Source organism: Astatotilapia calliptera, chromosome 14, assembly GCF_900246225.1.
Source record: "Astatotilapia calliptera chromosome 14, fAstCal1.2, whole genome shotgun sequence".
Taxonomy (NCBI): Eukaryota; Metazoa; Chordata; class Actinopteri; order Cichliformes; family Cichlidae; genus Astatotilapia; species Astatotilapia calliptera.
The window spans coordinates 1,882,377-2,025,149 of record NC_039315.1 but is presented as its reverse complement, the minus strand read 5'-3'; the positions used below and the strand labels follow the sequence as shown (position 1 = coordinate 2,025,149).

The 142,773-nt window shown below is 43.4% G+C and overlaps 6 protein-coding genes across 12 annotated transcripts; 2 read left to right on the top strand and 4 right to left on the bottom strand.

Annotated features, from left to right (window-relative positions):
- The first annotated feature begins 11,435 nt into the window (after positions 1–11,435).
- On the top strand, positions 11,436–12,929 carry LOC113036711 (uncharacterized). Its single transcript, XM_026193156.1, has one exon. The coding sequence runs from the start codon at positions 11,896–11,898 to the stop codon at positions 12,661–12,663; it is 768 nt and encodes a 255-aa protein (XP_026048941.1). The 5' UTR covers positions 11,436–11,895; the 3' UTR covers positions 12,664–12,929.
- Positions 12,930–16,057: 3,128 nt separating this feature from the next.
- Positions 16,058–34,963, bottom strand: clip3 (CAP-GLY domain containing linker protein 3). Of its 2 annotated transcripts, none has more exons than XM_026192492.1 (14): positions 34,815–34,963; positions 30,412–30,825; positions 28,849–28,988; positions 27,095–27,188; positions 25,782–25,943; positions 25,582–25,700; positions 24,960–25,196; positions 22,992–23,127; positions 22,211–22,366; positions 21,996–22,127; positions 21,713–21,836; positions 21,363–21,430; positions 21,193–21,265; positions 16,058–20,967 (listed from the first exon to the last, which is right to left on the bottom strand). In XM_026192492.1, exons 2-14 carry the CDS (start codon positions 30,800–30,802, stop codon positions 20,913–20,915), a joined length of 1,887 nt encoding a protein of 628 aa, XP_026048277.1. In that variant the 5' UTR covers positions 30,803–30,825; positions 34,815–34,963; the 3' UTR covers positions 16,058–20,912. The 2 variants fall into 2 exon arrangements, with proteins under 2 accessions (XP_026048277.1, XP_026048278.1); XM_026192493.1 differs by lacking the exon at positions 34,815–34,963 and adding an exon at positions 23,387–23,437 and having other exon boundaries at positions 30,412–30,520.
- A 5,535-nt stretch (positions 34,964–40,498) lies between these two features.
- LOC113036662 (NACHT, LRR and PYD domains-containing protein 12-like) lies at positions 40,499–57,089 on the bottom strand. Of its 3 annotated transcripts, none has more exons than XM_026193074.1 (15): positions 56,906–57,089; positions 56,758–56,779; positions 56,574–56,660; positions 55,951–56,070; positions 55,748–55,861; positions 55,315–55,393; positions 54,939–55,167; positions 50,220–52,026; positions 49,284–49,457; positions 48,896–49,069; positions 45,914–46,087; positions 45,533–45,700; positions 43,697–43,870; positions 42,902–42,948; positions 40,499–41,386 (listed from the first exon to the last, which is right to left on the bottom strand). In XM_026193074.1, exons 1-15 carry the CDS (start codon positions 56,928–56,930, stop codon positions 40,803–40,805), a joined length of 3,978 nt encoding a protein of 1,325 aa, XP_026048859.1. In that variant the 5' UTR covers positions 56,931–57,089; the 3' UTR covers positions 40,499–40,802. The 3 variants fall into 3 exon arrangements, with proteins under 3 accessions (XP_026048859.1, XP_026048860.1, XP_026048862.1); XM_026193075.1 differs by having other exon boundaries at positions 55,748–55,858; XM_026193077.1 differs by lacking the exons at positions 56,574–56,660; positions 56,758–56,779.
- Positions 57,090–66,239: 9,150 nt separating this feature from the next.
- LOC113036000 (NACHT, LRR and PYD domains-containing protein 3-like) lies at positions 66,240–97,064 on the bottom strand. Its single transcript, XM_026191965.1, has 18 exons — positions 97,001–97,064; positions 96,589–96,641; positions 91,629–91,866; positions 87,588–87,792; positions 87,279–87,474; positions 86,673–86,734; positions 86,514–86,535; positions 85,069–85,147; positions 84,691–84,916; positions 79,779–81,540; positions 79,500–79,673; positions 79,243–79,413; positions 77,010–77,183; positions 74,397–74,570; positions 74,119–74,292; positions 71,239–71,412; positions 69,512–69,546; positions 66,240–67,199 (listed from the first exon to the last, which is right to left on the bottom strand). The coding sequence occupies exons 6-18, from the start codon at positions 86,695–86,697 to the stop codon at positions 66,628–66,630; spliced, it is 3,762 nt and encodes a 1,253-aa protein (XP_026047750.1). The 5' UTR covers positions 86,698–86,734; positions 87,279–87,474; positions 87,588–87,792; positions 91,629–91,866; positions 96,589–96,641; positions 97,001–97,064; the 3' UTR covers positions 66,240–66,627.
- Positions 97,065–97,102: 38 nt separating this feature from the next.
- Positions 97,103–125,403, top strand: timm50 (translocase of inner mitochondrial membrane 50 homolog (S. cerevisiae)). The gene is made up of 11 exons (XM_026191967.1): positions 97,103–97,388; positions 99,148–99,304; positions 102,473–102,504; positions 107,997–108,018; positions 114,392–114,450; positions 114,639–114,758; positions 116,305–116,409; positions 116,620–116,718; positions 124,267–124,423; positions 124,625–124,731; positions 124,808–125,403. Exons 1-11 carry the CDS (start codon positions 97,173–97,175, stop codon positions 124,904–124,906), a joined length of 1,173 nt encoding a protein of 390 aa, XP_026047752.1. The 5' UTR covers positions 97,103–97,172; the 3' UTR covers positions 124,907–125,403.
- A 4,511-nt stretch (positions 125,404–129,914) lies between these two features.
- LOC113036677 (sterile alpha motif domain-containing protein 3-like) lies at positions 129,915–141,536 on the bottom strand. Of its 4 annotated transcripts, none has more exons than XM_026193107.1 (6): positions 141,205–141,512; positions 139,503–139,705; positions 135,586–136,625; positions 135,233–135,388; positions 134,128–134,220; positions 129,915–130,789 (listed from the first exon to the last, which is right to left on the bottom strand). In XM_026193107.1, exons 3-6 carry the CDS (start codon positions 136,615–136,617, stop codon positions 130,511–130,513), a joined length of 1,560 nt encoding a protein of 519 aa, XP_026048892.1. In that variant the 5' UTR covers positions 136,618–136,625; positions 139,503–139,705; positions 141,205–141,512; the 3' UTR covers positions 129,915–130,510. The 4 variants fall into 4 exon arrangements, with proteins under 4 accessions (XP_026048892.1, XP_026048893.1, XP_026048891.1 ...); XM_026193108.1 differs by having other exon boundaries at positions 139,517–139,705; XM_026193106.1 differs by lacking the exons at positions 129,915–130,789; positions 134,128–134,220; positions 135,233–135,388; positions 135,586–136,625 and having other exon boundaries at positions 136,632–139,705; positions 140,622–141,536.
- Between the last annotated feature and the right edge of the window lie 1,237 nt (positions 141,537–142,773).

The following is a 142,773-nucleotide window of genomic DNA, read 5'->3' as shown; positions in this document are numbered from 1 at the left end:
AGTCTGCACTTGGAGGCAGGAGGGCTCAGCAGTGGTGTAAATAACGTCATCGCTCCCTGTGGTTAGAGTATTTTTACATATTCCTAATAAAACTCCTTGTTTGGAGGCGGCTGTAGATCGTGATTTTAAAATAAAACTTGTGACGCGTCTCTGCAAAGTCACTACAACAAGAAACATGTTTACTACTGAAATAAATCGATTTCACAATCAAGTGATTTAACATTTGTTTCCTGACATGCAGCTAGTGTTTTACACTCGGATGATGAGGCGAGTGGATTTGTGTGAACAGGTTGAAGAATGAGCTGCTAGTGACTGCGATCTGTTTGCAGTTCATTCTAATCTTCGGGTCTGTCTTGCCTTTGATGCGTCACACTCCCATAACCCCCCCTATCTGACAGCTGCATGGACAGACAGAGGTTCCCTTTAATGGTACTTACTGTTAAAAATAAATAAATTCAAGTTTTCACCACACGGTGGCAGCATTTTCAGTATAGTTGTAGTCTATTGATACTAGATAGTGGAAAAGGGGTGGGATTAAATAAGCTTATGCTTCTTCCTGCTCCTTTTTGAACATGGACGTTATTTGGAGTTGTGGTTGCTCGTTTTCCTTTTGTTTGCTTTGTTCATTTGTCTCTTTTAATTCTATTTTTTTTTATACTTTTTCAACATGTTCAAAATAAAGATTCAATCAATCAATCAATCAATAGTTGTCCACCCCGACTGGTATATCATTTTTTACACATGTTGGAAGTTATTTTGTATTGCTGCTTAAAAGACGTCTTCTAATCTAATGTTTCTATTCTACTGAAATAAGTCGGCTGAGTATGACAGTTACATGAATTCATGTTGTGCATGTTGCGCTAACATTAGCTAGTTATCTGTATGTCATGTTGGGTTCAGGCCAGGCTGGACGTCAGCTCCTGGATCAAAGGGATATTCCATGAGAGTTCAGCTATTTCAGCTTCAACAGAATACAGTTACATTACCCAAAACAGCCCAGTGGGAATCAAACCTGCCTGAACCTAAGACGACGAACACAACACAAACTAAAACCACCAGGTATGATGATAACGCCGAGGTTTCGTTTTCTCTTAGAAACAGTTTTTGCGTGCTTCTCTCAAGTCTTTTATATTTAACACGTGTCATATTAACAGGACAGCACAGTGGTGCAGTGGTTAGCACGTTCTGTGTTCGTCTGGAGCCGTGGCGTGGAGTTTGCACGTTCTCAGTGCGGGCTCTCTCCAGGTACTCCGGCTTCCTCGCACAGTCCAAAAACGTGCATGGCGTTTCTAAATTGGCTGGTTGTCTGGCTCTCTGGGTGGCCCCGCCTCTCGCCCTGTGACAGCTGGGATAAGCTCCAGGCCCCCGTGACCATGAATCAGATAAGTGGAAGACAATGAGTGGTAATGTTAACGTATGGATTTTCATGGTGCTTAGCTTGAAATCCAAGAACATACCAGTGTTACTGATGGATGTGTGAGTAAAATTGCAGCTTGTATATTTGGTATAAAAGCCTTCAGGCTCACATTTCCTGGAGATGATTTGTGTGCGATTCATTCGAGAGCAGAGGGAACATGTGGGCTTCAGCACACTCTCCGACCTCCTCACCTTTCCGCCTCGATGCCCAAACAGCCTTTTGTTCTCTAAACTGACCAATGGCACGGCCGCCTGTCAGGCCGTCAGCCAGTAACAGCTCCTGTTATGATGCAAATGAGCCAATCAGGACTCCATATGTGCCCCCAAAACCGACCAATGAGAAGGCAGACTACCCAGTCTGGACCCAACTCCACCCGTGAACACACGCTGAACTCCACTCGGCCGTTCTTTGTGTTGTTCACTGTACACTTGTGCTCTGTGTGTGCGCGTCTCCTGACCTTTACAGCTACATCGGCTGCGACCTTTTTAGCTGCATTTTATCTGACACGCTAAGAGGAGAAAAATGACAAAAAAGGGTCAAATGTCTTGTTTTTGTTGTCCTTGTTGTTAATCGCTGACATTTTCTCACATTTTCACCAGGCGACCACGACGCATCGTGCACTGGAGCTGAATTTGCATTTTAATCGCACCTGAAGAGCCGAGACGGCTCCACAGACCTGAGAATAAAGAAACTGATGCAACAGCTTGGAGTCACTTCATGATTGTCTGTTTGTCTCATTTGTGCAAACTAAATGATTCAAACATCAAAACTGCTTCATGGTGGGACAGTTTTCAGGTCTGCATTTTTACACACCGTCTGATCTTTGAGAAATGAACATTTGTTTCTGTCATTTTCAAATACTGACTAACACTCGTCCCTGGAAGGCTGACACAGTCAGTCTGTGCCCCTCGGAGCAGTGACAAACATATTTGAACAACCACACACAGTAAAAATGGCCATACAGCCTTTTTAACGCCCACCAGGGGGCGATACCTGTGGCTGCAAAAAGACAGGAAAACGCCCCTCTGTGACCAAAAATGGGAATGTTGCTATACTTGTGGGGACCAAAAGTCACTTGCCCGTCTTCACGAGTTTTGGTTTTAGTGTCAGGGTTAGAGTTAGGTTATGGTTAGGTTTAGGCCTATCCTTCAGCATCAATGAGATGTCCTCTCTAAGATATCAAAACGAGCATGTGTGTGTGTGTGTGTAATCCTGTCTTTATCCTTTTCTTTATTTCACCAGCTGATCGGTGTCCTCGCCTGCTGTTCGACATGCTGTTGTTCTTTTGGAGGACTGTGTGGAAGCACATCACTGTTAAGTTAGAGCAGTGATTCTTGAGATAAGGGACAAAACCCAATTTTGTGGTTAAAAATATGCATACAAGTGTTACCCAACTGCGTAAAAGACAAACCAAGGCAATGTTTATACAACAAAAGTATGATTTTGCATTTTTTATACATATTTATTTATTTTAAATGGTACAATACATTACCAGTACCTTAAAAATCCACTGTCCAGAAGCAGTTGTGATAATATTAAAATACAGAAAAAGAAAATCAAAAGTAATATAAAATTAAACATCATGGCTCTCTTCACTAAGTATTTAAGTCAATACCTTATATAATATCAAAATATGCAATTGAAAATTTATTTTTACATATTTTTTAAGTGATTAAAATCGTGTCCAGAGTTTTTGTCAACACCATCAGATTTTTTTAAAAGTACAAAAAAATCAGGAATTATTGTGGGCAGCTTACACTCTGAGGACCCCTTCACCACTTCCTGTTTGAGACACATGCCATGAGGTCACTGCTGTGATAATTTGTTTGTTTTTATTTCATTTATTGCACACCTTTCTGATAAAACTCTGTGTCACAGCCATAGTGCGTCGTAATCCAAGATTTAATTATTTTTTCTTGTAAAAACAGCCTCATTTAGGTAGATTGTTGAGGCCATAAGCAGCTGATGAAAAACAAGATGGCTTCTGTCAGAAAAACACGTGTTATGAGAGAAAGTTGGGTATTGTGTCAACACCATCAGGATTTTTGTCTGACGGTGTTGACAAATGTCACAAATGTGTGCTATTCACCACTTATATTAAGTTATTTTTACTAATATTTCAGTCATATTACTTCTTGTGTATTTTACTGATATTTCTGCTTCACAGGTGTGTCAAATATTATCACATTTGCCTTATCTTGAATCTCATTGTTTATGTTTACATTATTAATCCTGTAGGAACATGCTTAGTCCTCTGCATTTGACCCATTCACTCAGTGATGCAGTGGGCAACTACCAATCCAGGATAGCCTCTGTTCGTTGGATTTAAACACCCAACCTTCCGATCATGTGGCATCTGCTGAGCTAGCTGTGCCCCGACTGCTGTGATGATGTATGAATCCTGCTTCCGGGCCAAACTACTCTGTATTTATTAAGCCTGTTGTGCTGTTAAAATGTTTTAATGCTTTTTATCTTGTTCTATTTAATCTGAACAAGCCCCTAAAAACTGCCAGTGATCACTGTCAGCCTAACCATCGGGAACCCTCATGTTAACCTTTATCAAGTGGAAAAAAGTTAGCATTCATCCTCCAGCTTCACTGTGTTTATGTTATGCTAATATGGAAGAAATAAAAATTCAGTGTCATAAATTCAATGTCTAAAAATACTTGAATTCTGATGATACTATATTTCTTCCATATGCTAACATAGCTGTGTCGCTAGCGATCACGTAGCACATCATTTTATAGCAGCTAGCCCAACTTCAGTAACCTGACAAACGTCACTGCTGTTTAGTTTTCTGTCTCCATTTATGTTGGAAGTGATAGCAGAGCTGGTGTATCATGTTCAGGTGGAACATGATAATCTGTGAAAAAGCATAAGGTTCAGAGAAATTATAGTAATTACAAAATGGTACATTTCAGGCTAGAATAGCAAAGGGGAAGCTGTCAGAGGAACGAAAGAGAAGGAACTGGGATGATCAAAAAAGAAGGAGAGAAAACATTAACAGCCAGCCTGAGTTGAAGAAAGAGTTTCTCATAAAGGGAAAGATGGAGAAATAGAGTGAAAGAGGGAAAAATAAAGAACATCAGTGATCTGAAAGGAAGAGAAAAAAGTCAGAAGAGAAGGTTTTGGAAACAAGCAGAGACAAAAGGAGAGAAAGTCCAGCAGCGTCTAAACACAACCACAGAGAACTTTAGGAATCAGGAGGAGGCAGCTACTGGCTGGCGAACTATTAAGATATAGAACTTGCCATGTGCAAAAACAGAATTGTTATGATGCGTCTTGTGATATTACAAAGGTTGCTAAGGTTTAATGGTCATTTTGAAAGAAATAATATCTTGTTTTATATCTTGTCGCCTCTGTCAGTGCAGCCCAGGGTGGCTGTGGCTACAATGTAGCTTTTACCAGTGTGTGGATGTGTGTGTGGATGTGTGTGTGACTGGATGTGTAAAGCGCTTTGGGGTCCTATAAAGGCTATATAAATAGAGGCCATTTACCATTTTCTACTCGTGTGTCACCACCGTCAGCACCTTGTCAACTCCATAATATGGAGTTTTGGTTTATTTTTCTCTTTTGGAGAACCGAGACATATATTTTCCTCCCTCATGATCTTCCAATAAAAATAAGCAATTTCCTCAATAAATGTGTAATTTGCATTCTGCTTAATATGATTGTTTCTTATAGAGATTAAATACAAGCTTCTGAAAATATGTATGACTGTAACTCTAATAATAAAAAGCCAAAACAATCTTACTTTTAAATGTGGTAATTACTTTGAAAACACATGTGCATAAACAGAATAGAGAAGCTGCTAATAGTCAAAATAGCTGAAACAACCTAATTTAAAATATATATTTTTGCATTTCTTTGAAAAAACCTTGCACTTCTCCAGCAAAAACACAAATGATTAAAAAATGTTACACCTGGGAGACCAAAACATGGTGAGACAGCCACAACTTTGTGTAACAATTATATATAAATATGTTTTTGAAAAATCACAAAATATATTTTAGAAAATTAAAACCTGTTTTGTCCCTGATCTCAGGAATCACTGAGAGACGAGTAACACAAACAACCCTGGGACCACAGATCCAGAGTAAAACTGTTTCTGCACGTTAGCTGAAATCTAGGCTACATTCACGCTCTCAATTTCTGATGGGTGTAAAACAGGAATTATTCTTCCCATGTCCGTGAGTCCACTGGTCTCTGCTTGGGTCCCAGTGATGTTAATCTGTGTTATCAGACCTTTAGCCTGAGGATCTGTGCAGACACCAGCGTGCCTTTATTTGTTTTACCATGAGGAATCATCTCCATAGAGAGCAGCAGCCACACGTGGTTGATTGATGACCTGATGCTGCAGAGGTGAGAAGTAGCATGTCCAGGTCTAAGACCTTTGTTCTCAGTAGGAAAACGATGGAGTCCTAACTCCAGATTAAGAATGTGGAAGAGTTTAAGTATCTCAGCGTCTTATTCAAGAGGGAGGGAAGGAGGGAGACTGACAGACTGCATTAGTGAGAGGGCAGTCAACCCGCATTTCACTGCTCACCTTTGATCATCACTTTGAGTGACTAAAAGAATGTGGCAGAAATCAGCTTCCACTAAAGGACTTCCTGTTACAGATAGCTCCCTCATTCAGGAGGACTTGAGAGTAAACCCACTCCTCCACCTTCCAATGGTTCATGGTTCACCTCAGGGACGTTCAACTCAGAGGGCACACGCCAAACATTGACCAGAACCAGGATGTGCAGCCCTTTTAGATGGCTTGGAACAGCTGAAGCAGCTGGTTGGGAGAGGGCGGTCTGGAGGTCTTTACTTAGACTGCTGGCCCTGGAACCTGAACCTGGATGGATGGATGGATGGATGGATGGATGGATGGATGGATGGATGGATGGATGGATGGATGGATGGACCAACATCAGAGTCTAGGCCCTCTTCCAGTTTGGCCCTGAGGGCAGTCAGACCTGATCCAGGCTCCACGGTGCCGTTAGAGGTCAACGTCTTTGAAAGTTCAGGAAGTGTCAGAGCTTTGAAATCTGACGATTACTTTACAGTCATGTCAGACTGAAAAGACTTATTCACAACCAGCACTGTCCCATCCAGCCCCTGTGTCTCTTTCTTCTTCATCCTTGCTAGAAGCAGAGTTCAGCGCTCAGCTCCGTGGAAAGCTGGGGGCACATTTCATTCATTAGACGGAGTAAAGACGGGCGGATCTCTCTGAGGTCTCTGCAGAAGAAAGAGCTGAGTTAAATCAAGCGCGCCTGAAGAGAGATCACATTATTCAGAGAAAGACTTCTGTACCGCCTCAGGTGTGTGAGTGTGTGTGTGTGTGTGTGTGTGTGTGTGTGTGTGTGTGTGTGTGTGTGTGTGTGTGTGTGTGTGTGTGTGTGTGTGTGTGTGTCCTGTGGGGTATGCAGCACTGTGCTGTGAAGGTCGGACAGTTGTCTAATGACTGTCTAGCGAGTGTGTGTCTGTGAGACAAAGAGAAGAGAGCCAGAAGTCTCTCGAGGGTTATTTTAAATCATATACGTTACATTTAAGGCGGAAACAGGTGTAAGGTGGCAGCAGAGAGAAAGGGGAAAGACTGGTGTGCTGAGAGGGAGAGAGAGATGGATGCTGAATGACAGATAAGTCGGTGAAAACATAAAAGAGGAAAACACAGACGTTACATAATGGTTTTTACCAGCCGTCTGTCTGCGCCGCCGCCTGCTGGTCACAACGGTGAACTGCAGCGTCTGTGAACAATCACTCAGAGTCGTCATGATGTAAGTACGCTGAAAAATAACAGAGAGAGACCCTCTGTTGGTGCAACATCCATGAAATCAAATGCAAACAGGAGGAAGAATAAAACTTTTGAGCTGCACAGTTTCGTTTTGTTCCAAAGAGTCAAATCACAGTTTAAAACAACTAAACTCAGGCTTGATTTTAAAGTGCCAAGCAGAAAGTAACACAGTAAGCTAACACCACATGAACACGTCGAGCCAGCTAGTTTAACAGTTTAACAGGTACTTTAAACTTCAGCTCCACCCTCTTGGATGGGACAGTTTGTTGTTCTCTTATTTAAGGACAATTTAATCCAAATTCCATTTTAACTCATTTTTCAGAAATTTGCTGCAGTTTCGTTGGAGGTAAACGTCATACATTTACGATAAAAGGTTTTATTTGAAAATGTAAAAAATGTTTCCTTGTTTTTGATTTGCTCTAAGTTCTCATGACAGACCGGTTGTGCTACTTGCAGTACCTCCATGAGCCACCAGGGGGGCACATTTATAATTCATTAATTAGAAATGTTTTCTACGTTGATAAAAATGTCATCACTGCAGTTACAAATAATAGGACGTTAAAGACGGGGTCCAGGTAACTATGTGAACACGCTAAAGCAGCACAGAAGTCTTTTACTGTGATTTCCTTCCAGAGTTTCTTCTAAAAATGAAAAAAGGCGCTTACATGTAAACGTCAGACACACAGACTCAGTATTTCCAAACTCTCTATGATGAGTCATCCACGGAGCAGAGACTCAGACAGCAGCAGAACAACAGACTGAGCTCTGAACAGTTTCTGATAACGATCCCAAACACCCTCGCTACGATCAGCTGATCCGAGCAGACAGACAGAGGGGAGCGATCCTCTGCTGTCCTCATCGATAAATAACCAGCGTCACTCTTACCCCTCCCTCGTTCTGTCTCCTGTCCTCAGATGATTCGGGTCGTCGCCGGGTTCCAGGCCGAGGCTCTCATCCTTTTATGCCTCATCACAGCATCTTTAAAGAAGGTGAACAGCTCGTGGACACATTTTCTGAAACTTTCCTGGGCATTTCCTCTCCGCCTTCACCTGTTTCCTCTGTCCAGCTGTTCATACTCCACTGCTGATTATTTTTATTTAACCTTTATTAACACAGCTCCTCCCCCTGAAACTCCAGGTCTTATTTGTTTAATAAAATGTAACATGTACATGTCAGGACGTTGTATTCTTCTTTCCCCGGGCTGATCGCAGATGGCTGCCCCTCGCTTCTCCTGGATAGTTCTTCCTGTTAAACGGGAGTTTTTCCTTCCCGCTGTCACCCAGCGCTGCGGAGAGGGCATCGTCTGATTGCTGGACTCTTTAACACTAGCGTCTAACAACATAAAGCACACGGACGTTGTTGGGATTTGGTGCTACATGAATAAAACTGAAGCTGCACACACAGCCCACTGTGATCTTATGCGGAGTCAGAATGGTGGAACTATTCAAAGATGTCCCTTTGGGCTTAAACTATAAGAAATGAAGTTCTAGAAATCTTTCACGTCATTCTTTGGTGCGGTATGAATCGCCACTGCGTCTTATTCTTTATCTGGGAATTATTTTTATTTCATTAAAGTGCAGCAGCAGGTCACCGTGGGTTCAAAGATGGTACTATGCCCCCCTGCCAGTACCCGGGCCTGCAGCCCGACCGAGCTCCGCTCTCTGTCTGTGACTCGTGGAGAAGATGCCAAGAGGAACTTTGCAATGAGCTTTGCTGTCTCGTTGCTGTTTGCCTTTTACTGCTGACCAGCGTTGAAAACCCTCCAAAAACAGACCGAGTGAGGCGTCGTAAAACTGTGCTGCTGAGGCAACAACGCAGTTAAAAAGCAGCCCAAACACAGACTGAAGGAACCCTGAAAGCAGCTGATAAAAAGACGCAGCCAGTGAACCTGTGCAGAGCTGCAGAGTGCTGACACACATCCCCAAAACATGAACAGATCCAGCCCAGAGGAGCACTGGGCAGCAGCACTGCAGGCGCAGGGAGGAGACGACAGATGAGGAATGAAACGTGCCCAGAAAGCCCTGCGAGTGAACCCCCGCCGCGCTCACTGACCAGCAGCCAGAACCAGACAGCGAAGCGGGGAGGGAGGGGCTGGGTGTCTGGAGCCCAGCTCGGAGAGCAGTCTGGGCATCACCACGATTTGCTGATTCACGCTGAGAGCGACGAGGCAGACGTAAAGCAGTCAGCAGGCACAGAGGGGAAAGGAAGCTGCAAGGCAAATTAAAACCCGCACGACAAAATAAGATCAGGTCCACGACCGCGGGGCCTGCGCACCCACTATCATTCATCTGCACGCGCTGAATCACGAGAAACGCCAGTTGTTGGGGCGGATGCTGCCTAAACCCTGTGTGACCTCTGCCGTTCTCCTGATGCTTCAGACCAAGCTCGTTCCTTTCTCCAGCTTTTACCATCAGAGATGAACAAACACGATGCAAATGTCACAGTAAAGGTAGCACGTCGTCCAGCACAACTGGAGCCCTGACTTCGTTAGGGTCGTGTTATCACTCTGCCTGCCTCCAGTGGATATTAGAGGAACTGCACGTTGCTGCTCAGGCTTGTGTCTTCACAGCTTGAGTTTCACGTCCAAAGCCACGCGAGGGTCATCTGCAGAACTTTATCTGCTCACTTAATGAAGAAAACACAGAGGAGCCAACAAATCCAGCTTTCTGTGAACGGACCAATTAAATCTGCTCCCCTGATATAAACACAAGCTGCATATTAAAGCTATATTTCTAACCTTCCTCCAGTTGAAATACCAGAGCCCTTATTATTTTATAGCATTTTGTCGTCCTCTATAATATTCAGACTTTACACAGACGGTGAGCACTTTTTGTATTTTTCCTTTAATGAGCTACTTTATTTGATCATATTTTATTTGATCAAACTCCTCTTTTTTGTGTTTTGGGCTGTGATTACTGTTCTGGATGTTACAGTAACCCTTTAAATGTGATTTAAAACACAGTTTTAAAAAGCTCAGCTTCTAGACTCTAATCCAGGCTTTTCTGAGTTGGTTTTTGTCTCTATCTTATCAAATCTCTGTAGAAACTCTGCACAGGTTTAAATGTTCCCTTTGATCTTTGAGAAGTTGCTCTTTAACTGTCAGTTTCTCCTTTTCATTTCTTAACGATCCCCCAGATTTGAGGAGGAGACTTCAAAGAGAGGAAAGTCATTGATCTGCTGTTGATTACTGATTGATCTTCCTTCACTGTCCTGTTCATGCAGGGGTCTTATTAGCCTGTATGTAAGATGAGATTGACGTGATGAGGCCAATAAAACGCTGCTTTCTACCTGTGATTAAAACTGTAAAATGTTCTGAACTGTATATACAAACATGACAGCTCCTCTAAACCTCTGATGGAAACTTTTATCAGATTAATGTCTGAGAGCAGTTTGAGGCGCTGAACCTTATTTTTATGGTTGTGTTCAGTGTTGGATCCCTGCTGGGTTTCATGCTGGACTTAAGATGATCAAACCAGAAAAAAAGTGAGAAAAGCTCATCGAGCTTTTGATGCTTTGATGTCTCCAGTTTGTGAAATCTCCACATGATGAAAGCAGCGATGCACAAACACGCTGGTTTCACTCCAGAGCTTTCATGCTCTCGGAACCACGTGACCGTTTTTATTTCTTATTAAACTTTTCTTTAAAAAAAAAACCTAAAAGCTTTAACAGTGCAGGAGGCCCATCTGCCTGTTAGCAGATTTGTATATGTAACTAAAACTGGACTGCGGCGACATCTGGTGGTCACCAGCACACACTGCAAGAAATAAATACATAAAAAATAAAGAATGAAATAAATATACAACATATGAAATTCATGAAATAAATAATTTAAAATAAATCGTTCCATTGTCGCTTATTAAATACAACAAAAATATCTATCTAAATATCATCTACATTGTCAAGAATGTTCATTTAAGTAGATAAAAAAATAAATAATTATCTGGTTGCTTGTGTGACGGAAGATAAATACAATAAAAATAAACATAAATAAACGAATTTTATTAGAGTGTTTAATAAAAATAAAATGGATAAAAAACCATTTAAAGTTTTTTTTCAGTATTATTCGCTCTGCCTGCTTTCATAAACGATGATCCTCTCTCCTGTATTTTAAAATGTTTGTCAAAATACGGATAATTTACGGTAAAAGACCCGTTTTAAATTTACTTACTAAACATAGCTCGAATATTATTTTAAGTCATATTCGAAGCTAAAGAATAAAGAGGAGTTTTGGTCTTTCAAACGGAACTAAAGGGATTTAAATGTAAAACGTCGTGAGATGAAAAGTAAATCTCGTATGTATCAAACTATTCTGTTCTTACACAGAGTTTCCAAATGTAAAGAAGTGTGTCTTTCGTACACTATGGGTTTTTACATAATGTGGTTTCATTAACATTTAATCTATGAGGGTTTGATTCGCTCCAGTCTTGGCTGTTGTCTCTGAGGCGTTTACAAACTGGGGTTAATTAAGATCCAAAGTCTTTCATCTTTTCAGAGTGAAACAAAAGTTGAACTTTTAATCAAAAACTTCATTAACAACTAAAACTGCGCCATCACTGATGAAGGAGCTCTTTGAAGTTACAGGTAACACACCCATTACAGAAGCTGCTGTCAGTCATCGTCCACTTCAAACCATCAAAGGGTCAGGGGTCAAATCAAAGTCCAGATTTCTTCTCATGTCTGAATTCAGGAGCTGATTAACATGTTAAAGAGCAGAAGGTGTTTAAAGGTGGACGCTGGAGCTCTCGGGTCACAGAGAGAAACCATGGACCGAGGCCGAGTGTCGGACTTCAGCATCGAGCGCATCCTTTCCCCGCAGCTCGGCCCGAGGCCGCCGCTGCAGGACTTTCCACCGAACGGGTATCACCGGGGGGTCATCGGCAATGTCAGAGCTCCCTCGCCGGTCCAGGTCCCGTTACAGGCGATGGGCTGCCAGCAGTGCAGAGAGATGAGCTTCGGAGAGGAACGATTCCCGCTTTACAGACCCGCTGTCCATCAGCAGCACTTCTACTCAAACCCCGGAGTTTACGCGCACTTCAGCCAAAACCGTGCCGGTAAGCAGAGACTCTCACAGTTCAAGTTTTATTTCTTCACCAAAACTTTGAGACTCTTTTTTTTTAAAAATGGGAAACTTTTATTATTTTTCGGATTTAGTCACAGTCAGGATGTGTTTGCTGTGATATTCATGCTTCTGTTTTGTCTGATTCTTTCTTCGCTAAAAGCATTTCTGGTCCTTTCCTCCCCAGATATGCAGCCTCTGGCGGCTTACAGCGGATACCCGCAGCCCTCGGCGGTGCCCCCGCAGTCGCTTCACAAGTTCCGGGTGAGGACGGTGTTCACTGACAGTCAGATCAAGCAGCTCGAGGCGCTGTTCGAGATCACGGAGTACCCCTCAGTGGAGACTCGTGCCGAGCTGGCGAGGCGCACCGGGCTGAGCGAGGAGACCGTCAGGGTGAGTCCGACATGTTGATTTGGGGTGTGAGGCTGTCAGGAGGCCGAGAGGAACGAACAAGTGACCGTCCGTGCGTAAAATCCCTCCAAGTTACACAAAAGGCTCCCAAGTTCCATTTTACTTTGACTCAAGTAATTAAAAATAATAAGGGTATTTTATTACATGCATACATTAAACACAAAGGCCTTTTTTTAATCTTTGCGCACAGAGCAGCCAGGGAATGAACAACATACGAATTCACTTTTTAGAAAAACATCATTAAACCAGAGTTTATGTTATTATTTAACAATTTTAAGATTCTGCATTTTGAAACGGAAAAAACAATAAAAATGTCTCATGCGCAGGCGCTGTAAATGGTGCATGTAATGACAGCAGACTCACTGATGGGGAAACTGAAATGTTCCTGAAATTTGACTTAATTGTTTTGACTAAATTTGACTCGTGCTGTAGCCGAAGTTTCATGTTTTGTAGAACTGACTCATTAAATAAGAGGAGAAAAAATAGTTGCCTGGAAAAGTTCGAAGACTTTTAAATGCTTATTATCAGTGAAGATGGACGGTGCTACGGTGATCCAGTACCTTTGAATCCCTTTAACGTTCCCAGTACTGATACTACACTGGTTACTAGTTTTCAGTATTGGGCCTTTTGAAACGTTAGGTACCTTCATGCCTTCCAACATACTGTAGTGTTTGAGTACTTTAGACCTTTAACCGGTATTTCTAATAGATGAAGACCTGTGAAGGATTAGTACTTCACTAAGATTGCAGTTTGTAGTTCAAGATTACAGTTTTGGTACTGAACTGTTATATTTTCGTAAGCTGCACTGTCCTCTCAGACCGAAATGCGCACGCATATTAGAATTACGAGACTAACTCTGTGTCTCCTTCGTTTCCAGGTGTGGTTTAAGAACCGCAGAGCTCGGAGGAAGCGTCAGTGAAGCTCGCTCTTCTTCTCCGAGAACATCTTCACCTCCCAGACTGCCCGCCTGCTGTTCACCTGAAGCCTGCTGTTCACCCTCAAACCTGCATTCTTCTTAATGGCCAGTAGGAACACGACCCTTATTTATGACACTGCCCCCTGGTGGCAGTACACGAAAAGACTTTACGCTGCACATTTCTGAGCCTTGTCTCAATACCACGATGAACCTCAGGAAGAATGAATGATGAAATGTTTCGTTCAGACTGTTTGACCTAAAATTTAATTTATAAAATTCTTCTTTTTCTTTGAGCATTCAAAAAAAAAAACAAAAAAAAAACGCACCTTTGAAGCAGCGTTTGTAACTTGGAGAGGTTTATGAAAATAAATGGAATTATGATTAAAATCCATAATATCCAGTTCTGTGTGTTTGTGCCTTTATTCACAGAATCAGTAACATGATTTGTAATGTTCTTTGTATTGATGCACATTCAGGAACACATGACAGGTAGTGTTACTGCAGGGCTGGACTGGGACAAAAAAATCAGCCCGGGCATTTTGACTAGTGACCGGCCCACCGTGGTATTATAGGAAAAGCCATAAAGCCTTTGTAATAAACTTAAACCTACACCGTCCTCACTATTCTGCTATTCTAGACAGTACTTAAAAATATAAAACAACCTAATTTATAATTACATATTCCTCACTAATAGGGTTGCCAACTCCCAGCAAAAAAAGAAAAGAAAAATAGGGAACCCTCTGCCTCAAGATGCTTAACTGACAAAAACGTTTTTAATTTAATGCACGTATAAAACAAATGCACAGAAATCTGTTATTTTTCTCCAGTAATTAAATAGATTCAACATCTTTCTTCAACAGAATTGCAGACTGCACAGGTGGTACCTTCCCAAAGGAAAGGATACTATAACTTACTAGGATATATACTAGGCTTAATATTTACTGAATACAATAATGGATTTCTATAAATTTTAATCAGATGAAAACTTTGGTTGTAAGATTCAGATAATTATTTAATAAAAGCAAAACATTTTAAATGAGAATAAGAAAGAAAAGTATGTCTTTGTGCCCCCCTCTCCCTGTTAATGCCCTACCTGCCCCCCTGGCAACACTTTGCTAGACCCGCCCCTGCACAGTTACCAGCTGTCAGCTACTTAGAAAAGGATCCTGGTGTTATTTGTCTCTCAGAAACAGTTCATAACTTCAACTCATCCATGTCACCTGAAAGGTAAACCTGTTTCTCCATCACAGCTCTGATGATTCAGTAAGGACATCTCCTGGTTTCATCTTCATGTTTCCCTCTCACCACATATCCAAACCATCATGATCAGCAGCTTTACAGCTGTGGCTCCAGCAAACATCAGCTGATATTAGAAAGTAATATTAAATCAATTCTAACATCAGCTGATCAAACGTGCTGCTGTTGTTTAGCGCGACATCCGCTAGTTTCCTCTTTCGGCGCAGAGAGAAAAGCTGATCAGCTGATCACTGATCAGTTTCATGATTGAATTAGCAACTTTCTAGCTGAAGAGGAACGGGGACAAATCGCTTTCCTCTTCACCTCAACTTTAAAGTTCGACCTCCTCGGCTGTAATTGGTCCAGCCCAGAGTCGATCATGACCAACTGGCCAATCCACCACCTTTCATTTATCCCGTTACAAAAAGAAAAGAAATAAAACCCCATCGGCCCATAAAAACGAAAAATCCCGGTATGACTGGGGTAGTAGCGACGAAGACTGTGACGAGAGGAAAGTGTGTTCTGAAAACTGGCCACTGGGTGTCACTGTTAATCATTTTTAATTGTGGTCTTCATATTTCTGGAGTAAAACAAGCTGTTACGTGACGTCGTTTTGTTGGAGACTAAGTAACACAAGGCTGGCCAAGCAACCATAGCACAAGAGGCAGGGTACACACAGGACAGTCTGTGACAGAGAAATGTTGCTGCAGTAAATGTAGTAAACTCTTTTTATTAAACCTTTGCTTAAATTGTAAGAAATGTGTAAAATTACAGAAATCTATCATTTCTTTGGTGTATTATAAATGGCTGTGGGTGAGGTCTTTGTCAGAGAACAAACAAACCACATTTAAAATCCAAAATCATTTTCCTCCTTCACATTTTCCAAAGGGCCTCATGTTTGATACCCCAGGTCTACAGACACCTGTGTGAGCCACGGAGGAGCTCACGGGGAGAAAGAAGCACAAAGAATCCCCATCAAACTAAAATCAACATGTAATTATGCTGCAAGTATGAATTTATTTATACTTATTGTCTGTCTAAAATTTAAAAATATGCATATAAATCATTTTCACTCTGCAGATTTTGTGGGTGTGCTCTGATAACTGGCTACAAAGTGTCAGTGTGAATCCTTTTATAGTCTGATGAGTCAAATAAAAAAAGATAATAAATGTATCAGTTTTATTAGTTACTGTTTCACCTGATTTTATCTGAACGCAGATAAAAAGTCCAGCAGACAGAAGGTTTAGAAAAACATCAAATCTTTATTATATTCATAGTTGTTATTATTAGAAGCATTTTCATGCTGATGAGAAGATACACTGAAAACCCCGAATGAGAAAATACTGAGAGAGCATGCAGTGAGGATCTGTTAGGAAGAAGACGTCGATGCTCCTTCTCTCCTGTTTCTGCTTCCGCGCCCGTCGGCTTTAAACACACTTTGAAAACAGGAGTGACGCACACACATGGACTAAAGTAACACACACGCACACTTTACAAAACCAGAGAACAAAAAGTACACTTAGTGAAGTTATCAAAATATAGGCTATATACTGTATAATCTTCAGACTCCGAATGTTGAAACGAGCAGTGCCGAGTTCGTTTCTGTGATTTCGACGTTACATCGTCAGACAGCCGTCACTTCTTTAAAGGACACCGACTCTCTCAGTTAACTACAAATCACAGTTTCCATTCCTGCTGATCCAAACGTGACTGATTTCCTTCCTTTAAGCAGCCGCTGGCGTCAGTGCAGCTCTGAAAATCTGCTTGCAGAGAAGTTGTGTTGCAAACAAGAGCTGAGCCGCTAAAACTGTCCAACGGCTCCCGGCTTCACATCAGGAGGAAAGAAATCACAGAGGCGACTGACAATAAACTCCTGACTCAGCTTCGTCTTGAGTTGTGGAAGATGAGAGACGATCGCCGTGTTTGTGCTCATACGACATAATAACAACGCTTCTCCAGAACCAACCGTGATCACGGATGCACTGATCGGATATTTGGGTTGTCTGTCAGTCTGACGCCGAACACTTCAACAAGTCGTTCAGCTGTATGTAGCTTACACCACCCATCAGCAAGGGCCTGTCAGCTGTGATGTAGCATGGAGGGAGCCAACAGGAAAGCAACTCTGAGGCTTTTCACACCTCCGATGCAAACAGCTTTTATTTGTGGATGATACAAACGTGCATGTGAGGAGCACTCAGACCGAGAGGACCAAAGGAAACTAAAGTAACAGACGCGACGCACAAATCAGTTCAACCAATGATATTTTTGTCTTCCAGACACTTGAAATACAAACAGATTTCCTGAATATCTGTTGTATTTGTGAGTCTTTAATAAGATAATATTGTCATAATCTTGTTTTTGTTTGGTTTCATCAGGGAAGCTGCCCTCTGGTGGACCAACGTCAACACTCATAACGAGGCTAACGGGAGTTTCTCTTCTTTGCTTTTAAATTTTCACTTTCAGGCTCCAGCTTCCAGTAAAGGTCAGTAAAGATCAGTAAAGATCACTGCTTCCTCATTCCAGACTGTTCCTGGGTCAGTCCTCGATATCAGCAGACACCCAAAGCCAGGCTACCACACTGGAGCTGAAAAAGTTTGATCGGTGCATCCCTGATCACGATTCTCAGGATACATGTATTTAACGTCATCTCATCTTGTTGAAGTGTGGAGAAACGAAGCCAACGTGGGCGATGAAGGCATCAAACAGGATTTTCATTTGAAACCAAAAAGTGGAAACATTTCTAGAACATTTTTAATTTACAGTCACATTTTGGTTTCGATTAGGAGAAGATGATGGCTACGACGTGACGGAGTTTCAGTGGCTGAATCTCGACAAGGATGCAAAATTTCAAACATTCCTGCTGCCTCAAAGTAAGGAAACCAATCTTAAAGTAAAAGCATGTTTGAAATCCAATCAACAAAAACGACAAAGTGAGAGTTTGTAGTTAAAGAGCTAAATCAGGCAAAAGGAGCGGCAACGGCCTTGGATACAGAAACCAAAGTGAAAATATGTGGCGATAAAAACGTCTGTAACGCTTCCTTTAGCGTGAGATTAATAACTGGTGACGCTCCACATCTACACAGCACGCTACGTTCAAACCGACATATCGACTGTACTGTTACTGTACGTTTACTGTACAAAGACAAACCTCCACCATCACTGCGGTCCACTAACGCTCGCCCGACTGGGTGGAGCTTCAGCATTGAACGCCGTGCTACGACAGCTGACTTGTGGCGATGAATTTCCAGAGTGAAACTATAAACAGATGCAAATACGACACGTGGACTGACTCCGGTTCGTCTGGCTTGTTTGGGCTGTGGCTGTGATATTTATTTGTGAAGGTAAAGCAGTAAGTCATCTGCACATCGCTCGAACGTCTAGTCCCATTTTTCAAAAAGCTGCTTCTCAGGACACTTTTGGACGGTTCCAACAACTCGATGGATGCAGGACTGACTTTTTGTGTTCATCTCATCCATGATGATTTCAGGACATCCTTAAAGCAGCTTAAATTTACTACAGTCCTACCAGGACACCAGTTTGTGTCCGTGGGGAACGCGACATGACTCAACCTACCGCTCGTCTGGTTAAGTCATTCAGAGGCGAGGCTCAGGTCAAGTTCAAGCAGGAATGAAAGGTTTGTGACCACATGGACTAAATCCTGCAGCTGACTGAGTTAAACTGAGCGCCCGGTGAGTGGAAAAGCAAAAGCACTGCAGTTCTCGTTAGTATAACGTTGAAGCTGATTCCACGAGCACAAACAGGACATTATCCACAGCAGTGTGCACGAGCAACCACAAATGTCTCCTTTGGCCGAGGCTGCAGAGCACACGGAGAGAAAAACCGGCAAGCCCCGCCTCAAAGGCTCTTAACGACCTCATCATTCTCTAAAATGACCTTCAACCAGTGTTTGCAGGAAGGTGGTTGGTCATATTTCATAATTCTCATAGTTTAAAGTTTTACATCTCTGGAAACAAGTTACCAAATCTGCCCGGTCTTGCTCATGAGATCTGAATGCTCCGTCCAAGAATCAGATAACAGAATAATGAAGCAGCACAAACTGAGGATCTGACCTCACCAAATACGCTCCACGGTCTTCCTGGTGGCATCTGGGTCACTTTCCACTTGACTTGGATCAAAACTGAGGATGGATTTCATCCCTTCGCTTGCCCGGTTATTCTCTGTGCTCGCCCCAGCAGCCTCGGCCATCCGAGCGCGAGTGTGTTCATCTCTCTGTATCGAGTGCTCACAGAGTGTAACGAGACATTAACACAGGAAACGTTTCCACACAGAGATAGGTACACTGTTTACATATTGCTGTTTCTCAGTTATGCAGAGATTTACCATTAAGCACACATTTAGGTTAGCTTGTGTTTTTCTTTTCGCGGATGCTCACATTCACAAAAGATACCAAAGTCTTATTTAAATGGAGAGAGAGAGGAGCGAGAGAGGAGGGTCAGAGGAAGATCAAAGATTTGGACTCGGGAGCTCGTTTGGGGGTTAAACTTTTAAGTAAAGGTCATTAAAAACCTCGAAATGGAGGCGCTGATGAAGGGACGCTTAATATTACAAAGACATATTCTACCCTGAATGGACTGGACATCACATTTAGCTGGAACTGAAGCTCGTGTTCAGAGGCAACATAAAGACATGACAGTCTCATGAAATGGGGCCGGAAACGTCAACGGTTTGGGTCAGTTAGCAGTTTATGGTTAACAGATTACAACTGGAGCCTGTTATTAGTGTCCGAGTATTGGCAGTACGCTGATTAGCAGTGACTATAATCAAAGGTACTTTTTGTAAAGAATTCTTGGACAAAAGCAGATTCAATCCTTCAAAAAATAAACCAGCTTGCGCCTTTATGTCAAAGACATTTATGTTGCAGATGCAAATTGGTGTAATACCTCTGTCGACCACCAGGTGGACCTAAACTGCTCACGAGAAATTCTAAAATTAGCTCAACATTCGTACAAATGTTGCTAATCAGACTTATTTTATTCATTGGAGCACAAAAATCGTTCTGTGCATGTAGACGACTGTAGTGCTGGTGGAAAACTACACTGGAGCTCAGATGAAGCGCTGCCACCTTGTGGTGAAAATGTGCGTTGCATTTCCTGCCAGACGTTTGCTAAAAGTACCTTTAAAGATTAACGGCTGACAAACAGCAGGATAAACATCAAAGCTGTTCTTTGTGGTCAGGAAAAATGGAAAAATGTAAATTAAAGATAAAGCTTCTTCTTGTTATTAAATGTTAGCATCCACACTCCTCCACATACAGCGAGTCAACCCGGAGGCCAAGAACCACTTACTTATCTCACACATCAGCAGTGGAAATAAACTCTCCTACAGACAATTATTGGCTGCGTTCAAGTAAAAACCCTGTTTTCACTTCTGAGTTTCAAACAGTTTGGAGTCGGGATGTTTTCTGGGATTTTCCCTCCATGCACTCGGGATTTTTACATCTTAACTCAAGCGGAGACGGCAGAGGTTCTTGGTCTCAGACGAGCAGACAAACTTATTTTGCACAAACTGTTTGAGCTCTCGTGCGCTGCTCTTGTTCATTTGTGCAGAAAGTGTCTGAGAATTTAACAAACACATCTGCCAAACCACAAAGCACAGGCTGAATATCTGCATTATTGTCCACGTTTGAGCTAGCTTGTGCCGAGCTTAGCATTAATGACAAAATCTGTTTAAGACCCAAAGCTAGTAGCAGCAAAAACAAAAGCACGTAGCAGCACAAACGAACGTTTTGTGGTTGTTGTTAGGCCCCGAATGACAGCACAGCACGGACAAATACCGAGCTGGGACGATGAGGTGAGAAGACGTGAAAGGTTGGGTTTTTTGGAGGAATCGGATTCTCGGTTTCTTCAAAGGAATGCGGAACGTTTTGATCAGATACAAGGCACTATAGATTTTGCTATAGAACGGCTAAATTAGGAGGTTCTGGGCTGAGATTAAGAGAGGAGGGGGACGGGGTCACCACGAGAAGTTTGACTGACGACGGCGAAAGTCGGTGAAAGCAGGAGTAGAAGATGGAGAGCAAGTACAGCGGAGAGACTGATCTGGTGGTGGAGTAGAAGAGAGAAGAGGAAGGGCGTAGTTAGGACTGCATCTCAGCGCGCAGCATCCACGGAAACCAACAACAGAAGAGCAGCCTGCAGGAGACGAGGAGGAGGAGGAAGAGCAGGGTTCAGTAAGTCTAATCCTGCCTGCTTTGCTGGACTTATTTGGACTTTTGATAAAAAGGTGAAAACAGTTTTATTTTGCTTTTCTTTTAAAAGCTCAAATTGAACCGTTTCCAAAATTTCCTCTTGTCAAAAAGTCCAAGAAAGCCGAACAGCAAAGAGCACAGGACTGTAATGTGACGGAGCAGGGCTGACCTGGATATGGAGCTCTCAGACGTGAGGTCTTTAGGAGAACGCATCGTGTTGAAGTTACGCTTCGGCTGTGACACTGCAGCGCACAAGCACACAACGTTTGTTAGAACAAGGAGACAAATACGGTTTTCAGGGGTAAAGAATGATAATAAAACACTATGGTCGTCACTTACTGGTGATCTGGTGGACCTTCTTCACCGTGGAGCTGTCGTTCTGTGAGCCGTCCTTAGGGCCTCCGATTCTGACAACAACAGTGTTTATTGGCGACTTTTAAGGCGTCGCTCAGGAATCAAAGATTTTAAAAAGCCTTAATGTCACATCGTCCTGGTTACTTTGAAGCTTCCCGCCAAGCTTCCACAGCTTTTAATGCTCTGCTGTATTTTCAGTTTTTTTCATATATTTAATCTTTTTCATTTCCAACATTGGAAGAATTTCTGAGCTAATTAATCCTGAAGCTGATTATCTCCCCATTCTCATTTATTACACACACTAAAACATCACGGTACCTTCGACATATCCTCACCTCTGGACACGGGAGGGCGGAGCAAACACTCCATATTTGGGCAGGCAGCTGAAGTAGCGGACCCCAAACACCGAGCCGTCGTGTTTCCCTGTGGGCTGGTCCAGCTCGATACCGAACCAGTAACCTGCAGGGACACAGATCCGGTCACAGCTGCTCTGTCTGATAAGCATTTCTGCAGGATTAGTGCAAAGTTTCTCCGGACTGGAGAAGGACAGACAACACAGTCCTACAAGTATCCACATGTGCACAGTTCAGAGAACCGACTGAGGATCAGCAAACGCACCTGGAGCAAAGTCTGTCTTGCCAAAGTAACGAACGATGCCGTGCTTCTGTCCGGCTACCAGAACCTGATCTCCGACCTCCACATTCATTCCCTCTGGATCCAGACTGGCTACTGAAGCCTTCTTCTTCTGGGCTGAGAATGCAGAACAAAACTGATGAGAAGCACAGATAAACCTAATCGAATGAAGCTATTAGCAAAGACTGTAGCTCGGTTACCTTTCTCTCGCTCTTTCTCCTTCTTCTCTTTCTCCTTCTTGGTCTTTCCTGCGAGGCGGGAGGCCAGATCCATGCGGGGTGTTCTTGGGGTGGAGGTGACTGATGAAGGCGTCTGGTCCACAGATTTGGAAATCTTTGAAACTGGAGCGAAAATCCCTGCAGGGCAGAAGTAGATCAACGCAGTGAGAAACAGCAACAACTCCTGTTTCCATGCTGGAAAGATGACGAGCGTGCTCCTCCAGAAGTCTCACTTCTCCACCAAAAGCCTCCACAAGAACAGTCGGTCAGTGAGTTTGTTTACGATGAAATCAAAGAGCTCACACCAGGACTTGCAGCAGGGACAGCCGACTGAACATGAACAAGGAGATGACTTTAAACGGTGAAATGAGGGAAGGACTCTTCGTGTTTGCCTCCTGTGTTTTTTAGTGATGCTTTTGATGAACAGAGATATGACGTCTTTAGATGTCACGTTCTCTGATGTATTCACTGATTCGCTGGATGTTCTAAAGCTTGGAGGTCTTGAAGAGCCACAGTCACTTCCTGCAGATTCAGGAAGTATTACTAAACTTGAGTTAGGTTTGTCTGATTCCCCTTTGGAGGTTTTCTGGGAACATCCAATGGGGAGCAGATCAGAACTCACTTGTGAGAACCCGGAGCAACTGGAAAAATCCTGGGAAAAGTCGCCTAGAATACGCTACTTAACACGGTGACTTGATTTCAGCTAACGGGAACAAAATGAAAGGAGTCTTTGTCTCGCCTGTAGAAACCACAAATCTCTCACCTAACTTCGGAGGGCAGATGAAGTAGCGGACGCCGCCCACGCTGCCATCGTTCTTGCCCTCTGGCTCGTCTAGCTCCACGCCGACCCACTGCCCGCTGGCGAACTCTGTAGTACCACAAAACCTCAGAGTGCCAGCCTGAGAGACACAGAAACAAAAAGAGAGGGCGGAGTCAGAGGTGACCTCTCGCACTCTCGGAGCATGACTGCAAAAGAGATTTTTTCTGGTTAGGTTGCATGGGGGCAGATAGTCTGGGTGTCTGCTGCTGTGTTTTATGAAAGGGACGAACGTGACATCAATGCTACAGATGGAGTGACGGTGATTTCATAGGAAGACAACATGTTGGCAGCGTGGTGAGTCACTTCAGTTAGTCTACAATCCAGCCACTCCAACCAACCTGTCTGCGTTTTGCAGCCGGGCTGTCGTCTCTGCTCTGGTCTCTGTGGGGCTGCACAGTGAAAACACACTGTTCAGAGCTCAAGAAGCACAGTGTGAAGGACAAACTGCCACCACACACACACACACACACTGCTGTTTACATGTTGTTAAAAAGAAACTGCCGATCAGATTAACCTCTTAACATCCACTGGCAACCCCCCCCCCAAAGGCTACAGGGTCCTATTTTAAACGCCCAAATGTAAAAGCTGTTAATAAAAAACTGCAATTCAAACAAGACTTTATTTGAAATGTAACATCTTCTAGTTTCTGAAAATCTGCCGACCAAAAATAACGACTTGATGCTCGATCATCCAGGTAAGTAAATCTGTTGAATATGTTCGTTGGGATTTAGACTTTTCAGTGGGAGAAACATCAACTCATCCAAGTAAAGCCATTGTTCCTTCAGTGCTGCAGGTTTCAGTCACTGTGCAAATGTCCTGTTTATAAGGTTGAAACCTGCAGTCAGCTGAGACTGAAGACGTCACCTGATGATGATGAAACGTTTCTCCCACCGAAAACGTCCAGATGAACAGAATCCTGCAGAAACTGCTCGAAAATCCACCTACGGAGCAAATTCCAAACCACCGATCCCTTCCACATGTCAACCCAGATCAATCCAGGTGTGAAACCCCAGGTGAACATCAAGAAAACACTGGACTAACCTGGAGAGCATTGCTCCAAAAACCAGACAAAACTAGTTTCCAGGCAGGAGGGAAACTGGAATGAGAGTTTTGACACCAAAGTACAACTTCTGGCTTTCGATAAGAAGAAAGAAAATGCTGCATTCAACCATAAGAGCGTCATTAAATCAGTGAAGCATGGTGGTCAATCAATCATCATCAATGAAACGATGAATTCTGACTTAGAATTAGCAGAAAATATCAGGAGACCTGTCTGTGAACTGAACCGTGCAGCAACACAAGAACCATCATCGCATCCTACAAAGAAGAAGAAGTCCTGACTCAGAGCCCCTCCCTCTCAGAGCTGAGGATGCCTGTACCTGGGAATGGAGTCAAATCCCTCAACAGCTGCCTGAAAAGGTCGTTTGTAGTTTTTGATACACGAGGTGGCTCACAGCAAATATCCAAAGCAAAGGTCCACATACCTGTAACCCTCTGGAGTATTAAAAAATACAAATCTAACATTTTAATGTAATTTCCTGTACATCTCTTTGAGTCTCCTTGACCTCCATCCACCAGGCTGCCACAGAACATCTTAGGGGTAGTTTGCATGTGAGCGACACGCTAAACAAGCACCGGCTCAGAAACTAGAAGATGCCACCTTCCAAATCTAGTCTCTTACACGAGTTCGGTCTTTTGTTGCAAGTCTGCATATGAGCACAAATATCATGTAAGTGAGTAGACGTGAACCAAACTGTACCTCTAACCCTAAAGAGGTCACTGTTGACCTGGTGGATGTTCAGAGGTTCAGGACCGTGATGTTTTAGGTCATGTTTATGCAGAAATACAGAACATTTGTTGTTTCAATGTCCGTCAATCCATTTATCCCAGTTCGATCTCAGCGTGTCTGACCTTCATGTCGTCCAGCGCCACGCGGTCTCCCAGCTTCAGCCCCAGAGCGGCCAGCATCAGGTTTCCTGGGATGTTGTCGTAGTTGGGCAGCGTGGCTCTGGGAAGATTGCAGCTCAGTGGAACGGCGTCCAGTAGCAGCTGCTTCAGCTCTTTGGCCACCATTGCCGCCTCCGCCTTGTCCAGGCTCATGTCCATTGGGTCGGGAACCACCTCTGCTGGAACCTGACCCTTATCGTTCTGCAGAAACAAGTCAGAAAGTCAGATTTGAGACGATAAATCACCATTAAGGGTCTCTGGATTTCAGCTTTAAAGGAACAGCAGCACAAAAAACTCAAGGAGCTGAAGCAGTCTTATTATCCTTATCCTCCACCTGCAGTTCAGACCTTCACAGACTGGATCAGCCAATCAGAGGAGAGCTCGGCAGAAGCTAAAAAGGCTTGTTACAGAATTAAAAAGAACTGAGGGTCTGCACCAAGGACCGGGACAAGGTAAAGAAGGATTACTTTGAACTGAAAATTATGCAAAGCTACGTTAATTCATGAATTAAAAACAAACAAACATGGAGCTGGAGATGAGCCCATTTAATTAGCCCCCAGTAGTAAGTAAGGAAAGCTGTCCTTACCCGGACGGTGGGGTTGGCTCCGTGCTCCAGCAGACATTTGACTGCACCCAGGCAGAGGTTGGAGGCGGCGATGTGGAGAGCCGTACCATAGTGGAAATCGCTGCATGTGGAGTTCAGGACTGAGGAGAACACGGAAGGAGAGTCTCACCTCCTGTTACCTTCAGAACGACCACTAAAATACTGCCTGGTGTAGAAATTACCTCTGGGTTTGGCTGCTTTGAGCAGGACTCGGATCAGCTCCGGGACATCGAAGTACGCGGCATAGTGCAGGGCATTCATGTTGGTCCAGCGGCTCCTCAGACTCACGTCGGCGCCCAGCGAGATCAGCTGAGTGGTGAGACGCAGCGCTGCCGCCGGGTCGCCTGCACACACAATGAGGACGAAACTAAGACGCGGAGGAGCTGAATCCACCACACGCACAGACGCCGGCCGCCCCAGAGCAGGTCCAAGCAGCTGCCCTGTACAATAACTTGGAACCACGTGAGAGCTCGAGTCGGCATTATTCCCAGTTGTTACATCAGGACGAACTAGAGGAACGTGGGACCTGAAACAAGGATCGCCCCTCTGCTCTTCCTCCTGAAGCAAAATCTCTTCTGAATCGAGGGTGGAAGGATTTGAGACTTTGGACTGAAGTTGGTTTGGTGTGTTGTTGGGATTTTTTTGTTTCATGTGATTTGTGATTATTAGAATTCAACCCCCTGAGGGCCAAGTTTTCACAGGTAATAACACAAACTCTTCACAGAAGTTTTATGGGAAAAATATGTAAATAGTTTTATTATTTTCTCGTGGGTGGAGTCAGAGTCATCAGCAGTAACGTCGAGTTAGACCCAGGATGGTAAAGTTGAAGATTTGTGATATTCTGGGCTGATATCAGCGTTTAGAGTCATTTGTCAGATATTTATTCTGGGATGATTAACAGAGACGCACTGACTCCAGTTTTCCAAATGTGTCCTGCTGACTTAGATGATGTCTCTAAGAACCTGACAGCCTTACAAGCAAAAAGCAGCTTTTCTTCATAATTAAAGAACCTTTTTGAACATGAACTGTGGTGAGTTTCTCTCACTTAAACTACTGAACTAATGAAAGTGCTGAAAGTGAAGTGAAATGAGCTGCTGCCGGATACCCGACCTCACCCGACGTCACCGAGCCAGCAACTTTTTTTCTGTTTTTCACTCGTCTCTGTAGTTTTGCTCGTAGCCGCCTTGATCCTTTGCTCATACCGAGGCTGCTAGCTTGCGGCTGAGGTTTGGATAACTTTGTTAACTGGCTGAGGGTGAATTACGAGGTCTATTGTCTCCATCACTCACAGCGAAGAGCTCGCTAACAGCCACAGCCTCACACTAACGACCTGCCTGTGAGTCTGCAACTGAGTATTTGAACACATCGCTGTGTGTATGCTGCATATGAAACAGGCTAATTAAGTCAGGAACTGTCTGATCCTGGTCTCTGGTCGGTCGGTCGGTGCACCTCTAGACCGATGCTTCCCTAATAAGTATCAAATAAAGTAACTTACCAACTCCGTGCGCTCCGGCCTTGCAGCTGTAGTGAAGCAGCGTCATGTCGGTCAAACCATCGCGGTCGTTCACATGGCAACCACGCTTCAGGAGCTGAGACGGAGGAAAGACAGTTACAGGTAACCTGACCAGAGATTTCACATCAAAACTTTACAAACTGATATCTGCACGTGCAGGCTTCTGGAACTTTCCCTTTCTGTTTAGAGCCACTTGTACTCTGGGTTTTTTAATCGTGTCAGAGCATGTTCTGGTTTTCACACAGCAGTTATTGATATCAGGCTTTCAGTTTTCTGGATTTTTAGGCGTCACTTTCCTGTCACACTAAACAAAAACGTTAAATAAAGCCAGGAGGGGCAGATAGCTGAGGATACATTTATAATATTTTATTTAACATCTGTATATCGCTCCTACATGTGATGTTATGGTTGTATAATAAACTTTAAAGTGGGAAAACCCTGAGTTCACATCCTGGCCGTGCTGGCTGCCAGCCTTCCAGCTCGTTGGCTGATTTCTTCTTCGCGATTGTCGCTGTGCCGCTCTCTCCTTGTTTTTCTTTCCTCCAGGCTGAGTCGGCTTCACGCTGAGTCACGGTGAAGCCTCACTGATTTTCCATCGCTCCCTCTCCCTCTGCACCACTTGCTCTGCCTCCTGTTTCCATGCAGCCATTTTAACTGGGTCATTATCACCATCTCTCTGTGTGCAGCGCTGCTGCCAGTGTGACCATTACAGAAAGTCTGTACAGATATGCCGCCTTCATAAACCTTTCCCCTCCCTAAGGGATGGATTTCTTTAAATAATTGTTTAGGTTACGGTGAGCGGATGGGCCTGATGATGCACATGGATGCTGCTGCTTTAGGTTTGCTTTGGAGCATTTTCAGTGCAGTGATCTGACAAACAGCATGTCCAGCTGTGGGGCCCGCGCATCCAATCTTCTCTAGGATGTTATTTGCATGTTGCTTAGCAACAATTACATGGTATCTGTGCCTTGGTCACCATGGTTGCTAAAAACTTGGCACAGCAGCTTCTTCTCACTTTTGACTAAAAATAAAGTAACGGCAGCAACAACCTTTGAGACGCTGCTGGTGATGCAATCAAAGTGCACATACAGGTGTCTGATGCAGAGAGCACTTTATCACATGGAAGAGCCTCCATATTGTTATCTGGTATCCAGTCCAAATCAATCATCAATAATAAATAATCTTCCCAGCCTGTATTTTTTAATTGCATGGACCATAATTTGTGCTTTGAACAGAAGCTTTCAGCATTCAGGCTTTAAGAGCCTGACAAGAGCTGCTCAGAGAGACATCACTGTGTGTGTGTGTGTGTGTGTGTGTGTGTGTGTGTGTGTGTGTGTGTGTGTGTGTGTGTGTGTGTGTGTGTGTGTGTCCAGAGGGTTGAATCTGGGTCAATGTGACAATGAATCAGTGTTGGCTTTAAGCCAGTGACACAGAGGACTGCAGCAGGCTGAAAGAGAAGCTGCAGCACTGCCGAGGTTTCAAAAACGGAGACATGAGCCCCAAAGTTTAAGCCTAATGGAAGTTATTAAAAAATTAACTATGAATGTATGAATCAGGAAATTATGTGTAGAAAGCAGCAAGTTTTTATGCATCAGACTGTAAACGTGTTTATTTCTGCTGTAAAGTTTGAACAGGGGAGTCTGTGGGGACGGACTCACTGCTGGAGCCTCTAGTGGACGTTAGAGGAACTGCAGGTTTTCCAGTGTTTTTTTTTCTTTTTGCTTTTATGTTCTCACCTCATTGCCGATGATGTCAATCTTGTGCTGCACCTGGGGAACCCACTGTCGCACGATGGCGAACAGCTCAGGGACCGTGGTTTGGGGATTCATGAGGATCTCCAAGCAGGCCGGGTCATTTGGGTCGAAGAAGGTGAACACTGCACGCAAACAGGAAGAAATCACAGATGAGCTTAAAGAGACAAAGAAAGGTAAACGGAAAGGAGCGAGGAAAGCAGGCAGGAGATGGTTCCAGACGGTGACACCAAGAAGAATCTGTCCCCGTCATCAAATCAGAAATAACCTGCGAGTGCTGCAGTTTCTCTTCCTGCAGGCTCTGCAGCTCTGAGGAGGGTTTTATTTCACTGCCATCAGCCTGACAACCTGCCCCACTGCGACTCACTGTCAGCAGCTCCGGGAGAGCCATTCCACTTCCTGCTAATAACAATGAAGGAAATCAGCTGCATATTCATCTTGAGGCACAGCAGGGGGCGCTCATGAGCTTGTCCTCAATAGCCCCTTTTCCATTAGTACCTACTCGATCGACTCAGCACGATTCGCTACAGTTTTCAGGGTTTTCCATTAAGTCATAGTACCTGCTCACTCGGGGTTCCTAGCGATCCGAGCAGGTACTAAAATGTGACATCGTCAGACTTCATCCCACCAACTGGCTGGTCAGTAGCGTCACTCGATTGTTTACGAAAATCCAAACCACCATTTTTGAAGCTTGACTACGAGGGAAACGGCTACAAAAACGACGCCGTGATCCAGAGTGTGAGAAAAGCCACAGACTGAGCAGCAGGTATATCATCACCTCGACGTCCACCTTTGTTGTGGCAGTCATGTTATGACATGCAGATATGTTGCTATGACGACAAGCACGCACACTGGGTTGTAATGGAAAATCAGTGGATCCGAGTAGGTACTAATGGAGAAGGTCTTATGAATGGGACTGAAATAAAATACCACCGATGTGTAACTTTATCTATAAAATGCATTCTGCTAATGCAAGCTGATTGGTCACTAAAGGACGTCCTCCCTCAATGGCGCCCATTCCCAAAAGATAACCGGACGTTAGAAGTTAAAGAAGAAGAAGCAGCTGGTTGCGGTGGTTGAAGGTGATGCAGCTACACAGTCTCTGCTGCTGTTTGCTTCACGCCCCAAATCAAAATGGCAGCTGCCATTAAGCAGCTTGTGGTGCTGTAACATCAGTAATACTCAGACACAACAGAAACCTGTGAGAAACATCTAAAAATTAAAGTGAAGCTGTTGTCGGGACCAAACATTTACCTCACATTTATATTTTTGCTCTACAGCTCCACAGAGCGCCCCCTAGGGAGCAGGAAGTGCACAGAGTAGGAGTTAATGCTGAAAGAGTAAAAGTCAGCTTGAGAGCGCCCTCTGCTGTGCTGCTCCGTGAACTGCGGTGATTTGCTTACTGAACAGTGATTGGCTGTCATCAATACAACAGGCCGATCAGTCAGACTGTGAGTGCTGACAGTGAGCTGTGACTCCAGCAGTCTCCACTTTAACAGCGTGACTGGCAGCATTTAAGGTGTCTGAATTTAAGGTGGTATGACGTACCGTAGTCTTTGGGCAGCGGTGCCTGGGCGGACGGGTGCACCATGGCTCGGCGCCGCGGCTCGTGAACCGGACTCTGGTACTCGGACACAGACACGGGCTCTGGCTCCGGTTCGGCCGGAGCCTCCTCCTCTTCCTCGCGCTCCTCTCTCTCCTCCCGCTCCTCCTCCTGCTGCTCTTCTTCCTCATCCTCCTCCACTTCTGTCCTCTCCTCCTGCTCCCTCTCTTCCTCTAGCTCATACTCCTCCTCTTCCTCTTCTTCCTCCTCCTCTACTTCTTCCTCCTCTTCTTCAGTCAGCGCCTCCTCCTCCTCTCTCTGGACCCTCCCCTCCTCCTGCTCCTCCCGGTCGTGCCTCTCCTTCTCCTGCACCTCCAGGTTCTCCTCTTTTGTCATGATGAGGGATTCTGCAGCAGGGCCTGTCAGAGAGGACGCAGTAACAGATTTTCATGAGATTTTCTATTATTTTGTCCTTTAAACAACATTTTGCTCACATTTTATTCAGGAATTCTCAGCGTTTGTGCTCCTCAAACACTAATGAGAATACAAGCAGAGGTTGAAACAGGAAGCTGGATGTTGGAGAGCACAAACTGTCAGTGAGTAGTAAATACTAATAACTAAGGACATCCCTGATTCAGGGAGCCTTACGTCCTCGGTCAGGACACCATCCAGTCTGACTGACCTTCATGAAGAACCAGGTTTCACAGCCTTTCTTGATGTTTTACTCCATCAGACTGCTGGGCCTTCACACTTTTTGACTGACTGTACAAGTCTGATCAGAGAAGACAGGTGTGTGCTAACAGCCACGGCTGGCGTGCCCTCACCCCGTCTTTGTAACTGACACTGAGTCTTTAAAAGGAGCTGCTTCCTTTGCTTTCCTGCGGACTGAGGTTCTGTTTCTGTCACATTGTCTCGTGTGACCTGAAAGACTTCTAGCTGCAATGACTGCCCCTCTTGTTTGGTTTAATATTCGCATTTTGTGAAACAGAATCAACCACAAGAAGTCCAAAACTGCGACACGGGTGAGACTGCTGCAGATAATAAGCATGATATGAACCAGAACACAGGACATCGCGATATAGACCTCGTCATAAGAAGCACGACATCATCGAAACCAGAGCCACAAAACACGGGACACAGATCAAAGCAGGAAATCCAAACTTCCCCCAGAAACAAATGAAACAGAAAACCTGAAAACATTCAGCTGCTACGTCACATAGAAGCTCATTTTCTTTGCTCCAAAAAGACAGAAAATCTTTACCTTTCAGATGTTTGATTGAATCTAAGGTGAGGTTACTGTTTCAGACTAAATCTGCTCCGTGTGATGTTTCAAATGTTCTGTGCACAAACACTCATAATAAAGCTTTATTGGCAGCACATAAAGACAATGACCGTCTGCATCTTAACATCACACCTGAATCCAAACGGTTAGAATTCTATTACTGTGCTGTTACATGAAACTAACATTACTCAGATAAACCTACTGCTAATACTGGGCTCGAGCTTAGTTATTACTTGGTATTTACTCAATAATTACATTTTGTAATTACATAATTATTCCACTAGCACCACATTATGTTTCTGAGCTGTGCTGTGACGCGCTTCAAACAGCTTTACTTTAGGTTTCTGCTGCAGAATGACTTTAAATAAACAGATTCAATCAGTGACGCAGTTTGTTGCCAGTAACAACATTTCAGCAGTTTGTTGTGCTGTACTCGGGCCGCTCCCGGCCCGAACCACCGCACGGCTCCGCCACGAGGGCGTGGCCGGGATGCAGCTGAGACCGGCCGAGGTTTGTTTTCCTTCAGCGTCTTGTTGTCTCTGTTTCCATTCAGCATCACAACACGAGTGCTAAGTATAACTCCAGAGAGAGGGTGTGTGTGTGAGTGTGTGAGAGAGAGGAAAGAGCTGAAAGCAGGCTAATTGACCCACTGCACAGTGGCTTAGAGGGCTAACGCTAACCCTTGCTGCCCATCATTAGCTGTTGACTGGATTAAATCCACTTTAGCAAATGGACACGATGCTGAAATCCATCCGACTGCATCCATCACTGAGTCAGCATCATGCAGAGTGTGCTGGTTTAGGTTTAGGCTGCTTTCAAACGCTAAAGGCAGCGTTTTCTTTATTTCTTCACGTTATTTATCAAATGTCTGTGCGACGCAGCCGTGCAGTCTATGCACGCCATGGATCTCATGTATCTGCAGAATCTTCCAGAACAGGCCTGAACGTGTCACTGTGGGCTGTTTACACGTGAAAATGACCTGAAAAGCATGAGCGGGATAAACACTTCCCTCTGTGCACCATTTAGTGGGTTTGACTTCTCTGATTAAGCTCGTTATCAGTGCTTTATGTAATCTGAGATCCCAGCGGGACACAACGACAACAGGACTCAGCTGAGGCCACGATCGAGGTTACGCAACACGACCCTACGAGTCAGCGTGGACACACACACACACACACACACAGGTGAAGTGCATAAGCATCCCGATGAATCTCCTAAAAATAAGCTCAGCTGCTGCTCTCTGCTGTGTTAACGAGGTTCCTGTTTTCAGACGCCTCGCTTCCAGGTCAAATGATCCGGGCTGATTTAGGACCAGTGAAGGCGACACGCACATACATGTTACATGTATTCACTTCATGTTTATGGCACATGTACTAAACACAACTTCATGTAGATTTACTGAAACAAAAATAAAGAAATGAGAGATTCCTGATGAAAGCCTGAGCAGCACCAAAGTTACAGCCACGCTCAGCATTCTGAGAACAGAGATCATCTGTGTTAATAAACATGAGTTTGGATTATATTCCAGATTATTGTTGACTGGACGACGACACCGAGAAACAAAAAGCGTTTCTGTCCCTACAGGTACAAACTGCAGCACGTCGCCTCTAAGGAGGCGCTTTTGACCTTTTGTAAGGCCACTGTGCTACATCCATGTTCTCAAACAGGAACAAACGCGTTCACAGTCACAGGCTCTTCTGGGTTTTTCTATGTGCACCATCAGGAGAAAGTCAGTGTTCAGACACGTAAGACGTATTTCCCAAAATCTCCACGATGTCCAAGATGTTCCCGTTTTAAAGATAACCACGTTGTCCTGTGTTCAAAACGTTCCTTCATTAGCAAAACAAACACATTCAGCAGTTTCCTTATGCCCCAAACATCCCAGCAAAGCCTTTCCCAGTAATAATTTTATCATCAATATACTCCAGGGGATTTTTTATATGACCCCGAAAAAGCTCATTTTAAGGAATAGCTAACAAACTGCCCCCCCCCCCCCCCCCATAATATTCCTGCTTTCTAAAAATTCAAACTTTCCAGTAAATTTCTAAAATCTCCAGATGTTCCATAATGTTCCGACTTTCCTAAGACCTTCCAGCGAGCCCTGAATCGGACCACATGAAAGTATTTTCACTTTTTTGTCTTCTCGTGGAAGCAACTTTTCCTTTTTCCTGCAACACAGTGTCGAAGAATACTGCTACTTTCCAAAACGAACATTTCCCCCAATTTTCCTCGTGAACAAAAATATTTTCATTTCCACAAATCGACCGGCTCAGTTCACACACTGGAGCAACATCGACCTCTTACTGGGAATACTGGGAAAGCTCTGTTACCACCAACAAACAGCTCCTTTTACAGATTACATGGCAAGCTGCGCACTATTTAAAATATCCATACTTTCCAACATATTATGGATAAATCTCCTCATGCATATTCAAAGATGTCCGTGTTTTCTTAGATCGGCCCACTCAGCTCGCAGACTGGAGAAGGATCGATCTCTTACTGGGAATACTGGGAACGCTCCGCTCTACCCAGCAAAGAGCTCGTTTTACAGATTGACCGACACGCAGACCTGAGCGCTTATAACGCGACAGCTGCGCGATATTTGTGTGGGTTTGTGGTGGTTAGAAGCTGTTAGACGCCACGTGATGTGGGAGGCGGAGGAAGGAAAGGAGGAGAGGAAGGAGGCCATGGCAGCTTCAGCATCCTCCTCCTCCTCCACCCAGCCTCCATTTTACATCAAACCAAACATGAAGACAAAATCGCTGCAAACCGAGTCAGAACATGCCCGAACCCACGGTCTCCTCCCCACGCAGCGTGTTTCTGACGCTGAGTGATGAAAATGTTGGGATTCGGGCTCGGTGCGCGTTTGTGGCGATGTGCGCAGTGAAGGCCAGGACGGGAAAAACGCCCCTGTGACACAATGAAAACATCGGCAGGCTGCTTAAAGCCCACCGGAGCCACTTTAAAGAGATTTGAAGCTGCTGCTGCTGTTTTCTCCATCCTTCCTCCGCAGCATCGTCATCCTCACTAAAGCACCTGCTCTGCCTCCATCGTCTCGTCGCCTCCAAACCCCGTAAATGAAGCTCAGCTCGGACTCAAATCTGCGCTTTGACGTGTTTTACTTACCTGAGAACAAGCCGCTGGTTGATGAGTGGGTGACGAGCTTCTCTCTTGTCTGATGGCAGCTCCGCAGCACTCACCTCTGTGACGCTGCGCTCCTTCCGCCGCTGTATATAGTCCTCCCTCTCTCTCCGCCCAGACGGTTCTGGCTGTTTCCGTCTGCGTCGCTCCACCGCCTCTCTCGCTCACCTCTCCGCCGCTCAGCCATAAAAACACTTTCAGAGAAGAAATGACTTTTTTAATGGGATCAGCTGAATAATTATTCCTTCATTTAGGAATAAGACGCCTTTATATACACAGACACTCTCCATTAGATACACATATTCAGCTGCTTGTTAATACAATCATATGATAGAAACCCAGCGCAGTTAATCATGTAGACATGGTCAGGACAACCAATGGCGTGTCCAGCGGGGTGGCCTGGGGGGGCACAGGCCACCCCCCAAACCAGACTGGCCACCCCAGGTGCCACCCCAAAGGCAAAACAATAAAATTCAATCAAATATCAAATGTCCGATTATGTTTTCACGGTGACGCTCAGATATCCGAGTGTAAGTGAATGCACCATCGCTTCCGCGCTATGTGCATCACGTTAGCAAAGGTAGGAGAGCCAAGCGCGAAAGACGTCACTGCAGGAAACAATTTTTCGGTGAAAGAAAATGAGGACAGAATAAATGTCCCGGTAAGTAATATTAAGTTTGTTGAGTTTAGTAAACTTCGGTGAAATTAGAATACCAAGGAAAAAATAACACTTAAAGAATTATTGCAGCCGTGGAATATTTCAGACAGTATGCTACAGAGGGCAGCTAACATAAGAGTTATGAGTTATAAGATATAATCTAAGTCGTAACATTGCTGTATGGAGCTGCAGATTTGGTTGCAGGTTAACATCGCTGGACTGGCCATCGGGCATACCGGGCATATCCCCAGTGACTTATTTTTTATTTTTTTTGTAATGGTATAAACAGTGAGAGGTGGTGGATTGGCCAGATGCTGGTCGATGTGTAAAAATAACTCAGTTGTTTGGTGGTGGCTATGACGGGGCTTCCACAGAGGCAACAGGTGGATGAGGGAAGGGGAGGCAGGAGGAGAGACCCGAAGCAGCCGCCAGTCCGAGTGTCAGGTGAACTGAACTTCAGGTAAGAAGTTATGACCTGCAGTCTACCTGGGTCAGATATGAACTAAGTTTAGGTGGAGTTTATTTTCATGTTGCTGACTTTTTACTGTCAGTTGCAATAACTCGTACTGCGTACTAGCTAGGATGACGGAGTTTTTATACAGCTGGGTGGGTGTTTTGATGTTACTGATAGTGAACTTTATTTTATTCATAAGGTTAGTAGAGTTGCCAACGGCTCCTTAAAAAAATGGAATGGTCCGTCATTCAGAGAAAATATTACACGTTTGGTATTGAGCTGAGAAGAGACGCAGTTTGTCCCGGACTTTAGCTAGAATGGAAAAAGACACAAAGCTGGATTTATTCTGTCGTTATGCTGCACAGCTGCCTCTTCTCTCATTCTCTCCCCCTCCCTCTCCTGTTGCTACTTCAATCATGAAACTGATCAATGATCAGCTGATCGGCTTTTCTCTCTTGTTTGTTTATCGCCCACTTTGCGCCAGAAAGAGGAAACCAGCGGATATTGCGCTAAACAACAGCAGCACGTTTAAGCTTGATCAGCTGTTGTTAGAATGTATTTAATATTAATTTCTAGTATCAGCTGATGTTTGCTGGAGCCACAGCTGTAAAGCTGCTGGTCATGATGTTGGTTTGGATATGTGGTGAGAGGGAAACATGAAGATGAAACCAGGAGACGTCCTTACTGAACCATCATCAGAGCTGTGATGGAGAAACAGGTTTACCTTTTAGGTGACATGAATGAGTTGAAGTTATGAACTGTTTCTGAGAGATAAATAACACCAGGATCCTTTTTTACGTAGCTGACAGCTGGTAACTGTGCAGGGGCGGGTCTAGCAAAGTTTTGCCAGGGGGCCAGGTAGGGCATTAACAGGGAAAGGGGGGCACAAAGAAATACTTTTCTTTCTTATTCTCATTTAAAATACCTAGTTTTTATTAAATAATTATCTAAATCTTACAACCAAAGTTTTTATCTGACGTAAAATGTATAGAAATCATACATATACCAACAAGACTGTACATCACTGTCACAACAGCATTTGTTTTCATTCAAAGTCTTTATGGTTTTAATACCTGGGGGGCCGGTCTGTAGTAAAAATGCCCAATTTTTTTGTCCCAGTCCAGCCCTGCAGGTTAATACTGGCAGTGTCACCATGCCAGCTGACTGTATTTTATCATCAGCCAGTGTTGTTCTTTATCAATATTACCAAAGTTTACCATAAGGCAGCATAGAAAGTATTTACTTGCTTTCAGGTTTTATTCAAATGTTAGTCTTTTCAGTTGTTTCTCCACTTTTTTCCTGTTTCAAAATCAAACACCAGTTTGTGAGAAGATTATCTTCTTTTTTTAACAGGCAGATAAAGTTTTGCATTGGCTAATTTGTCAATTGTTTGTTACAAATGTTCATATTTTAATATTAAAAAATGTTTTTGCCCAAAACATATGTGCACTATATGTCAGTAAAAATACTATGCAAATATTGCTGTCCTTGAATGCTGAGTAAACACTGACAAAGCACTGATTGTATCTCTTGTACTTTATCAACGCAGTATCTAAAAACTTTGCACCGTAGTGGTTAAAATCTCATTCTAATAAGAGTTAAAAGTGCATTTGGTTATTAGGTTTATAGGATTATTGAATTATGGTTAAGGGTTGGTAGAATTTTTTTTTAAACATTATCTGCCAATTAAATCTGCCACCCTTCTCCAAATCTGTGCCCCTACCTGGCCCCCCCAACAAAAATTTTCTAGACACGCCACTGAGGACAACTCGCTGAAGTTCAAAGTGAACATTGGAATGACGAAGATTTAAGACTTCTTTGCCCCCAGACGTTCATGTGAGTGTTTCAAAAACTGCTATTGATCGGCTGGGATTTTCCACACAGCCACAGAAAATCTATTTTACAGAAAATGGTCTGAAAAGGAGCTAATATCCCGCGAGCAGCAGTTCTCTAGGAGAAAGGGAGAATTGCTTCAAGCTTATAATTAAGCCACCAGTAACTTAAATAACTACTTGTTACAACTGAGGTATGCAGAAGAGCATCCATATGATCCACAGCAGGTGTCAACTAAGAAAACCAACACTACAACTGAACCAACATTGGATGTTGGACGGTGGGTCAGAATTTGCCTTAAACGTCATGAAAACTTGGATGCATCCTACATTGCATCTTATGTACATGCTGTTGGTTTTGGCCTCTCAGCACCAACTGAGCATCATTCAGACTCAACAGCCTAACTGAGTGTTGTTGCTGACCATGTCCATCCCTTCATGACCAGTGTACCATATTCAGATGGCTGCAGGATACACAATCATACAGAGTACAACATACAGTGAAATGTTTTCTGTCCAGGCTGCGGACATAGCTGCGCCATTCCAGGGCTTGGTTTTTCACATGGGGGGTCTAGCCAGGACCCTTACTGGATATTGGCTGGGGAATCAAACTTTCGCTCCAAAGGTGTGTAGTCTTACCACTACACTATCGAGCTGGTAGAATAGAGTTCAATAGAGCACCTTTGGAATGATGGAATGGGAGAATCACATTGTGCACATTTGTGCCACTGCCAAATCTGAAGCAGTTGTGTGATGCTATCACATCAGCATGGACCAAAATCTCAGAGCAATGTTGAATGTGGGCTGTGAAGAGCTAACGCAGCTATGAAGGAAAAAGTGAGTCCAACCCAGTACTAAAAAGATGTACCTAATAAAGCAGGGGTGGGGAACTCCAGGCCTCGAGGGCCTGTGTCCTGCAGGTTTTAGATATCACCAAGAATCACATGATTAGTTCATTCCCAGGCCTCTGGAGAACTTCAAGACATGTTGAGGAGGTCATTTAGCCATTTAAATCAGCTGTGATGGATCACAGACACATCTAAAACCTGCAGGATCCCGGTCCTCGAGGCCTGAAGTTGCCTACCCCTGTAATAAAGTGACTGGTGAGTGTACAGGGATATTTTTTTAATGAATCTGTTAGACCCTGATGAGGAAAGCAGAAGAGAATGGATGGATGGATAGATCTATTGGTGTTTATCATTCATGTACAGTTTCCTTTGTATATGACAGATATTCAAAGTGTTCTTAAGCCATTATGACTTTCGCTCCCCCCCATCCATTCGATTGTTTTCATTATCATCTTGAGCTTTACATTTCTGCCTCAAACAGCAAATCTTGCTACTGTGGGTCTGTTATCCATGGTTTAATGCAAAACATGCCACTGCAGTGATTAGAAGTGGAAAATTACATTGAATCAAAGCCTACAATCACAATCAGAATTATTATGTAATGTACATTAAAAGCATACATATATTTTACACAACTTTGCACCACCCACACATTAATAGTCCTAACTGTGTAAAACAAAAATAAGGAAAAAAATATAAAAGTTGTGGGAGAAGCAAACTGACAAATCCATGTCTATGATTAAATATAGTGGCACCTAGAAATAAATGAGGGATCTCATAAATGACTTAAAGGGTTAAAACATGTCCACGCTTTACTAAATGCACCAATACTCCAAAAATGACTGCACAATCCAAAGTTTTACTTAATGCCCTCACAGATGTTCACCTTTTTAAAATGAAATCCTATTTAAAGGAAAGAAAATCCAATACTTTTCCAAATTATCCACAAATGTTTTTAATTAAAAAACAAAACACAAAAAACAATTGTAATTTTCAAAATGACAAACGTTTGTCTCAATGTTTCCTTTTTTTCATTAATTAAAAATGTAAATGGCACCAAATGAGGATGTGGTGCTAATATTGCTGCTTTACCAGGTGTAACAATTAAGTTTAACATCCAGGCATCCATGAAAACAGGATTTATTACATTTAACAGAGTTAGAAGTTAGCAGGAAGTTAGCTCGCTAGTTTCCACCTAAATATGATATAGCATGTTCTGACTGAGAGATTACGGAAACAAATTCAAACGTACAGCTCTGCTATCACTTCCAACATAAAGACAGAAAACTAAACAGCAAGGCAAGGCAAGGCAAGGCAAGTTTATTTGTATAGCACAATTCAACAACAAGGTGATTCAAAGTGCAGCAGTGACGTTTGTAGGGTTACTGAAGTTGGGCTAGCTGCTATATAATGATGTGCTACGTGATCGCTAGCTACACAGCTATGTTAGCATAATAAACACAGTGAAGCTGGAGGATGAACGCTAACTTTTTTCCCACTCGATAAAAGTTAACGTGAGGGTTCCCGATGGTTAGAGACAAATGTAATCGCATGGCAGGATGCTGTAAACGGACCAAACTTCAGTCAGGAGAACAACTGAGATAATCCATCCACAATACGAGGTTAGTCATTCATATACTGCAACAAGATGGGAATAGAACAGCTGCCTGAGAATTCAACATTAATGAATCAATGGTACAGAAGTGGAGGAAGCAAGAAGAATGATTTGACTTTTTTTGGACAACAGATGGAAATTAGCCTTTGGCTATAATCTGGTATGTTTGCATTCATGTAATTTCTTTTTTTTTTTTTTCATTAACATGCACTGTCCCAAGTAAATTTATAAATAAAGAGTAAAGTTTGACTTATCTGACCGTTTTGTTTCGCTTAATGCGCCTTATAATCCGGTGCACCTTATGGTCCGAAAATACTCATGCAAAGCTAGTATAGTGGAGTCCAAGTATAAAAATATGGAACTGGATATGAGCAGACTAGATCCTCCTTTAAACCTAAAAATGTGCCAACAATCTTATTTTGTTGCTTTTACTTAGCCAAGACTCTTGCATGGCTGGTAGTGTTTACATGGCATAATTTACTGGAAATTCTGCTCCCTTTTACCTTAACATATGTACAAAGTTCAATCAATAGATAGATTAAACTACAGTTGTCATAAACAGTTGGTTACTCCCATTCCTGCAGGTCACACAAAGCTGCTGAGCACTTGTGCATTTCAACTGTAAACCAGAACCAAAGTGCAGGGTAGAGGGGCTCAGTGAACTTGCAGTGAAAGGTGTGGAGGTGGATCCGAGTGTCAGTGGAGACATCAAAGAAGGACAGAATGCCAGCTGGCCAGTCCATGTACACTCCAATTCTAAAGCAAGAGCCTTTATTGCTGGGGCGAAATGGTATCTCTTTTTGACTATAATTGTGCCACACGGAGTAATTATCCCTATGGCAGAGTAGTATCCAGGACCTCTCATTTCCCCCAAGCCAGTAGGATTTATCCTCACCTTTCCTCTGGATGCCCTTGTAAGTCACACCTATGGAAACAATCCCTCTCCACTTTACCTCCCAGTAACAACGTCCAGTGAGACCTTCTGTACATAGTGCCTGTTCCCAGTTATAAAATATATCTGGAGTGAAAGGCAGGAATTCCCATCGTGACTGTAAAACTGGCTGTTTTGACCCCAACACAGTCTTCTTGTCTGGCTTCAGAGCAAGGTTCTTGTGGACTGTATTATTGTCCAGTGTGAGACAGCAGGCATCTGATTGAAGAAAAGATTACAAACTGATAAAACAAGGAGCTTTAACAAAATTTAGTTAATCACACTTGCTACAAAAAGCTATTTTTCTAACTGCAGTGATTTTGAGCACAGCGAGCAGCCAACAACATAGACACTGTGGCTGATGATATAGAATCAGCCTATTTTATACAAGAAACATTTCTCTCCTTTCCCAAATGTGGGCTAATAACAGTCTTTTAAAGCCATTAGTTGTAATTAGAATGACCCAACTGCTGCATTTTGTTCTGTTTAATATCCAACTTGTTTGTTGTGAGTCTTGCAGAGGGCTGAGTTCACTAACTTAAGTTTTCAATGATTTTTATCTTGAGGATAACAACTGTAGCGCTAGCAAGCCAAATTAACCTGATTACTAGCAGCAGGTTTAAAAAGAAAAGCTGATGCACAACATGCACAGCTCATGTTTCTCTGTATTTTGCAGGTATGGAGATATTTTTGTGTTCTGGAAATGTGAGTTTTGTTATTTGCTTGTGTGCTGTTAAATTAGCACTTGCTAATATGATTTTAGTGAATTTGAGATTAAGGGTTGAATTGTGAATTTTTGTTACATTTGTTATATTTTAAAGCACCAAAACCTTCAATCCGGGTTGTCAATTTTTTGTTTTGTTTTACTGCTTAACTTTTTAGTTATTATTTTTCTCAGTTGGGTTTTTGGTGATTTTTTTTAGTGATACATTACTTTATGTTATTTATTTAGCCCTTTTGTTGACCATTGAAAGTTTGACTTGATATTTTAAATGATTACTTTTTTGCATTACATTACTGTATGTGCTCTAAAGCTATAAAATGAGAGGCACAGCACAACATTTTGGTCGGAGAGTGACGAAACCTGCAGCTTCAGAATCTGTGAGATTGTTGGCTTTCAGCACCAACGGTGTGGCTGCATACGTGCCATCAGGTGAACAAGTCATGCTTTGTGTTTACATCGTTTTCCTTTTACCTGCTCTTTCATTGTTACCGTTCTAGCTGTTTGGTGGTTGTTGAAATCATTTTGTGAACTTTGAGCTGAGATTCTGGTGTTTCTGGCAAAATACATTTATATTTAAAAATCGATTTCTGGATTTAATGAATCGATATCACGTTATTCTAACTAAAATTAATTTAAATCAGGACATCGATTTTTTTAAAGGCACCCTTAGATAGAACATGATTTACTGACTACGTTCCTCTGTAATCCCATCATCATGGCGAATGAGGGTGCTGTCTGGGTTACTTTCTACAGTAAAAGCTAACATGTAAGCAGTTAAACCGCTGTAACTTACAAGCTTAGCTTCATCAAATCAAGGCAGCTTTGTTTTCATGACACTGATACTCAGGTATAAAGTATGCACATTTGTACAATATGCCTATTCTCTCAGTCATTACCAACAACATGCTTGTAACAATATATTACAAAGATAAGGTTTGACAAAATAATGACACTTTCTGAGCAGGAAACTTTCCAATTAAAAAAAAGGTTTTCACTAATTAATTACTTACACTTTCTAAGATCTGTTTTTAACCTCTGTGCTCCACTGTGGTCCAGCCTGAGATAAAAAAAAAAAAAGCAAACAATATCAGACCAACATGCTTCCATCCATCCATTCTCTTCCACTTATCCTTATCAGGGTCATGTGGGGGTTTTAGTCTGTCCCATATGGAAAAGGAATCTGACGCAGGGCCAACACAGAGAGACAGACAACCATTCGCGCTCACATTCGCATCTATGGGCGATTTAGAGTTACCAATTAATCAAACCCCACTAATTGCATGTCTTTGGACTGTGGGAGAGAGTCACACAATCCAAAGAGTACCCAAACAGAACCCACACAGACACGGAGAGAACATGCAAACACAGAAAGGGACCAGCCAATGGTGGAGTACAAACCCAGGACCTTCTTGCTGTGAGGCAACAGTGCTTTTCTAAACCACAAGCAACTACAGAAACAAGCTGTTAGCAAATAAATGCAGTATTGATTAATCAACAGCGTTAAATCTACAGGAATATAAATTAGCATCAGGTTGATCATCAAAACAACTAACAGATAAAACTGGTTATCATGGATGCACCACTGCTTCAACATGTGAAAAATGCAAATTTTCATTTCATTTCATTAATAAGCACAATGAACCATAAAGACATAACTATTTTCGACTGGTGGGAATGGCAGCCTCAGTGTTTTTCAATTTTTCTTCTATGGGATGAACCATGAATTTGTCTGGTTTCACAGTTATCAAAAATTCTTTCCTGGTGCTTCTTTATATATCTCTGGATTAAAGCAAGGCTCTCCATACCTGAGTGTTTCCAGTCTGCATTGGGGATCCTCCAGTTTAGCAGTAAGAAGCATTGCGCCAAAGTCACCAAGATGATTGTAGTTCAGGTCCAGTTCTTGCAGATGGATGGGGTTGGATGTCAGGGCTGAGGCCAAAGAAGGACATCCTTTTTCTGTTATCTGACAGCCCGACAGACTGTAAACGCACACACAAAGGGAAAATGTTATGTTATACTGTATTTGGCAAAAAGGACACAAAAAAGGCCCCAACATGTTGCACTGATTTCCCATAATTGCCTACTGTTTAGATGTCTGAATTCCTGATTTTCTTTATCTCCTATGCCTTACTTTTACGGTGCATTCCAATTGTCTGTTTTGGTTAGCAAGGTTCCTAACTGATAGACGTCACCCAGAAGTATCTGGATGGCAGATGTTCCAAATACTAATTAAAGGAGCTTCATTGCTTCCTTCAGCATAGTATATACTGGGACCAGCCTTTATGAAAAGAGCTGACCATCCAACCATTTATGAAAAAAATCAAGATAATAAACAAAGTGGTGCAAAGTGTGCATGTTAATTGTAACCACTTTTTCATTTCATAAGCTGCTGATATAGTTTTTAACAACACAGCTGAACCCTGAACACATCTGGAATAAAAACTACTTCTCATCGAGTTGTTGCCTGGCGTGAATAGAAAAGATTTTTACAACTCTAGACCATGATACCCTGCCCAGGATAGTGTTACTGTGACAGGGGCCTAGGTCTCAGGTCCAACTTATTCCAAAATGATCAGTTTTGCAATTATGCCATCAGATCTATGGCTGTTTGCCTTGGACACTCAGGTGAAGGGAAGATTTGAATTTTAGCATTCACCAGCTGGTGGTAATCATTTGATAGGGATCGGGTGGCAGGGGAAGATGCTCAGTAGGCTTGGCACTTGGCAGAGGACATGGTTATGGAGATCTTTAATTTCTACCTCAGGTAGAACTTTGACAGCATTCCAGTGGAGCCTGGGGATGCTGAGCTCAAATGAACTATGTTCGATATCTCCTCTGCAGAGAGACCTTGCCATAAGAGGCTGTATGGTGGTTGGTGCGTGTTACAGCAATCACCAAACTAAATTATCCAACTTGACAGTAAAAATGAACATGTTGAAACCCTGGTACAAAAACAAACAAGCAAACAAAAAATACTGTACAAGGAGTACATTTTTTTCACTTGGAATACTGATAAGGGTTCATGTTAGGGGTGTGGCTAAATTACCTGCCACCTGCCAAAATAAATAAATAAAATACAGTTAGTTATGGTCAAAACATTAACATGGGGCCTTCAAAATACTGAGTTGAAAACAGCTATGTACATTTTTATATAAAGTCAGTATTTGTAAATGCAAAGTTCTAAATTTGTCAGATTAAACACTGAAAAAAATTATAATTTATGCTTTGATTGAAGTACTATAAACTTTAGTAGATCCCAGACAGTAAATTGTTTTCTTGTTACAGAATGTTATGGCCACCACCATTAATGAGGAAAGTGTCATGGTACTGTATTCAGCCAGGCTTTACTTTCAGTCGGGTGTCAGTGGAAATAAAGGTCAGATCTGGTACTCTGTTGGTTTGGGAGTAAGTCAAGTACCTAAGTGAATACTTTCAAGTTATTCAAGTTTATAGATTTAAGAGTAAGACTGACAGACTACTATAGAATGAGGTGGATGAGTACCACGTCAATACTGATGAAGACAGATTTTGAAGACCTAGTTCAGGCAATCCACCAGTTTCAGCCAGCTAAAAACAAAACAAAACAAAAAAAAGTCTAATACTAAGAACACAGCCAAGGTGTTCAGTTTAAGAGATCTGACCTGAGTGCCTTCAGTTTACAGTAAGGATTTCGTAGTCCAGCAGAGAGCATCACCACTCCTGAATCCAGCAGGTCATTGCTACTTAAATCAAGAACTGTCAGATGACAGACTCTGACAGCTGAAGCCAGATATCCACAGCTTTTCTCTGACAGACCACAGTAGCTAAGGCTGAAAAAAAAGCACATTTGATATATTATTGTGAGTCTTTGCCTTAAAATACAAAGTGTTTTAAGGTACTGCTGTTGTGATTAGGCACTATATAAACTGAATTCAACTGAACTGAGAATTCTAACAGATAATATTGAACAAATGAAAACTGGAGACATTACAAATGAGAGAGCAATCAACAGGCCTATGCAATATTGCAGTTACCCCACTGACCTGAGAGTTTTTAGTCTACAGTATGGACTCTGTAAGCCAACACAGAGTTGCTTGACTCCTGAATCTTGCAGACAGTTGAAACTCATGTCCAGCTCTGTCAGCCTGGAGGACTGAAAGTTGAGCACTGAAGTCAAAATGCCACAGCTTACTGTTGATAGATCACAGGCAACCAACCTGAATGTTTAAAAGAGAAGGAAGAAAACCCCCCAATATTATATATGTTAATATAAAATCATTTTCCTTTCAGCTGCTCCATTCAAAGGTCACCACAGCAGATGAGCTCCATCTACCTCACCTCATCCCAACATGATCCCCTGTCATACCATCCCTCTGCATGTTCTCCTTTACTACAACCATGAATTTTACTGTGGTCTTCATCTTTTCCTCTTTCCTTCCTCTTTTTCCCCCCACTATATCCACTATCCCTCCTCTGTACATGTCCAAACCATCTCTCTCATGGCTCCCAGCTCAGGTGTCACTGTGATATATTCATTTTCATTAGTGTTCTGACAGGACAAGCAAAGCAAGCAATACTTACTCCTACTCCATTTCTCCTCCCATCTACACCATGGCACAACAACTCCTGGCCTTGCTTCCCTTCCAAATGGTCTCCTGCACACATAATAAATTATGCCGGATGCCCTTCCTGGCACAAGCCTCCCCATTAATCAGAGTAGTCTGTTATAGTCTTATCTCTATGTTTAGGTTGTGAGTGCCTATTTTATTTTGGTAGCGGTTTGTCCATGTCATGTTGCCAGTTCCCCTATTCCCCAGTCTTGTTACCCTTAATTAGTTTCAGGTGTTCCTTGTTCCCAACCTGTTTCCCTAAGTGTCCCCTAGTATAGATTTTCTGTGTTTTCCATTTATCCTTTAATGCTGTTGTCCTTGCCTTCCTGTTTCCCCATGTGTGTTGCTTTGCCTGGAGATTTTTATTTTGTATCTTGGACTGGTAAATGAACTGATTCTTATATAGCGCTTTTCTACTCAAAGCACTGTATACAACATGCCTCATTCACCCCAGCACTTCTAAACTCAAGTGCAAACTAATAAACATTCACACTCCAATGAACACATCAGAGAGCAACTTGGGGTTAGTATCGTGCCCAAGGATATTTGGCATGCAGACTAGGGAAGCCAAGAATCAAACCACCAACCTTCTAATCAGTAGCTGATCTGCTCTACCACCTGAGCCACAGCCACCGGTCTCTGGTATCTTGGACATTGTTTAATTTCTTTTTTTTTTTTTCAGCCAAAATAAGTGGTTCACTTATGGTTTTGTACTTGGTCTTAGCTTCCAGGAATTGAGACCATAAACTCTTCACAAAGTGTTCGCTGAAGCGAGAAAGTGAGCAGTGGGAGCATTTTCTATTTTCTATAGTTCTTAATATATCTACTTCCCCTCCAGCATGTTTTGAGCCCCTTTGAGGACATTTGCTACCACTGCTACGCAGATGATATCCAGTTATTCATTTCTTTTAATTCTCAAGATGTTTCTAAGCTACAGATTTTTAATGAGTGCTTAGATTCCAGGAAAGACTGAAGTCCTTGTATGCCCCTGATAGACACGTACCTAAGATAATGAATGCTCTTGGTCCCCTTGCAACATTTCTGAAATTGTCTAACAGGAACCTAGGGGTAATCTTTGACCTCACTTGGATGTTCATGTCAAATCTTTGGTTCGGTCCTGCTTTTATCACTTAAGAAACATTTCTAAACTAAGCCCTATTGTATCTCACACTGAACTGGAGATTATCATTCATGCTTTCATTTTATCAAGACTGGACTACTGTAATTCACTGTTTACATGTTTAAACAAAAACTCCTTGGAGCATCTACAGATTGTTCAAAATGCCGCAGCAAGACTTGTGACCAAAACATCTAAGTATTTACATCTGACACCATTGCTAATACAGCTGCACTGGCTCCCCATTGAATTTAGAGTCCACTTCAAGATTCTGGTACTGACTTATAGAGCTCTTCATGGTCAAGCACCTGCCTACATCATTGAACTTCTACAGCCTCATGTTCCTAGCAGGTCTCTTAGGTCATGTAATCATGGTCTACTTGTCATTCATCATACAAGGCTGAGAACTAAGGGAGACTGTGGAACTCTCTCCCACTGAGCTTAAAATCTCTGGACTCAGTAGCTTCTAAATAACTAAAAACACATGTTGTCTGTTTTGTTTTATACTTTGTTATCCCTGTGTGAAGCACTTTGTGATCTTTTATCTTTAAAGGTGCCATATAAATGAAGTTTTACTTGCTTTTTTTAAACTTACTTTCTCAGACTTCTCTTTTTTTTATATCAGAGAAGTTGCTCCCTGCTGGCTGTTTGAAAGAATCATATCTTTTATATGTGCTTTGCCTAACACAACCATTAAACATTTATCATGCTGGTATTTTCTTAATAATGTTTTCTTAAGTATCTACTAGTCTAAACAGTCTTGGCAGATGGCCCTGACCACCACCCAATCCACAGTGCAACAAACCACTATACCATATCTTGGGGATATGGCTAAGAGCTTTGGTTGATCACAGACCTCATTCTTTTAGGTCATTCAGGTTGAGTTCAGAGGACAGCCTAGAGTCTTCTAAACTTAAAGAAGACATTTGAGGGGGAGCATGGAAGGAAACCCTGGTGCAGACCCAGAACACACTAGGGAGATTATGTTTCTTGGCTGGCTTGAGCTGGAGGAGGTGAGCTCTGGGTATCTCTGCTTATTCTGTTGTGTCTATGACAGATGCATGGATATTTTTTCATTATGCTGAAACAATGGGCAGAGTTACATGTTCATAATTTAATTTTCTCAAGTAATGCCCACTGTCAAGCTGCAGGAATATATGTATGTATTTCCCAATGATGGCATACGCCTTTTAACATATTTTTGTATATATGGCTGTGGCATGAACTACCATATTCATGATAAACTTTCTTTATAACCTAGACAGTAATATGACTAAAACTTTCTTCATTAATCAAACCTGAGAACTTCGAGTTTACACTGTAGACTGCCCAAGCCAACAGAAAGCAGCTTCACTCCAGAATCCTCCAGCTTGTTATAATTCAGGGACAGGTTTATCAGACTGGAGGACTGGGTGCTGAGGACTGATGAGAGATCCTCGCAGCATGCCTCTGTGAGACTGGTTTGTTCCAACCTAAATGTTAAAAGAAACACATTTGTTTTTATTTCAGACATTTCATAAGTTTATCCGAGATCTTTAGTGCCTTAATAAACTACATGTAGGTTGTAAACAGTTTTAAAACACCAAAATTAGAACTGCATAGAGTGCAAATTCATAACAAATGTATGTCTTCACATAACACAAAATCTTACAAGAAACACATAAGCACACGCAAACTTTATCAAACCTCAGAGTTTTCACTTGACAGTATGGACTCCGCAGTCCAGCACAGAGTGAAATCACCCCTGGATCTTGCAGGTTGTTGTTACTCAGGTTTAGCTTAGTCAAATTACATGACTGGGAGTTAAAAACTGTTGCCAAAAATGAACAGCTTTTCTCTGTCAGCTTACAGCCGCTCAGCCTGAAATAAGTACCAGTGGGGAAAAGACAGAAGTCATATAAGTAGATTCAAGTTTTATTTTGTCATTCATTAAAAAAAACAAAAAACAAAACTCGCCTCTTTCCCTGCGGTGGCGGTCTTTATCCTTCAAACTCAGGCCCTCTACCAGAGGCCCGGGAGCTTGAGGGTCCTGTGCAGTATCTTAGTTGTTCCTAGGACTATGTTCTTCTGGACACAGATCTCAGATGTTGTTTCTGGGATCTGCTGGAACCACTCGCCTTGCTTGGGGGTCATTGCACCAAGTGGCTGGCATCCAGAAATCCTACCAATGGCTGGACAGAGCTAGACTAAAAGACAGCACAGAGGCACTAATCATGGCAGCATAGTAACAAGCTCTAAGTACAAGATCCATAGAGGCTGGAGTCTACCACACCAGGCAAGACCCCAGGTGCAGGCTGTGTAAAGATGCCCCTGAGACAATCCAGCACATAACAGCAGGGCGCAAGATGCTAGCAGGCAGGGCATGCACGCCATAACTAATGGTGATGGCGTTCTATGTATGCCAATGGTGCAATGACCCCCAAGATAGCCGAGTGGCTCCAGCAGATCCCAGGAACAACATTCCAGATCTCTGTCCAGAAGAGAGCAGTCCTAGGAACAGCTAAGATACTGTGCAGGACCCTCAAGCTCCCAGGCCTCTGGCAGAGGACCCAAGCTTGAAGGACAAAGACTGCTCCGCAGGGGTGAGAGGGGAATTTTTTGTTATATATAACATCAACCTACAGAGCTGTGCTGGAGGTTTTGACCACTGGCAGCAGCCTTTGAAGAGCTTCCTCTGATGCAGAGTATTTCTTTAGGTCAAACACATCCAAATCTTCTTCTGATGACAGTAAGATGAAGATCAGTGCTGACCAATGAGCACGTGATAGTTGGTTTGAGGAGAGACTTCTTGACCTCAGTGATTGCTGAATTTCTTCCACTAGAGAACTGTCATGCAGTTCATTCAGACAGTGGAACAGATTGATGCTTCTCTCTGGAGAGATTTTTTTTCTGATTATTTTCTTGATGTACTGATTTGTTTTCTGGTTCACTTTTGAGCAACTTCCTTGCTGTGCTGGCATAGCAGAGCCTGCTAGGAGTGCCTGGTTGGTTTCCAGCGAAAGACCCAAGAGGAAGCGGAGGAAGAGATCTAGATGTCCATTCGGACTCTGCAAGGCTTTGTCCACAGCACTCTGGTAAAACTTTGCATATGTGTTGTCCTTGTTTAATAGTCCAGACCATTTGGATTTAGACTGTACATCAGACAGCAGATTGACCCCAGAATTGATGAAGGTCAGATGGACGTGAAGAGCAGCCAGAAACTCCTGAACGCTCAGATGGACAAAGCAGAACACCTTTTCCTGGTACAGTCCTCTCTCCTCTTTGAAGATCTGTGTGAAAACTCCTGAGTACACCGAGGCTGCTCTGATATCGATGCCACACTCTGTCAGGTCTGATTCATAGAAGATCAGGTTTCCTTTCTGAAGCTGGTCAAAAGCCAGTTTTCCCAGAGACTCTGTCATCTTTATGGTTTCTGGACTCCAGTGTGGATCTGTCTCAGCTCCTCCGTCATACTTTATGTTCTTTAGTTTTGCCTGAACTACCAAGAAGTGGATGTACATCTCAGTCAGGGTCTTGGGCAGCTGTCCTCCCTCTCTGGTTATCAGCACATCTTCCAGAACCGTAGCAGTGATCCAACAGAAGACTGGGATGTGGCACATGATGTGGAGGCTTCGTGATCTCTTGATGTTTTGGAGGACAATACTGCCCTGCATTTTATCTTTAAATCTCTTTTGAAAGTATGCTTCCTTCTGTGAATTAGTAAATCCTCTGACCTCTGTCAGCATGTGGACACATTCAGCAGGTATCTGATTGGCTGCTGCAGGTCGTGTGGTTATCCAGAGGCGAGCGGAGGGAAGGAGTTTACCACTGATAAGGTTAGTCAGCAGCACATCCAGTGAAGTTGACTTTGTTACATCACTCAATGTTTTATTGTGCTTGAAGTCCAGAGGAAGGCGGCACTCATCCAGACCATCAAAGATGAACACAACTTGGGGCTTGTCATAGTTGTAGGTTTCTCCTTTTGTTTCAGAAAAGAAGTGATGAAGAAGTTTCTTCAAGCTGAACTTTTTCTCTTTCAGCACATTCAGCTCTCTGAAAGTAAATGGAAATATAAACTGAATGTCCTGATTGGCTTTGTCTTCAGCCCAGTCAAGAGTGTATTTCTGTGTTAAGACTGTTTTCCCAATGCCAGCCACTCCCTTCGTCAGCACGATTCTGATTGGTTCATCTCTTGTAGGTGAGAGTTTAAAGATGTCTTCACATCTGATTGTTGTTTCTATTTTGTCTCTTTTCCTAAATACTGCTTCAATTTGTCTGATCTCATGTTCATTATTAATCTTTCCAGTCTCTCCCTCTGTGATGTAGAGCTCTGTGTAGATCTCATTGAGGAGCGTTGGATTTCCAGCTTTAGCAACTCCCTCAAACACAACCTGGAACTTCTTCTTGAGATTACATTTGAGTTTCCGCTGGCAGTTGATGGTGTAGGTTTCTGAATCAACAATCAACAGAAATAATAATGAGTGTTTTTGCCAAAATTTGTACAAACCCATTTTTAAAAAAAATTGAATGTCAAGTAAAATGTAAATAAGAACAGAATGTAAATGTAAAGGTGAATTAGCAAGTCATTTAAATACAAGAACACATGTTTAACCCATAAGGACAAACGGGGACAGAGGTGTCACTGGGGGTTCTTATGGGAAAATGAGGTAAGTTTCTGTTAAAGTTTCAGAATTGAATCCCCCATAGTTTTCCTGACTGTAAAAATGGGTCTGGGCTTTTATTTGTTAATATGATTTTGAATTGCTTAAATTCTCTGATCTGCATTACAGCCATCATTTATATTCATTATATATTTGTGCACAAGGCATGGATAACTAACACCATAAATACTTACAGATTTATAATAATTCTACTGCTATTCAGACTTTTCCGTAAATCGTGGTTATTTAAGCAAGATAATGACATTTTGCATTTATTCCAACTGCATGGATCCATAGTAAAAGACACTAAAATACTTCATATAAACATGTAAACAATATTCAAGTCAGTGTTTATGCTTGACATTTCATTATGCAAGTTATTAAAAGCCTAGAAGAGGTAGAAGAACACTTCTCCAACTCCAACCCCCAACGCATGTGGCAAGGACTCCAGACCATTAAAGACTACAGGACCACCAAACACTCCCGCGCATCCTCTGATGTCTCCTTCCTCAATGAGCTCAACAACTTTTATGCTCGTTTTAAGCGAGGGAACCCCACAACTACGACCAAAGCAGACGTGACGCCGGACCACCACCCACTGACTCTTTCCCCCACCGATGTAGGAGCGGTGCTGAGCAGGATTAATGTCCAAAAGGCTGCAGGTCCTGATGGCATCCCCCGGCGTGTTCTCAGAGCGTGTTCTGGGGAGCTTGCAGGAGTGCTCACAGACATATTCAACCTGTCCTTGGCCCACGCTGTGGTACCGGCCTGCTTCAAATCCACCTCCATCGTCCCGATACCCAAAACTCCAACCCATCTTGCCTCAATGATTACCGCCCAGTAGCACTCACCCCCATCATCACTAAGTGCTTAGAGCAGCCGGTCCTAGCACACTTCAAATCCTGTCTCCCCCCACCCTGGACCCCCACCAATTCGCATACCGCCAGAACAGGAGCACAGAGGATGCAGTCTCCATCGCACTGCACTCTGTCCTCTCACACCTGGACAACAACAACACCTACGCCAGAATGCTGTTTATAGACTTCAGTTCAGCATTCAATACAATCCACCCCTCACAACTCATCAGGAAACTGACAGACCTGGGCATCAGTTCCCTCATCTGCAAATGGTTACTGGACTTCCTGACCAACCGGCCCCAACATGTCCGGCTGGATAACCACTGCTCATCTACCATCACGATGAACACCGGTGTACCACAAGGCTGTGTGATGAGCCCTTTCCTCTACTCCCTCTTCACCCACGACTGCAGACCTGCTGATGGTTCCAACACCATCATTAAGTTTGCAGATGACACCACGGTGATTGGCCTCATCAGTGACAACGATGAGGCCGCCTACAGGGAGGAGGTGGATCGTCTGGCTGAGTGGTGCGACACAAACAACCTGCTGCATAACACCGAGAAGACCAAGGAGCTCATCGTGGACTACAGGAGGAATGCTGACCCACATCCACCCATCCACATTAAGGGGACGGCTGTGGAGCGTGTGAGCAGCTTCAAGTTCTTGGGAGTCCACATCTCCGAGGATCTCATCTGGACGACCAACTGCTCCAAGCTGGTCAAGAAGGCTCACCAGCGCCTCTTCTTCTTGAGGACTCTGAGGAAGAACCACCTGTCCTCAGACATCCTGGTGAACTTCTATCATTGCACCATCGAGAGCATCCTGACCAACTGTATAACAGTCTGGTACGGGAACTGCTCTGCCTCGGACCGGAAGGCGTTACAGAGGGTCGTGAAAACTGCCCAGCGCATCGCTGGAGCACCACTTCCTGCCATGAAAGACATCTACAGGAAGCGGTGTCTGAAAAGGGCTGGGAAAATCATCAAAGACCCCAGTCACCCATGTGACATGGACTCACATGGACTCTTCACCCTCCTGCCCTCTGGGAGGCGCTACAGGAGCCTCCGGACTAAGACCACCAGGTACCGGAACAGCTTCTTCCCCACAGCTGTCAGACTCCTGAACTCTGCCTCCTGACATCTGACCCACGTTAACACATGGACTGAACATACACACACCCACAATGGACAACTGTACCCTCAAACACACAATAATAACATGGACTGAACCACCACTCACAACCACTAGCACTTTATATAGCCTCTGTAAAAAGTAGCCACATATTTAACTTATCTTAAAGGCACTACTGTATAATTCTGTACAAACAATCATTCTGTACAATATGATAATTATAATTCTACAACTGTTTACAACTGTTCACAACTGTTTATAACTTGCATATTTCTGTATAGTTTCATATTTATATCCTGTTCATAGCCTGTACAAAGCTTGTATACCCACTACAGCCTGTACATACTTATAGTTATAGCATATTCATAACATACCTTCATACCGTGTACATTGTAACATACCCATAATAGACCAATTTTTGTACCCTCATACCTATAACAGACCCATTTCTGTAATATATCTATATACCTATATTATTGCTCATATATATTTTGTAATATATCTATATCATGGCTAAAGCACTTCTGGATGGATGCAAACTGCATTTCGTTGCCTTGTACTTGTGACATGTGCCATGACAATAAAGTTGAATTCTATTCTATTCTATTTTAACAAAAAATATGTGCTTGTCAGAATACTAGTCTCGATGGTATCATTAGTATAACCTTTTGATATTTTTTCTCAACAACTGTTTCTCGGCGTTGTCTTACTGCTCTGAAGTGACTCAGCTAGTTCCTCCTGATTCATTCTTCTCAGAAAATGCAGCGTGATTTCAAGAAAAGCTGTTCTGCTGCTTCTCAACTGTTTTTTTTTCTTAATGTCTCCCATCTCCTCAACCTCACTCCCAGTCTCTAAATATTCAGAGTCATCTTGGCTCAAAATCCTCTGGATCCTCTTCAGTTCAGTCTTCACAAATCCTGCTATATTCTCCTCAAGTAACTGTATCGGAATGAACAGATAAGAATAGAACCACAATCAGTTGTATGACTTGTGAACACTAGTCTGAATAGCACTGCATGGATCATGAAAATGCAAGATATTTTAATTGATTTTAAAAGTGGTAAAAGGTTTTCAACAATCACATACTATAAATATGTAATCCATGTCCTTTGGAGTTTTATGACCACATGAGAAACTGTCAGATTCACACTTGTCCCCAAGATCTCTGCAAAGAAAAATATTATCCATAATGTGTTGTTATAGATTATGCACACACTGCCTATAGAAATAAAGCATTAAGTCATGCTTGCACTGATTATATTTCAAAGACCTCATCACAGATCTCATCATCTTAACTATCACCTGCATGCATAGAGACAATTCTAAAAAGGCTAACAAAGCTAGTGAAACTGCCAAAAGTGTGAAGAGAGAAGAGGAATTTAAAAAATAAAGATGGAAGTGACAGGAAATAAAATCAGGATGACATCTATGACAAACACTTTTCAATGTTCCCATGGCTTCTCTAATAACTATTAAACCAACCAAATCTAATCTTTTTTTTCAGTTAGTCAAGTCTTACATGTTTTCTGAACCAGACTGTCCATCTTTGAATCTAAGAGGTTCAGACTTTGACCAGTTGCTCTTCATGGACACAGAGCTGGGATAAGAGCACTTTGCTTTCTCCTGATGACTACTGAGATCAAAAGAAAGATTATCAGAAACTCAAAAAAATAAAAATCTAACAGTGCAAACTTTAACACTTATATCTCAACAACATCTCACGTCTTTCCTGAAGAAGATTGTCCATCTTTGAATCTAAGAGGTTCAGACTTTGACCAGTTGCTCTTCATGGAAACACAACTGGGTTGAGGTTGAGGAGACTTTGGACTCTCCTGATAGACCCTGAAATAATAAAAGAGAATGAATTAAAAGGATAGGATGTCAGTTGTTAGTCTGAGTAGACTTATCTGTGAAAGTGGTCCAGTATGTTTCCAAGGAATAGACCAAAATTGAATTAATTGAATTAGGGTAACAGAACAGAAAATCATCCTATGGTATGTTTTTATTTATTTATTTTTATTAAATTATTTTTTGGGGAAGCATTTTAGCCTTTTTTTGATATAAGAGCAGACAGACAGAAAAGTGACAACAGAGAGAAGGGGAGGACATGCAGCAAAGGATTATGTGAGATGTTATGGCCTGCGCACTGACTGAGCTAAACTGACTCCCAAGAATTTCTCCTAAAGGGTGTACTGCCAAATACACTTGCATAGCTGTTCAGGCATAAGGAGTTCTGTAAAAACCTCTGAATGTCACGGATGAGCAGACTTGGGAAACAGTCAGTAAAACAACAATAAGCCTTGGTGCAGCCTCAACAACAGAAAGCATAACTTTTCAGTCTTTACTTTTCATCTGCAGAGTTTTGTCCATCTTTAGGATGACTCTTTTCTGTGCAGCGAAATTCACCAACCTCAGGTCTCTGCTGCTGCAAACTTTAAGGAGAGCAAGAATATATATATTTTTTGTAGTTGTTTTCAATTTCATATGATGAGAAACGATGAAAACAGATGTTACTGTGATTTAAACTACCTTTTCCTGTTGGAGCATGCACCTAACATTAAAAAAAAAAAGAAGTGAGAGAGTGAGTTGCTGCAAAATCAACACTGAAGCTGAAGATTGTTTTTAAAATGACAACAAATTATAAAAGAAAAATAAACATTTAATAATTGGGACTTACTTGGGTTATTCCTTTCAGGATCCATCACACCAGCAGATCATTGTATCCTACACACAGCTGCTTCAAAAGCGACTTTTACGATGATCTGACTGAATTATTAAAAGTTTATTAACACAGATAATAAAAAGTTAGATCCATAATTGCCAAAAACATAAAGCAGGAGAGACACTTCTCAGACAGCTCTCTTTCCTCCAAGCTGCTATCAAACTGTAACATAATGAAACCAGTTCAGCAAGTGCAAGTTGGGGCAAAGAACTGTGGCATTCAGAGGTTGACTCGAATGTAGCAAAAGAAAGAAAAAACTAGCAAGGTATAGAGTAGGTGTTTGGCTATGTTGTTCATAATCTTCAGATACCAGAGAAAAAGAATTACTCAAAGTAATAATCATTAATAAATTACAAACTATCGAAATGACTGGATGGTCTTGAATTGGTAATTTTGGCTTTATAGGAATAAGATTGTTTTAAATACAAGAAGAAGCTTAACAATAGTGCACACATATTGTTTTCTTTTCTAGTCCTTTGAGAAAATTATATTTCTTTACAGCCTAGTTTTATAAATGATGTGATCTGTTCTAATTAACCTCCAGTGGTAACAAGCTGCAGACATGGCTACATCACTACAAGTCTAAGCTGCCCTCTGATGGCAGCAGAGTGGAACTAAAGTGATGTGCAGGCATGTCTTTAGCTCTGTGTTTTGAATAGACCCAGAAGTGGTAAAAGATTTGTTTAGTAAAGGGCAACCGTATTCGGGCATCAGTTTTTCACTAGGTAAGTAACACCTGAAACACTACTGTCTCTGTCTGATCAACTGACAATCATAATGCAATCTTATATTTGTTAATGTGTTCAAATGCAAATTTAGTTGACCCAGTGTTTAAAATAAATGGCTAAATAATGTGTTAAATGTCTAATCTTTACATCAAAAAATACATATTTGGATTCTTTGATTAGAACTGTATTCTTTTTACAACCAGGACAGGAGAGGGAAGAAGCAGAGAGAGGAAATGAGATGAAAGGTACAGTAGATTAATTGGACACTAAAAGAGCAGGAAAAGTGAAGAACACGTGAGCATCCAAAACACCAGACAGAGGTAATGCATTTTAAAAGGAGTCATAATTGCACAACAGAAGCAGAATCTATGAGACCAGAGCTGCAAAAAAAACCTGAACAATGTCAACATAAAATCTCACATGACTGCTTCATCAGCAATGTGATTTTAATACTTAAAATCTTCTACTTAAATACTTAAATCAAATGTAGTAAATAACTTTTAAAAGGTGCTGTTACTGAGCAAAAATCCAAAAGATTTCAGGGCTGGGCTAATTTCCCAATGTTTCAAGTTCCTAGCAACAGCCCTGACGTGTACGCACAAACACACACATCTTATGTTGAACGTTGATTTTGACTTTAGTTATCTATAGTCTGTGTTTCTGTTCCACACAGACACTCTGCTTCAACTCTATAAATCAGGAATGTCAAAGTCATTCAAAGTCATCTTACATATAGAACACTTTGATATTAAGTGGGTCCACCAAGTGAATTTTGAGTATAAAGAAATTTTACTACACCTTTAATCCCTGAGATATCTTAATATAAGATAAAGAAGTGTAATTTCAATAGTACATTATGTTTTTCTGTGCAAAATTACAGGAAAAGTTCTGGTAGCTCAGTGCCCACTGAAACGCACAGTTGCAGCTTTCAGGAGTCATTTGAATTTTGCGATTGCGTGAACGGTTGAAGAAGTAGGTTAGTTTGACCTAAAAGACCTCGTGGGTTAACCTAGTTCCAACAGTTCTCTCATCAGTTTTACTGCAGCACTGCACATCACCTTTGTTCTTGAAACTCGGTACCATTGCACTTCTCAGTTCCTCCGGTATCCTCTCACTCTCCTGGATTGTGTTAAACAAGCTGGTTAAAAAGTTCATCAGCAGGTAGTTCATCTGGACCAACTGGACCCTGCTGTAGCTGCCCTCACTTCCTCCTTACAAATCTTCTGCATTTCCTGAAGAACCGTCTCCTATTTGCACCTCCATCATAAGATATATTCAACCTGTGCACCTTCCTACAGTTTTATTTTACGTTATGTTCCTCCCCTTTCTTGAACTATGGGTTCGCCACAGTCATTTCCATTCTTATTCTTCTTTTTGCAAAATTTGCCACTATTTGTTCTTCAGCATTTATCTCATTAACACCACACCTGCCCAACACATCTAAATCCCCTCTGTTCCCTTCACCTACATGTTTACTGAGGCTCCAGATTCTTACATTTGAGCTTCTTCCCTCTAGTCTAATAGTTACTATTCCTCTTACACTTTCCAGCTTTCAGTTTAAAGTTCTCAAATAAGATCATTTGTCTGATCTTAAAATTACCAACAGCATTATTTTTTTATGTAACTCCTCTGAGCTCCATACAAGCAATGACTACTTTAAGACATGCAGATCAGTGCTTCTTCTCTCACTCTTGCATGTGGCTTAGATGGTTTAAAGCCTGTGCACTGTCCATCAAAGTCCTCCAACCATCCTCTCTGAGATTAACTTAAGATCTATGTAACGAACAGAAGCCAAAACTGGAGTAATATGTGATTTCCTGTTAGTGCTATAGTTATGTCACGTACAGGTCTGGTGACCCACTGTTTCTGTGTTTGGTTTAAGTTATTTTATTTGAATGATTGCTTCCTGCTTGTATTATATTTATAGTTCCTGGTGTCGTGTCTCCACTGAAGGTTTCCTTCTGTATTCTTGTTCTCCTTATTTGTCTCCATGTGTTGTATGCTTGTCTCAGTTCTCTGTCACTGCGTCTTCCCTGTGTTCCTCCCCAGTCAGTCACGTCTCCTTGTCTGTCTTCTGTTTCTTGTCCTGTGTTCAGTGCATTGAGTTTTGAGTTTTCCCCTTCGTCTCATTATGTCAGATTAGTCCCAGCTGTGTTTGCCTCCTGTCTCCCATTTCCTTGTTAGTCCCTCGTGTATTTAAGTGCTGTGATTTCCCCTTACAGTGCTGTTTTTCTTCTGTGCTCCTGGTGATGTTCTGGTTCTCTGTTTTCTGGTTTGAGCTTCATGTTTTGAGTTTCTAGTTTCGTTTTCTTGTATTACAGGTTCGAGTTTTCTCCAGCAATGAAGCTGCTGTTTTGAGTTTATTCCTTCGTGCACGAGTGCTGCGTTTGGATCCTTCAACCTGCCGGCCACAGCACACACATAGACAAGTTAAGTCTTACCACAGCATTCTGTATAGTCTGAAAGGGATCCAAAGCTTATTTGTTGAAACAAGTAAAAAGACTTTTACAGTAAATCAAACGATAAGAAAACAAAAAAAAAATTTGAAAAAAAGACTGACTTTTCCTTTTTTTTTTTCATGCTCCAAACCTGAAAACAACCAATGACTTTTGTTTCTGGGCCCAAGAACCACAGGGTCGTGTCTCTAATGTAAACTTGCAAAATTAGAAACTGAACATGCTCCGACTGAAATGCCCTAGAATTTGAGTTTCTTTTTCCTTTTCAATAAAAAGGTTAAGGGCAATTTAGTTTTAGCATTTTTTCTTCCTTGTAATGAACGTGACATTGGTGAACCGGTGTGAGAAGAAATAATAAAAACATCTCCTCCCATGATTCAGCGTCTTTCACACTAACGTCAATAACACAATATAATATTAAGCGCAGATTATATAATAAGTTTATAATAATATAATATCAAGATGACAGACACAGAATCACAGCTGAACTGGATTAAATCTGTCATTCGTGGATCAACGCCGCCCTCTAGTGGACACAGATATTCACATTATGTCGCTATGATGACACGGAGCTGTCAGCAAACACAGGTTTGTATATTAATACAGTAATTACAACAGATAACACCGTCTGGTAAACATTAGCTCTACACAATAACAACAACAACAATGAACGTATAAATGGAAATATAGCCTGTGAAGCCAGGCTACTACATGCTTCACTATTAACGTGGCTACTCTCACACTGCAGTAACAAAGTGTCTACATGGGTGAATTTCCTCCATTAGTCTGGTAACACAGGAAGATAAATAAGCAGTGTAAGAAGGCGGGTGTATCCACCCCCACTTACTTCCACCAAGTTCTGACCAGTCCAGCTGATCCTGGGAAAGTTTCTGTGATTCATCCCACCAGCCACAGTGCACGTGTCATGGTCCTGAGTCTGAGGACTCAGTGTTTTGTGTTTCCTTATGCTTTTGTTCATTCCGAGTGTGTATTCTGTTGTTATTTTGCCATTTGTTAGGTTTCTGTTCTTTGCCTGCCTGCTCCCACTTCTCTGTGTTCCCTCTGTCTGTCCATGGTGTTTTTGTGTCTGCTCATGAGTCTGCCTGTCAAGTTCAGTGTCCTGTCTGGTTCTCTGTCTGTTAATTTCCTGTTTTATTCTGAAGGTTCATGTCTGATGTGAGTGTGTTCAGTTTACATTTCCCCTGTCCCGTCAGCTCTGATTTCTCCCAGCTGTGTTGCCCTCCTGTCTCTTATCCCCTGATTACTGGTGTGTATATTTAAGCCCTGTGTGTTCTCCTGCCTGTTGCTGGTTCGTCTGTATTACTCCATGTAAGTCTGCGCTTTTCTGCATTCATCTGTGTCTCTCTGCGTTTTTGTATCCTCCGTCAGTCTGCGTCTCTCTGCCTTTCACCCCGTGTCCTGTGGATTTCTAGTTGCTCTTTAGTTTTCCCAGTTTAGGTTTCCGTTAGTTTGTCTCATTATTCGTTTTCTGTTCCTGCCACTGACACCTTGTAAATAAACTCCACTAATCTTTTCATACACTGCTTGCTCTTGGGTCCTTTTTCCAACTCCACACGGCTCGCCTCGGCAGCCGTGACAGTACGAACCGGCCACTATGGACCCAGCAGCAGTCAACCCGCCCGAGGAGCTCCGGGAGGACATTATTTACTCGGTGGACAGATTAATTAACTTATGGCTCGAGCATGAGGGGAGAGAATTCCGCCAAGGCATAGCTGTTCGGCTACAGCGCTTAGTTTCTGGTCTCCCCTGGTTGCTCAGCTCACTTCACCCGCTCACACAGAATTTCGTTCTGAACGAGCTTCATCTTCTCCCCCCTGCTACCACCCACTCTGCAACTCATGCTTCACTCCCCGACCCGACGGAGAGTGTCCTGCCCGGCCCATCGGTCCAGCCTTCAAATGGGAAACGGCACTCACGCCGTCGACGCCCCTCGCCACAGTCGGACCCCAGGATATCAGAGCGGCCGACTGTGGTGAGTAAAAAGGATAACAGCTCCAATCTGAACTGTAAGACTTTTTCTTCTGGGGTTGTTCGAGGTGTGTCAGTAGGAGCTAATTCGCTAAGCCTACCTACCTTCGTGGTAACCGATCTCTCCCAGGTTGGCATTTTTAAGACTTCAGTGAAAGCAAAGGGCTGTTGTTCTTCTGAAACTGTTAAACCCGTGTCAGCCAACCCAGGGTCTGCTAAAACTGTGACATATTACCCAGAGACCATTAACACCAGCTCTGATAATACTAGGACTGTTTATTCATTTGAACCACGGCCTCAAGCTCAGTTAGCCGCACGGCCTCAAGCTCAGTTAGCCGCACGGCCTCAAGCTCAGTTAGCCGCACGGCCTCAAGCTCAGTTAGCCGCACGGCCTCAAGCTCAGTTAGCCGCACGGCCTCAAGCTCAGTTAGCCGCACGGCCTCAAGCTCAGTCTCTAATTCCACCACCGTTGTCATCACAACCACTATGTCAGTCGCCCTCAGTTCAGCCTCCTGTTCAGCAGCCACCAGCCCTGCATCCTGTGTCAGTTGTTCCACCTGTAAAACCATACAAGTCAATTCTACCCGAAAGACACTGCTCCTCGCCCATCCACTCCAAGCAGAGAGACAAATCTAACAATACTGTCAACAGTCCTCAAAAGCTGGCCAGTTCTGAGACTGCGACACACTCCAGGGCCTCCCCAGAGGCCGGGGTTCAGTCCCCAGCTGACTCTGGATCCCTGGAGGTCAAGAAACCAGCTGAGGACTGCACCCAGCTGTCACTGCCTGAGCAGAGTCAACGCTCTGGGCAGCTGAAGTCTGCTATGTGTTTGCCAGGGGCCACTGTGCCTGCTGGTTCTGTTCCGTTTCTGCCAGAGGTCCCCGCGCCTGCTGGTTCTGTTCTGTCCCTGCCAGAGGTCTCCGCACCTGCTGGTCCTGTCCTGTACCTGCCAGAGGCCCGTGTGCCTGCTGGTCCTGTTCTGTCCCTGCCAGAGGCCCGTGTGCCTGCTGGTCCTGTTCTGTCCCTGCCAGAGGTCCCCGCGCCTGCTGGTCCTGTCCTGTACCTGCCAGAGGCCCGTGTGCCTGCTGGTCCTGTTCTGTCCCTGCCAGAGGCCCGTGTGCCTGCTGGTCCTGTTCTGTCCCTGCCAGAGGCCCGTGTGCCTGCTGGTCCTGTTCTGTCCCTGCCAGAGGCCCGTGTGCCTGCTGGTCCTGTTGCCTTCCTGCCAGAGGCCCGTGTGCCTGCTGGTCCTGTTCTGTCCCTGCCAGAGGCCCGTGTGCCTGCTGGTCCTGTTGCCTTCCTGCCAGAGGCCCGTGTGCCTGCTGGTTCTGTTGTGTTCCTGCCAGAGGTCTCCGCACCTGCTGGTTCTGTTCTGTGTGTGCCAGGGGCTCCAGTGCCCACTGGTTCTGAGACTGTTTTTGCTGGGGGGCCCGAGGAGCCTGTCCAGCCATCTGCCTCGTCAGCTGGGGGGCCCGAGGAGCCCGTCCAGCCACCAGCTGCAGTCTCATCACCAGCTGCAGTCTCATCACCCTCACCTGCTGCGGCCTCAGAGTCTTCGGCCTCGCCTGGTCCGGTTTCAGCATCTGCTTTGGCTTCATCCGGTCCAGCCTCTGCATCCTCTGCATCTTCGTCTGGTCCAGCCTCTGCATCTTCGTCTGGTCCAGCCTCTGCATCTTCGTCTGGTCCAGCCTCTGCATCTTCGTCTGGTCCAGCCGCCTCTGCATCTTCGTCTGGTCCAGCCGCCTCTGCATCATCCTCGTCTGGTCCAGCCGCCTCTGCATCATCCTCGTCTGGTCCAGCCGCCTCTGCATCATCCTCGTCTGGTCCAGCCGCCTCTGCGTCTTCATCAGCTTCGTCTGGTCCAGCCGCCTCTGCGTCTTCATCAGCTTCGTCTGGTCCAGCCGCCTCTGCGTCTTCATCAGCTTCGTCTGGTCCAGCCGCCTCTGCGTCTTCATCAGCTTCGTCTGGTCCAGCCGCCTCTGCGTCTTCATCAGCTTCGTCTGGTCCAGCCGCCTCTGCGTCTTCATCAGCTTCGTCTGGTCCAGCCTCCGCTTCGCCTGGGGCTGCAGGGGCCACGCAGCCTTCAGGTCCCCTACTACCACCTCCACATTGTCGGTCATCTGCCAGGCCGCTTGTTGGGCATCTCCGCCACCGTGGACGCCCTCCTGAACGCCCTCCTGAACGCCGCCACTACCTTCCACGTGGCCGGCCCCCAGAGCTGTTTCCACGCCGCTGTTGCCGTCCGCACGGTCGGCCCCCAGAGCTGTTTCCACGCCGCTGTTGCCGTCCGCACGGTCGGCCCCCAGAACTGTTTCCACACCACTGCCTACTGCGTGGCCGGCCTCCGGACCTGCCCCACTGCCGCTGCCTTTCACACGGTCGGCCCCCGGAACTGAACTGTTTTGGCCTCCGGGTCGGCCCCCTGACCTTGTCTTTTCGGACTGTGTCCCTCCGTCCTGGACCCCCACCGCCCGCCCTGGTCGGGTCGTTTTCTGTTTTTTGGTTCGTGGGGGTTTTTTTTGGTTTTGGTCCGTTTTTGTGTTTCTGTTGGGCTGTCTGGTGCCAGCCCTTGAGGGGGGGGGGGGGTACTGTCATGGTCCTGAGTCTGAGGACTCAGTGTTTTGTGTTTCCTTATGCTTTTGTTCATTCAGAGTGTGTATTCTGTTGTTATTTTGCCATTTGTTAGGTTTCTGTTCTTTGCCTGCCTGCTCCCACTTCTCTGTGTTCCCTCTGTCTGTCCATGGTGTTTTTGTGTCTGCTCATGAGTCTGCCTGTCAAGTTCAGTGTCCTGTCTGGTTCTCTGTCTGTTAATTTCCTGTTTTATTCTGAAGGTTCATGTCTGATGTGAGTGTGTTCAGTTTACATTTCCCCTGTCCCGTCAGCTCTGATTTCTCCCAGCTGTGTTGCCCTCCTGTCTCTTATCCCCTGATTACTGGTGTGTATATTTAAGCCCTGTGTGTTCTCCTGCCTGTTGCCGGTTCGTCTGTATTACTCCATGTAAGTCTGCGCTTTTCTGCATTCATCTGTGTCTCTCTGCGTTTTTGTATCCTCCGTCAGTCTGCGTCTCTCTGCCTTTCACCCCGTGTCCTGTGGATTTCTAGTTGCTCTTTAGTTTTCCCAGTTTAGGTTTCCGTTAGTTTGTCTCATTATTCGTTTTCTGTTCCTGCCACTGACACCTTGTAAATAAACTCCACTAATCTTTTCATACACTGCTTGCTCTTGGGTCCTTTTTCCAACTCCACACGGCTCGCCTCGGCAGCCGTGACAGCACGGGGAAGCCGTGGATCTACAATCATAACTGCTTTGCCCCCAAGAATGTCAGGAGTCTTGAAGTTCCACTTTTGTCTGCTCTGCAGGCTCGGAAGAAAATATTTACATGAAACGCTTCCAAAAGTGAAGGACACACCCGAGCCATCCTTCAAATTCGGGGAAATGAAGGATGCATTTGAAGCAGCCTTCGTCTCGTTGCTGTGACGTAATCGGCCTTCAAAGGATGCAGCCCCTGAATTGAGACACAGCCTATATCTCTGATTCAGGGTGGACAATCTGTGGACACAGCCCCAAGCTCAAGTTTGACAACATGGACGTCCTTTTTTACTCTCTGAATCTCTGCTGTGTAGGTGAGGACCTGCTCTGATGACTTCAACAACCTCTGCTCTGCGGAGCAGAGGAAGCACCGCCTCCTTACGTGCAGTGTAGGCATATTAGGATCTGAGGTACTGCAGGGAGGCAGGAGGACTTTGTAACAAGTAACAGTAGTAATTTGTTTTTTGTCAAAGCCACAGAGAGCCACTGTAGTTGGATGAAAGAGTCACATGATCCAGATAAAGATTCAGAAGCACAGATTTGTGACGTATGCCCCAGGATGTAGTATGAAGACTAAAGATGTGCTTCAGTCACTGAGTCCTGCACAGCATACACAGCGTTGTGGGAATTGCAGAGCATATGGTACACACAGTTCTTCTGTTAAAAAGCATTTATTTAATCATGACCAGAACAAAAGATTACAAATGATCAGCAGATACATGAAATATATCTAACAGAACACATTATTGTATCATTGCAAATATAACTATGTAATGTTAATTAATATAACAATGTGCTCTATGAGGTCCTGAAGTATTCATAAACAAGGCAAGTACATAAGTCCTCATGTAAGATAAATAAACTGAACAAAGCTACGCTGGAGTCCAAGAAAAACACTTTAGAAGTGAACATGAGCAGAACAGCTCTTTAATCCCTGGGCTAACTTAATAATGAGCAGGTATTTATGATGGAATCATAATTCATGCAGAGACTGACTATGGCTGCTTCCAATTACTCTAAATTCCAGTCTTAACCATTAGGGTCAGAGACTTGGTGATCAAACACTTTTTTCAGAGAAAAACATAATAAAATATTTCTGCATCAGAGTCTGACGTGTCTCAAAATATGTGGTCAGGTGATCACAGTGTGTACAAAGGTTGTTCTGTGTGGCACTTAAGTAGTTGTTTACATTTGGTGACTGCTATCCCTGCAGGTCACACAAAGCTGCTGAACACTTGTACATTTCAAGTGTAAACCAGAACCACAGTGCAGGGTAGAGGGGCTCAGTGAACCTGCAGAAAACGGTGTGGAGGTGGAGCCGAGTGTCAGAGGTGACATCATAGAAGGACAAAATGCCAGCTGGCCAGTCCAAAAAAACTCCGACTTTTTGAAAACCAGCGGGGCGCCGAGAAAGTCGTATTTCTGTCATTTTGTAATCGTGCCACACTGAGTAATGATTATCTTTGCAGAGCAGCATCCAGGATCTGTCATTTCCTCCATGCCAGGATTCATCTGGACCTTTGTCAGGTCCAGCTTTGTAAGTTACACCTATGGAAACAGTTCCCTTCCACTCTACCTCCCAGATACTTAAACCAGTGAGACCCTGTGTACATAGCACCTGCTCCCACTTATAATAAACCTCTGGACTGCTAGGAAATAATTCCCACCGTGAATGTAAAATTGGTCGTTTTGACCCAAGTACTGCCTTTCTGTCTGCAGAGAGAGCAAGGTTCCTGTGAGCTGTATCGGGGTCCAGTGTGAGACTGCAGGCAACTGTTGGAAGAAAAATATACAACACTGAGATGTTTCATCACTGCAGTGTTTCTTACAGGTTTTACACATTTGTCCTGATGCATGCTCAGTCGTCAGGGTAAGTAAATCATGTTCATCTGGAGAAATGTCAAAGAGCTGACCTCACAGTTCATTCAGTGCTAGTTTCAGTCATTATGCAAATGTTGTTCATAAGGTTGAAACCTGCAGTCAGCTGATGATGATGTAACGTTTCTACAGAGGTGGGACCAAGTCATTGTTTTGCAAGTCTCAAGTAAGTCTCAAGTCTTTATCCTCAAGTCTCAAGTCAAGTCTCAAGTAATGTCAGGCAAGTCAGAGTCGAGTCTCAAGTCACTGGTGTAAAAGTCCGAGTCAAGTCACAAGTCTGAAACTTTGAATTTCAAGTCCTTTCGAGTCATTCAAAAAAAAGAAAAAAGCATGTTGCAGTTATGCTAAATGTAAATATTAGACCATGTAATTTTTAAATCTGTGTTTTTCTCAACACATGACAAAATAGTGAACTTAGAAAATATACACAAATTGTGAAATTGCACCTCTTTAAAATGCAGCTCAATTAAACCTAGCTCCAAGAATAATTTTCACCGACAGTTCTGAGATAAGCTGCATGTTATTCTTGGATGCGGTTGTAGGACCAGCTTTAAAATCGCATGACAAAAATATCATACACATTAAAAAAAACTGCATCACCAACGTAGCCTGGACAACATTTGCTAGTTAGATGAAGTCAGCTATCTCATCGTAGCATATTTATATGCATATTTATAATCATACGGCTCTTGGAGTGAGTGCATACACTCATGAAGTTTAGTAACTTCCGGTCACTGCAACAAGCCCAGGTACAGTTTACCGACGGATGGGTGCAGGACCTTGAAACGCACCGTGTAGAACGAAAGACCATCGTACGTATCATAAGTTTACCAGTCTCACAAATCGTCTTCATAAATACACATTCATTAACCGTTTATTAATAGGACCTTTTGAGCTCAACGGTAATTAATTAGTAGTGGAAATAATTTCTGGTAGCATCACAGAAATGTAGCAGTGACAATAATACTGTATGCTGTAATCGTACTGGGCAATTAGTGATACAAAAAAACCCGTTTTATCCTGTGAATAAAAGTATGTTTTTGTCAATGTACCATAATAACAGAAGCGAAACGCAATATTGTGTCAGGCCAATTCACTATTTATGCACAATAAACAAAGGAGCATAGCGCGACCATTTCTGTTCAGCGCCAGACTTGCTTGTAACCTATATCACCAATTATGTTAAGAAAAATGACGTATTAACTACTAAAAAACACTGACCTTTGTGGGAATGCTTGGAGCAGACTAACATGTGAGCTGGAGTGTTCTGGGACGTTATATTTGGTCTTTGAATGGCTGCAATCCAGGCCATCCGTCGCATCTTTGTTACTTCGGAAACATGGCTCGAACAATTTCTCTTCAACGACGTAATCCGATAACAACCGATCTCTTTACCCGTCGGCTTCCCGTGGCTGTCATGTGACCGGCTATTGCAGTTAATAATACAACGGCTTCTTGACATTTTTGTGTTTCTTTTTATCGCTGTGTGACTGATTTCAATTGAAAGCCTGCGTGCGCTAGTACCTCTTGCCACGAGTTCCCAGAATCCTTTGCGGTTCTACCCGTGAATGACGTCACATTTTCAATCTCTATATAATATGCATGTTAAATTTTATATTTGGGGTGAAATATCAAGTCTTTTCAAGTAAACCGGTTCAAGTCCAATTCAAGTCCCAAGTCATTGGTGTAAAAGTCCAAGTCAAGTCACAAGTCTTAGAACATTTTTTCAAGTCAAGTCTAAAGTCATAAAATTAATGACTCGAGTCTGACTCGAGTCCAAGTCATGTGACTCGAGTCCACACCTCTGCGTTTCTAACACTGAAAACGCTGCGTCCAGATCAACAGAATCAACTTTTGGGGTTATACACATGTTTGAATATTAAAGAGCGCTTTGAAAGTTTCGCTTTATGAATAAAACACTTGAAGTTATTTTGCTTTTTGCTTTGAAAAATCTTCAGTCTACACACTTTCAGGCCTCTTTTATTTGCACATTGAAATCTACAGCAGTGTTTGAACATGAATATCAAAAACTTTGTGTGCAGCAGGATGCTGACGATTCAGTTAACTAACCACAGGTGCCATTAATAACACGTTCATGTAGGTTACATTAATGCAAACTAGCGCACACTGTTATTGACACATTTTCAGGAATTAAACATAGTATTGAGCTTCCCAGTTAAAAAAAAAAGACTTCATGAATTACTTACCCTTCTTCGCACCCTCTGCTCCTGAGTAGTCCAGCCTGAAACGAAAAGTAAAAAATCATTCGCGCTCACATTCACTCCCGTATTCTCACCTATGGGAAATTTAGACTAATCGATGAACCTATCCCCACAAGCTGCATGTCTTTGGGCTGTGGGAGGAAGCCAGAGTACCCGTAAGGAACCCACACAAACACGGGAACATGCAAACTCCACACAGAAAGACCCGGGGATGATGGTGGAATTGAACTCAGGACCTTGTTGCTGTGCGGCAACAGTGCTAACCACCGTGCTGTATAATAATTACATTTATTATTTCCAAAATGAAAATTAATTTTAAAAAAAGCAATCTAATAGTCAGTTTTATATGTATTTTACGCATGTCTCATGCAGCTTATGCTTTCCATAGTTCGATTTGTTAGTGAAAAGTGTTTTTTACATTTTTCCTGATACAACATGTAATTATAAGGATTAAGTAAGAATGAGGCATATAATAATGGATTGGATTTATATAGCGCTTTTCAAGGCACCCAAAGCGCTTTACAATTCCACTATTCAGTCACACACTGGTGGAGGCAGCTACAGTTGTAGCCACAGCTGCCCTGGGGCAGACTGACAGAAGCGAGGCTGCCATATCGCGCCATCGGCCCCTCTGGCCAACACCAGTAGGCAAGTAGGGTGAAGTGTCTTGCCCAAGGACACAACAACCAGGACAGAGAGCCCAGGGATCGAACCGGCGACCTTCCGGTTACAGATACGCTTCCCAACCGCCTGAGTCACGGTCGCCCATATAAGTCTCAGTGGTCTGCTCCGTGGGGTGAATGAGATTTGTCTCAGGTTCCGTAACATTCTGGATGTTATGGGACTGTCTTAGTTGTCTTTCTGCTATTTTCATCCATCATTTAAAAGAGGAAGAGCTGCTACTCCAGTTAGGATGCCTCCTGGTGGTTTTGTCCCACTGAGAGACAGACGCAGTCTCCCCTTGTCAAATCCGCGTCTACGTGTTGTGTTTCCTGTTTTACTTTGTTAGTCTCTAGTTTGGCTTCCTCTGATCTTGTTGTGTTTGATTACTCCCAGCTGTGCTCTCCTCCTGTGTCCCATCCCCTCGTTATCCCTCAGTGTATTTTAGCCCTGTGTCAGTGTCGCGTCGTCCCCTCATGCTGTGTGGTTTCCCTTTGTGCGCCTCGTCCCTAGGTTTCTTAGTGTTTAGTATTAGTTTCTAGTTTAGTTTAGTTTTTGCAAGTTTATTGTTTATGGAGTTTTTTCTGCTACTGCAATAAAAGCAGCCTCTTTGAGTTTACTCCTCCGTCTGAGTGTCCTGTGTTTTGGGTCCTACATCCTGCGTGCCACAGCCGATTCATGACACTAAGACTGCTATTCCCACAACTACTCATGAAGCCGATCATGGATGGATGAAGTAAACATAATCTGAGAAAATGCATAAAGGGGCCACATTTTTATGAATAAAGCATAATGAGACACATCGACAAATATTTTGTATTTGAAAAAATACAGTGTTCTTGTTTTCAGTCATGTAAGAATCACATGAATGTCACAACCTTGAATTCTGCACTGAAGATGATCAGTATCAACTTTGATCTGGTTAATGGGTGATATATAATATAATGGGTGTATAATAATGAGATTATACTGATACACCCATTATATTATAATGGGTTAGTTCACAAACATGATGCTTAGACATCTGTGCATGACAAAAAGGCTCTTTATACCTGAGAGTCTCAAGGCTGCATTGGGGATCCTTCAGTTTAGCAGAAAGCAGTTTTGCTCCCAAGTCACCAGGACAATTGTAGCTCAGGTCCAGCTCCTTCAGGCTGAAGGGGTTGGATGTGAGGGCTGAAGCCAGAGAAATGCATCCTTTCTCACGTATCCAGCAGGCTGACAGACTACAAAAGCAAAAAACAGTAGGCAGAGAATAAATTGTATGTCAGATGGACCCTTATGAGCAAGCAAGCTCAGAGACATGCTGTTTATAGACAGTAGTTGTATATGCAGTTTTGACGTCTTCTCCTACATCATTGCTTATGTGGCAATATTGTCTGCATTTGTATAGCGCTTTTCTAGTCCCTAAGGACCCCAAAGCGCTTTACACTACATTCAGTCATCCACCCATTCACACACACATTCACACACTGGTGATGGCAGCTACATTGTAGCCACAGCCACCCTGGGGCGCACTGACAGAGGCGAGGCTGCCGGACACTGGCGCCACCGGGCCCTCTGACCACCACCAATATTGTCTGAGAGCTGATTCTTATTGTTCAGGAATACTGCAGCACCTCAAAGCCTACTTTTAAATACCGTAGGAACCGTGTAAGCCAGGAGTCTGAAAGCAGCATTTTGGATCAGCTGAAGGCTTTTTCAGGGAGTTTTTAGGAAATCCTGATAATAATGAATTAGTTCAATCTAGAAGTAATAAATATATGCAGCAAGGATGTAAAACTATTAACAAATAATCAACTTCGGTGTGAGTAGAATTTATGTAGCTACTCTGCACTGTTTGCACATGACATTGGCAATAACAATACTTATAGCAGATGATGTGATCCTGTTCTGCACTAATTCAAACAAATCAATACCATCCATATTAAGTCTCATTAATACATTTAGTACATTTTCAGGTTACAAAATAAATTTTGATAAATCCGAAATATTATTTTTGAATAAAAATGAAACGACAAAATCCTCCAATCAACACTCCCTTTCTGCTATCTGAACATGGGTTTACTTATCTGGGTGTGAAATTAACCCCCTCAATTGAAAATATTCTGGCATCCAATTATAATTCCTTAACGACGTCAGTTACTGCACTTCTACACAGATGGATGAAACTACCTATATCTTTAATTGGTCGTATTAATATACTAAAAATGTCAATTTTGCCAAAATATCTTTACCTTTTTCAATCAATACCACCAAACTCTTTCTTCTTAGATTTGCAAAAACTATTCCGAAACTTTATTTGGAACAACAGAAGACCAAGACTCAGAATCTCATTATTATACCTTCCTTATGAAAGAGGGGGTTTACAACTTCCAAATTTAAAGTGGTACTTCTGGGCTGCTCAAATCAGAGCAGCAATGTTTTATTTTGTTAATGAGCAAATTCCAGTGTGGGTTTCTATGGAGTCTACAGAAATCAAAATTTCCGCTAACTTATATCTTTACTCAGCCAACAGGAAGACACTAAATAAGCAAACTAAGAACCCCTTTCTAAAAAACACTATAATGATCTGGTTTGAAACACATAACTACTTCGGAGAAATGATCCAACTGTCTCGGTTTCTTCCTGGTAGGGCGGATGCAGGTTTTAGATTTTGGTTCAATCAAGGTATAAGAAAAGTGTCTGATATGTTTAGGAATAATACTCTTATGTCTTTTGAACAACTTAGAAGTACTTTTTCTATTCCTGTCAAATATTTTTTTAAATTTCTTCAATTAAGAAATTTTATCTCAACCACACAAGGTGACAGCTTAGAAATCCCACCTCCTCCTCTCTAGAGAGCACAGTTATAAAGCATCTAAATGGGCGAGGCCGAGTTTCTGCATTGTATAAATTATTTACAGAAAATTCCAAAGAATCAACACAGTCTATTTTAGAGGCTCGGAGGAAGGATTTGCAAATGGAAATATCTGATGATGAGTGCTATAAATCATGCTCCTTGGCCCAGAGTCAGACAATTAATATTTCAACTTAACAATGTGCAATCTCGACTACTTCTATATAAATGTTTAACAAGACAATATCTTACTCCATCAAAAATGCATCATTTTAACTCAAACATCCCAGACACCTGTATTAAGTGTGGAGTGGACAGGGGCACTTTATTTCACTGTATATGGGAGTGTCCACATGTGAAAATCTTTTGGGAAAAGGTAATAAATGTGTTGAGTCAAATTATTGGTGATGTGATTCCACTTCATCCTAAAATATGTATTTTAAATATATACCCAAATAATTTTGTACCTGCTGCAAACAACAGAGCTCTGTTAACGACTGGACTTTTGGAAGCCAAGCGCTGTGTTGCTATGACTAACTCAGTGGCTTAATGGACTGACATCTATACTATCTATGGAGAAAATAACTTTTGCATTAAGAAATAAACTGGACAAGTTTTGGGCTTTATGGTCAAAATTCTACAACTTTCTGGAGAACTGCAGCGTGCACACTGTGGACTTAACAGCCTGAAACTCTGACTCGATTTGTATATCTGCCCTTCCCTTCTGTTATGGTTTGCTTTGTTTTTGTTTCTATTACTATGTTGTTTCTATTGTTGTTGTGGTTTTGTTTTTATTTATGTATTTATTTATTTTTTACTTTATTTTTTTTAATGCTCACAGTGCACCATGTAAAACCGGTTAAAACCAATAAATAAATGTTTAAAAAAAATAAATACTTATAGCGTTTTCAGAAAGACATCTACTGTAATGAAACGTATTCCCCACTGCTGTGAAATCCATTTTTGTAAATGTCATCAAGAAATGACAGCTTGCTGTCTGCTAATCAGGTTGTGAAGACCCAAGCAACTCAATGTGTATAAGTATGCCAGTGCATAGAACACAGCTAATTTGTCTGATTTAAGGATTCCTTACCTGAGAGATTTTATTTGACAATCAGGACTTTGTAGTTCAGCTGAAAGCCTCATCGCTCCTGAATCCAGCAATTTATTGGCACTTAAATTAACCACTTTCAGATGACACTCCTTGGAGCTGAGAAGTGAACCCAGAAATTCACAGCTTTTCTCTGTCAGCCCACAGAACCCCAGGCTGGGGGGGGGAGAGAGTATGTTAATTACTGATTAAGCCACACAAAAAGAAAGTGGGGATGATAGAAAAAAATCAGCGTGCAATATTACAGTTAGAACTCTGACCTGAGAGTTTCCAGTCTACAGAATCGACTCTGTAGACCAACACAGAGCTGCTTGACTCCTGAATCCAACAGTCTATTGCGGCTCATATCCAGTTCTCTCAGGCTGGAAGGCTGATTGCTGAAAACTGAAGCCAGAAAACCACAACTTCCCGATGACAGAAAACAGAAAGACAACCTGAAAGTGTAAAAATGAAGAAATGATCAATTAAGCAGTGCAATCTTAGTTTTCTAGGACCGATCACTTACAGCACCTCCAATACATAATGCTGTATTTCTTCATAGCCTCTTTTCTTTTGGCAAGTACTGATTGGACTGTGCTCATTAAAGATTGTGGCTGTATTGTTGGAGTACAGGGATGATTTTAGGTGGAAAATTAGGTCTGAATAACAACTATGTTTACATTGCTAAAACAAACCGACTCAGATGTTGAAAGACAACAGAGACGACTCTGGCACTTCCTGTAGATTGCGGTACAATAAAAATAGTTAAAGCAAAAGACATAAAATAGGATAAAGTTAGAGGGGAATAGAATCATAGAATGATAATAAAAACAATAGTTACAGACTCATACTGATTTAAAAGCAAGACAATAAAAATAGGTCTTTAGATGGGTTTTGAAAGTCTCCAGGAGGTCCTGATGTGCAGAGGCAAAGTGTTCCACAATTTAGGAGCAGCCGCCACAAATGCCCGGTCTCCTCAGAGTTTTAATCTGGACCTTGGGACAACTAGTAGCATTTGGTCCGCAGACCTCAAAGATCTTGCAGGAGTATACCAGGTTAGAAGATCAGAAAGATATGCAGGAGCTAGTCCATGCAGCGTCTTAAAAACAAGTGTTAAAATCTTAAAATCAATTTGAAAACTGACTGGCAGCCAGTGTAATGATGCAAGTATGGGAGATATGTGATCTCGCTTGCGTGTGCCAGTTAGGAGCCCTGCTGCAGTGTTTTGGACCAGCTGCAGTCAGCCAGTAGATGACGAGGTAACACCAGAATAGAGGCTATTACAGAAGTCGAGGTGAGATGAAGGCATGGATCGCTTTCTCAAAATCTCTGAAGTAGAGAAAAGGCTTAACTTTTGCAAGGAGGCGAAGATGAAAGAAGCTAGTTTTGATTACATTGTTCATCTGTTTATCAAAGATTAAATTGCTATCAAAGATCACTCATAAATTTCTTGCAAATGATTTTCTGTTGTTTTCTAAGAGGCTGAGGTCATAATGGTCACAATGACCTCAGTTTTCAGCCAACAGTTGATTCTTTGGTCTTTGCCACGTTGAGCTGCAGATGATTCTGCTCACACACAGTCGACCACAGCCTGGTACTCTGTCTCATCACCGTCACTGATGCATCCAACCACCGCAGAGTCGGCAGAAAACCTCTGAAGACGGAGGTCTCTGTGCAGTGGCTGAAATCTGTGGTGTAGAATGAAGAGGAAGGGGGCGAGGACGGCCCCTTGTGGTGCCCCTGTGTTGCTGGTCCTCTAGTCAGACACAAAATGTTGAAGATGCACATACTGTGGTCTTCCTGTCAGGTAATCAACAATCCAGGGCATGAGAGAGGATCCACCTGCAGCCTCGATGTCCACCTTTCTTGTGGTGTTCGTGTGAAATACTAATTACATCACAGGACGCTCAGCTGCCTTGCTATAACAACCCCACGCACATTAGATGGTATTCAATTATAATAGAAAACGAGTCATTTAATGAGTCACTTTAACAGAGCTATGTGTTTTTAAAGTAATGTTACACTTTTTAAAATGGCATACCACAAATAATATTAATAATATCAAATAATGTTTACAACACCAGTGCCCCTCACGCTTCTCTTGCTGTATTAGATTGATGTACAAAATAATATTATAAATAATGTTTTTAAAATATATTTTGATAAAAATAACAATAAATTGAAAGTGACATTATTACTGCTTCTCTCTGATGACATTGCAGTTGGCACTGCCCGTGATAAATCATAGTTACTTCAGTATTTTTTACTCAGATTATGTAATTTTGATGAAAGTTTTTGCTTTTTTGTTAAGCAAAAGGTGTGTTCCCATCTCATCACAATGTAGTCACAGTCTGAACCATATACTATTCTCACATCTGCTTTCTAGGTTCATATTATGTGGAGCACTAACACCAGCCTTTTCTGTCAAGCTCTCGGGGATCTACAGAACCACTGCAGATGATTGTAATTTCGTTTCTTCTTATAGTGACTCAGAGGCTGAGAGGGTTAGGAGGCTAAAACTAACCCAAATTGTTGAGTTTTTCAATTTATTATTGTAGTATCTTGTCTCTACAATATAAAGTGCCTTGACGCAATTGTTGTAATTTGACACTATAAAAATAAATTTAATTACATTTTTTTCATGTTATTTTATGTTACCTTTATTTATTTTTTTGTTTGTTCCTTTTCTTTGCACTTACTATTTGCTCTCTCACAAATACTCACTGCTGGATTTAATAGAATTACAGGCATTATATAACATACACACTCACTTCAATATTTAAATATTACCATTGTCTGTAATGTTCTTTGTATGTAATGTCTGAGAGAGAGAGAGAGCATATTCAAGAGTCTTGATGAGCACTGAAACTCCCTCTATGTAAAATACATCATACCTGAGATTCTGGAGTTTACACTGTGGACTGGACAAGCCAACAGAAAGCAGCTTCACCCCTGAATCCTGCAGCAGATTGTAATTCAGGGACAGAGTTCTCAGACTGGAGGACTGGGTGCTGAGGACTGATGAGAGTATCTGGCAGGATGCATTTGTGAGGCAGTTTCTTTCCAACCTAGATGTTAAAAGAAACACTTTTGTTTCGATTCAGATGTTTAACCCCAAAAACAAAACAATGGAATTCTAAGATATACCACTGATCACAAAACCTGTTTATATCCAGACGGCATTTTGCTGTTCATATTCATCACTTCATAAAACATTCAAGCTTGTCAAAAAAAACTTATAAAATCTCCTAGTATTCCATAAACTGCATCAACAGTACATCCATTACACATCCAAAGCATAGGCTGTACAGTTCATAAACTTCTTATCCCTGTGTGGACGAGTTACAACACTTACCATCAATTCTCAATTTAGTTTGATTTATATAGCATCAAATCACAACAACAGTTGCCTTAAGCCACTTTATATTGTAAGGCAAAGATCCTACAATAATACTAAAAAAACCCAAACAAACAAGAAAACCCATCCACCCAATTATATATGACCCCCAGTGTGCAAACGTTTTGGCATCTGTGAAAAGGAAAAAACTCCCTTTTAACAGGAAGAAACTTCCAGTACAACAAGGTTCAGGGAGGGGCGGGGCCATCTGCTGTGATTGGCTGAGGTGTGGGTAGGAAGACAGGACAAAGACACGCTGTGGAAGAGAGCCGGAGACTGAAAATAACTAATGATTAAATGTAGAGGTGTATAAACACATAGTGAGTGAAGAAGAAACACTCAATGCATCATGGGAATCCCCAGCAGCCTACGTCTATTGCAGCATAACTAAGGGAGGATTCAGGGTCACCTGGTCCAGCCCTAACTATATGCTTTAGCAAAAAGGAAAGTTTGAAGCCTAATCTTGAAAGTAGAGATAGTGTCTGTCTCCTGAATCCAAACTGGAAGCTGGTTCCACAGAAGAGGGGCCTGAAAACTGAAGGCTCTGCCTCCCATTCTACTTTTAAATACTCTAGGAACAACAAGTGATATTCTGAGTTTGGGATTACGCTGTGCAAGGAACATTACGTTGGACTATCACCACTTCTACGGCTTTCCGGAGGACATAATAAGAACTCAGGAAACACAGGAAAGATGGCGCTGGGTTTCATGGCATGCTGTTTCTCGGTTCTAAAATGTTTATGTATTGTATTCATAGTGGTGTCCCTGCTAGCTTTGAAAGCCCACTCCCATCCGTGACTCACTACTGATGCTCCCCTGCGTTAGCCAGTGATTTAAAAGACTCCCGCCACCAATGGCACGGTACAGGAGAAACTGCATCAGTGTGATCCACCCTGTGCCTGCCACCCACACTTGACCCGCTCCAGTTTCCATACAGAGCTAACAGATCAACTGAAGATGCCATTGTTACAACGCTCCACACCACCATCTCTCACCTGGAACAACAGGCTGCTCCTTGTTGACTTTAGCTGTGCTTTCAATACAATACAATTCTGTAACCGGAAGGTCGCCGGTTCGATCCCTGGGCTCTCTGTCCTGGTCGTTGTGTCCGTGGGCAAGACACTTTACCCTACTTGCCTACTGGTGTTGGCCAGAGGGGCCGATTGCACGATATGGCAGCCTCGCTTCTGTCAGTCTGCCCCAGGGCAGCTGTGGCTACAACTGTAGCTGCCTCCACCAGTGTGTGAATGTGAGAGTGAATGAATAGTGGCATTGTAAAGCGCTTTGGGTGCCTTGAAAAGCGCTATATAAATCCAATCCATTATTATTATTATTATTAATACTCCCGGACAGACCAATAATAAAACTGCTGGATATTGAACTTCCTTCAACTACCTGCTGCTGGATCAGAGACTTCCTGTCAGACCGTGTACAGAGAGTTAGAGTGGGGCCTCATCTTTCCCCAGCCTTAACAGCAACTCTCCACAAGACTGTGTACTAAGTCCCCTACTGTACACTCTGTACACACATGACTGTGTCAGTACCCACTCAGACAACGCAACAACGCAGTGATTAAGTTTGCAGATGATACCACCATGGTGGGGCTCATCTTTGGGGAAGACGAGACGGCGTGCAGAGCTATATATGTACACACACACACACACACACACACACACACACACACACACACACACACACACACACACTGAGCAATGTAAAATTTATCTAACCCGAGAATTTGGAGTTTACACTGTGGACTGGACAAGCCATCAGAAAGCAGCTTCACTGCTGAATTCTGCAGCTTGTTATAATTCAGGGACAGAGTTCTCAGACTGGACTGGGTGCTGAGGACTGATGAGAGATCCTGACAGCATGCGCTTGTGAGGCTGTTTTTGTCCAACCTAGATGTTAAAAGAAACAAATTTGGTTTTATTTAAGAAACTGAAATTGAAATAAAAGTCTTCCTTACAATAAAATAAACAAACACCTGAGAGTTTTCAGTTGACAGTTTGGATTCTGCAGTCCAGCACAGAGTGAGATCACTCCTGAATCTTGGAGGTTGTTGTTACTAAGGTCTAGTTCAACCAAATTACACAATGGGGAGTTAAAAACGTTTGCCAGAAATAAGCAGCTTCTGTCTGTCAGTTTACAGTCACTTAGTCTGGGGAGAAAAAACAGAAAGTTACAAATATTACAAATGGAAGTAATTTATGGTGTTTTTTTCTTTCATGCTTCTATATATTGTTATTTATAAAAATCAACCTACAGAGCTGTGCTGGAGGTTTTGACCACTGGCAGCAGCCTCAGAAGAGCCTCCTCTGAAGCAGAGTATTTCTTTAGGTCAAACACATCCAAATTTTCTTCAGATGACAGTAAGATGAAGACCAGTGCTGACCAGTGAGCAGGTGATAGTTCATTTGTGGAGAGTCTTCCTGATCTCAGTGATTTTTGAATTTCCTCCACTAGAGAACTGTCATTCAGTTCACTCAGACAGTAAAACAGATTGATGCTTCTCCGTGAAGAGACTTTTGTTATCATCTTTTTGATGTATTGGATTGTTTTCTGTTTAGGTTTTGAGCAACTGTCTTGCTGCCTTGGCAAACCTTGCAGGAGACTCTGGTTGGTTTCCAGTGAAAGACCCAAGAGGAAACGGAGGAAGAGATCTAGGTGTCCATTTGGGCTCTGCAAGGCTTTGTCCACAGCACTCTGGTAAAACTTTGTAGCTGCGTTGTCCTTAAATAACAGTTTGGACAACTTGGATTTAGATTGTGCATCAGAAAGCAGATTGACTCCAGAGTTGATGAAGGTCAGATGGACGTGAAGAGCAGCCAGAAACTCCTGAACGCTCAGATGGACGAAGCAGAACAACTTTTCCTGATACAGTCCTCTCTCCTCTTTGAAGATCTGTGTGAACACTCCTGAGTACACTGAGGCTGCTCTGATATCGATGCCACTCTCTGTCAGGTCTGATTCATAGAAGATCAGGTTTCCTTTCTGCAGCTGATCAAAGGCCAGTTTTCCCAGAGACTCTGTCATCTTCCTCCAGTATTGATATGTCTCAGCTCCTCCATCACACTTGACCTTCTTCACTTTGGCCTGAACCACCAGGAAGTGGATGTACATCTCAGTCAGGGTCTTGGGCAGCTGTCCTCCCCCTCTGGTTTTCAGCACATCTTCCAGAACTGTAGCAGTGATCCAACAGAAGACTGGGATGCGGCACATGATGTGGAGGCTTCGCGATGTCTGGATATTGCTGAGGACAATGCTAGCCTGTCGCTCATCTCTGAATCTCTTCCTGAAATACTCCTCCTTCTGTGGATCAGAAAACCCTCTGACCTCCGTCACCATGTGCACATACTCAGGAGGGATCTGATTGGCTGCTGCAGGTCGTGTGGTTATCCAGAGGCGAGCGGAGGGAAGGAGTTTACCACTGATGAGGTTTGTCAGCAGCACATCCAGTGAAGTCGACTTTCTGACATTAGTCAAGGTTTTATTTTTTTCGAAGTCCAGAGGAAGGCGGCACTCATCCAGACCGTCAAAGATGAACACAACTTGGGGCTTGTCATAGTTGTAGGTTTCTCCTTTTGTTTCAGAAAAGAAGTGATGAAGAAGTTTCTTCAAGCTGAACTTTTTCTCTTTCAGCACATTCAGCTCTCTGAAAGTAAATGGAAATATAAACTGAATGTCCTGATTGGCTTTGTCTTCAGCCCAGTCAAGAGTGTATTTCTGTGTTAAGACTGTTTTCCCAATGCCAGCCACTCCGTTTGTCAGCACTGTTCTGATTGGCCCATCTCTTTCAGATGAAGTTTTAAAGATATCTTCACATTTGATTGTCGTTTCTGTTGTGGCTGCTTTCCTAAATACTGCTTCAATTTGTCGGATCTCATGTTCATCATTGACTTTTCCAGTTCCCCCCTCTGTGATGTAGATCTCATTGAGGAGCGTTGGATTTCCAGCTTTAGCAACTCCCTCAAACTTCTTCTTCAGATTAAATTTGACTTTCCGCTGGCAGTTCATTGTGTTAGTTTCTGAATTAAAAACAAACAAAAACAAAACATAAAAAACCCAGTAATAACACCAAGTGGAGTTTGCAGTAACAATGGCAAATGTGATACAACCTCATTTTCAAAAGAGTTTAGACAGTGTGTAAAATCCAAAAACAGAATCCAGTGATTTTAAATACATATTTGAGTACTGTATTTTTCGGACTATTAGGCACACTTAAAATGCTTTAATTTTCTCAAAAATCAACAGTGCACCTTATAATCTGGTGCGACTTATGATGAATTCTGGTTGTACTTACTGACCCCGAACCAATTTAATGTGGTACACGGCGCTCAGAAATCTGTCAAAAATGTTTTAGTATGACTTTGCTAAGCTACGAAGCCGCACCCCTTGATTGATTGTCGGAGCATTACGACTATCGCAGTCAGGAACCTCGTGGAGTAATCTGGGTCCTAAACTCCAACACTTCAGGTCCCAAAGTCAAACGAACACTGCGGCATCACTGAGAGTTAAAAACTGTCTAAATTCTTTCATCCTTAATAAAATGATCAGCGTTGCTTCTTTACCAGTTGTAACAATTAAGTTTAACATCCAGGCATCCATGAAAACAGAATTTAATACATTTAACGGAGTTAGAAGTTAGCAGGAAGTTAGCTCGCTAACTTCCACCTAAACATGATATAGCATGTTCTGACTGAGAGATTTCTGAAAAATTCAATCTTACAGCTCTGCTGTCACTTCCAACACAAATGAAGACAGAAAACTAAACAGCAGTGTGTCATGGTCCTGGGTCCCCTGACCCAGCGTTTTTAGTTCCTTGTGATGTTTGTAATATTGTACTTGTGTGAGTTATTTTATGGTTTCTAGTTTCGATCCCTTGCCCTTCATGTTTCTCTATGTCCCCTCTGTTCTGTGTAAGTCTGTGTCTGCATGTTTGATTTCCCCTCTGTGTCTTTCGGTTCTTAGTCCTCTGCCTTATGGTTTATGTCTCTGTGTTTCTTAGTTGCTGTCTCCACTGTGTCAAGTTCGCGTCTCTGTGTGATCCTTCCTGTTTTACTTTGAAGTTCCGTGTCTTATGTGAATGTGTCCTGCTTTGCTTGTCTCGTCAGTCCTGATTTCTCCCAGCTGTGCCCTCCTTCTGTGTCTCATTCCCTCGTTATCCCTCTGTGTATTTAAGCCCTGTGTTTCTCTTTGTCAGTGTCGTAGTCTCCCTCATGGCTGTGTGTGATTCTCCCCGTGGTTCCTGGTAGTGATGGGCAGATGAAGCCCCATGAAGCACTGAAGCTTTTCATCCAATTGGTTCACCCCAACGCGAAGCTTCATGAAGCTTCATTTGCTCTAGCAGGACACCTACTGGACGTAAAAATAATAGCTGGCATGAATTTGAAGAGTGTGGCATTTTGCACACAGCCTGTAAATGTCAACAACAAAAGGAGTGTGTAAAACACCTATAGTGTAGTGATGGCAGTATACTGTGTATATTTATGCTGGCAGTATGGAAAATGATTATTTGCGGCAAAGTTCGAACCGCTTCATGAACCAGTCACGTGGTACAGCCGGGCAGCGAGGCTTCGGACGTCATCATTTTCAGCTCCTCCCATAAATGAAGCAAGCCTCGATACGCGCTTCGCGGAAACGCCCCCTCCATTACTCGACACACGCTCCGAAGCCTCGATACAGAACGTCCCATCACTAGTTCCTGGTATAGTTTATGTTTAGCTTTTCCAGTTTAGTTTAGTACTGTTTTTGTGTTTCACTTTTTGCCAGCATTAAAGCTGTGTTTTTGAGTTTACGTTTTGTCTCCGTGAGTTTGCGTTTGGGTCCTCTCCTGCCTGCCACACAGCCGAATCATGACACAGTGACGTTTGTAGGGTTACTGAAGTTGGGCTAGCTGCTATATAATGATGTGCTACGTGATCGCTAGCAACACAGCTATGTTAGCATAGCATAAACTCACTGAAGCTGGAGGATGAATGGTAACTTTTTTCCACTCGATAAAAGTTAACGTGAGGGTTCCTGATGGTTAGGGACAAATGCAATCGCATGGCAGGATGCTGTAAACGGACCAAACTTCAGTCAGGAGAACAACTGAGATAATCCATCCACAATACCAGGTTAGTCACTAATATACTGCAACTACATAGGAATAGAACAGCTGCCTGAGAATTCAACATTAATGAATCAATGGTACAGAAGTGGAGGAAGCAAGAAGAATAAGTTGAGTAAGGTTTGACTTATCTGACTGTTTTGTTTTTCTTTGTTTGGTCTGAATAATACAGTACACATGTGTAATGGAGTTGTAATGGCTTCAGTTTTTAGACCTGTATTACATCCATTATTTATATTTGTTCCATGATTTGTACACATGGCATGTAAAACCTTTACATCTGGGGATGCACCATAAAGATTTATATGAATGCTACCATCTAACCCATTTCTTTTTCATTGCTTAATTCAGCAAGACAATACCCAACCACATTGTGAGTGCATTCCAACAGCATGTATTCATAAAAGAGTCTTGGTATTAATGCAGGGGAGGTGTGATGAGCTGATGCAGCTCCGGTGTGTCAGCCTCCCTGCAGTGGCGCCATAGACCACACCCAAACAGTCTCAGTAGTTGTTTGCATTTTAACAGAGAGAGAATATCAACCAAAAATCCAGAAAAAAAGCAAAGTCAGCACAGTCCATAAAGTTAGTATGTATAACTTTGTGTGTTTTTTCTGGATTTTTGATTGTGTATTACATTCTTTCTCTCCATGAAAATAAAGATTTTTATGGAAGTCACAAGTGAGCAAATAAATTCAGCTTACTTGTAATCACACTGATATGCTGAGCCTTAGTTTTTGTTTTATGTTGATGCTGGTGGCATCCCAATTCAGGTTTATTCTCCTGTTACTTTCTGAGTTTTTCCCCATTGTGTCCAGTTCATAGGTCTACATCTCGGCATTAGCTGTTCCTCTGTTCTGTTTTTTGCATGTATATTTTGAAAGACTTCAGTATTAAACCCGTTTTGAGTTTATTTCCTTTTTTCATGAGTCCTGCATTAAGGTTCACTTCCTGCCCACCATACAGCAATCCATGACAGTATTATGGATCACTGTGGCATCATTAGATGTCATAGCTTTTGTCATTTTAATTATCATTTGTTTCTCAGTATTGTTAATATGTCTTACTGCTCTGGATGGACTCAGCTAGTTCGTTGTGATTCATTCTCCTCAGGAACTGCAGTGTGATCTTAAGAAAAGCCATTCTCCTGATCCTGATCTGCTTTTCTTCACCAACATCTCCCACCTCGTGCTTCTTCTGAGTCTCTAAATAGTCAGAGTTTCCTTGACTCAAAACACTCTGAATCATCTGCAGTTCATTCTTCACAAATGCTATAATGTCCTCCTGAAGTAACTGTAACAGAACAGACAGATTAAAACAGAACCACAATCAGGCAATGTAGTAGGAGTTGACAACACTAGTCTTAATAGCACTGCAAGGATCATCAAAACAGATAAATTTTCAATGATTTTAACGATGGTGAAAAATTTTCTACAATCACATACTGCAAATATGGAGTCCAAGTCTTGAGGATTGTTATGGATAGATGGAAAACTGGCAGACTCTGTTTTGTCCCCATGATCTCTGCAGAGAAATAAAACTATGCGTAATGTGTCATAGTTTACATGCAGTACCTACAGGTAGTTAATAGTAAATAATGCTTATCTATAGCAGAAAGATTTGTACAGTAGTTTAACTAACACAGTTGTGATCTCATGACCACCTGCAGTTGTGAGCAGCTGTCACAAAACAGACTGAGCGCAACAGATTCACATCTAAAAATGGACAAATTTACAGCGTAAATAAATCAAAGGAAGAGAACACAATGACATGTCTCACTTCAATGTAGGTTAATCATGCTAACAGAAAGACTGACTGCCGAGAGACAAAAAAGCATCAGAATGCTAATGTCTGCCAGAGAAACACATTGTAGTCGTGAGCACGACCCACATGTACACATTCAGAGGCAGGCAGATGTAATTTGAAAAGGTTTATTGATTGCTAGTGATGTTACACCTGACATTGAAACCCCCAGGCCTGTATCAAGCAAATGGGGTGTGTCCAAATGATGCCTTTGTCGAGGCCCATATTGTTCTTCAGGCCCCTGCAGAACATCAGGGGGGACAGAGCATCTCCTTGGTAGATCCCGCACTTGATGCTGACTGACGCTATTGGCTTGAAGTTGACCTTTAGTGTTGTTCACCACATCCCCATGAGTTCATGATGAATATTTACATATATAAAAAAAAAAAAAAAAAAAAAACCCCAACAAACAAGTGGCTGGCGTAGAATACAGGAACATCTGGGCCGAGTATGGACTGGAAGTCCTGAGATCAACATGGGAGACTCCTACTAGGGTGGTGCAGAATAACTGACCAAAGATCTTTTGGGACTTCAAGATACAGATGGGCAAAACGGTGGCGGCTAACCAAATGGACATAGTGGTGGTAGACAACCAGAAGCAGACGGCTGTAATGATAGCTGTAGTGATACCGAATGACAGCAACATCAGGAAGAAGGAACAGGACCCTCAAGCTCCCAGGCCTCTGGTAGAGGACACAAGCTTGGAGCATGAAGACTGAAACCCTTATATGATAAATATACATACAAAGCATTATAGATATATATTTTTTAGGAACATGTAGGTTCAGTTTAACAAGTCATCACTTGTTTGGATTGAGCTAGCATATGGGAACCAGTAAAACCAGACTTGACTAATGTAGCCTCAAAAGAACCACTTTCAATTCTTTAATCCAAGTCCTTAATTTTCATCTACTTTTGACCATCCTTAGGATGACTCTTTGTACACCACTTAAATTAAAACCATAAATTCTCTTTTTTTTTCTGGAGTTTAATGTGTTCAATTTCATAACAACTCAGATCATGAGCTTCATCAGTACATGAGAAATGTGTTTAAGGGAATGAAAGCACGATGTAAACATGGGATTACCTTTTCTTGTTAGAGGATGCACCTAAGAGTGAAAAGAAAAAACTAAATTAGCACTCAGGTTGAAGATTATTTTAATTATTCATTTTATTATTAAAAGCCCTCAAAAAACAAAACAAAAAAACAACCAATAAATATGAAAAAGAAAATAATAGGACTTACTGGAGTTATTCATTTTTGGATCCATCAGATCATCTGCATACTGCACTTCTAAGGAAACTTATCTGAGTGGGATAGTTGCAAAAGTAGTACGTTAGATTCAAACAGCATTAGAAACGCTACTTATGCCCCTCGAGTTCTAACACCTTGTCAAACCAGTCCAGCAAGAGCAAGTAGAAACAGAATTGTTGAGTAGTGTCAAATGTTAACGGAAATGTAGTAAAAGGAGAAACTTGCAGGGTGCATAATTATAAGAGCTTTAAAGAAGTCTCAAGACAAAAATGAATAATTTAGAAGCTCCAGGACAAGAAAAATAAACAACAAGGGCTAAAACCCAAATTCAGTTCAACACAAAGGTGGCATGACAAAGAAAAAGTGAAATATAAGTAAGACTTGCACAACGTAAATGTTATTTACAAGTGGACACAATAACAATAACCAAAATTGAATACAATTTTAAATTTGAAGAAGTTTATCACACAAAAAACAAAACAAAAAAAAAAAAACAGGTTTAGGACCTTGACTATAATTTCACTAACATGTTTTATAAAACACATAGTTGATTAGTTACACTGCAAACTCCTGTTTTAACATGTACATGTACTATACCTGTCATGTTTGAGGTTTTCTGACTGAAAACACAGACTCAGAATCCAAGTTCAGTGCAATTTTGTCTTTTTACAATTAGAACATCAAGTTGCCAGCGATAGCGGAACCTTCAAGCCGTCTGATCCATAACTCCTCAGTTACGACACTCCGCCAGTTCAACAGATCCTTAATCCTCCTTTTTACTCACACCCCAGGTCTAGATATCGGCACAGAAAGAAGCAGAAGGTAAGTTGCAGTCTCTCACAGAAAAAGCAGACAAACATTTCCATACTCCAGATGAACAGAATCAACTTTTTGGGATTTCCTTACCTGGATGATTGAGCGTGCATCAAGACATTTCCATACTGAGACACCAATCTCACTAACAGGTCTTTATTAACAGTCTGGCATCAAATGGACGTCTTCCTCAAGCCTCAGTAGGGAGCGGCAGATCACAAGTTCAGAAACAGGTGGGGTAATCACCTCAGGTACCCAGGTGTGCCCAGTCTGGCTGGAGTAGGCAGAAGATCCGCTTCTAAAACACAGGGTGTGGTTAGTGCACCCACACAGCACAGACAGATAGAAAAAGAAAGAAAAACCAGAGGGAGAGGGGACAGGGGACATCCAGGAGGACCATGACAACACAACTCTTTTGTTTCTGTTATTTTGCTTGAGTAGCATACTGTCATGGTCCCTGTGTCTGCCCAGTCGGCCCAGTCAGGCTACATGTGTTTGTTCTGGTTTCTCTCGCTCTCTCTCCTTCCTGCTCGCAACGGTTTGCCTGGGTGGAGTTCATCATGGGCTCCTGCTTTCGGTCCTCACACCTGCAAGTAATTACTCACCTGTGATTCATCAACCTGTCTGTCTGCCACTTCTTAAGGCAGTGGCTATGAGACCTTCGTCGCTGGACTATTGTGTAACACTCCTTAGTGTAATTCTGGCCTTTCCAACATTTCGAGTTCTATTCATGGTTTCTTAGTATTAAATACCTTGACCCTGTATATAGATTCTCCTTGCCCCCGTCTTGAGACCCTGTTTCCCAGAACCTGTACGTGAGTGTGGCAGTTTAAGTGTGGCATGTAGAAGGAGGATTTCCATGTGGAGTGAGTGGACCGGCAGTGGACCCCTGGGATCCCTGGAACCCCTTTTCCCCACTTGTTTATGGTGCACTTGGAGTTGTGTTAATAAGGAACTGTTTATTGTGATTCGCAGTCTGTGCGTGAGTCTATCCTGCTCCGACGTGACAGATTCATATTCAAAATAATGACTCTGAAATTTCTTATAGTCCAGTTATTCCTTCAAAAGAAATCAAAACAAGATTCTGTCCTGTGATACAGTGATCCAGACTCTTGAGTCAGGATCTGTTCGACAACAGTTTATAGACAGACCTGTACAGCGTCCGTATCACTGCAGACGCTGCACCAATCCATCTTCTTCCTTTACTTGTGAAGAAAACCCAGAGATACTTAAACTCCTCCACTTCTTGAAGATGGAAAACACCACCCCGGTCAAGAGGTTCCACCCTGCAACATTGTAGAGGTGTGTCAACCAACCTGAGTCGCCTGATGGTTTGTGAGAATCCCCTGGCAGCTGCCCAGCACACACTGCACCCGACCCTTAGAGTGCTTCCTGCTGGTGATGGGCCTACAGGAGTCTGGGCTAATGTCCATTTATTGGACTGGGCGGGCCCCGTGGACTAAGGCCCAGCTGCTGAATCCAGGTCCCTGACCTGGAGTGGGCACTTCACCCTTTTTTCTGCTGAAGACCATGGCCTCAGATTTGGAGGTGCTGATTGTCATTCCCGCTGCTTCACACTGGCGTGAGAATTGCTCCGGTGTGAACTGGAGGCCACCACCTGATAAAGCCAACAGAACCATATTATCTGCGAAAAGCAGAGATGAAATTCTCAGGCAGTCCCAGTGGAAACCTCCCACCACCTGGCTATTCCTTGAAATTCTGTACAAATAATCTGAATCAGTGACAAAGAACAGATTTGGCAGAGTCCAAACCCCACTGGAAATGAGTATGACCTATTACCGGCTATGCGGACCAAGCTCTTGCAAAAGTTGTATAAGGATCAAATGGCCCCCATCAGTGTGCCAGACACCCGAATACTCTCGAAGAACCTCCCACAGAACACTCAGAGGGACACAGTTGAATACCTTTTCCAAGTACACGAAACACGTGTAGACTGGCTGGGCAAACTCCCATGCACCCTCAAGTATCCTCAAGAGCGTGAAGAGCAGGGCCAGCGTTCCACGACCAGGATGAAAACCACATTGTTCCTCCGGTATCCAACATTCGACTAATGGACGAACTCTGGCCGAGCAGTGTGATTCCCCCCTATAGTTGGCGCATGCTCTCGGGTCCCCGCTTCTTGAAGATGGAAAACACCACCCCGGTCAAGAGGTTCCACCCTGCAACATTGTAGAGGTGTGTCAACCAACCTGAGTCGCCTGATGGTTTGTGAGAATCCCCTGGCAGCTGCCCAGCACACACTGCACCCGACCCTTAGAGTGCTTCCTGCTGGTGATGGGCCTACAGGAGTCTGGGCTAATGTCCATTTATTGGACTGGGCGGGCCCCGTGGACTAAGGCCCAGCTGCCAGACGTTCGCCCCCAGGCCCCCTCCCTGGACCTGGCTCCAGGGTGGTAACCCTATCCTGGGCTGGGTAAACTGTTCCCTTCACTCCTAGGACTTTTTGAATGTTTTTGTCTGGTTGCTAACCCAGGACCCAGGTATGACTACTGTACTTTTCAGTTCAGTAGAATTTTCAGCTATCTGTATTGTACTTGAATAGTTTTTTTTTGTTTGCTTGTTTGTTTGTTTTTACCAAACCCAAGTGACAAATAAAGAGGCAATGCTGAGATGGTTTGAATATGTCAGGAGGGATAGTGGACAAAGCATATTGAAGATTGAGCTGAAAGAAAGGAGGGAAAAAAACAAAGTGGACTAATGCTAAATTTCAAAATCTCAGTTTGAGAGTGATGTTGTATGCTTTTGTTTGAATGAAGTCAATTTTATTTTATTTAACCTTTCTTTATACAGGTAGAGACCTGTTTCAGACAAACAGGTTAAATAAGACAATTGTCAAATTTGGTGTATATGTTGGAACGCTCCATTTGAACCCATTTGAAAATTGGAACTTTGATTACACTATATTGAAAAAAGAGTAAAGCTACAACAAAGCTTTCAAAGACAAATCACTTTAAACTTATTGAACTATGATAAAAAGATATTTATGGCTCTTCTATTTGTTCCTTCATATAAGTGTTAGGGATATTCCAAGTTTTGACCTACCAGCGTCCTCACTGTGGTGAGAACCTAAATTGCTCATCCAAATGAGTGAAGAGGGTAGCAAATTTGGTTTTTAGCAATATCAGAAAAGATATCAGACATGACTGATTTTATTAGAGGTCCAAAACAAGAATTTTGACAGTTAAAGGCTTCTTTCAACACGTTTGCCTGAACAAAAATTTGCAAAAAAAAAAAAAAAAACCGAAGGGGAAGAAGAATTCCAGATTGCTTTTGGTTCAATTCTGCAGACTTCCTCCCAAAAAGTCCATTTTGCTATTTGGTCATATCACTAAATAAAGGTTAACTTCTCTTTGTCTTGATGCTCAGTCATCCAGGTAAGCAGATCTCCAAATGGTTGATTCTGTTCATCTGGAAGTAGCGTTTTCAGTGGGAGAAACGTTTCATCACTCATCCAGGTGACTTCTTCAGTCTCAGCTGACTGCAGGTTTCAATCTTATAAACAGTACATTTGCATAATGACTGAAACCAGCCCACTGAAGGAACTCTTTGCTTTTACCAGCCAATGTGATTTACCTAACAGTTACTCCTGCCATTTTTCATCAGTTCTGAATTCTTCATCATCTCCTTCCTTTAAATTTGTAAGATTATGCTTCATTTTAATGTCTGTCACTACATTGTATCAAAAAGGGGGAAAAATTAAAAAACCTCAGAATAACACCCTGTGTTAATTTATTAACTTTTAGCTAACAGTGCCACAAAGAGAGAACTGATTTGCTGATATGTCACTGATATGCTTGGAAAACAGAGAAATCTAAAGAAAATTTGAATATTTACTGTGACACAAATAATACTGGTAGCAGTCCACAGTGACAAAAGCAGAGCTACTTTATGGAGGTTGTTTCTGGGCTTTCAGACTGAGCCTTCAATCTGCCCATTCACATGTCAAGATGATTGACAGGACTCAAACGCGGGTCTCTGAATGTTCACAATAAAGGTGAGTTTATTTAAGTGACACCAGCTGCTATATACAATGGTGAAGGGAACAGGAGCTCCATAGAATCCAGAGAAGGGAAACACGCCCAAACTCCTGTCTTCACAAAGTCAGTCACTTACATGACCAAACTTGCACTCCACGCTGACGCTCACTCATGAATACACTCGCTCAACAGGGTCCAAGGGAAACAGGGAGGGATCAAGGAAGGTCTGCACCAGGGAGAAGAGAAACTGTGACAGCTGGGGCTACACGAGCCAGCGATGACCACAACTCAGCCGCCGTAGTGACCAGTCTGATGGGGATGATGAGCAGCAGGTGAGTTGATTGCCAGCAGGTGCGTTGGCCGAAGGTGGAAATCTGCAATGCAACACCACCCAGGCGGAAAGGAGTGAGGATGGGAGGGAGAGAGGGACACACAATAACAAGCACTGACAGGAACCCAGGGAGAATTGGAGGACCATGACATCACATTTCAAAATCAAACAACTACAGTGGGAGACCTCCATATCTGGCAGGAAATTACCTCCATATTATAATAATAGTAAAATCTTTAATAGAAAAAATACATTAAAAATTTTAAAAGCTAAATAGAAAAAGTCAGCTGACTGCTTTCAAGGCATAGAGTTGATGCAGTTTTTTAATGCATCATTATAATAAATTCATTACTATTTAAAGTAAAGAAAAATGTAAATGTAACATTTCAAAACATACAGCAACCAAAACTGAACCAATTTGTAAGTGCAAGAACCTGTGAGCAACTAAAGACACGTGTTGGGATTTATTTTTATCTTGTAAGGCTAATGTCGCATAATTAGCACCACATATTTGTGTTTTGTCTTTTACTGCACACAGGATTCACTCTGATGCTAACAGACATGAGCAGAGAGAAGCATTCCTCTCTGTGGAATATAGCTAAGGTGATAAATCAGTTGTTAGGCGATGGTATGCACCATACACTCCTTTATGCAGATCTGACTGGAGGGTAGGAGGTGGTTGCCATGGTGATGGGTGAAGCAGTGACTCCAAATAAGGAGATAAGATAAGATAAGATAACCTTTATTAGTCCCACACGTGGGAAATTTGTTTTGTCACAGCAGGAAGTGGACAGTGCAAAAGTTATGAGGCAAAAATTAGAATACAATAAGAATAAATACAGTACACAGCTGTACAGAATAGAATAAAATAAAATACTATATACAGTAGAATAAAATAAAATAAATATACAATAAGATAAAAATAGAATACGAATACTATATACAACTGAGTAAAAATACAACGATGACAGAAAGGATTATTGCACTTAGTATTATTGCACATGTGTGGATGTGTGTGCTTGATCAGTTAAAGTCTTTATTATGGAGTCTGACAGCAGTGGGGAGGAAAGACCTGCGAAATCTCTCCGTCCCACACCGTGGGTGCCGCAGTCTCCCACTGAAGGAGCTGCTCAGTGCTGTCACAGTCTGCTGCATGGGGTGGGAGACGTTGTCCAACAGGGATGACAGCTTAGCCGCCGTTCTCCTGTCACTCACCACCTCCACTGGGTCCAGAGGGCATCCTAGAACAGAGCTGGCCCTTCGGATCACCCTGTTCAGTCTCTTCCTGTCCCCAGCAGAGATGCTGCCTCCCCAGCAGACCACGCCATAAAAGATAGCAGAAGCCACAACAGAGTCATAGAATTTCTTCAGGAGTGGGCCCTCCACTCCAAACGACCTGAGTCTCCGCAGCAGGTACAGCCTGCTCTGCCCTTTCCTGTAGAGGGCGTCTGAGTTATGAGTCCAGTCCAGTCTGTTGTTCAGATGAACACCAAGGTACCTGTAGCTGTCCACAGCCTCAATGTCCATACCTTGGATGTTCAGTGGTTGCAGTGGAGAATGCTTGTGCCTGCGGAAGTCTACCACCAGTTCCTTGGTTTTACTGGCGTTGATCTGGAGGTAGTTCAGCTGGCACCAGTCCACAAAGTCTTGGGTCAGACCTCTGTACTCCTTGTCGTCCCCATCAGTGATGAGGCCGACTATTGCAGAGTCATCAGAGAACTTCTGCAGGAAGCACTGGGTGGAATTGTGGGAGAAGTCTGCAGTGTAGATGGTGAAGAGGAACGGAGCCAGAACCGTTCCCTGTGGGGCCCCCGTACTGCAGACGACCCTGTCCGACACACAGCCCTGAGTCCTCACATACTGTGGTCGGTCGGTGAGGTAGTCCAGGATCCAGGTAGTGAGGTGATGGTCCAGAAAGTTGCAGAAGGAGAAACATGAGCTGAGATCAGACCTAAGGGCACCTTAATCTGTTTTAGTATCCTGTTTATCACCCATAATAAAAAGTGTTAGTGCCTGGTCGTGGCAGTCGTTTGTCTCTGAGAGAGGAGGTCCAGAGCATTTGACTTTTACTCCATTGTCTCTTCCCAGAATCTATTTTTTGTTTGTTTATTTGATTCCTGTCTGGCAATAGTCCAACAAACGGTCTCTACATTGGTTAAACTTAAAATGATTTTTATTTTCCATTTCATGAGGACAGTCTTCTTAGCAATGGATAAGGCAGCGAGAGCCATGTGGACTGTAATCATCTCCACAGTGACATCATCTAAATGACCCGAAAAGCAAACTGAAGGGGAGGCTGGAATGTTACATTTCAAAAAACTTTGATAAGTCTTCGCATATCCAGCACCAGAACCTACGAGCATGGATGTAATTTTTAGGCGTATTGCCTTTACAGTGCGAACAGTTGTTAGAAGACGTAAAACCCATCCTGAACATCCATTGATCTGTATAGTGCACTCTATGTATTATTTTATTAACTGTACCCAGGGATGTAAAAGAATTTGTACCACACTTGATGGCGTTTGATTAGGCTTTAATTTCTTTTTTACTATAGACTTAATTTGTTGATATTCTAAAAATCTATTCTTGTTAATCATGTATTGTATAACTAATCTGTCAAATGGAATAAAGTCTGTTCCTTCGAATATATCTTCCAAGTATTTAATTCCTTTACGACTCCAGACTGTGAAGTTAATCATATTATTGTTCTGTAGTATGTCAGGGTTGTTCCAGATGGGTGCACGTTTGCTTGGGATGAATGAAGACACCATGCTGTCAGAGAGCAGCTGATGTTGATGCTTTTGCATACATCGTATTTGATGTTTGAGCTAATGAATGGTAGGTCTGAGGTCTCTATTTATATTGCATAGTGCCTGTTCTGTGTCTAGCTAGGGTTCATCTAAGTGGCTGTGATTTAGGCAACCTGGGATGAATTGTAGCCTGTTGGCTAAGAAGTAGTGTTGGAAGTTAGGTAGATCTTGTCCTCCTTTATTCTTGGCCCTTTGTAGCGTTTTAAGCTAATACGCAGGGGTTAACTCTCCAAAGGAATCCAGAAATCTAAACCAGTTCACAAAGAAGCATCTATGTCCACTGTGAACGACCATCTTTGAACGGAGGGCGGGGCTTACGACGCTAACTGTCTGTCATTTATAATCCAGTTTTGAGATCCTTCCCAGACGCCTTAACACCCACTCACATCCTGGGGCCATTTGACCTCAGCAAGCTCTCACAATGGGTTCACCCAAAACCTCTGATAGTGACCCACACCTGTTTTCACACTTGGTTGATGTGATGAGGCACATGATCAATAGTGGGTCAATGAAACCTCTTAGGAACACTCCCAATAGGACTTCACAATCCAGGACTCTCCACCAATAGGGCTTTGGAGTTGACATCACGCCACAATGTATTGTGGGAACGTGGCGCCATTTTCCAGGTCCAAGATACAGCCAGAGGTTGGCCATAAGATAGACTTAAACATAGACTTAGACATAAGATAGGTCTTTCCAAGCATCTTAGATTTCCCTCTTCTCACCTATCTCATAATCTAAATCAATCCAGCTGTTATATCAGAGTAAACACTAATATTTTTATAGTTAGGGTAAATTTGAGGCTGATTTTTTTTTATTTTTTTGCATCTTGCATGTTCTCTCCAGGTACTTAAGATTCCACCAACAGTGAAAAATACAGATTGTGAAATTTTCTTTGATAGTTTGCATCTTTTTTTTCCCTTTTCTTTTTTTTAACCTTTTACCTTTTCTCTATATTTTATTGTGTTGTGCTTATTATATTTTACTGCTTCTATTGTTCTTGCGCTATTGTAAAGTGACCTTGAGGGTCTTAAAGGCGCCTATAAATAAAATGTATTATTATTAGTAGCAGTTTTGTAAATTCTTGCACAAATAACACACATAAACAATTAAGCAGCGTATATAAGCATGTATTTCTTAATTTTTATTAATTAATCGATGGCTAATGATTTATAGAACCTAACTGGAAGCTATGTTTTAATATTTAAGTCGGTGTCTCTTTATAATAATAAAAGCTAAAATAATTAAGTTTCATAACCCCACATATCTTCAAATGTTTTACTAATTTCAACTCATTTTGAAATGTTTTCAGCAAATTGCAGGTGAGTCAAATCTGACGTGATGATTTGGTGATTTTATAGACATGTGTATCTATTATGTATACAGGGAAGGGGCACTACAGTGTCAGCAGATGGATCAAATACTAATGTTTGAAAAGAACGTGGCTTTACGTTCCACCTGAAATTTAGACGTGCTGATGAATCTGCTCGGACTTTGCGCTCAGTCTCTTCTGGAGCATGACTGACTCCACCCTGGTGCAGCAGGACAGTACTTCAGTTTACTGCCCATTACTGTCAGTATCACCATAATTTTTGCCCTTCCTTCATTGACTTTTTAAGTAAGTAGTTTCTTTTTGCAATACTATTTGTTTTCCTACAATTTCTTGCAATTCAGTTCCAGCCTAGCTTTAAGGTTTAACATGGAGAGGGGTGTTAGGGGCTTGTTTTGCTCATGGCTGATAATGTGGACAAGTTAGAAAATCACAAATTTGGAGCTGTTTTTTTCTTGAGAATGACTTCCTGATAAGACTTATTGACGACACCTTATTTTTGATACCATAGATCAGAGAAGGCTAACAGGCGGACCACGGTCCGGATCTACAACACAAACAAACAAATTTTATTTTAACTGGTAGAGCTTTATGGTAGTGGTTTAGCCTGAAGAAACACACCTACCAGATGTGATACGCATCTGGGCAGTAAGCACTGGGACTCTACAGTGCCAGCAGCTGAAAAGACAGTAGAAAGAAAAGTTTAGAAAAAGAAAACTAAAAAACAGAGAAAGTGAGAGAAAAATAAAGAACAAAAACCAAATACAGAGGTAAATCCCCTGGTGAAGCACCTGATTAGAAACATAATTAGAAAATAAATCTAAAATTAAAAGTTTGACCTGATGGTGGCGCTAGAGTTTCATTATCAAGGGGCCATTTATGTATTCAATAAATAAACAAAGTGCCTGACACAAACACTTGCTCATCAGCCATATGCAAACCATTTCCTTGAGGCAAATATCTCTTGGTGGTAAAACGTGTTAGTAATATTTGATGAGAATATGAGGGTTAATGTCGCAATCGAAGGTCAGACTCACTCTTTCTTCTGATTGGTGCCAATCCTAAAAGGCCCTCCATCCTAGCGCCCCACGTGGCTTTCCACTCCTCTGATTGGGACGTCTGCCTGCCCCTCACAGGGCCTCGGCCAATCGGGTGCTTTTGTCCTTCTTACTCGCGTCATTTGCGTTAGCTGTAGTGCTACTTTCCAACATGTCGGCTGTGTGTGTGCTCCCCATGTGTCTGCGGGCGAGCCGGGGCCTCCTCCGGCTCAGGAGCGCGGCGGCGGGTGCCTCCGCCCCAGCCATGGTGGACGTCATCCGGACACTGTCCACGGACAAGCCGCCGGCCGCAGCGGGCAGTGCGACGGGCGGGTTAGCTCAGGCGATCCTCCAGGAGAGACTCCAGCAGCAACAGCAGCCGACTCAGGTGCGCTTCATTTTACAACCTTAACAGCACTCAGTGGCGTCGACGGGGGTAACTGTATTAAGTAGTAGGTCCGACCGTGAAACCCCGCCATCACGAGCTGCCCTGGTGATGTAAATCAACTCATGAACGAACATTTCCAACCTTAGCTCAGACTGACAGCTAGCTTACATAAAGTTATTTTCCTCACCCACGCGGGCCCAGACGGACTAAACTGTGTGTTTTGTGGTGTTTGTCGCGACACACGTGATCTTCAGAAATGTGACGTTATGACAGCACCACCCCACGCGGGCTCAGCTGTCTGCTGAATGAATGAACCTGGCATTAACTAGCTAGCATGCTAATGTTAGCATGCGTTTATCTAGTCTGGCTGTAGCAACACAGCTTACCTGAGCCCGGCTCACGTGAGTATCCTCACAATGTGTGTTCCTCTGAACAGTAACCCTAGGGTTAGGGTTAACCCTAACTGTGTGGCAGTGAGTGCAGCTGGCACTGCTGTGGTTACCTGCCCTTCACCCGCAGCTGTGTGTGTGTGTTTGTCAGTGCCACAGCTTGATTTTATCTGCGGGATAAATCGCATTAACAGCCGAGGATTGTTTCGCTCTGAAGGTCAGAGCAGACCCCCACCCTCCTCCCCGTGCAGCTCAGTGTGGTGTCTGGTCATGGAGGAAGCCACCCACCACGTGACTCCTAACCGTGTGTTTCCCACAGACTCCAAACATAAAAGTGTGACATCTACAGACGAACTGTAATAAGGGTTTTAGTTAAAGACTAAATAATTGCCACTCCACTTCTTCCCAGCAGCAGATACAGAAAGTGCTGAAATCTGTTAAAATCCATGAATTTAATTGGACATGAAGGAAATCAACAGCCTTCCATGAGACCATGTTGGTTTCTGTCAGTCTGTGTTGTTTTAAATGCTGTATAACATTTGCACACATTCACACATCCATGCCTTTTCAGTTAGTTTGGCATGCTCCTGATGATGGACGGTGTTTTGAGGGTGATCTCCTCCCAGACTTGGACCAGTGCATCTGTGCGTTCTGCAGTTCTGTTTGGCAGCATCAGGTGCATGAACCTCCCTGAGGTTCTCCTTGGGTTCAAGTCTGGGGAGCATCAGAGTCGTCATCTTTCAGACACTGACTACACAGTGCGGCTACACAAGGGCCTACTGCAGCAGCATCAGGTCTCAGACTGGGTTTGAGGACTTTATCCAGCTAAACCAGTCATGCTGGATGAGCCTGAAGGTATCATAGCGTTCGTCTCCAGACTCTCATCTGTCTCCTGTGCTCAGTGTGAACCTGCTCTCATCCACCAGAGCTGGACTGTTGGTTGTTGTCCTCTGCTGCACTGTGCTGTGAGCACGGGCCCTGCTGCACGCGGTCTGATTCTGACAGTCTGCTCAGAAACATGCACGAGGAGCACGATGGAGGCTGTTATGCAGCACTCATGCAGCACTCCTCTACTGCCCTGCACGGCTCTCCTCCACACTGTCGACTGTGCCAGCATACACACCAAACCACCTCCTGTCAGTTTTTATTGTTTCTGTAAATTCTGTTTTTGGGAATAAAGTTTTTTTTTTTGTTTTTTTTTTTGCTTGTTTGTTTAAAAGAGACACAAAAACGTTTCCTTGTGTTAAACTGAATGAAGCTGACGTCTCTAACGCTTTCCTCTCAGTTCAGACTGAAGGTGAGCGCATCAGTGCTGCACATTTCATTAATGCTAGTTCATAGTTAAACAGAAACGCTTGTTTTTGTTTAAGGGTCAGCCTCCTCCAGAGGGAGGGGAGGGCGAGAGGGAGGGCGAGAAGGCAGAGGACAGGAAGCAGAAGGAGAACACGGCCTACGCCAAGAAGATGGTGCTACGGTTGGCCGGATTCATGGGAGTCGGCGGCGCGGTCGCCATCGTTTATATATTCGGTGAGTCTTTAAGCTTCGTCCTGTGCACTCAGAGCGAGAGACTTTGCTGCCTCTCCTGAAACGGCGTCCTCACTTAGTCAGTTTCAGCCGGTTTGCTTCACAGGTGGAAACACGGTCACTGTCAGCCAATCAGCTTGCTCAGCAGCACGTCTCTATGTTCAAATCCAGTTCAACCTCTTTCTGTAGGGGTGATGTGACAAAGGAGCTGAAAATAAATTTCAGTAGACACAAAGCTGTTTCTACCTGGTTTCTATCCAGAAACTTGACAAACATTCAAGAGCTGCAGAGTTTAAATGTGTTAGATCAGGGGTGGGAAACTCCAGGCCTCGAGGGCCGGCGTCCTGCAGGTTTTAGATCTGCAGGACCCTCTGGGTCAACACACTTGAATCACATGATTAGTTCATTACCTGGCCTCTGGAGAACGTTACGACATGTTGAGGAGGTCATTTAGCCATTTCAGTCAGCTGTGATGGATCAAGGACACATCTAAAACCTGCAGGACACTGGCCCTCGAGGCCTGGAGTTCCCCACCCCTGGAATAAAGTCAAGAATAAGCCTGTAATCCAGATGTTTCCCACTGGATCAGATTGATCATGTCAAACCTTCCATGTAAAGAAGAGAAGAGATTTGTTTGAGGACAAACAGAAATTCTTGAAAAGGTTTGAGGAGCGTTTTTTTAAACTAATAGTTGACAGAGTCTAGTGTGGTGTGGCATTTTTAAAGGAAGAGAGGGTTTTTATTGTTTCCTTCATGCGAGTGTGCTGTGAGGGTTTATGCATGCAGGGCAGCTGTGTATTTTTCTCTTTAGAATTTAATGAGGGTTTTGTTGGAATAAATGTGCCACAGCTACCCTGGGGGTCAGTAATATTAAACTCCTGGAAAGATCACCGTGGGCTTTTCGGCCGGGCGCTTTTATACATACCCCTGTTTGAAAACATGAACCCAGCACGTGGTTGTTGGTCACGGATGAAACATGGATCAGATGTTTGGTTCTGCTGCTGGGTTTAAACACGTCAGTTTCAGGCGTTTCAAACAGGAGATGCAGCTTTATTCTTTGAGCCATCTTCAAAAGAACAAAAGAACAGGTATAATCTGTATTTCTGGCCGCGCTGGGCCTCTGAACTTCCTCTGATGGAAAGGTGGGTGTGATTGGTGTTTTCACACTTGGCTCCCTGATTGCAGGGACAGGTGGGTGGAGCTAGCAGCCTGTCCTTCAGAGGAGAGTCAGACTGAGGATGGTGAAGGGCGTTGTTGACAGGTTTGGCGAGTAGAAAAATGGACCCAGAGTGATCCGTTTAAGGAGGAGGAGAGGATGGAAATGTAATCTTTGATTTGTGGAGTCGGACTCGGGTGAGGACAGGATGAAGGATTTCTTTGGGGAGTCGTCCTCTTCAGAAACAAGTCGTTCATGAAGTTATTGGAGATTTTTGATTTGCTTTTTGTCTGCGTGTTTTGAAGACCGTGGCAGACTCTGTGACCTCGGTCTTCACAGGAATGGGATTTTATGTCTTTAATTCCACGCTTTCGATCGTATTTTGGATCCTTTTGAAGTTCGTTCCTCCTGGAGATTTTCCACCTTTTCCACTTTGACTTTCTCCTTTAGTTGTGAAATATTTGTGCTGCACTGTGAGAATGCCAGAAGAGATTTTATGGTACATCTTTTCTGTGGCTCATACCTGGAGATGTTCAGGATTATAACCTGCTGTTTCTCCTGTGTTCCTTTGTGCTTTGTAGCTTTCGGCTCAGGGCGGCTGCACCAAAGGTTTAAATGAACATAAATATGTAAAGACTGTGATTGGTTCGTTGAAAGGAGGTTATTACAGTGATCAGACTCGTGTAAGAGCTGCTGAGTTAATAATAATAATCAGCATCATAGTTAGTGCTGTGTGTGATGCCATCACAGCACTTTAACACCTGCACCTCCTCCAGCTGCTCGTGCAAGTCATTTTTCTGGTTGTGTTAACCTGGTGCAGTGTGCAGGTTAGCACTGTGCTGAAGCCACGACTGTAACGATGTGTCTGTACAGAAGCTCAGAGATACGGCGGGAGACAGTTTGAAAACTTCTGGTTCGACTTGTTCTCTTCCTGTGTCGGGGCTGAGGTGGCGCTGTGTGATATTACCAGCAGCACGTGAAGCCACCACAGCCTCTGACGGTGTGCTAGCACCTGAGGGCCCAGGCCTCACTGCAGTCTTGACTCAGAAACGACCTCGGTGTCGGTGCAGACAAAGGAGAAGACGCAGCTGAAACAGGAAACACCGATACCGCTGAGTTTCATCTTTTCAGGCTTACAGAAATCAGAGAGCCCAAACCACAGCTGCTCGCTTCTGATGAGTATAAATAGATCTGTAACCTGACCTTTAACCTGCAGGGCACCTACCTGGAAATGTAATAAATGAAGCTTTTAAATGTGTGTAACAGCGACTGCACGGTGTGGTGGTTTAACCATTTCTAACAAGCGAACATCCTGGGAGGAGATGAGATGTTGCTGTTGGTGCTTGTTGGTTATTGGATGGTTTGGTTGTTTTTTTTCGTCTCTCATTTATTTTTAAAACATGGGAAAATGTTTTTGCTCGACCACAACCAGTGATGTCTGTTTACTCACGCGTGTTTTCAAATATTGATTTCTCTGTGTTTGCTAATATTTCTGCTGGAAGGTTCAAGCATTATTGTGAAGTGCGCGTGTCACCTGCCTCAAATCTAGTAAATAACCTGAACAGGTGATACACTGTGGGTTCTCTCCAGGTACTCCGGCTTCCTCCCACAGTCCAAACACATGCAGTTAGTGGGGACAGGTTAACTGGTAACTCTAAAGCAGGGGTCCCCAATCCCAGTCCACAAGGGCCGGTGTCCTGCAGGTTTTAGATCTCACCCTGGGTCAGCACACCTGAATCACATGATTAGTTCATTACCAGGCCTCTGGAGAACTTCAGGACATGTTGAGGAGCTAATTTAGCCATTTAAATCAGCTGTGATGGATCAAGGACACGTCTAAAACCTGCAGGGACACCGGCCCTTGTGGACTGGGATTGGGGACCCCTGCTCTAAAGTGCCCATAGGTGTGAATGGTTGTCTGCGTGTTAGCCCTGTGACAGACTGGTGACCTGTCCAGGATAAGTGGAAGAGAATGGAGGGAGGCAATAAACTGTTTTATTTTTCTTCTTTTTTAGGCACAAATTCGGTGGATGAACAAGGAAACACGGTAAGTTTTGCTGTCTCTCACACACACACACACACACACACACACACGTGTGGTCGTGCTCATGCTTTAAGGCGACGGTGTTTGATTGTGAAGTCACCTGTTCAGATTCAAATCAGGCATCTGTCGCGTGAGGAGCACACTTAACAGCTCGCTGCGTGATGGAGGGGTGAGAGGTGTCGCTGTGGGAGAGGAAGCAGCACACTTATCTCACCTTTTGTCCGCTTTCATACTGTAACAGGATTGAGCAGGACAACGACCTGCACTTCCAGCCAGACGGTGATCCAGATGTTCAGCAGGCTGCGAGAGCAGCATCAGCGTTTTAAACATGCGCAGCTCCAGCCCTCGCCTTCAGATTATACATGTTTGTGTTCAGATAACCAGCCTTTCCAGTGCAGAAGCTTTGCTTTGTTCCGGTAATAAGATCGTCCCCTCGCTCTTACTTTGCTCAGCTCAGTTGCTGCTAACCAGCTGAAAGGCAAGCCAGATGTGTTTCTGTGGTGAACTGATACAGGGCAGTGTTTACTGATGGAAACAGATGTTTATTAGCATCTGGAGACATCAGCAGTGTCTGTGTGTGACAGATCTGAGCTGATGGTGATTTTGAAAGTAATAACAGCTGAAGACTTGGATCAAGCTGTCAGATTAGAGGGGGTGGAGGGGGTTGGCTTGGGCTTTGCGGTTTCCTTTGATGCTGGTCTTTGGGGACAGGATCTTTGTTGGAGGCGTTAATGGCCACTTCAAAGGGCACACTTCAGTCTCATTAGGATCCTTTTGTTGGTGACAAAGAGGTGAGCGTGTCGTTTGCTCGGTGTGTATTTGAAGCTCGGGAACAGAAGAGCCGGCCGCGGACATCAGCGTCGGAGAAAAGGACCCCAGACTGAAGCCTGCAGTAACTTCAGTCGTTTGTCTTCAGTTGACTCATAAACTTGCTCTGCACTTCATTACTGCACACTTACAGCTTTCTAAAGTGTCCTTTTACAGACAGATGTGCTCGAGCTGAATTTAAATGAAAAGCAAACAGATGGGGGGGGGGGGTGTTCTGGTGCAAAGCTGGGTCGTCTACCTCGGGACGTCTGAGACAGCTCGGTGCAGAGAGTGATGGACACCTGAAGCACAGGCGTCATGCTTTATCTCCGTGTGAATCATCCACCTCAGGATCAGCTACGATCCAAACTGGAAGGGAGGAAACTGGTGTGTTTCATTCTTTTACCCTGATTATGTATTTTACTGTATTAGAAATCGTACATTTAGTAATTCAGAATCTGATCTGCCTGACCGTGCAAGCTTTAACTGACAGGATGTGAATCGACCGTCTGCTCAGGTAGGATAGTTTCAGTTTGAGGTGTGGATGTGGGAAGGATGAGCTCGCTTTGTCCCGGCACGAGAGGATTTCTCTCTTCAAAGGGCACACTTATCTCACCTGACTTCCTGTCAGGAGCTCCAATCAGACGGCACACTTCTCATGTTGCCGTGATGCCCGTCTTCTGCAGTGTGTCTGCGCTAACACTTACCAACTCCTCATCCTCAAACTGTCGTCTTCAGGGCATTTAACGGCGGCGTGTGCCGGCGCTCGGAGAGGTGTTTATGCAGGAAACACTTCCCAGAAAGTAAGTGTGTGTGTGTGTGTGTGTGTGTGTGTGTGTGTGTGTGTGTGTGTGTGTGTGTGTGTGTGTGTGTGTGTGTGTGTGTGTGTGTGTGTGTGTGTGTGTGTGTGTGTGTGTGTGTGTGTGTGTGTGTGTGTGTGTGTGTGTGTGTGTGTCAGCTGCTCTTTAGTCATAAAGTTTTAATTATTTTCCACAGTTTTAAGTTTGATCTCCCTGCTGTTTGAAACCACAGGTGTGATTCGTCTCGATGTCACATTTCTACAAACGTAATGAAATGAAACGATCACTTCGCTGTTTAGACGTTTTTACCTGCTGCTGTGAGGTGTTGTCGTCACCCCGCGCGGTGGGCGGGCAGCATGGACACAAGTTTGGTAGGCGACGTAGGAGAGTGAAATTAATACTGAAGGTGTGGGGGGATATCTACTGAAAATCTCAGACAGGTTTGAATCTCAGTGATGTCGAGGTCAAAGGTCAAGTGTTCTGAAAATCTTGTCAATGCTGTAACTCGAGAAGAAAGTCACCGAGGACTTTTGAGTGAGCAGTGTCTGTGAGGAGGCTGAGGGGCGTCATCAGTATCTTCGTCTGCTGAAACCGACCGGACTGTCAAAAGGAAACGATTAAAACTTTGGGATGGACGTTCAGGTTGGAATTTATTGCCGATCGGCTGAGCCTTTCACCGGTCGTTGCCAATAATGCTGGTTGAAGCTGAGAGAAGCGGTCGGTGGTGAAACGAGCAACAGGGCTGTTTATGTTATTAAATATTTCCGTCCTGGAAGCACATGTTCGCCAAACGTTTTCAGCAATCCAACGGATGATCCTTTTCCACAGTATGATGCGACATCATTTCCTTTGACAGATATTTAGATACAGCCAGCGTGCACTGTGTCCACCTGAGCTGTCCATTTAACCCTTTCATGGTGGTCACTACAGTGGACAGCCAGTGTTGGTGCACAAAAAGATTCTTATTTAAATTAAAAAGTAAATTTCTCTAACCTCTTAGAAGTTCAAAGATCTTTTTTTCATGCCTAAAGATGAATAAAAAAATATGTAAGAAAAAAGTCCTGATTGAGGTTGTCATGATTGATGCATGACAGGGTTAATTTTCAACCGTTTTAGCAAGAGCACTTTGCTATTCTGCTGGTGATAGCCGAGCATACTCAGCCGGATAGTGGACACCTAGATGCTCATGCAGGTTAGTCGTGTTTGCTGGAGCTGTGCGCGTGCACCAGCGGCACAGCCCTTTGGTTACACCCTCAGGTTTGCCTCTTTCATCTGGTTTAAAGCCAAAGAAATCCCTGATGGGCGACTTTGGGGTTTGATTACATTGCTCCGCCCATCAAAAAGTCACCTGCGCGAATATATCGCCTATCATCATTTATTGGACTGATGAATATCTGCTGGAAAATTTTAGATATCGCCCAACTTTACCATGAAACCCAGCACAAAGCGCCCTGGTGGTGCTCGGGGGCGTTAGTGCACATGGCAGGAGTAACATGGAGGCCCCGTTAATGTGTGAGAGTAAATCTGTGAAAGTACATCTAAAATACTCTTAAACCAGAGCGTTGGCTGTTTAAGCAGCGTGGGGAAACCTGCTGCTGACCGCGGCTCACGCTGACACGCACAGGTTTGTTTTTAGGGTTTTTGTGGACGTCCTTGTGGTTTGTCTGCATGCAAGGTCTCACACGTGAGCGGACCTGTGGGAACCCTCTGCTGTTATTTAACACTGTGGTCAGTATGATGTAAATGTTCTAAAATCAGCGCCGCGAGGACACGGGAACCGCAGGCCGGCCTCTTTTCCGTGCTGCGCCGTAAGGACCGCTCTCTCACATTAAAGCCTCCGGCTGTATCCTGTCGAGCCAGCAGGCGGGCCGGACCGCTTCAAAGCCGAGGCACACTTCTCACGCCTTCCTGCTAGCCTGCCCCCCTCGTGAGGTCACACGACCCGGCTGTCAGGAGGAGAAACCCTTCAGACGACACACTGTGAACAGATTTACACGTTACGGTCGGCTCGGCGGCCGTCGGGGTAAAAATCCAATGAAGCACAAATGAATTAAGAGCAGCAAACAGCCGCCTGCTGGAGCTCTCAGACAGCTTTGGGAGAAGTGGTGAGCACCGAGGCTTCTTCCAGGAACAGCTCCCGGTGTCCCTGAAGAACAAGCTGTTGGCCTGTTACAGGGTTTGGCACGCTGTAAGTCATGCAGGCGAAATGATAACCTTTGACTTCATAATGACTTTCTCATAACTACAAAATGTAAAGTCTTTACATACTCAAGGAATCATGAGGTCGTCAGTTATATCAGATATAAATGTTATGAGAAGTTCTCATCATTAGGACGATGTTTATGGGCTATTGGTGTTTTTCAGAAGCACAACATTCTGCTCTGCAGCGAGGGAAGCTCTGCGCCGCTGGACGTAACTTCGTAGCTGGTGTAGTCTGTGTGTGGAGGGGTGACACGGTCAGTGCATGTGTGAGGGCAGCGTGGTTTTGGCCATAAATGACAACAAACAAAAATCCACGAGCCCAGACTTGATGACACTCGTTTGATTTGTAGGCATAAAGTTTGAGCCGGCGTGTGTGAACAAACGAGGCACCGCTGGGATAAACGGTCCTCGAGCGATCTCCGTTTTCTAAGGATGAAACGTTTGTACAAAGAAAAATAGTTCTGATGTTTCGAACACGTGAGCTCCACCGCCGAAAACGACTTCCTGTTCTAGTCGTGCAGGTTCCTGCACAGCCAGGTTGGCCTGTTAAACAAACTAGAGCAGTGAAATGCTTTGCTTTTATTGGATGTCTGTGTGGAGTTGTGTGTGTTTGAGGGCTCTCTGTTGCCAGCGCGACACGTTTAAATGATGAATCCCGTCCGGCCGGTGGTCTCCGTTTGCCAGCTCAGATTCTGGGATGTTTTTGTACTTTCTGTCCTCGACACGTCGAGTTTGGGGAGTGTGGGAACCCGTCCCGCTCTCCCAGGCTGCTCTGCAGTCGCACCGAGGTGTCGATGAGGGTTTAACGGCCTCTTCCACGCCTCTGAACTGACATCACTTCACCCCCGCACGAGAGCATCTGCACGCCTCTAATTAGCCATTTTCTCCACTCTGTAAAAAGAAAAGAGCTTCACCAGAGGAGGTTCATGCACATCCACCCTTTTCCCACAGGTCTGCCCATCAGAATTACATTAAAATCATTAAAGAGTCGAATTAAAATAATAAAGTGCATTTCTAGCATCAGCTGGTAGGAATCTTAAAGTCTTAAAGTGAGCAAAGTCCAACAGAGTCAGTGACGCGTACCTGTGGTCCAGCGTAGTAACTGCAGTGACTCTGCATGTCCACCAGGGGGAGGGCTTCATCACAGATCCGACTTCAGATCTCTCTTCATCATCTTATCTTCTGTCTCTAAAAAGATTTTCCTTCTTAAAAGTTCAATTCAATTTCAAATTGAACTTTTAAAAACAAATCTTTGTGTAGTTTTTACGCCCAGAAAAAGTCATGAAGCTGTAGATGAATCATAGAAGTCATATAATGTAATTATACATTATACCTGTGATACTTGATAGTTTTTTTATTTATTTTTACCTCTGTTTTATTTTGTCCCGATAAATAAATGCATTTTATTGTATTTTATTCAGACTTTATTGAGCTTTTTGCTGTTTTGTTTATAAGTAAATCTCATTTGAATCCTGTTAGCTAATAATCAGCTGATCAGTACCTGTCTGACCTGAGGTCTGTGTCATGAACAGAAAATAAAAATTATTTTCTGCAGTGTATCAGCACACGTGTAAGTAAGCAGACCGATGTGGAGCTGCATGTTTACGCTGCCCTCACAGCTCTGATGAGCAGACGTGATTGATGAGAGCAGATTTGTAACCACCTCCTTTCTGCTCCTCCTCACAGATTCCAGACGAGTTCGACAAAGGTGAGTGTAAACCTTTTATTTTTTTTCTCAGCTCGAGCTCACATTTAAACTGATCTTAAACTGTGTTTACTGCTCACAGCTGAGGCGCTCTCTGCTTGTGTGAATGATTGATCACTCGGTGCCAACTGTTCTCACTCTGTGTGTTTGCTCCAGTCATCCATATGCCCCATCATTCACCCCGCCCACCCCTGAGCTGCCTGTCAGCACAAATGCACACGTTTCCATCCAGCGAGACAGACTACAGCTCATCGCCTCCGTTAACCCGCTGCCTCTTAACAAGATGACAGAATAATGGGAGTAGTGCTAAAAATACATGTGGAGACCATTGGCATGCTGAAGGTGTGGAAAGCTGCGTTCATTAGCTGAGGTGCAGTTCTGTGCAGCAGTAGGTTTGCATACGTACAGATGACCAGTAGCAGGCTGGACCACCTTTAGCTTTTAGAAGTGGCCGTGCGTGGTCACAGTAACGGGCTGCAGGGTTTAAATAACTGACGGGGGCGGGGTGTGGTCCTCTGCTGATGTAGCTCATCTGCTCAATCCGAGATGCTCGTCTGCACACCTCTTCATGCACGTCAGTCATTATTGGTTTGATTTTATTGCTGAGTCGTGCAGAAAACTACATGCTCCGCCCAAACAGGTTCACAAGATGTTTATAAAACTGAAGCAGCAGCTTAATTTACAGATGAAGTAATAAAGAAATAATCTCTCCTGACGTGTTTTCCAAGCTTTAGAAACAAAGATGACAAAGTTCATCTTACGATTAATATCTATAAAAGATTGAACGGCTTCCATGTGTGGCTCATGTAAATTCAATAAGTGAATGGAGAGTGAATCCCAGAGCTGCATCATTTCTACATGCAGGAGGAAGAACATGATGTAAACAGAGTAAATCTTCATTCTTCTGGCCTTTCTGCTCCTCACATTGATCTGCTCTCTTTCTTAAAAAGCTATTCTGATTGCTTATTAAACCTAATAATCAGATGGTCAATATCTCTTCCTCCCGGGGGTCCAATCTGCCTCCTCTTCTCCTCCTCCTCCCCTCCAGTCCTCCCTTTCCAGCCTAAATCGCTCCCTGAGGTCCACTTTGTCCTCATCTGGCTGCAAACCTCCGTCTCTCCTCCCTCTGTGGGTGACGCCTTCGCCCCCTCTCTGCCTGTCCGTCTCCATCTGCGGTCGGCAGCTCGCGATGCCGAGGCTGGAACCGGTCGGGACAGACGGGAGAGAGGGAGGATGTGTGGATTGATCGATTGATTGATGAACAGAAGGACGAGGTTGGACTGAAGCTCAGGGACACTGAGTATTGATGAGTGGATTAGATCCGGGCTGATGTGACGCTCACAGCTGTCCACCACACACTCATTTACAGTGTGGACAGCTCCCCACGTCACAGTTTTATCTTCTTAAACCAGCAGTTTGACTCTTAAACTGTTTTTATACACAAAACTTTGCTTTTAATTCAAGTTTCTGTGCAGAATAGAAAGTTTTGTAGAGGTAATAATCATTTTCCCTCCGTGTCCTCGGAATAGTGTGTCAGACATGAGAAAAGAGTTTAACGTCTCTACATAAAGCTGTTAATCTGCACGATTAAAGCACAAATCATTGTCAGATTTATATTCGATATTTTATCTATAGTGGAAAAAATAACTAAACTTTTAAATTAGAAGTTGTCCGTTTTATTCAAACAGGAAAATTCAAACCTTTTACAAGAGTGAACGACAGCATTAGCCGCACAGATGCATCTAAATCCACATCCATGCACCAAAGCAAGAACAAAGTGAAACAGAAGTCTGCAGGCTTCAAAGCTCAGTCGGCTTCAGTTTCAGCGCCGCCGTCGCCGCGTGAAACGAACCCGCGGCAGATGGAAGCGGACAAAAACTGATCTGCGTCACGTTTAGCTGTGCACGCAGAAGGACTTTATTGCTGTTTTAATTAATACTGACTGTAAGGAGAAAACTGCTCGTTGGTGTTTGCAGCCGGTTTGCTTCAGGAGTAGAAATCGCTGCTGGCGCTCTCTGACAGCAGACCATCAGTTATGACGAACACTGAAGATGCTGAAGAAGAGCCGACCTTCATCATTAGTTCTCACATGCGGTCTGAGGGGCTGTAAATGTATTCACAGCGAGGAGAAGAAGAAATGTCAGAATGGTGATGAGTGGTGGATTCATGCACATCATGACCTGCGGGACCTTAGGAACCAGGGGCAAATGATCCCTGATTAGCTTAGGGAGCAACCTAAAAGTTCACCACCCCTCAGGGAGACGCGCCTCCACATCTTTCATCCTCCTCACTCCTCTTTTATATTCTACCTTCCTCCTCCTCCTCCTCCTCAGGGAGCGGCAGAAGGTGAGTGAGGCGATGGATGTGCGAATGGGACTTCTGGGACACATTTGGCTGCAGAATCTGTTCGCGTGCCAAGTGACGGCATTTGTGTCTGTGATGCTGAGGAGCGTCGGATACCATAGCAACCAGCATGTGACACGCCTCGCACACACAATGCAAAGTTTTACCTTCAGAGCGACAGACTAGACTTGGAGATGGTGGAAAGGGGGAAATCTCACGTCCTGCCACCTGTCCCACACTCTGATATGAGCCTTCAACATTTACCCAGAATGCACTTCATATTCACATTGCTTCATATTGTGACACTGTGAGTGGGCAGCTCTTTGAGCCCTAAAAATGTCCCCTGGATGTCTGCTGTTCATACGTTGGTGGATCTGTGCGCTCAAAGCCTAAAAACAGTGTTTCTGTCCACGCCGAGCCCTCCGTGGTGTTTGAACCTGACACGTTCGTACTGCGTCCTGCTGCCGGAGCATTAATAACCCCTCGCAGTCAGCCCGGGGGCCTCGTATGAACACATTGAAGAGGCCACAGCGTGCCGTCGTTTGTCACCCGGAGAGAAAGCAAACGATTGATATCTGAGGAAGAGGAGGAGGTGGCGTTGTGCAGCAGATGCCCGTCCTCACTGTGGCTTTTGTTTAAGGCCAGAGACCTCCATCTCTCCACACACCTCCCTCTTTAACTCTTTCTTCATCCCCTTACTCCTCTATCCCTCTCTTTGTCGCCTTCATCATACCTCCTCCTCCCCCACCTTTTTATTTCAGAAACAGTAAAAACTTACTGAGCTTCTCTGCTCTTAACACTCAGATTCAGATTGTTTTCTCTTCTCTTGGATCTTTGTGAGGTCATAGAGACAGGGTCATCTAAGGTGGTGCTAAAACAGCTTGTTTCAGAGCTGGAAACAGTAGAATAGGCCGTGTTTGGAGTGTGTTGCATGTTTCCACCTCATAAACGAAAGAAAAGTCAAGAAAGGGAAAATATTCTCGTTTAGGAAGCGAAACCAGTCTTTGGTGTGTCTTTGGCTGCATTTTGACAACTGAAACAAATTCCAGTGTAATCCAGTAAAATGTGGTTAACATCCTGGTGTTGCCTCGAACACCACCTTCCTCCTCTCAGTCGTAGAAACTGTCAGAAAGACAGATTCCTCCCCCATCACCACCTCCATCACCTCTCCTCTGCTCCATTAACATGATAAAAGCCCAGATTAATCCCCCTCCCCTCTGTGGAGGATATCCCCACACACTGGCGTCCTAGATTTCCCTCTCTCACACACACACACACACACACACACTTTTCCTGGTGTGTTTGGTGGGGCTCCCAGGGGACAGGTTACTCAGCAGCCACGCTTTACACCCCACGCTGCCTGCACGCGTAAACATCCTCTTCTTCAGCCTCGAGGATATTATCGCTCCTCTTTTATTTCATTACTCTCACACCATCTGTTTGCTAGCACCCCACAGCCTGTATGTAAAAGATGGACATCCCTTACCTGACATCACACACTACTTTCCCCCGTGTGTAATCTAGCTGTTGTCACAAATAATCTGAACACTCGTGTTTCTGCAGATGCTCATGCAGAGCAGGAAAAACCTCACTGGAGGTTTTATCTTTCCTTTCAGGTCATTGTGTGTCTTAGAGTTTGTTGTCTGTCTCTTTGTGGCCATTTCATGGTTTTGATTTTTGTTCTGTTATTTCTGGGCTTCTTAGGATCTTAATGCAGGTGTTTTGGTCTCATTTTCTGGTTATTTTGTCTGGACTTTTTTCTCGATTTTGTGGATATTTCTGGATATTTGTTGGCATTTTGTCTTTTTTTTTTTTTTTTTTTATGTCTGTAAATGTCATGCGTATATGAGTATACATCGAAACAGAAACCAGATTTAAATGTGGTCAGTCTCCCCTGCATGGTCATCTCCTTGTTTACTTCTGGACATCTTTAACTGAACTTTATTTATATAGCGCCAAATCACAACAACAGTCAACTCAAGGTCTTTATATTGTAAGGTCGACCCTACAATAACACATACAGAGAAAAACCCAACAATCATATGACCCCCTATGAGCAGCACTTTGGCGACAGTGGGAAGGAAAAACTCCCTTTTAACAGGAAGAAACCTCCTGCAGAACCAGGCTCAGGGAGGGGCGGGGCCATCTGGATACAGTTACAGTATTTTATTATTTGGATAAAAGCAAACATTGAAGAATTACCAACATATACACAGACAACAGTACAGGGGATCTAACCAGAACAAACTGAGCTAGCGTGATGTTTAAAATGAAGCTCCGATGGAAGAAGGAAGTCTTTTCCAAAGTGATCCAACCTCAAAATGTGGATATAAAAGGACGTGGTGGATTAGATGGTCGGCGAGGCAGGAATAAGATCAGAGGAGATCTGAGATATAAGCAGGAGCCATGTAGGGTGTTGCACATTATTTATAAATGTTCAAATAAATACCAGATTTCACTGGAAGCCAATTAAGGAAGCAAGAATATGAGAGACGGTCCAGCTGTGTGGTCCAAACAGTGAAAAGTAATCTACAGTGATCTAGACAGGACAGGATTACTGAAGTTCTTAAATGACAGTAAAGGTTTGTTTTTGCGGTGTTTGAGCTCAGACGGTGGTCACAGTCGGGCCACGTGATGTCAGCTCTAATATAAATGTGATTGGCTTGTAGGGAAACGTCAGCCTCTCTGCTGCTGTCAGGACCTGAATGCTGAAATTAGGCTGTAAACACCTTTATTTCTGCTGTAAAGTTTTAATGAGGACTGGCTCACTGCTGGAGCTCGAGCGGAGTGATCCAGGTCTCCACAGGGTCTTTTATTTTGAAAACTGCCTGCTCTAAGCTTGCTTTGTTTGCCTTCCCGTCCTCGTTTAAAAGATCTGCTGTTCTTGTTAATGACACAAAGCAGAGCGGTGCCGTGGGAATGAAGACCTCGTCTTCACAGGCTGAGTGGAACACGATAAGGAATCTGAGCTCCATCTTTGCTGTCCGTGTTTTGATGGATGGATGCTTGACCTTCTAATTTGGAGTCATGCACTCTCTCCTTTGCTCCGCCCCTCTCTAATTATTAACCATATATACATGTACATATTTCCACACAGTGTGTGTCCACCTCCTCAGCGTGTCATCACATCAGGCAGATGGCTCCCTCGCTTCCTGCAATGAACTCTGGGGGACTGAGTCCCTCGGGAACACAGCGTGCGTCTCTCAGTGCTTGTGTTTAGAGGGAGATGAAGGATAGAGGTGTGCAGTAATGAGCCCACCACCCCATGGGAAATGGAGTTATTGTTATTTAGTAGTCATTAGCACGAAGACTCGGCATCGTCTCCCCGATCACCACGCTGATAAAAACCAGTCAGCTCAGCTTTGGGTTTTATTCTGACCAATCAGATCTCCTCCTGCTACTCCAGTATTTGTTAAAGCTAAAAGTGAATTTAAAAATTGCCAAATTAATACAAGTATATACATAATAATCACATTCAATGCCATCTCACAGAAATGTATGAAGAAGATCATGGACGCTGTGTGTTTTGCTGTTATTTACCAGGGTTCCCGTGGGAACCTCGATAAATAAAAATGAGAAAAAGATGAAAATAAAAAGATCTTAAAATGTCTCATTTCCCCCAAAATTACTGCTGGTTTGTTCAAAACTGGTAGAAGGGAATCGCAGCCAACAGAATAGATCTTCCCCTCCGTATTCAATGGTCGTTTGCTTTTTGAGGAGATGACTTGAACGTGATGTTTGCCGAGCTGTCGGAGACCTGCGGCTTCAGCGTCGGCTTGGCTTGGCTGGAAGTCCAGCTCCACGCGCACTCGCTGAGATCTTATCAGCTGTTTGCGTCCCCTCAGGGAATTGTAGTTTTCAGAAGCCATTAGAACTACAGCTGTGCTCACTTTCGGTAATCTGTCGGCTTTAAATGGGCTCTAAGCAGCTAACAGAGGAGTCCCGCCTCCTCTTTGATCATCTCCTGCACCGTCAGCCTCCGTCTCACAGTCAATTCACTTATGTAACTGAGCACTTTTCCCTTTTCTTTCAGACCCTCCGGTCATCCAACAGTTACGAAGAACCTACAAATACTTTAAGGACTACAGACAGGTGAGTCCAGCCAGCGTCGGTGCATGGAAACATCCAGAACTAACTTTCATGAGAGTCAAACAATTAAGATCTGATTAAAGTGTAGACCCAGCTTTAGTGCAGCCAGTTGAACTATTGCATTACCTGTTTCGGACTTTTAGAGGCTCTCTGTGACCTCGTCTTTGTTTGTCTCTCGTTGATGATGTCAGATGATCATCGAGCCCACGAGCCCGAAGCTGCTCCCCGACCCTCTGAAGGAGCCGTACTACCAGCCTCCTTACACGCTGGTGCTGGAGCTCACAGACGTCCTGCTGCACCCGGAGTGGTCGGTACGTCTGCTTCTCCGAGAGCTTTACAGCCTTTGTCGATTATAAACGGTCCAATGAGAAGCTGGAGGGTAACACTGCAGCAATCCCACTGAAACTGAACGGAACTGAAAACTGTTAAAGTTAAATTAGTCAAGTTTTTCCAACTTCCTTCAGAACGTTATGAAGGTGAGGAATCAGCAGGCAGAAGAAGCATGCTCTGTCAGTGCTCTGTCAGCTCTGCAGAGGTGTGAACTCGGAGCAAAGCAACAGCGTGGTGTATTTGATCCTTTACAACCAGCCCCACAGATTATAATCTGTCAGTTACAGATACCCCTGATCCCAGCACCTTATCTGTATAAAGTAGACTTGGAGTCAAGACCACCTAAACCAATGGTACTGAGAGTAGCTGTAGATGATGTTTTCTGATGGGCCTTTGGAGGAAAACAGGAGGTGAGAAGCTGAGAGAGGCGTGTAAGACTGCAACTCTGGATCGTCACGTTTTGGAGGGTCTAATACATTTAGCCAGATTTCTAGAAAGGAGACCTGCTGCAGCCAAAACGGGATGGATGCTGTGTTATCCCTGTGACAGACCTGCGACCTGGCCAAGGTGTGCCCCGCCTCCCACCCTGAGACAGCTGGGATAGGCTCTTCCCCTGTGACCTTGAATTACATAAACGGAAGAGAATGGATATTAATTGTTTGGCCAAACAGTGTCTCAGGAGATGAACTCCATTAGTCGCCAACAAAGAAACCCGAGTTAGAGCTGTGGTACGTAGCTTCCTGCTTCCAGGGCTCCTCACCTGCTGTTTTTTAGAAAGCTGCTGCGAGCTTGTGTTTGGCCTCTTATTGTCCTTGTTTCCTGTCCTCGTTCCCTTAAACTTGAAACACACAAAGAGCTACAGTGAACTCCTCAAGACTGAATAATCCTGAAATGATCCTTTAACAAACAGGTTACAGTTCAGGAGAGACAGGTGGAGGATGTGCTGGAGGCGTGTCCACCACCTGTCCGCTCGTTCAGTGTCTGCTCCTTTTCACTCGTGTAAAACACGCCTCTTACCTGACAGGTGCGCAGCAGCCAACACCTGCCGCCGGTTAAAGCAGGCAAACACGTTCACCTGCTGGACCGTGTCAGCCTTCCTTCCTGTTACACACACACACACACACACACACACACACAGGTGATAATGGGACAAAGCTTGTTTTATCTGTTTAACTGAAAGCAGCCTGAGTGACGAGGTCACGACCTCTGAGCGTGCCCAGACAGTGGCTGTCAGATCTCCTTCCTGCAGCTGTCGGTGCCTCACGCCTTCATACTTTTGCAAAACGATTCATATAACCTTCATTAACGACTCTTTTCTGGTCTCGCAGACACTGTGTTGTGTTGTATTCTTAACAACATGTGATCGAACTTTATTATGATAAACAGAGAAACTCAGAAAGGGAAGCAAACTGCTCGCGTCCACCAAAGTGCAGGAAAAGCTGCAGGACTTTGTTCATGATGAGCAGCAGCTGGAAACCCTACGCTTCAATCCAGATGTGTTTAAACAGCTGCTCTTTCTCTCTGCAGTTGGCAACAGGTTGGCGCTTTAAGAAACGTCCGGGCATCGATTACCTGTTCCAGCAGGTGGCGCCGCTCTACGAGATCGTCGTCTTCACCGCAGAGACCGGCATGGTGAGCGTTTCAGCAGCTGCTCATAGAGACGGCTTACAGTTCCCTCTCCTGCTGTTCCCACACGGGCTGGCCCTCTTTAATGGGATCGTACCACTTTGAACTCACGTGGGGGGAGAGGAGCGTGTTTCTGTCTTATTTACTAATCTGAGGCGTGACGACACATTAAATCAGCTCTTTGCATCCATGCTTTGTGCTTCCTTTCGTGTGCAGACGGCGTATCCTCTGATCGACAGCATCGACCCTCAGGGTTTCGTCATGTACCGTCTCTTCAGAGACGCAACGCGTTACGTGGAGGGACATCATATCAAGGTGTGTGTGTGTGTGTGTGTGTGTGTGTGTGTGTGTGTGTGTGTGTGTGTGTGTGTGTGCTCGTCTGTGTGGTGTTATGTCAGCCTGACATGACAGAAATGTTGACTTAAAGGACACTAACATACATTTAAAGGTGTTTTTGACCAACAAACCTTTGCTCTTGAATAATCTCATGTTTCACATCAGTTTGAATCTGTGGCTCAAAAAATCCTAAATTTCTTTTACATTTTAATAATAAAAAGTGTTAAAGTTTTAGATTCAGTTAAAGAAGTGTTCAGCTTGTGTTGGATAACTTTATTCATGTGTTAAACGATCTTTAGTGCTGATTTCTGGATGGATGTTGTTACGGGTTCAGATATTGAGGGTGAGCACAAACACAACACTGGCCCAGAAGAGCTTCGGTCAAACAATGGTTTTAATGAACACACTCGTGGGGAGATGAACACTGCCCACCGACTGCATCGATCTCCAAATGGTGGAGCATTACTCAAACTCTTATAGCCACCGTTGACCCCCACCTAGTCGTAAAAGCCTAATCATTCACTAACTCCTAGCGAGCCTGACTTATGGCCTTGGCTCCCTATTTCGTCTGCCTTTAACAACAGCAGGAGTGAAGCTCCCGTGGAATGTGCTCTGACTCCTCCGCTATCAGAAAAAGCAAAGTCCTGACTCTGAAAACAGCATTTCTTATAACTCAGCAGTATAATGCATCATAAACAATATCATTCATTCACAATAAATCAGCAGTCTGATGTAATACCGATCAGTAATAGTTTCACCTTCTCTAATTCAGGAGAATAATGCAAACTAAACCTACATAATAATTTCACAATCATTAATCGGGGGCATAACGTGGCATAAGATAATATTATAATCTCACAATGTAAATTTTAAAACGAGACAGCGCCCCCTCTGTGAAGGGCGGGGCGTGGCGAGTTTAACTAAAATCATCCCAAAGCATCTCGTTCGCTTCTTAAGTCGACTGTTAACAGTGAAACACGTCCAACTAACATAGTCTTTGTTCATTTTGTCTTCCTTCATTAATTAAAACGCTGAGGTGTCCGTACTGTGTAGTTTATGGGTAGTTGACCGGTTCTTCTATAGAGGTGCTCTGCTCCAGGTGAGGTCAGGGTGCTGTGCTCGTTTAGTTTCTGATCCTTGTTACCTGCAGCAGTCAAACATGCACAACGATGCCTCCTGTCGTTGGCGTGTGTTATCATGTTATCAGTGTCGGGTAAACGCTGATAACATTTACATCTGCGATTTTCTATGCTGTGGTCTGCTGTCATGGTGGAGTGGCAGAGAGGGACGGGGGGAACTCAAACTGGTCAGGAGGGCCAGCTCTGTCCTGGACTGTCCGCTGAGGTCCATCGAGCAGGCTGGGGAGGATGTTGTCTAAGCGAACATCCATCACGGACATCACCTCCCACCCCTGCATGAGACTGAACACCGAGCAGCTCGTTCAGCAGTAGGAAGGAGGTCATTACAGCAGCTGTCAGACTCTGTGACGCAGCTTAACATGCTTTGGTCGTCTTACTCACCAGCTTGTTTGTTTACGGTACATTTCATACAAATCTCTGTACAATTTTCTCAATTTTTCTATACATATTCTGTACATTGTTACCTGTATATACAAACTTTGGTTGCTTATGTTTATAGGACCACCTTGTGTCTTCCTTTTATATTTTATTTTCCCGTGCTGTAAGAGCTCTGTAACCGAGATTTCTTATCCGTGGGATAATAAAGATGATTCTTTTCTAGGCGTGACGTGGGCCACGAGTTTGAGACCCCTGCTCTAAGACAGTAACAGACTGAACCAATTAAATAATACAGTATATTACAAAGTTAACAAATGGCTCAATTATAAATATACTGAAACGCATTTTCTAAACAAAATACAGAAAGAATCTGAGCGGATATATTTCAGATAAATCCAAGTGAAGCATGAAGTTTACAGTTAACAACATCGCACAACAAAGAAGCATTCGTGCTGCTCCATTTTGTACCATTTGCAGTTTCTCCTCTGTTGCACCACCAGACCAAACTAATCGATAATCCACTACTACTGCCTGATCAGGTTTGGTGCCCAAACTTTTACTTTCCAGCTACTTCCAGAAGATGAAACCGTGAGCAGGAAGTTTAAGTATCTAAACTCTGCTACAGCAGCTCGGCGGTGCTGCGTCACCCCCCCCCCCCCCCGTCCTCTCTCCATGTTCGCCTTCTGCTGCACAAATTGATTTCTCCTCCCCTCGCTCCCCCTCTCAGGCCTCATTAACCTTCTGCTTCCTTTCTCCCCTCTTCCTCTTATGTCACCTCCCTTTCACCCTCCCTCACCCCACTTTCTTCGTCCTCCTCCTCCTTCTGTCTCCCTCCAACTGCCATCTCTGTGCATTAGAGAGCTGGGTGGAGGCTGGAAGGAGCTGGTTTAACCTACTTCCCAGAGCAAAGACACACTTTACCAGCTCATCTCCATAATGCCAAGACAGGCTGAATGCAACAGATGCTGAGAGAGAGTTAAAGTGCTGTATATGGCAACAAGAGAAAGTTACTAAGTCCCTGTGAAATTAAAACAGTTGTTTAATGATGCCTGTGGCTGTGCTTTTAGCAGCCGTGGACGAGTTTGATCCAAACCAACACCATCAGGCTTCAAACAGACATCACAGAGTCACAATCTGAAGTCTGTTTTCTTTTCTGTAACTGGACAAAACTTCAAAAAATGCATTTTGGCTAATTTTCCGGTTTTGGTTCCAGTTTTTTCCGAGTCCCTCAGATTTAGGGGAAATATTTAGCACCGATCAGTCTGTATGGATGCTCTTTCGTTTGTCAGTTGGATTGTGAGGTTTCTTCCTGTTAAAAGGGTTTTTTTTTCTTCCCACTGTCGCCAAGTGCTTGCTCCACAGGGATCATCTGACTGTTTGGGTTCTCTTTGTATCATTAAGGATATTTACCTTACAGTAACGAGCACCTTGGCGGTGCGTGGTGCTTTTTAAATAAAACTTAAAAATGTAATTATATCTGTGCATCGTCTACATTAGTTATTATTTTAGCTTTTTTTTCTTATTCCGCACCTAAAAATGAGCAAAGCTGCTCTGCATGGATGCTTGACCGCTGAGTTGGAAAAACAATGGTTGTCTTTTTATTTCACAGAGTCAGGCATACTGATCCTGTTCTACCAGCTGTTTTATTCTCCACTGTCTGATATTCCTTCAGGAATATTAAACTAACACCACAATGAGATCATTACCTCAGCGTTAACCCTTCCTCTGCCTATTGTTGGCTGGCCTGCATCCGAGCGTCGGCTGCTGGCCTGAAGTGGATCAGACGTCTTATTGTTTGTTGGCTGGATAAGAAACGCAACAGTTGGATTAACTTTGTTATTTTTAAATCATTCATTTTAAGCCTGATGTTTAGTTTATATATGCAAAACCCCAAATCAGGAGGTCTGCAGACACTAAAACACACTGAAGGGATCCCAACTCTTGTATTGGTTCACGTACATGTGCACGCTTCTCACTCTAAAAATGACCTTAATCTGTTATAACAAACTCAGAATACATTTAACATTAATATAAAGTACATTTCACTCATTAACTCAGACAATATCCCAATGAAACCACAAAGAGCTGCTCAGAGTAACATCTTTAAGCACAGAGTTAAATAATAAACTTAAGGCTTACTTTTTGAATTTCAAGGATATTTTATTGTTTCAGTAAATATTTAATCAGCCAGTCACATGTAGACTCAACAAGTTTGTCATTTTGTATGGAGTTGCCCAGCCTGAAACGAAATACTGTTTCTCACCAGCCTCTACAGTGCAATAAGCAATACAGTTAAAAAGAATAAATACAGTTTACAAAAGGCAGTAATGAACTGCAACAATAGTTATGGTTAAAGATGTAGAGCATATAACCACGCCCAGGAAGACCTGCTGAAGTTCAGACTGAGCACCAGAATGGGAAAGAAATGTGATTTTAGTGACTTTGAACATGGCACGGTGCAGAAACTGCTAATCTGCTGGGATTCTTCCACCAACCATCTGAGTTTACAGAAAACGGTCCAATTCGAAAATGTCCTATGAGCAGGAGTTCTCCGCGAGAAAATGACTTGTTGATACCAGAGGTCAGAGGAGAATGGACAGAGCGCTTCGAGCTGGGCTACAGCAGCAGAAGACCACAATGAGTGTCACTCCTGTCAGCTACGAACAGGAAAATGAGACGACGGCTCACACAGACTCACCAAAACTGGGCAGCAGAAGACCGGAAAGACAAACCTGGTCAGAATGTGGCTAAACATCATGAAAGCATGGATCCATCGTGCCTGTGTCACCAGTTCAGGCTGCTGGTGTGATGGTGTGGGGGTTATTTCCTTGGTGGACTTTTCTCTCCTCAGTACCAGCCGAGCATCGTTCAAACTCCACAGCCTGAGTGGCTGCAGAATAAATCACCACGTTACAAACTCAGATCATCAAACTGGTTTCTTGACCGTGACGTTCACTCAAACATCCACAGTCACTTAATCTTAATCAAATACCGTATTTTCACGACCATAAGGCGCACTGTACTAAAAGGCGCAGTCTCAGTTATGTGTGCCCTTACTGTATTTAACACACACATAAGGCGCACTGGATCATAGGGCGCATACAAGTACCGTATGCGTATTTAAAAATAAAGCGGGAGCAAACCTGAATTCGGTACCTTACTCACATTTCTATTGCCGGTAATCGTCATCATCAACAACACACAAGCACACAAGTGTGCGTATTTAAAAATAAAGCAGGAGCAAAACTGAGTTTGGTACTCACATTTTTATCATCAATCAAACCCATCGAAGTCCTCATCCTCTGTGTCTGAATTGAACAGCTGCGCTAAATCTCCATCAAACATGCCAGGTTCACTGTCTTCACCGTCAGAGTCACTTTCCGTGCTGTGCGGCTCCTCGGAAACGATGCCGGCTTTTGCGAAAGCTCGAACAACAGTGCCAGCAGACATGTTAGCCCAAGCATCTACAATCCATTGGCAAATTGTGGCATAACTCGCCCGGCGCTGCCTTCCACTCTTAGTGAAACTGTGGTCTCCACCGGTCATCCATCGCTCCCAGGCCGCTCGCAGCCTTACTTTGAACGGGCGGTTCACACCGATGTCCAGCGGTTGGAGTTCCTTTGTCAGGGCGCGCCGCACTTTTTGAAGAAAATCTAAGACTTTTAAGTGCGCCTTATGGTCGTGAAAATACGGTAGTCTTTTTTTTTTTTTTTATGATGTAGTGGAGTGGGAGGTCATAGACGTGCAGCAGCTGTGTGACACAGTCATGTCGAGGAATCTGAGACATGAAGAATTAAAACGGCTGTGAAGGAAAAAGAAGGTTCAACCCGGTATACCTTATGTATTGGCCCCACTGTTACAGACTGCATGCTGGTCCATCAATAACAGGACAAGCGGACTCCTCAAACTGATGCATCTGCCAACTACTGCAGTGCTCCAAGACATCAGAGGGGGAAGATGTTGGAGAGGAGGAGCCATCCAGCTCGAAATGACCCAAATAAATGTTTTGGTCTTTTTCAAGACCATGCAGTGGGCGGAGTCAGGCTCTGATATGATTGGGATAAGTAGAATCTTACTGTCAGCTTGCAGTACAGTACATAATACATTTACCTAAACTGTATTTGTGAGTGTGTGCAGCATTTCTTAGCACTTCACCGACTCTGTAAAAATGCTGCTGCCCAATTTGCTGAGAACATGAGCCGAGGGTCTCGCAGGAGGGAGTCACGCTGGTGTTCGTGAGCTTCTGTGACGGCAAAGTTTCCTCTGCTGGACGCTGCACAGCAGTAGATGTCATTCCTATTTCTAATCTCCCAACGGAGAGGGCAGCCACAGATGGCGCCTGCCAATAACATCGCACGGCAGATTTGACGAGAGGAATTTTCATACAAAGACGGAGAAGTGCGGTGCCGGGGAAGTTGTCGGGGCGCGACCTTTCATTGACGTAACTCTGTGTGTGTTAGAGTTAACCCCCAACCTGGAGCAAAGTCCTGCTTTAGTCCCGTCCAGCTGCTGTTCTAGAGTGAAGCCAGTGTTTCACAGTTTGAATCGACGCGTATTTAGAACATTCAACATGACAGGCTTCGGACGGCTTTTATTGGTCACATGGCATCATAAGAGCTCTAATTAAGATCAGAGACCGTCGTTGTCAGACGTCCACGCCATGTTGCTCTATTGCATCTTCTCTACGTCACTTATATTCATAGTCATTATTCATGTACCTGAAACGAAGACGAAATGTTCAATTCAATTTTATTTATATAGCGCCAAATCACAACAAAAGTCGCCTCAAGGCGCTTCAAATGCACAAACAATATGTGGAAGAGGGAAAGGAGCAGCCAGGTGTCGACTATCAAATGCACTGATTAACCGATCATCTGAAAGCTCAAGCTTCCCTATAAAAGCAGAGGTTTGGGCAGTTTGCAGGTCTGCAATCAGCAGTGATCTTAGAGAACCGTCTGCTGAGGGAGGGCTACGAGGCCATTTCCTTAACTGAGGTTTACAAAGGCTCAATAAACCACATCTGTAACAGCGTCCTTCAAATGGATGATACCAATGTGGAGAGGTTTGTCCTCAGCTGCAGAGATCCAAACTCAGTTCAAACGCCTCATACCGACCGGTGGACGAGGGATGACGATGTAAGCACTTTGCAGTCGCTGAGTTGAGCCAGGCAGTAAATCTCCAACAGAATGGCTGAAAAAGAAAAAGTCCAGACTGCTCAGCCTGCTGACACCTTCAGAGAGCTGTGCTTAGATCCACCGTTCAAATCTCAATGAACTGAAGCAATGCTGGAAAGAAGAGCGGCCAAAATTCCTCCACAATGGCGTAAAAGACTGAGAAGGTCCGATTCTTCAGTGGCAGCTTGATTCCTTCACACAAACACAACGTGAAGGAGAACGGCGGCCTTCTTTCATCAGCTGTGAGGACGTGGAGGATGATTGGGCCGCAGACAGTCCCTCTCCATCTGTCTCACTCACACACACGTCGGGTATTCATTTCTTGTGGAGACATCTAATTGAAATAATGCTTCCCCTCGCCCTTTACCCTAACCATCAAAAGTGAATGCCTAACCCTGAGCCTAAACCCAACCATAACCCAGTTGTAACCCTGACACTAAAACCACATCCTGAGTCTGAAAAATACCTTCAGACTCGTGAGGATTTCCAATTTTTGGTCCCTACAAAGATATGAATACACACACACACACACACACACACACACACACACACACACACCCACCCACCCCCCAGCTGGGGCTAGCAAGTGTTACCTTAAGGGTCATTAAGGTAATGGAGTCTCTTATTTGATGAGGCATGAAAGATCACCAGTGTCAACTTTAGTCGGGCTGGAGTGATGGAGGAGGCGTTTACCTCATCAGTCATCGAATTAGTGATTTTATCTGCAGCAGGAGAGTAAATGTGTGTGTGTGTGTGTGTGTGTGTGTGTGTGTGTGTGTGTGTGTGTGTGTGTGTGTGTGTCTGTCTGTCTGTCTGTCTGTCTGTCTGTCTTTTAGGATGTGTCGTGTCTGAACCGCGACAGCAGTAAGGTCATCGTGGTGGACTGTAAGCGGGAGGCGTTCAGCCTGCAGCCTTTCAACGGCCTGGCTCTGAAGAAATGGGACGGAAACTCTGAGGACCGAACGCTCTACGACCTCGCCAACTTCCTCAAGAGTAAGACGCACGGCGAGGCGTTCGGGGACCGTCCTGTCACCCAGCCGTTCCTTAACTTAATTTGTTTTTGTAGTTGACGTCTGCTTCTTGTGTTCGTCAGTGCATCCCTCTACTGTCACTAAGCTCATATTTGATTGGTTGACCTTCCCGTGTTTCCTGTCTGTTGTTGTTTCACCTCCTCCGTCTCCTCCTCTCCATCAGCCATCGCTATGAGCGGCGTGGACGACGTGCGTTCGGTGTTGGAGAACTACGCGCTGGAGGAAGACCCCATCGAGGCCTTCAAGCGCCGACAGGCTCAGCTGGCACAGGTAGGAGGAGAAATCAAACGCACCTGTCACAGGTTTCACCTGAAATGGCTTTGACTCTGTTTTCTCTGCCCGTCAGGAGGAGGAGCAGCGTCTGTCCGAGCTCTCCCAGCAGAAGAAACAGGGACTCTCGATCGGCTCCATCGCCTCGCGGTTTTGGCGCTCCAAGCAGCAATGAGCCCCACCCCCTCCCCTGCTCGCTTTCCACCTATCACTCGTCCAAGGTGAGGTGAGAGAGAGGAGGAGAGAGACCCGTGTGCTGCAGGCGAATGGTCTCCGCCGTCACGGACGTCTCAGTGGGCGGGGCTGTTGCGCTGGACCGGAGCTAGGACTTTAACTGGCCTTGCACTTCCTGGTTTTTGTGGAGGTGGGGCCTCATCTTTGTGACACCTGATGCATTTTTAAGCTTCTGATGGAGAGGATCCAGGTCGGTCTAAACTCTGGTTGCTGGTGGTTGGAGGCTGATCGGGAATCAGCGCTGCCGTTGCCACTCCAGCTCCAGTCGCATCGCCGCTCACTGGATCTGACCTGAGATCAGCTGTCATCTGCCACACTTTGAGAATGTGTATTTTATTTTCTGTTCCTGTGTGTGTGTCTCAGACTGTGCTGTTGGAGGCGAACGTCACATCATGAATATTGTTTATAATGATGCAAATAAACGATAAGTAGCATTTATGAGAGTTTGGTGAATATGTCAGAGCGCCAAGCGGCGTCGGCCGCCGTGGCGTAGACGAATATGCGTCCAGGACGTAACAGCGAGAGGGATGAGGTCTTGTGATGTTCTGTCTGTGTGAGCACATCCTGGTGTGTGAGACGTGACTCTGAGGAAGAACAACAGACTGTGTTGGAGGAGTGGAGGAAATCTTGGCGACAGTGTTTGGCTCGGGATGGCTCACCTGGTCTGGTCCTATGAGGGCTTCATTAGATCAAACTAGATCACGTTAGCTTGCATAGCTCGGCAATATTAGGCCACCAGCAGACGTGTTCGGGAGCACCTCAAGGAACACGTCAGAGAGCCTGAAGTGTTGACCCGACCTGCCACCCTGACTGAACATGTGATCGATCCACAGAGATCACCTCCACGTGACGAAGCTACCAAAGATGCATGCCGAGCCACGCCTGGTTCCTGTGCTGTACACAGTTGTGCAGAAGTCTCAGGCTACGTCCACACGTACCCGGGCATTTTTGAAAACGCAGATTTTTCTATGCGTTTGCACCTTTCGTCCACACGTAAACGGCGTTTTTGGTCACTGAAAACGAAGATTTTTAAAAACTCCGGCCAGGGTGGATATTTTTGAAAACTCAGTTTTTGCATTTACGTGTGGACCAGAAAAACGGAGAAAACGCAGCGTCAAAGGTGTGCGCATTTTTTGACGTCACACTGTGCGCCACGTTATTGTTTCGGTGAAATGAATTTCTACAATACTGTTAATTCTACTCTCTGCAGTGTTTAAATGCTTACATATACACACAGTTACTGTCCGTCCACACATACGACTCGGTTCTGCTTCTATGCCCCAGCTTTGTTTACTTTTTCCCACCGAGGCTTCTAGACTTCTGATTGGCCAACATTTCTGCACGGTTAGGAATCTAGCGCCACCTGCTGCTTTGGCATGTTCATAGCAGCGTTTTCCTTCATTTCTGCCTTTATGTGTGGACGGGATTATTTTTTAAAACGAAAACGGAAAATCTCCGTTTTCAAAAATACCCGTGTACGTGTGGACGTAGCCTTAAGCAACCCCTCATTTCTCCCTATTTTGCTTCCAAGCAGTCAGACTTGTCATTTTTCACAAAGAATCCTCCTCCAGCTTTCTGAAGATCCTTCAGTCTTCCCTTGTTTCCAGTCCAGTCCTCGTACCTGACCATTTTCAGACGTTTTTCTTTGTTTCCATTTAACTCTGACCTCATCACTCAGGCATCATAAAGGCTCCGAGGTAAAGTCGTTATGTCTCTGCACATAACGACTTGCCAGAATCCATCTTAAAGTTTATCTTTGATGAAAGCAGCCTGTCACACAAACCGATGATTTATTCTAGTTTCTTTAGTTGAATCTGTGAAAAATCCTGAAGATAGTAGTTTGTCATAAAATGTCATTTTTGGACCAACAATGGATTCTCTGAACTATTAGCAGAAAACCTGGCGGATCTCGCACGGTGTGCAGTGTGTCCTTAAAAAATGTGAGGAAACTGGACAAGTGGCGGACAAAACAACAAGTGTTCAGCCTAAAAATCACGGAGCCTTCAGCTGAACCATCCAAACTACACAAGAACTGGACTGAAACTCGATAACAACAGGTCAGAGGGAGCGATGAGTCCAAATCTTTGGCGATATGTACAGAGGAGGTCCAACAGTGAGGCCACAGTGGAGGCTGGGTCTGGATTTCAGTCAGTGACGTTCGATTCATCAGTTTTAACAAAGTACCATCAGACTGAATTTGATCCTTCTGCAAAGCCTGACAATGATCCCAACGCAGTGAAAGCGCACAGTGGAGCCTCCTGCAGCGCAGCATTACTGAAGCAGTGTGGGATCATCCCGGCAGAGCAGAACAAGAACAGAAGAGCTTTGCGTGTCCTTCAAGAAGCCTGGAGAGATTTTACAGCCTGTGCTGGAGAATAAAGGTGTCCACTCAAATACTGTCACCTGTTTCTGCCTCATAGAGACCGTGTTTCAATAAATCGCTGCACTTGGTTCTCATTTTCCTGCAGAATATAAAGATTAGAAGAGAGGCGTAAGACCTGTGCACAGCGCTGTACACGAGTCTGATGCGGTGGCTCGTTCTTGGCTTTAAACAGCAGCGTGTTTTACAAAGAGGACGACGTGCTGCATTTCTGCTTTACACTCATTTAGGAAAAAAAGACTTTCAGTCAGATCTGCTGCAGATAAACCGACGATCGCCGCCCTCCGAGGCCTCTGAGTTTTATTCTTTCTCCAGAGCAACGAGTCCAGAGATCATTCGTCTCAATATGCATGTGATGTAAACTCACCATTGGTAATAAACCCAGAATAAATCAAACCGACCAGCGTGATGTGTGGATTTTCCTGTTTTTGTTCGGTCTTTTTAAAGTGTAAATCGGTGGACTCTTTGGCGTTTCAGGCTCATAATGTGAATCATTTTAGGTTTTATAGTTTTCCCTTCGCTGTTTACAAGCTTTGAATTTTCTCTCTTTTAATGAGATTCCGCTGGTTCAGGATGCTTCCCTCTAACAAATGCATCTGAAACACGCTGTTATTGAGCGCGTTGGACAGAGGAGGACACGGCCGGGATGCTTTTGATCTTCTGGCTGCTCCTCGGGCTTCGCAGAAGCCTTCGTGCCGAGTTTTAATAGAACATGTGCAGCGCTGCTGTATACGTTTAATGTACGGAAAATGAGGCCGGCGCTGGGCCGAACGTGAGAAATGTGCTTTTTGTTGGCGTTACAGCAGGAGCCCCGTGGTGCCCAGAACCTGTAAATATGTTTTCTCTTCACAGCACGTTTATGTCCCGTGGAGGCGGGACAGGTACCACCTGTGAGATGCAGGTGGTAACAAATTACACCAAGCTGTCTGACAGCTTGGTGTAATTTGTGTTTTTATATGTATTATACGTGTTAAATTATCACTGAAAAGTATGAATTGGTCCAGGCTATGTGCTGGGTAGGCTCAGGGTTATTTTTGCATGTTTTCCTGGTGTTTACTTCAGGCAGCGATGAAGCCCAGAACACTCCTGTGTGAATAAATGTATAAATAGCATATTTGGAACACTTTGCCATTCAGATTCCAAATATTTGACCCTCCTAACTGCTCATAAAGTGCAAATACACACAGAGTCCTGCCAGACTCAACTGGAAATATATTAGACATAATAAATCCCTCTCATAAACTCTACTTTGGACTCTTAGCAAAGGGGAGGCGGCCGTCTTTAAATAATTGAAGCAGTAACTTTCCACTTTCTTGCAGTTTGTGCAGTGGGAGCTGTGGGCTGCTCGGGGTTTAAGGCAAACAGATTAAATAGAAAGTCAAACACAAACTAAAGCAGATCTTCATTTCTCCAGAGTGGGTGATGAGCCCCCCCACATGCTGCCGTTTGCTGAGGATGGAGTGGTTTAAAAAGTCTGTTTTTACAGATTACAGGATTAAATAAGGAAACCGCGGGCTGACTTCACAGAGCAGGGGCGGTTCATTTAACCACAGGTGGGCCCTGAAATCTCAAGTTGCTGCATAATAACAAAAATAGCTCCAGATTCTTTTACTTTGGTGTGAAACCACACTCTAATAAATAAAACATTGGTTCAAATAAAAAAAACATGTTAACGTTTTCCACTAGAATTTTTGAGTTAAGCCAACTTCTGGCAGAATAGCATTAATTCAAAGCAATATTTTTGAGTATGGTGAAGTAGCTTTTTTGGCCACAATTAAAAACATTCTTAAGTAAAATTAACTTAATAATTTTCGACTAGAACACAAAAATTTAAGTTGATCCAACGTGAATTTTATGTATAGTGAAGTTACTTTTTGGCCACAATTAAAAACATTCTTAAGTAAAATTAACTTAATAATTTTCGACTAGAACACAAAAATTTAAGTTCATCCAACGTGAATTTTATGTATAGTGAAGTTACTTTTTGGCCACAAAAAAAAACACATTCTGAGTAACATGAACTTAATAATTGTCAACAAATACACAGGAATTTAAGTTGATCCAAGATTATATTTATGTATGGTGAAGTAACTTTTTGAACAAAATAAAACACATTTATAATTAAAATGAACTTAACTGTCGGCATAAATAGTATTTATATTGGTCAAATATGATATTTTGGTTACAGTGTAGTAATGTTTTGGTCCTACAGGAGATTCTATAAGGGCATTTACCTGTTTCCCAGCAGGCTAAGTCGCTCCAAAATACAACCTTGATCAAAAGCTGTGTCTTATAACCATGACTACCGCGTGGGCAGGCTCATGCATGGTGGTGCCTGCCCACAAAGAAGTCAAGGTTCTAAGACCTTAGAAACTTGTCGATCACTTTTTTCCCCAAACGAAGGTCAGCCTTAACATGCGCTCTGTGTGCTCTTGTGTCATGACCTTCAGAAAAAGAAATGGATGTTGTGTGTATTTGTTTGAATGCGGCAGATGTGATGCCAAATACCTGGACATCAGCTAAGGGACTCGTACCTGGTGCTTAGAAAGAATAGAAATTCAGACAGATGTATTCCAATGAGTTAGACCCATTTAATTACAATAACAAACATCACAATTCTTTAACGTGTGTGCGAAGTGCAAGATTTGTGGGCTTCAGTTTCCTAGAACACAAATTGCCCGCTGAAACTTAAGGAACTGTTTATTGAAATTGTAATACAACCTACTACTTGAATCCTCTTTTTTTTTTTTTACTTTAACATGTGACAGTGAATCAAAACAAAAGATGACAGGCTGCTATACATTAAATGCACTAATTTAAACATAAAATGATCAAAGCTTCTTTCATTCAACTTTGTCAGCACTCTTACAAAGTATTCTTGATTCTCTTCTATATTTGACTTTTCACCCTCAAGATTAAGGCCAGCTAAAGAGGGTATTACACAAACTTTAAAACACACCAGTACCCTCAGAACACAGGTCATGGGAGAAATTAAACGCATTCCTTAAAAATGTGCAAATAACAGCATTTAAGACACGGCAAAACATTAACTCAGAAGACTTAAGAACAGCGCTTTAAAATTTAGTAAAACACATTCAAGTAGTGCCAGAAATGCAGGAATAATGATTTGTGAAACTCACTCACGAATGGTCTATCAAGTCTGCTCTAGAAAATACCAAACTTAAGATTCATTACTTTAGAGCTGGCTTTTTGTCCATCAAGCTCAAGGCATAGTTTTTGAAATACCTCAAAGGTAAATTTCAGCTGCTTGGGATAGGTAAGGTTCAGAGCGTAGATTACTCCCATCATCAAAGCACAGGATCTGGCAACATCAATCCTCTCCAGGATCTTGGATCCCTCAACGATGATGGTTGCAGGCCCATCACCAATGATAGCAATCTTCATGATTTGCATTGCAAGGTCTGCGTTGAGCTCCTCCTCATCCTTGTAGGAGAAATTAAATGTTAGGATGTATAAAATACATAGCTCAAGCACTTCAGGATGACGTGCATAAGGGAATGAACCACTATAGGTAGGAAAATAAGCTAAAACAGGTTGTCTTTTGTGTTTTTCAGTGATTTTACTTTGTCATTCTGTAAGTTTTAAAAGCTAAATTAAACCATAATCCACGTTTAAAATAAAAAATGTCTTGTTTTTCACAGTTTTGTTTTTCCACTTTGAAAAGAAAATCTAATAAATCATTTTTAAGGGTTATTCCACTTCTAAGTGAAATTTTATCTATTGCCATATTGTCACAGTTAGAAAGTGAGAAACATGCCTTTTGTAAACAGCACACTAATTCTCCTGATCCGGAAGCAATCCATTTGCTTTAGCAGAGCATAAACAATGTAAGTGAATAGCAGGTGCTAGCATGTTGTGTGCAAAAGTGATTAAAATGACTCAGTAATGAAAACAAATATTTCTTGGGAGCTCAGTAATCATGTTCACGGCAAATGAAAAGTGCAAAAGTAACACAGAAGATTTGCAGAAGCTGATTTAGACTTGAGACTACATTGCAGTTACGACAAACACTGCTGTAAACATCCACTGCATGGTGAATGGATATAACGCAACAGTTGAAAAAGCCTCCAGCTTCCATAAACAAACACACACAGCCACTACTATACAAGCATAGTAAGCTGCAGTAACAATGGATGGGTCTTTGATTTGTTGAAGAAATATTGCACAAATAGCATGTTGGTTTATAGACACTGGTCGGCAGTGGCTTCAACTGCTGTGTTATAACCATGTGGAGGCTTACAGCAGTGCTCTGTCGTAATGTAGTCCCAAGTCTAAATCGGCTCCTGAAAATCCTTCATGTCAATTCATACTTTTCATTTGCAGTCAGCATGATTGTTGAGCTCCCCAGGAATACTTGGTATCATTATTGAGTGATTTTAATCACTTTTGCACACAAAATGCTAGTACCTGCCATTCACTTCCATTGTTTATGCTCTGCTAAAGCTGCTGCCAGATCAGGAAAATGACTGCGCTGGCTACAAAATTTTTTATCCTGTGTGTTTATGTTGCACCTTATCACGGAAACAGGTTTCTATTCAGCAAATTATGTTCAATGACAATGGCAATAAACATCTTTGGATTGTAATTCTGAAATGCTTTTTTCTCACTTATACATGGCAATAGACATATCTTCACTTAGGGTTGGAATGTCCCTTAACTCATTCAGTGCCAGCCACTCTCAGATTTCATACCCCCCTCAGTGCCAGAGATATTTAGCATTTTCGCTGATTTTGAAGGCTCACAGAATATTTTGTTCTATGACTATGTGAATTCTGAAACCACCATGACAAAAATGAGTCTCTCTTCCCCACCCCACCTCCGAAGTGGCCCGAGTGAGCCCCAGGCTCCAGGCCCCGATAAGCAGCCGCCAACGAGTGAGCCGGTGTGTACCCGGACGCCCACCCCCAGATACAAAGAACCACCAACGCACCGACACCTGAGGGAGTCCGCCACCGGCAGGGGAAGTGGTGGTGGGTGGAGATAGGCCTCCAAACCTTGGAGGGCCCGAGATGTCCCCAGAGAGGTGGCGTCTGATACCCAACCTGACATATAGACACAAACATACAGGCACACACAGACACAGACATCCATTCCCACCCTCATGCTCTCATGTGCACTTCACACTCAATCGACGTGGAGACAGACATAAAGAGACGCTGTACACACGATCACACTCCCCAAGCGTACTCTACAAACCGGGTCTAGGTACCCCTGCCCCTGGAGGGGGGAACTGCACCCAGACCCAGGTGGTGTTACCCTTTTCCCTGCGGTGGGGAGAGGCAGACCGCCCCGACTCCGCAGCAGCAGGGAGGCCCCACACCCCAGACCGCAGTCGGACGGCCAACTCCTCCTAGCCCCCCCGCTCCAGCAGGCCGCAGAGAATGGGGGTGAGAGAAGACTCCAAACCTCCCTCCACCCGCTCATTGTAGTGTTGATGCATGTGTGTTCTAAGGTGCATTTAAAACCCAGGAGGGCATGGAGCTACCTGCCAGAGAGCAGCAGGTAAGCGCATAGTCCCTCCTGTTAGCCCTCAATGTCTACGTGTATTTAACATTGAGAGGTGGGCAACGACGCCAGGGGTGAGGTGTACACCCTGATGATAACTTGGACTCCGTGTATCGTGCCCACCCCCAAGATCCTATATGTATGTGTAATGAGGGTGTGAGTAATGTGAATGTCTAAGTTGTGGGATAAAATTGAGGCAGAGGTAGCCAGAAGGGGACGGGGGGGGGGGGGGGGGGACGGGGGGGGTAGCCTCCTCTGCACCCTAGTGACATACCCCTACTCCGAGGCCCTGCATGTGTGGGTGGTTGTGGTGGAGTGGGAAGAGGGAGGCAGCCGGAGATGGGGAGGGAAGGAAGGGAGGGGCAGGTGACCCCTCCCTGGGGCCAGCTCCCCCGCTGACCCCAGTAGGCACCCCCATACTCCGCGACCCGCCAGGGAAAGGGGGCCCAGGCCCATCCAGACCGGGGCCCAGCGCAGCAGCGCCCCCCGGCCCCACAGAGCCCGGGACAGTCCACCCAACCCCATCACAGAGAAAACTGCACCCACCCCACCATCCACTCATCTTCCAGACTACATGAGACAATAGACGCCCAGGGTGAGATCTTCCTCCACCTCTCCTGTATCTCCCCCTCCTGCAGAGAGTTCCTGAGTGGAGGAAAGCTCCTGCAAGGTGTGGCAATCTCCCCCACCGGTTGAAGAGCCCCACAGGCGGCTCGACACACCGGCGGCACCCTGCGCCAGGGATGGGCCCCCATGCACCCACCCGCCCACAACCCCGGCAACACACAAACCAGGACCCAAGGCCCGGCCAGGGCCCCGGCCCAGAGACGGATCGCCCCCAGAACCTCACGCCTTCAGAAGTTTCTAACAGGAGATACTGGTCAGATAAATCCGGTTCATGTTCACTGGAATTGCTAGAAAAACCATGACGTCAGGCTGCAGACACCTCAAGCTCGAAATGACGAGCTGGATCAAAAATCGTGCCACAATACTCGTTCTCAGTAGAGCCGACTGTCACGCTGGTGGGATTTTATCCATGTAATCAACTCCACCACCTTCTCAATTCAATAAAAAGCTCAAGAGGCGTCTATGGCACTGAGCGTTCGGATTCATTTTGACGTCTAAAGACGTCTATGGCACTGAATGACTTAAATACTCAACCCTGAACAGAAAATCCAATGAACAAAACACAAAGACCCTACAGAGACATGCATTCAAAACTAAACAAAAAATTAAAAACCAACTCAAGTACTTACGCTGTATTGTTTGAAAAGATCCTCCTCCTTCTCTCCAAGATAGACTATGAGGCAGCGAATAGCAATTTCTCTGCGCTTTTCAACTGTGTTGTCCTGATTGATAGAAAAAAATAGATGTGTTAAAAAAAAATCAGATGTAAGTAGCTTACTTCATATACTGAAAATTATATCCATAATGATATAGCATTTTTTTAAATTAAATAATAAAAAAGTTCATTTGGAATAAGGTGGAAAAGGTGATCTGGCTATTCTCCTGAGTTTCTTATTGTTTGGGACCTGCTTACTCCGCACACAGTGGGGGCATGGCTGTCTCACTCTGCGGAGACCTGAGAAACGCTGCGCTTGTAACCTGGACATTCCTTCTTCATAAGTAAAAACACTAAAATAAAGATACATTTTGTTGTACTTGTGCTCTGAACTTGTATAATAACAATAAATATCCATTCATTCAATTACAATGTAACTGGCACAGATACAGTCTTCCTCCATGTTATGTATTGTTAACGTTCTTGCGCGTGTGAAACACTTTATGTAAATCATAGAGCTTTATTTTAAAATAATAAAAAGTGTATATTGTACAGACGACATATTTTCTTCTTTTGCCCTGCCCTAGATGCAAGTGTAACCAAAATATGAACAATTTTGGAAAAAAATAGTGTTAGTATACAATGGACCTTCTTCAAAGCAGCCATATCAACATTTGAGATGGTAAATGGTAAATGGCCTGCATTTGTATAGCGCTTTTCTAGTCCATAGGACCCCAAAGCGCTTTACACTACATTCAGTCATTCACCCATTCACACACACATTCACACACTGGCGATAGCAAGCTACATTGTAGCCACAGCTGCCCTGGGGCGCACTGACAGAGGCGAGGCTGCCGGACACAGGCGCCACCGGGCCCTCTGACCACCACCAGTAGGCAAACACGGGGTTAGTATCTTGCCCAAGGATATTTGGCATGCAGCCAGGATGCAGCCTGGGATCGAACCACCGACCTTCTGATTAGTGGCTGACCTGCTCTGCCACCTGAGCTACAGCCACCCACATGAAAAAAGTAAGGCAGATGCAAATAAAGGTCTATTCATAAAGTTATTCATTATACCTGCAGAAGCATGTCCTTAATCTGCCTCATCCTCAGACCTGCAGCTCCTCCTTTTGACAGGGTCAAGGCCATCAGTTTTGGGGTGCATTGGTCAAGCCTGGCCAGAAAGGTTGATTCAAGGCTGACTGTTGTTATCCTCTTAAATTCTTCACATATCTGCAGGGCACACCAGAATAAAATACAACAAGAGACATAAGCATAAATAATTCCAAATCCAAATGTGCATTTGTAAACATTTAAATGTATTAGGTGTAAATATATGCATTTCTAAATTTTTTATTTATCTGACTTCTAGTTGTAATTTCATCAATCCCCAACACAAAAACACTGGTTTAATAAACATTTTCTCTCACCTGTACTTCGCTAAAAAGAGCAGGCCAGCGCTTCATGAAGTCACTGATGGCAGGGGCCTCTTTCACTATTTCCTCCCGACGAAGGCTGAACGTCTTGTCCATTTTCTGAGCTACCATTCTGGAGTTGTCCCTTTTCATCACTTCACTCAGTAGCTCGATTCTCTCTTTTTCCAAACTTTCACTAGTTTCACCTTGAGCATGAGGGGGTAGGTAGTTCACCTCAGCCTTCTTTGGTTTTTTGACATTCTTTGCCGGGTATTGGTCACATGTCATTTTCCTCTTAAGTGAGTTTACTTCAACTTCAGGGCAGCCGAGACCTCTAAGCTTGCTTCTGAAATTGTTCATCTTGTACTTTAGACGCTGCGCCCACCCATAGCATCCATTGAAGGACCCTGGTTCTTTCAGGCAGGGATGCTTTAGAGTCAGGGCCTCTGCAACCTCACTGATCTGCAGACTGGATGGATAAGCAGTATACTTATAAATAGCTTCTGCTAGTTTTCTAAGTATGTCAGGAAGCAGTGGAATTAAATCTTTTGTAGGGAGAAGAGTCCCATCTTTTTGGAAGCGCTCGTTGGCTGACCGAATTTGGATCTCTGTGAGGTCAGAAAACCTGGGAATCTGAAATTGAACAGGCCAGCGCTGGTAACGGTGCCCTGGACTATCTTCAGATGTGGAAAGAATCAGAGTGTCATTAGTTGACACAGATGAGGTGTCAACAGAGTCCTCCTCAGATGGATTATCAGTCACGTTGGTCACATCACTTAAGGTCAAGGTTATTGTAGGCTCCTGGTCCTGGAGAAACACAATCTTGATTGTGTCCTTGTCCTTAAGGTCAGTTGTCGAAACAAGGGTAAAAAACTCATCACCAAAATCAGCATCTTTATAGTGAAGACAGAAGTCTCTTGTAATGGAAAAGGTATCACGGATGGCTGAATAAAGGTCATCCACCGTTTCTGGGATTCCAGATGGTAGTACAACTTTACGGACATCATGATCTGCAAGGATCACTCGAAGTTGAGACGGTTGTGACATTAGGTAACCTGTAGACCAAATTTTTGACATGTTTCTGTAATTCTTAGTAACAGCGAAATAGTGCATAATATAATAAAATTTGATCTCCATGTATGGAAACTAGGAGCCAATTAACTATATGCCATCTCTGAAAATAGTAGAAAGACTGAGATTTGGGTTTGTCTTTTTTCAGCTGAAAATCTCCACACAAAGTATGGAAATCATTTATGGAACATAAATGCTGCACTTAAGAGTCATAATGGTTGTTCCGCCACAAATGTAAGAAATCAAGGGGACCGTGTCTGATAACTCAGCTGCCTCTATGACTTTCACTGTACCAGTTTTCTCAAGCACATAGCTCCTTAGATGTTCAATTGACCAAGCAGTTACACCTTTCACTATGAATCCCACATTGCCTTTCAAAACCACAATCTGGATCAACTCCCCAAAATCTGGTAGACCACCAGTGGAACCATAAGCCAGGATCATTCCACTAGTGTACTTGGTGCCTCTGTAACACACACTTTTGGCTATCTGGACACATGTCTCACCAGGAAACTTAGCCTGCAGTGCTTCTTGGATATCCTCTCGCAGCACACTAACATCCATTGTAGACAGTGTTGTAGCCTGTAGTAATGGTCTGACAGCTCTGGAATCATGTTGGTTATAAGCAAGCAACAACTGATGCTTCATGGCCAGTGACAGCAGAATATTTCTAAAACTACGAGTATGTCTGACAACACGCTTGAAAAAGCTGTGCTTTGCCTCAAACCGCATTGTCCACAGTGACACCAGAGGACCATAAGCCCTGATAAGTTCTGGATAATGTTCTAGGAAATGGTGTTTTGGAATGAGGCGTTGCTCTGGAAAAACCATGAGAAACCTGTGTTTATGCTCAGATATCTTACTGTCCAGGAAGCAAATGGTCTCCTCTGTGTGCACTTGATTCACAACAAGCTCAACAATGTCTCGAAGCACAAGAAGCAATTCCCATGCTGGGTCAGCCTCAGGGATTTTTGATCCAACCATGAGTGGCAAGAGACGAAGCAAAGCCCAGTTCTCGTGGGCATTGCCCCCCACACTTTTCCGTTGGGCAAAGTTCACAGGAACAAGCTGTGGTGCATTGGTTTTGTCCGACCATTTATAGGGGAACTCTTTGATGCATTTGTTCAGCTCTTCAAGAGTGAAGTATTTGTTGTGAATGAATAGTCTTAGGCACAGTGCTATTTCTAGGGGCACTACACCTTCAAAGAGATCATGCAACACATCAGGTGGATATCCAGACAAAACATGAAAATATTTAAGTTTTGCCGTCAGTGCACACTGTCTCTTCACTCCATAAACATGCATCAAACTGTTATTTTCCTGTAAAGCCTGGACATGCAGTGTGTGTTGTTCCGCTGTTCTGGGTGGGAATGCCTTATTTCTCACTTCACCATCTTGAAATTGTGACTTTTCACCAAGACAAAACCTACAGACATATGAACTGGAAAAGCTCTCAACAAATCCCCCCATAGAATGGGCACCAAGGTTGTCTGCAACTACACTAAACACTGTGCCTTTGACTCTTCTACCCAGTGATGGAACATACAGTCCTTCCTCCTCTAAGACCACAAGATCTTTGAGCAGTGGCTCTAACACAGCGCTGTAACCAAATCTCTTTACATCCTCAGCCTTGCAAAGAATTGCTAAGAAGATTGAGTTTAGCTCAGATCTGAGCAATGAAGGGACATCAGCTAACACCCAATATACAGATGTGATTTTGTGTTTTTTCCTGGATGTACCGAGAGGATTACAAATCTCAAAGTCATCCACATTTAGCGCAATTGTAAGGTCATTTTTTGAGAACAACTCGTTGGTTTTGTAAAAGGTGCCGTCATGAAATGAGTTGTACACAGTTCTCTGCACCTCTGCTTCACTCAAGATCAGGTCTAGTATATCTTTCCTGCTAAGAACCTGAAGTAAAGACTTTAGAATGGGAACATACTGGAAGCTACTCTCTCCAGTAAGAATATACTCAATCGGCTCCACGACAGAAAAGTGTTCATTAAAATACTTTCTTCTTTTGAAGGCAGAAGAGAGAGGACCACCATCACAAAGGGCAGCGCTAACAGGGTTAGCAACACATATGTTGTTCACCATTTCAGACACAATGGCTTCATCAACTTCACAGTTGTGTCTCTTCAAGCAGGACTGTAAAATGTCTTTCATGATGGGAGCGGAAGCTGAATGACAAATAAAATGCAATGACTCTACAAGCTCATCAATGCATTGGTTGGGAACATGAAATGAACTCTCTAATTTCAACATCAAATGAGCCAAGCTTCTTTCAATCAACTTTGGCAGTACATTCACATCATCATCTCTAAACTCCTCAATGTCAGATTGTTCACCCTCCTGATTAACTACATCGCTGCACTGATCTGTTTGTAAAGGCTTTTCAAACCTCTTTAAAACGTCTTCTTTAAACTCATCTAAAGAGTGGGGAGTGTGCTTGCGATGTTTATGTGACGCAAATGTTCCATAAATGTTAGTTTTGAAATTACAATTTTTGAAAACACAGGACACAGTTTCTTGCTTTTTCAAATGTTGACGAAGGTGTTCAAAATACTCTTTTTCAGTGGAAAATGTGCCCACATTACAGAACTGGCAACAGAAACTGAGTATTTCAGAGGTTCTCACTGTTGAGTGAGTTGAGTGTTTCCTTGATATGTGTGATTTTAGGCTACCCCATGACTTAAATGAACAAAAACAATCTAGGTAAGGACATGGCAGAGGCTGTACACTGGGGATATGGCGTAACCTATAATGTTTCATCAGCTCTTCCTTAGTGGAGGTTGCAAATTTACAGATTTTGCAAGGCCAATCCATACTTCATGATTCTGAATTACTCAATTCAAGCTTACTTGTTAAAGCTTACTTCAGAAGGTCCCTTGGTATTCGATACCAGGAGAAGATGATGGTTTGAGCCTTTGTCCTGGCAAGAAACACAGCAAAGTAACTGAATATTTTGGTGAGATTCCCACTTTCTTTAGAAGGCTGACCACGTCTTAACTGGAACCCCTAGATCTGCAACGCCAGGACAGTGTATAACACCAGAAAGTCGTGCCTGCACAAAAATACAAAAGATGGTATTTTCAACTTCACCTGTGAGTCTTCAATACAGTGAATCAGTTTCACCTGTCAAAGCTGTGTAAGCTAGAACCAAACATTCAAAACTACATAAACCTGAATACACTGGGTACTGGAAAGCCTAACGTGGCTTTCCATAGATCAAATATACATAGAGGTGACATGGACTGGGCCAGTCTGTTGGAGCGTGTATCCCCCACCGACCGCGATCTTGGAGGGGTCTCCACTCGCCCCCAGTGCATGTATTTCTACTGAGGAATATGTTAACTCAAAAAGACAAAACTACATACATACATGCATACATACATACATACATACATACATGCATACATATTTTTTTTTTTTTTTTTTTTTATCAACAAAAGCAAACATAAGGTGTGGCATGACAGGACAGAATCATTTCTGACAGTAAATACGAAAAAACCCCAAACTTTTTATACACAAGCTACAATGTCAATAATCCCACTTGATCTGTTTTCATTTCATTCTCCAAAACCAAATTAGAATCAGTGCTGAGTCAGCAGCTATGGTCATTTTTGTGCACCCTAGTGTTGCAAAAACTGGCATACTACTGAAACCATATGTGGGATTATTGACCTTTCTTGCCTTATCTGTTTGGAAAAATATTTAAACATTTTCCTTATTTACCATGGGTGAATACATTCCTCAGTAGAAAAAAAATGCACTGGCGGCGAATGGGGACCCAACCAAGATGGTGGCCCGCTATTGATTTTTTTCTTACTTTCAAACTTTATTGAGGCATATCAATGTTACAGCCAGTGCCAATGCACGTCGCCTCTACGTCTCTACAAAACACGGAAAGTCCCCAAAAATTAGGGACAGCTAACTACCCTACCATATGCGGCACAGTGCACTTTAGTCTGGTCTTTTACCTGTGAAAATAGGCCGAGCAGCCGGTGAAGAACCGCTCTTAGCGGTCAACAGACACACCGGACTAATAGCGACGGCACTTCCTGCGCAGAAGCCAATGGGGTTCAACTTCACCCCGTAACGTTACGAAAATTTAGAAGCGTTTCTTAACAATTACTAACATAAAATGCTTCCCTTCAAAAAATAAATTTCACATTTCAAAAATAAAATCACAGTGAACACAACTTAGCTTGGCTAGCTACGTTAGCATAGTAGTTTGCGCCGGGGCTAACAACGTCCGCTATCTTTTAAAAATTATAAGACAATTACAGTGGTCTGCATTAGAGTATACTCTAAAATTTAACACTGACGTTATAACATCAGTGTTAAAATTTAACACTGACATTATAACGTCAGTTTTAAATTTTCCAAAAAGAGCCCAACAATTTATGCTATCGTGGAATTAGCTGCTGTGTGTATATTAAAACACACAAACGCGGGGGCAAGCTAAGATGTATGTTATGTATGTTACGTCGTTGTTTTAAAGTAAACTAACAAAATCCAGAGCGACTGCAAATATGTGTAATTTCGCATAAAATTACTCACCGTTCGCAACGAACACAGCTCTTGATAAAACTTGAACACGTGCTGTTGAATATGTCCGCTTGAGTAGAAGAAGGGAACTGTGAGCTGTTTACACGTCATCAAGTTGTATTTTACATTGACAGAACTTAAAATTATATTGTTTTTTGATTAAAAGAAGATTTTAAATTCAGACAAATCACGATTATATATTGAGTAAAGAGGCATAATTTATGTGTCACCCGAACTCAATAAAATAAAAATTTTAATTAGGAAGTCTAACAGTATTTATGAACTTGATTTTTTATTTCACAACAACATATATATGTAAGTAATGACTAAAGGTCACATTAATTACTTTTTAGAGTGCAGTACCATCCCGGAAAAGTTCACATTTAATGACCGGTCCGTTTATAATGAGCGGCAGAAAAAAATGAGTGTTTTTCTACATTTAGTTCAGTGTGATTAAAACAACCCGCCAGCACGGCTCCTCAGCTCAAACTCATCACATTTGATGCTCTGTCAGACTCGTGACACAGATCCAGATCTGCAGGATCCAGGAGCTTGTTTCAATTCTCAGTCCTGTTCTCCAAGTCTGAGATTTAACTTCCTGCTGATGCAAACTGATGCACATAAAGCACGAATGCACGCTGTGTTCTTAAATGTAGCACCGACATTCATAAAGGAACACAAAAGCATGATTTCATAACAACAGCAACAATCTGTTCTTCTGAAATGTTCTCAGTAAAAATGAAGCTTTGATTGTCGTCTCTGTGCACGTGACGTGAGATCCACGATGACAAGATTTGATGTAGTTTTCCGTCGGTGCACCACCGCTGAGGATTTGAACTCAGAAACGATGTGACTGAAGTTCAGACTCATTTGCAGAGACCTGTGATTGGTTAACTAGCTGATTAGTGTTTGACGGCCAGGTGAGGCTCGTTTCACACCAGAAATGGAAAGTTCATTTCCATTTTAATGGTGAGCATCAGCCCCCTTCCTTCCATCTGCTGACTGATGCAGGAAGGTGTGATCATGCCGACACCGACTATTTGCTGGTTCCTGCTTGAAATGCTGGAAATGTCCTGATTTGCTTTAAACCAGCGGTCCCCAACCCCCGGACCGGTACCGGTCCGTGAGTTGTTTGGTACCGGGCCGCGAGAGTTGAGGCTCAGGTGTGAAATGTGTGGTTTTCAGCGTTATTTTGTTATCGTTTTTATCGTTAACTCCGTTTTCCTGGGTCTTTTCACGTGTGTTATGAATAAATTTTCTTTTTTTCGGTACCGGTACTAGTTTTATTTTGTTGTATTTATCTTAAAGGCCGGTCCGTGAAAATATTGTCGGGCATAAACCGGTCCGTGGCGCAAAAAAGGTTGGAGACCGCTGCTTTAAAATAAACGTGGACACAACGAGCACATGATGTTGTGAGAGTGCCCACCTGCAAACAGGCAGTGAGGTGAGCGAGCGCGCGCCCAAATCCGCCGCTCCACGTGCATGTGTGTGTGCGTGTGTCCTTTTTAAGTTGTGGCGCTTCCATCTTAAACAGAAACCATCAGGTCCATAGGTTTTCTTTCACAGATCAATACAGCTGAT

Excerpts from the sequence above, each read along its gene's own strand:
- timm50 (XM_026191967.1), top strand. The coding sequence starts at position 97,173 with ATGTCGGCTGTGTGTGTGCTCCCCATGTGTCTGCGGGCGAGCCGGGGC. Across the intron at positions 114,451-114,638 it reads ACTTTAAGGACTACAGACAG|ATGATCATCGAGCCCACGAG; the intron begins GTGAGTCCAGCC and ends TGATGATGTCAG. Across the intron at positions 116,719-124,266 it reads TGGAGGGACATCATATCAAG|GATGTGTCGTGTCTGAACCG; the intron begins GTGTGTGTGTGT and ends TCTGTCTTTTAG.
- LOC113036000 (XM_026191965.1), bottom strand. The coding sequence starts at position 86,697 with ATGGATCCAAAAATGAATAACTCCA. Across the intron at positions 86,536-86,672 it reads TCCAAAAATGAATAACTCCA|GTGCATCCTCTAACAAGAAA; the intron begins GTAAGTCCTATT and ends TTTCACTCTTAG. Across the intron at positions 74,293-74,396 it reads TGTAGACTGGAAACTCTCAG|CCTGGGGTTCTGTGGGCTGA; the intron begins GTCAGAGTTCTA and ends TCCCCCCCCCAG.
- clip3 (XM_026192492.1), bottom strand. The coding sequence starts at position 30,802 with ATGACAAAAGAGGAGAACCTGGAGGTGCAGGAGAAGGAGAGGCACGAC. Across the intron at positions 27,189-28,848 it reads TTGACATCATCGGCAATGAG|CTCCTGAAGCGTGGTTGCCA; the intron begins GTGAGAACATAA and ends CCTCCGTCTCAG. Across the intron at positions 21,837-21,995 it reads CAAGACAGACTTTGCTCCAG|GTTACTGGTTCGGTATCGAG; the intron begins GTGCGTTTGCTG and ends GTGTCCCTGCAG.
- LOC113036711 (XM_026193156.1), top strand. The coding sequence starts at position 11,896 with ATGTTAAAGAGCAGAAGGTGTTTAAAGGTGGACGCTGGAGCTCTCGGG.
- LOC113036662 (XM_026193074.1), bottom strand. The coding sequence starts at position 56,930 with ATGGATCCTGAAAGGAATAACCCAA. Across the intron at positions 55,394-55,747 it reads CAGTCTGGTTCAGAAAACAT|AGATCTTGGGGACAAGTGTG; the intron begins GTAAGACTTGAC and ends TTTTCTTTGCAG. Across the intron at positions 49,458-50,219 it reads AAAACCTCCAGCACAGCTCT|GCTGAGCGGCTGTAAGCTGA; the intron begins GTAGGTTGATGT and ends TACTTATTTCAG.
- LOC113036677 (XM_026193106.1), bottom strand. The coding sequence starts at position 139,467 with ATGGATTGGCCTTGCAAAATCTGTAAATTTGCAACCTCCACTAAGGAA.